A 121,896-nucleotide genomic window follows, 5' to 3' on the forward strand; every position below is an offset into this window, starting at 1 on the left:
TTTTCCTTCTTCAGGAAAGCTAAGCTTGTGTAAAATGGGTATGTTCAGCTACTGATTGTTGACTTAGCCTTTTTATTTTAGTAGCTCCTGTGGAGGAATTCTCAAAATAAAAGCTGCGTCTGCCCAGTGAAACAATCCCAGTTCCACTACCAACCACGATCATTAGAGTCCCCTGAGAGGAGACGACTGTAATGTGGATGTTTGCAGGTATCTGCTGCCTATTTCAGTTTTCTTAGGGCGTAGCTTTTCTGGGAAGTTAACCGTCCTGGCATTCGGGTTAAGAGTCTAGCTGGACCTCGCCTGGCTGCCTCTTTGCATTCCTTGAGCCGTTTACTTGGCATCTGGGAAGAGTTTGGCAGGAAGAAGCTGAGCTTGAAGCAACATGCGGTCGCTGCTATGAGTAAAAGTTGTTTGATACCAAGCTACTCTGATCTCTATGCTCTTCTGCTACCTTCCTGTTTCCTCTTCAGGCCGTTCTTGTAAGCACCCATGGTGTTCTGTGGCCGTGTGTACTTCAGCAAAGTAGTGCAGATAAGTTAGAGCAGCTTCTTAGAAAACAGTTGGAGAAGGCTTGATGCCGTGTGGTTCAGAAGGATTTTTTTCACGCTAACTCTAGTCCGGTGTGCCGGGGTTTTACCATTTGTTTACATCTGGAGAACAGTAGGTGCACTGCTGAAATGCATTTTCGTCTTTGGTTTCATCCAGTTCGTGTTTGCCAAGACTTCTCCGTGACGCCTGCTGAAGTGCGGTGAGTGGGGGCAGAGGGGAGCTTCTGCAGAAGCACCCTCCTGATCCCAGCCGCAGTGCTAGTGTAGACGTGCCCTGTGGTGCTGTGGGAGTCGTTGCAAAGTGTTCTTCCAGGACTGGGTGTGAAGGAGATCAAATCGCATCTCTCCTAGTTGAAGAAGGAAGAGTTGAAATATGGACCCAGGTGGGTTTGAGTCCTGAACCTAATGAGCACGCTCTTTCGGTGGTCCGGCTTGGTTAGATTTATGCTGAGAACAACAGATGGATCTTCCACCTGTACTGATACTCTGCGTTTGAGTTCCTGGATGCTGCCTACTTGTTTGTTTATGACTGGTTGCTTCACAGAGAGAAACAGTCTAGCATGCTAGCCGGGGGAGTCTAGTGGAACAGGTTTTTTGTTCAGGAATGGCGTTACCTGTTCTTGCCAGGGGAACAAAAACCCTTTAAATTTCCTTTAAATGATTTGATCTGTTCCTTCTTTCTGGGTAAACTTGGCAATAACAGCTACAAGAAGAATGTCACTTTATTGTGTAGTCAAAAGTCTTGGAAGGACCCAGACATCTCCTCTCATCATTTCAGAAGTCCCTTACGTTGTGGGACTTTACTGGTTGCGTGAGCCAGTTTCAGGGAAAATGCTGCAGCAGAACTGTGATCTTCCGTGGCATTCCTTGATCTAATTAAAGCTTTTGTGTTTTGGTTTGGTGTTTTGAACTCACTAGGTTGTGAGAAAAGACTTTTGTTAAACTTTGAATTTCCAAACAAGCTTTCTATCGCGTAGTCCTTTGGTGACCAGAGGACAGCTGAAGTAATGGAAAATTCTGTTTCTTGTCCCAAAAGATTCTGTGCTGATGCCCACTGTCTTTTCTGTCGGTTTTGTTGGTTGTGCTAATGGTCGTATTGTGGAAGGTTTGACAGAAAAGTATTTGTTTTGTTTTGTGCCAATGAAAAATCATTCTACCTGCAAGAGTCCCGCATTGTTATGCAAATGGAAGATTCATGGGTAGTTTTGCTTTTAGGCAGCGGCTTTGGTTTCACAATTATTTTATCTGAAAGCAAATGCCAGCCTCCTGCACTGAGGGCTGAGCGTATGTGCCCAGTCACAATACACAGTGTAACATCTGGGAAGATGTTTTGCTACTGTGGTAAATTGCTGTCACAGAACACCATGACCGAAGACGAGATTATCCACTACGAGCGGTCTCGTGCTGCCTGTGGACGTGAAACTCGGCACTGAGCTTAATGTCTGCTGTGCTGTCGTGCTCTCGGCACTCCAGTACGGCTGTGGGACAGGAACAGCGAATCTGTGCCGCACCAGGAGGCTCGGTCAGTTCCAGATGTGCTGTATTCAGTGTATCTGCAAGACGAAATGTCAGGACAAGAGTTCCAGCACCGAAATCCTTAAAAGTTATTAAATATTTAGTAGTACCAGCATGCTTGTAAAAGCGTGGGTACGATAGCATGGTCGTAGCCTCGTTCGTACGGCTGACACGAGAAGTCGCACAGCTGTATGTGATGGTGGAGTAACGTGAGCCATCTGCTTCCTCGATACAGTCCATGCAAAGACAGTGGAAGTCGAATCTGAACAGTTAATGGATTAACCCTTACAGGTGGGAAGCAGCAGCTTATGGCAGAGCGAGGTGGTACCAGATCTCTCTTGCTGGCCTAGACCGTCCTGAAACAAGATGCTCGCAGTTCAGGTGGGGACTTCAGGTCGTACAAAGCACAGGCAAGGTCCTGCGTGGGCAGTGCCGCTTGTCCCGCGTGCTGTTGTATCTACGACCCTCCGGTCAGTCTGATTTCCGAGGCCTGTCTTCCTTGGTGGCGTGCCTTTGTTGTCATCCATCAACATGAAATAATAGTCACGTGCTGATAAAATTAATGAAACTTCTGTTAGAAACATCAAATGTACGTTCTCTGCTATCTTTGGTGAAAATTTCTTTCCTGATGCCTCAGGATTTATAGAAACATATTATTCAGCTAAATACAGATGAGACTTATTGAAACAAGGCTGCTGGCTGGCATTACCCAGAGTTTCTGGTGCAGGTGGTCTCTGGCTTCATTCACCCTGTTTACCTTCGTGTTTCTTTCCCTAAACCACATCCCTCTCTGCAAAATCTTGTAAAGTAAAATCTTGTATGTTGAATGTTGCGAGCCGGACTTTTTATTGTGACTGGAAACAGTTCTTCAAATGTATTTCAAGACTTTCTTCGTGGTGTTTGCTGAATGAATAACAAAGATCTCCGTAAGTGCCTCTTGAGTACTCAAGCCAAGAAGGATCTTGCTGAGTGGGTTGGGGCTTTCTCTGCCCACTCGTGTTCCTTCACGGCCTGTCCGGCAGATGTTCCTGCAGCGAGAACGGGAAAAAGAGCGATTTTCTGTCTTGGCTTGTGGGCCAAATGCAAACTGTGAGTGGCAGCGTGGCATCCATTCTTTTTAGGCGGCCCTCATCAGCTTTCTGTTGCTGACCTAAGTGCTTGCAACTTCCCAAAATTGAAGTTGTATGGATGTTCAGGGGGGGAAAGGGTGGGTATTTACCTTACAGTCGCTGTAGTTCTTCGAGACTTGTTGTCCACATGTGCTGTGTGTCCTGCCTTCCATCTGTTCTGATCAGAAAGTTGCTCCTGAGATTCTTGGTCTTAAATAGAGGTTACACTTTTTTCTGGCAACAGGAGGCAAGGTGCGCAGAGCCAACGCTGGGCTTCAATGGCCGTGTCTCTTAAAAGAATCCAGTCAGACATTCCCAGGGCATACATGGAATCCATGTGGACAAGGCGTCTCAAAGGACCAGGGTTTAACGATAGTTTTGATGCACAGACGGCTCCTCCCCGTCGCGTCAGGAACACTTCTCCAGAAGCACGGGGGTTCATGCCTAGTTGCAGGCTGGATGCGCTGGACGTGAACGACTGAACCCACTTCTTTCTCGGAGCCGGTGCGTTCGCCAGGCATGCATGTTGAGGCACGAGGCAGAAGGGCCTTGGTGGACTTCGGGAAAACGTTGGCTGGGAGAGGACTGCTGCTGCTGTTGAGACAACTGATCCAAGCTGTGACGCTCCTGGCTGGTGTTCAGCACCGTGAACCCCCCTCGAAGGAAGCCGTGAAGCGGATGAATTTACTGTGTGGGCTGCGTGAAGGCCGCAGGTTGCGTAGCGTTGGTGCGACCTGTTGGGAAAGTATCATTTCAGTGTTCAATAGCCATGGCAGAAGCGGCTCGGGGATGTGCTGGGATTCTGACGACCTGGGATTCAGGTGTGGTGCTGCCTTCTGTGTGGGAGCAGGCTGTTCTGGCTCTGCTGAAGATGAAATGTGCTTTGGGGGGGGGGGGGTGGTGGTATTTTTAATGGGCTTGATTCCTCCAGAGGAAGTGTGTTGTTAAAACAGAGTTCAGAGTTACAACATACCTGTGCAGAGTAACAGCACAATCGAGGTGCTGAGCGTCGCTGCTGTTTTAATCCATTTTGCTTACCAGCATCGCGTGCCGGCACGCTGCCTTGGAGCAGAAACTCCACTTTTTCCCTTCTTTAAGCCAGCAAAGTCCTGACTCGAAGGGCTTCGCTCTGCTCTCTGCCTGCCTTTGAGGAGACGGATTAGCTGAAGTGTGAATGTCGTCTTTGTGGTTTGTGAGGAGGTTTCAGCAGATGATGAGTGGGTGTCAAGGGATATCTCTGGGTGGCCGAGGAGAGTTAATGGATGCCGGCAGGTTGCGGGGTGGGGGATAGCTCTCGTTAGTTTAAAAAAGAGTGTATCTTCAGCTGAGGATCAGCAGCTGAGAAATAACATAAATAGAGATTCGATTTCCTACCAACTTCATAGAGCGTTGTTCTGCAGGTTCACAGAAAACAGCAAAATGTGCATTAGCAAGGCCATTTTGGCCCGTTGTTTTTAATCTGATTTGGGTCCTTGTTGTCTGCCTTGCGGTTTTCTGCTCCTTTAATATTATTTCTGCAGGAAGAGTTTTGCTCTTTGGTTAAACAAATAAAATCCAAGAATATGTTTTACCTTCTATTTCTTTGATGCCCTTGAGCAGGTTGCCTAACTGTGCCTTGCCTCAGTTTCCTTCACTGTAAAATGCGGCACAGGAGACTTCATTACGCAGGTATTGGGAGGCTAAACTAATATTTGCTGAGTGTTTTGAGCCTTCCAGTTGAAGATGCCCTCCCTTGGCGCTGAGTTACAGTATTTCTTCCCGAGGTGCTCTACTAGCGGTGCTTGTGGCACGAATAAACAGAGTGAAATGGGCTGGCGGTTCAATCTGGAGCAATAAATAATGGATCCAGGGAAAACGTCAAAGTCGTCTGCTTCGCAGAAACCTGTAGGCTGTTGCTTTCTAGCTTGATACTTTTCGTTCTGCTGCAAAATGCCTGAAAATGTCCTGGAAGAAACGCAGGCTGCGGTCCCTACTGCAGCTCCTTCATCTCCGTCTCCTCCTTGCAGCCTGAAAGGGAGGGCCTCGGGCAAGGATCTCGTATCGAAAGAAGGGTAATGCCACTACAGCGAGGGGGGAAAATAATTACTAAATTTCCTGAACAGTAAACGTTTTGTTGGTTGGGGTTTCTGTTGAGGGGCAGGTCCCTCTGCGCGTCCGCCCGGGCTCCGCTGGCGGCCGTCCCTAGGGCGGGATGCCCCCGCCCGCCCTTGCCGGCCGCCCCCCGCCCCGGGAGCAGCAGCCCCTGGGGCAAAGAGGGGGAGAAGCCCCGCAGGGCTCCGCCGCGGCGGGCAGCCTCGCCCGGGCCCCGGCGGCGGGACGGGGCGGCGGCGCAGGGCGGGCGGCAGGGGGCGGCCGCGGGGCGGGCGGGGACCCCCGGGCGGGGAGCGGGGACCCCCGGGCGGGGAGCGGGGACCCCCGGGCGGGGAGCCCCCGGCCCCGCGGGTGGAAGGGGGTGCAGCCCGGCCTTCCCCCTCCAAAGGCGGCCCCGCGGGGAGGGAGCCCGGCTTGGCCGCTCTTGTCTGCGGGGCCATGAGGTCGCCGTGCCCCGGCGGGGCTGGGCCGTGTCCCCGCGCTCCCCCGTGGCCTCTGGGCGCCCACCGAGCCCTCCTAAAGGTCAGAAGGGACCAGGAGGCCTCTTGACGCCCCTTTCCGAGCCCCTTGTTCTCTCCCCCCCCTCTCTGGGGCGATGCCTGCTCACTGCACGGAGCAGAGCCCCAGCGCTGAAGGCCCCCTCGGCGTCCCCAAGGGCACTTTCCTCGCCCTCCCGCAGCTTTCAGAGCAGAAAGGGGGGCAGACGCTGCCCCACCTTCGGGGTGGTGAAGCCCTGCAGGGGAACTGAGGGTAACTCCGGGTCCCCCGCTCCGTCCCTCTCCCGCCGCTTATTATTCCCGGCGCTTGCCCTCCGGCGAGCCGGAGCCGGGCAGGATTTCGGCGGCCGAGCGCCGGGAAGGCCGGGTTGTCTGCTCGGCCCTCCCCGCTCCCCTAAACCCGAAACCACGAGAGGAGCCGAAGGCTGGCCCGAGCCGCCGCCTCCGCGGCGCGGGGGGCAGCGTGCTGCATCGCCGGGCCGCCTTCCATCGCTTTGGTTTCAAGGGAAAGCGATAGGATCGACAGGGCAAAATACACCTGATGCTGCTGGCTGCGGAGGGGGCAGGAGGAGTGCGTGGGCAGATAAGGGCGGCCGCCTTCGGCTTCTTGCCTTTCCTCCGTCCCCGCTGCCCCCCCAGCTAAAGGGGCCTTGGGGAGCCGCGTCCGAGCCCGGCCTCCGGGCCCTGCCGCCGGGCGAGGCGATGCTCGGCCGCCGGCCCTGCGGGTCGGAGGGGTGGCGGAGGAGAGGGGCCGGGCCGGAGCCCTCCGCCTCCGCGGTTCTCCCCGGGCCCCGCACCCGCGGGCGGGCAGGGCTGCGGGCATCTCTGCCCGCTCCGGGGCTCTCGGGGGTAACGCCGGGCTGCCTTCCTCCTCTGTCGGCCAAAGCCAGCCTGTTCTGCTGAGGCAGGGAACAAGGCTGCCAGCGGCACCCCGCCACGTACCGCTCCCCGCAGCCGGAGCTCTTGGGTGAGCGGGAGGTGAAGCTGCGGGTCCGCCTGAAAGCGCCCCGGGGCCGGCGTGCGTGGGGCCGGCGGCGGGCTGCAGCCCTCCGGCGTCTGGGCAGCTCCGCGGGGGGACCCGCCGCGCTTCCCCGCCACGAAAACCAATTTCGGGGAGAAAAAGAAAAGAGCAAACAACGCGGGAGTCGATAGGTGTCGAGAAGCGAAGCCCTGGGCGCCCGGCGCCGGTTCGGCCGCGGCTGCCGTGGCCGGTCCCGGGCTGATCCCCGCCGGTCCCGGATCCCCGTGCCGAGTGCGGGCCGCCCGTCGCTCCCCGGGCTGCCCCGGCCGGAGCTCCCCGCTGCTCCCGGGGCCAGCCCCGCCGGGGGGCTGCTCGGCCTCCTTCATCTCAGGCTGCGTCCGCGCCTCGCCTTGCCCCTCGCCAGCTTTTCCCCGGCGTTGCTGCGTCCGAAATAAATTTTCTAAACAAGCGTTTGCCTCCCCACTACGGATATAATCGTCCCGGGCTTTCTTTTTAGTGATTTCCACGGAATCGATGCTGCAAAGCTTTTTATCTTACAGTGCAATGCGGAATGTGGAGTTGTACACATATGGTTTAGGTTTTTCCCCCCTAATTCTTGCGAGCCGGGCAGCTTTGAGGCGGGAAAGGCATATTCATTTATATTTGACTCCTTCCACATTCTAAGGCGCTGCAGTGGTATAGGATGGTTTGGGAGATCTGTTGGGGCAGAGAGATTAAACCAAGTCCCGGGCGAATGCACTTTAAAGCGGATTCCGGGGAAGTGAGGCTGTCCTTAAGACAGAGCCAAAAACGCCCTGGAAAGTCGTTATTGCTGTTGCGGAAAACAGGCTGAGGACGGAGAGACCCACTGTAATGTGGATGCATTGAGGATGAGAGTTAAGGTCCCGTGTGGAAAAAAAAATATATATCGAAAGAGGAGGGAGGGAAGGTACGTGTGAAGGCGCTTAGAAGGATGCGTGCGAAGCCGGGAGGGCGGCGGGGCGTGGGTGCGGGCAGGGGTGCGGGCAGGGGCGCAGGCAGGGGCCTGGCGTGCGGTGTGTGTGTGGTGCAGGCGGCTCCCCGCCCCCCCCGCCCCCCCCGGCCCCGGGCGAGCAGGGGGCTCCCGCAACTCGCCCCAGCTCGGAGCCTGCGCCCGGGGGCTCCCGCCTCTCACGGCTCCTGTTCTAGCGTGTGACATCTGTCCGCCTGTCTGTCCGTCCGTCTACCTTTGGGGTTGGGCTTTCTGGGAGAGGCAAGCTAGGCCCAACCAGTGAGTATTCAAGTTCACGTCCAGTCCTTTCCCAGTTTGTTTGGGGTGGGTTTCACCCCCTCCCCCTGAATTCGTTCATATTTGAGTAACGAGACAAAGACCCGTCTCCTGCCTGAGCAGCTAAGGCCCCCAGCCCAAACCCCGTCACAGCAGTCGAAGTTCAGAGGGCCTCTTCGGAAGAGATTGTATTTGTATTTGTATTTGTATTTGTATTTGTATTTGTATTTGTATTTGTATTTGTATTTACGTGCACGCACACGGACCCGTGAAAAGCTCCCGAGCAGCGCCAGCGTGTAAACGGGGTGTCAGCCCCTGCGCGTGGTGTGAGAGGAGATCGCACTCATCTCCGCATGTGAAATAGGTTCCCGGTTTATTCTTGGGGGTTTTTCCCTCCAGAAATAAACATGCTCTGATTTCTGAAATAGTTACGTTCCCCCCGGTATTCCCCCTTTCCCGCGACGTAGCTGCCGTTGCAAACGGGAGATGAACAGTTTCGAAATCCGGGATCGCGGTTAGAGGACGAGAAGAGTTAATGCCGCCCACCCAGCTCTGTTTCTAGACAGAGATTTATGTTTTTAAATGGCAATACGCTGAAGAAAAGGTGCTCTCGGAAAGGACGGGGGAGCTGCGGAGGGGGGAAGCTCTGCAGCTGCGGAGACCCCGGCCCGCAGCTCGTAGCTCTCCAGGCCGGCGATCCCCACCGGGGGCCGGTGGTCCCCACCCGGGGCCGGCGATGCGCACCGGGGGCCGGCGATGCGCACCGGGGCCGGCGATCCCCCGCCGGGGCCGGCGATGCGCACCGGGGGGCCGCGGATCCCCACCGGGGGCCGGCGGTCCGCACCGGGGGCGGCCGATGCGCACCGGGGCCGGCGGTCCCCACCGGGGGCCGCGGATCCCCACCGGGGGCCGGCGGTCCGCACCGGGGGCGGCGGGGAGCCCGGGCTCTGCGCACCGGAGGGGACCGGGCCGCGAAGCCGAGCCCTTGGGAGCCGCCGCTCCGGCAGGGGAGCACCCCGGGAGCTGTCGGGGCACCTCCGCGATCGCTGCGGGGCCGCCGGGGTGCCTCCTGTCCGGGGCCTGTGCTCCGTGTCCCCGGGAAGCGTTTGCGGAATCGTTTTCTAACGCCGAGGTTAAACCGAAACCTTTTCGTTTCGGCCTTTGAAGGCGGCTCCTGAGAGGCGCCGAGCGAAGCTGGAAACGGAGGCGCCGGGGATTCGGCCGTGAAAGCTAAAGAGGGGATGGGGAGCCCGGCAGCCTTTGCAGCAGCGAAGCGGATCGATCGCCCGACACCGGCTGGACGGCGTCCGCCCGAGACCCGCGTCTAAAACTCAAAACGGGGGCAGGACAAGCCAAAGCCAAGGCGAAAAGCGGGGGAGATGCGGCTGCGGTCGCGGCAGGGCCGGGGCCGGGGGCGGAGCGGGGAGGGGAGGGAAGGGAAGGTGCCGCGCCGCATCGGCCGGCGGGGGCCTCCGCGGGGGCTGCCCGGGCCGGCGGGGGCCTCCGCGGGGCTGCCCGGGCCGGCGGGCGGAGCGGAGGCCGTGGGCGAGGGGCGGGGAGGGCAGCGGGTCCCCTGGGGCCGCCTGCAGCTGGAGGCCCCGGCCCCGCTGACCCGGCTCGGCCTCTGTCGGTGCCGGAGGAGAGACCCGGAGCTGCTCGTGGGTTCCCGGGCGGAGAGCAAAGCGCCGCCGTTTCCCCCTCCGCCGCTCTCCGGGTGGTTCCCTCTCCGCCCTTACACGCGTGTCCGCGAACTTGAAAAACCTTCTTCGCGGAGGTTTCTGTTCGCGGGGCTCTAGATACATCTCCTGAACAGCCGCGATCGGCTTTTCCCCTGTCGCGGGAAGCCCCCCAGCCCGTCGGGGCCCCTTCTCCCCCGCTCCCGGTTACCCCGAAGTGGTCGGGGGGCAGGAGGGCGAGGCGGGGGGCGGGCGGGGGGTCCGGAGCGCGGGGGCCGTGAGAGCCTCCTCGGCCTCAGCCCCTGGCTGCCGGCATCGCCCCGACCTGGGGACCCAGGGCCTTGAGGGGCACGGGGGGAAGGGAAGCGCCACGCTCCTTCTCCTCGGACACGGACTAACGAGGTGGCACGGAGGGCGCCGAGCTGCCGGGGGGAGCGGCCCGGCGGGGAGCGGGGCTGGAGGGTGAGCGCGGGTTCCCCGCCCGCTCTCTTCTCCCTTCTCGGGGGTCCGTGATCCCGAGGGTCCGGGGCCAGGCATATCCCTCCTAACACCGGGAACGCACTTTTCCCTGCCGCTCCCGGGACCTGCCCCTCTCCGTCCCCGGCGTCCCCGCTCAGAGCGAGGGCGTCCGCTGCCGAGCCTCCCCCTGGCCGCCCGCCCGCTGCCCCCTCCCGCCGGGGCTGTGCGTTAACCGGGGCATCTGCGGGGCTGCTGCGAGCCTCGGTGAAAGGATAAAGGCTTGGGGGCAGCCCGAGACCGAAACTCGTTTCCCTACACGTTATAACGCGGTCCGCAGCCGCCGTTTGGTAGCAACGGGATTGGGGCTAGGAGAAAGACGAGTCTGGTATCCTTTCTATTTGATCGCAAGAAGAAAGCCGGGTAAGGTGTTTGCTGTCTGCTTGAGACTTTGTGCGGCCCTTCAGGCAGGTTATTTCTTTGGAAAACAGCCACGGAGCCCATTGTCTTTATCTGATGCTTGAAAGATTGGGGAGGAGAGGAAGGAGAAAAAATCGTTGTTAAAAACCACTTTGAAGTTGTGCAACTGTTGCTGCTCCAGTTTTTTTCTCCAGTCTCCAGATGCACCAGAAATCGTTACTTTGATCTCACATAGCAGCAATTTATATTTTTTAATTTTTAAAAAAAGAAAAGAAAAAAAAAAGGCTGGGTGACTGAGCGCGTAATGGCAAACATGCCGGGAGTGAGGCCGGGGGGGCTTTCGCTGCGGGCCAGCCTGCTGCGGGAACATCTGCTCGGGGCCGGGTTACATCCCGCGCCTTCGCAGGGAGCGGCCTCTGCCAGCGCCCCTGGAGCCTGCCAGGGCCTCCCTCCCTTCCCTTTTCCTTTTCCTTTTCCTTTTCCTTTTCCTTTTCCTTTTCCTTTTCCCTTCCCCTTTCCTTTTCCCTTCCCTTTTCCCTTCCCCTTTCCTTTCCTTTCCTTTCCTTTCCTTTCCTTTCCTTTCCTTTCCTTTCCTTTCCTTTCCTTTCCTTTCCTTTCCTTTCCTTTCCTTTCCTTTCCTTTCCTTTCCTTTCCTTTCCTTTCCTTTCCTTTCCTTTCCTTTCCTTTCCTTTCTTTCCTTTCCTTTCCTTTTTCCCTTCCCTTCCCTTTTCCCTTCCCTTTTCCCTTCCCTTTTCTTTTCCCTTTTCCCTTTTCCCTTTTCCCTTTTCCCTTTTCCCTTTTCCCTTTTCCCTTTTCCCTTCCCTTTTCTCTTTTCCCTTCTCTTTTCCCTTTTCCCTTTTTCCTTTTCCCCTGGCAGAGGGGCCGTTTCGCGCCCCCCCGAGCTGTGGGGACCCCTCCGCCCTCGCCGGTGCGCGGCCGCCCCCTTTGCGCTGCCCCGGGGCTCTCCCCCGCCAGGCCCGCGAGTGCCGCTCCCCGCTGCGGGGATGCGGGGGGCGGCGTTACCGCGCTGGGACGCGGTGCCTCCCCCGCTCCGCATCCCGGTCCCCGGCCACGGCCGCCGGTGATGGCAGGGGCGGTGCCGAGAGCGGCGGGGCGGCTGCCGGCGGCTCCCCGGGCCCCGGCCACCTGCCTGGGGGCTTGGGAATGCGCCCTTCTCCCCCGGCCCCGCTGCCCACGGCAGCCCCCCGCGGGCAGGGTCTGGGTGCCGGGCCGCCGAAGCGCTGCGGGAAGGCGAGGTGCCCGCGGGGGAGAGGAGGGGAGCGCGGCCGCCCCCCGCCGCGGCCTCGGGGCGGGGAAATGTGTGGTCTCCGGGGGAGGGCGCAGCCGGTGCCGCTGCGAGGGGCCCTCCCCCGGGAGAGGGGACCCCGCCGAGCCGCGGGCGGGGTGGCGGGCTCTGTCGCGACCGTTCGAAACCCCTGTTTTGAAAAGGGGGGGAGGGAAGCGACAGAAACGAAATGCTGACACCGAGGAGTCGCAGGGAGACATCAACAATTGGTGCCTATGGACCACATCAAAGGGCTGCAGAGCAGCAATAAAATGCCTTGAAATACTTCTTAATGCAATGTTTGCGTTGGGCAAGTCCGCAAATGACGCCGAATTTGCCATCGCAGGGGACAGAGAGCAGCAGATGAGGAGGTTTAGCCAACATTCCTCCGAAACCCGGCCTTAGCGGGGCGAGAGAGGAAGGGAGAGATTTTATAATCCCGAAAGGCGAGGAGGGAAACCGCATCCCCGCGGAGCGAGCAGACGCGGCGGGGCAGGCTTGTCGAGGCACAGGGAGACGGTAGCGACGGGACATCTGTAGAGAAGCAACCCTCCCATCAGGGCTGCTAGGGGGGCATTTTTGGCTCTGGGGCTGTTGCTCGGCCCCGCTGCTCGAGAAGAGGCCCCGCTTGTCCCCCGGGGGCCCCGCCGCGCCGATGGGGAGGAGGGGAGCGGGGCCGACGCCGTGCGGAGGCGGGCGGCCCTGCCGGTGCCGCTCGGCCCTGCCGAACCACCAGTCGCGCTGGGATGAGCGCTTAATTGCTATTGTCTTTTCTGCTTCCCGGCGGCCCGGCCGCGGGCGCGGCTGCAGGGTGGCACAGGCTGGCTCGGTCTGCGCCCTGCCGGTCCCGCCCGGCTGGAGCCCGCGGCCGGCAGCGCCGCTTTAGCCGCCGGCCACCCACGCACGGAGGAACCTCCCCCCCCGAGGAGGTGAAGCCTCGATCCGTGCCCATCCCGCTCTAAATTTGCTGCTCTGCCCCGTCTCCCGTGGGCGAGCCGCTGCCCCCCTCCGCGGCCGCTTCTCCCACCTCGGCCGCCCGCGCTCCACCGCAGCCGGGCCAGAGCCCTTCCCAAAGCCGGGGCCCCCCGCGGCTGGGCCGCCCGCCCGCCCCGGGCCCCCACGAAGCCGCCCGCTTGCTGCGCCCACCCCGGGCAGCGCTGCCGGGCTGCCCGCTCCCGCCCCGGCCGCCGGGCTCCGCTCCCCGCGGCTGCGGGGGATCTCCCCGCCGCTCGGCCCCTGCGGCCGGGAGCTGGCTGCTGCACCCCTCCCCGCCTCCGGACGTTGTGCTCCCGGAGCCCGAGGGGCGGCGGCCTGCGGGAGAGGGCGAGGGGGGATCCCGCGGCCGGGATCCCGCTCCCGCCGGCCCCGGTTCGGCCTCGCCGCGGCTGCCGAGCCCGGTGCCCGGCCTCACCGGCCCGGCCCCGAAAGGGAGCGGGCTCCCTGCGCCCCGCGGTGGGCAGCGGGCTCGGGCTCCTCCTCCGGGGGTGCCACACGCCGCTCGCTTGACCCCGGGCGACTCCGTGCCCGCTCCGACAGGGACTCGCCGGGGGCGACCGAGGGGGCAGGGAGAGGCCTTGCGGCGGGGCCAGCATCGCCCACGCTGCCGGGGTCGCGGGAGCGCGGCTGCGTGGCCACGTCTCCTCCGGGGCACGGAGAGAGAAGATGATACATTCACTCGTCGTCTCAATATCGTGATAGAAAGTGGCCCCGACAGGAAAGCAGCGGGGGGCGGGGGGATCTGTGTCGCTTTCCGCGCCTTTGCTGGGAATTACCGGGATGGGCTGCGCCGAGGGAGGGATGAAGGCTCGGCTGGATCGGGGGCTGCCCCGCGGCGGCATCGCCCCTCGCCCTCCGGCCGCTTCCAAGGTTTCTCTCTTCCCGCCGGGAAAAAGCGCTGCGGGGCGGGCGGGGGGGCGCAGGCCTCAGGAGCGAAGCCTCCCGGGGCAGCCCCAGACTTCGCCCTGAGACGGCCCAGTCCCGGGCAGCGTTTTGGTTACTAGAAACTAAAAAAAGCAGCATTAGGCGCTAGCAAAGCCACCCGGGCGGGTGCGGGCGCGGAGGGGGCGGCCGGGCCGGGGCCGCCCCTGCCCTGGCGGCGGTGCCCGGCGCTGGCGGCGGGGAGGAGCGGGCAGGGCCCGCACCCCCGCTCCTTTCAATGGTCCCCTCGAAGGACCGGCCCTAAACGGGATTGTTTACAGTGCAACCCATCAGGTATGAGGTCGGGGAGCGCACAGACCTCTCTTGGTTCAAAGAGCTGTGCCTTGAAGAGAAAAAAACAAATTCCCCTTATATTTATTTTTTTGACTGAACACACACTGAAACGCTGTGCGCAGCTCGGCTTTCTTCCCTGGAAAAGCGGGCTTGGGATCCCGTCTCGGTAACAAGGGGCCGGTTGTCCGCCTGCAGTGCCCCATACGAGGGCCATTGTGTGCAAGGACCCGCAGCGTTTTCGGGGGGAAGCCGCTTTTTCGGCGGGTGCGAGGTGTGGGGACGAGGGAGGGGGCACAGGGGGGGAGCGTGGCTGCCGGGGGCCCGGCCTGGGCCCGGGGAGGTGCAGCCGCGCTTGGCCGCTCCGCTCCTCCTCCAGCCCGGCGGCGGCGGCGGCCGCGGGGCACCGCGGGCCCCGTGGGCGGGCGAGGCCCCGGATCCCCCCGCTCGCCGCCCTCCGTCCCGCGGGTTTGGGAGCCGAGGGCTGCCTCGGGGCTGGGGGGAAAAAAATCAAACCAAACTCCCCCAAAAACAAAACCCGCAGCCTACCCCGAGCTATAATAGCGGCAATACTCTGCGAGGAAGTAGCTCTTCGACGCGCCGCCGTGTAAATGCTGTTTGCGGCGTGAAACGGGTTTCGTTTTCTCTCCCGGAGGAAAAGCGAGGCCGGGTGCTCGGCTGGGAACAGTCACCTTCGAGACCGAAATCCCCGCTGCGGGACGCCCGTGGGCCCGGCTTCCCCGGGGGGAGGCACCCTCGGGCCGGGCCGGGCCGGGGGCGGCTGCGGCGCTGAGCCCAAGCGCGGCGGGGCTGAGCCCCTCGGGCTCCGGGAGGTGCCGGTGGCCTGGCGGGCAACCTCCCGGGCCGGCTCATGTGTGAACCCGGTCAGAGCTCTTGTCCTGCGGCTTCGCTGGGTGCAGCCCCGCCGGTCTCCGCCGAAATCCCCTAAGGGCGGTTTATTTCTTGGGGGGGGGAACAAAACCAAAACAGCCCCAGGAACCGCTTGGAGATCTCTCTCGGTCCCTTCCCGCCGGCCCAGACCCCCCCGAGCCCACCTGCAAACGGGGCCGGGAAAAAGGAGGCCCCGAGGAAACCTCGGCCACCGGCGGCGAGTGGGGCCGGGGGGTCCCTTCCCTGCCCTGGGGGCCGCTCCTCTGCCTTCGCCCCCTCTGCTCGGGGGGGGCGCACGCAGGGGCTGGCTGACAGCAAGGCGACGGGGCGGCTGGCGAGCTGCGGCCAGGCTGGCCTGGCCGATTCGACACCTCTGTCCCGCCGCGTCCCTCCCGCTCGGGGCGGCCGAGGGGAGCGCAGCCTTGTTGGGGGAGACCGCCGCTCTCCGGCGGGTTTGCCGGCCTCTGCCCTCCGCGGGGCTGCCTCTGGCGGTTCACCTGTCAGCAGCGACCTCACGCAAGGCGGGGGGAAACCTGCGGAGGAAGGGGGAAAAATCAATATATTCTAAAAAAGCGGGCGGCAGGAGCAGGCGGGAGCGGGGCCCGGGGGGGCGAGGGCTGGGCCCGGGGCCTGTGCCCACGGGGAGCGGGAGGCAGAGCAAGAGCACCCGTGGGTATCTGCGAGCTTCTGCAGGCAGCGAAAGCTGGGCAGAAGCTGCCGGACCCCGGGCAGGGGAGGGGAGAGCGCCCGGGCCCCGCTTCTCGTCCCGGGCTCTCCTGGAGTTTGGCGTGGTGAAGACGAAACGCCTGGCTTTGAGCCCTGCCCGTCTTGCTGCCGGCCAGCAGCTGGGAAGGCAGAAGGGTCTTTAGCCGGGATTTTCGTTTTTCCTTGCGGGGGGAACCGGCTTGGTTTGCGTTATTCCTCGGGATCGCCCGTTTCCAGGCGGCTCCGCGGGGAGGCTCGGCGGTGCGGGCAGCTCCGGTTCCTGCGGGCGAAGAAGCGAACCCGGCGCCGGGGGAAGCTCAGGGACGGCTTAGGTTCCCGATTCACCCCTCCTCGGGGACCGGGGGGCTGAAGAAGCGGGGGGAGAAGTCCCGGTAAAATGGAGGGAAAGTAGTGGCTGGTTTTTATAGTCCAAGTGTATAATCGGATTTTTTTTTTTCTCTCCTGATAGAAAGCAGATAAATTTATGAAGGGAGAGCTAAGAGAATAATTACAGGGTGAAGGTAGTTAAATTTTATTTCGAGTCCCAAAGGCAAAACCTGACATTTTATTGCAAACATCTGGAAGGCTTAAGAGACTGGCATGGCGTTTGTTTAAACACTAATAGAGATTTTTATTCTGTAAAACACAAACAAAGCCCATTTAAAAACACTTGAGACTGTAAATATTTTGCGGCGGTTCAATTCTCAAAGCCTGAGAAAACCGGGGGGAGGGGGAGGGAGGGGGGGAACGAATCGGCGGCATAATAGGGGTATAATTATGAATTAGTTAATAATACGCAACAATACCGTTTGTGCAGACCGTAAAAATAAATTGCAGGCGTGTTTTTTTCCCGCAGTCACCGTCGCGGAGCCGGCGCAGCCCGGGACATCACCGCGCCCCGGTTTCCCCGCGGCGGCCCCGGCCGGCCTTGCACTCGCCCCCCGAGAGCGCCCGCCGGCCCGGGCAGAGGGTCACCGGCGAAGAGCATCGACAGGAGATAAAGTTGCGTTACAGTCCGGTAAATCACCCGCTCGCCTTATCAGGCAGCCTTCAGCCCGCACCCGCTGACTAGTTTGAACGTTGTTTTCGATTACTAACTTTAAAAAATACATCAATAATGATAAATCCCGGGGCTAGGTCTGGCTAACGGACCCTGGGGAAGGTTTCCCGTGGCGTGGAGCAGGGGCTGAAGGCGGCTCGGCTCGGTCCCTGCGAGCAGCACATCTGGACGGCACTCCCGCCCCGCAGCCGGCTCCCTTTATTTCCCTCCTTTCCAAATATTGCCAGATAGAAACAAATATTTTCAGGCTCGCTCTGCGACAACGGGAAAGCAGGAGTGAATGATTTCTTTATAAACCCCGGGGCCTGGCCCTGCGACCCTTGCTCCCGCCGCTTTATTCCAGGGAGCAGTTTCCTGGATTTAATGGGAGCTGCCCCTGTGAGTGCGGGTCTGGGATGAAGACCAGGCGAAGGGACGCCCTCGGCTCTGGCGGCCGGGGATCTCAGCGCCTGAACCCAGACGAAGCCCAGGCCGACTCCGGATTTAGGCCCCTTGCCGAGGGGCGCGGGGCCGGCCCCCAGCACCGCTCCGCCCGGGGAGAGCCGCGGCGAGCGGCGGGGACGCCGATGCGTTTCGCTGGGCGAGCTTTCGGCGCAAAGGCTGAAGCGAAACCCCATCCCCCGGCGTGAGGAGAGCGGGTTTCTCCGGGCGAGCCCTCGCAGCGCAGGGGCAGCCCCGGCCCCCCACCCCATCCCTCCATCCCTCCCCTCGTCCTCCCGTCCGCGGGGCCGCCCTTGCCCTCCGCTCGCACGGAGGAGCCGCGGTGCCTTCGCGCTCATCCCTTGCGCAAACGCCTTTGCAGCGCCCTGCTGCGCCTCCCGGGCATCGCGGGGGGGAGAGGAGCGACCGGCGGCGGCTGTGTGTCCCCTCGCCCCCGCAGCCGGCCGCCGGGCCCGCGGGGAGCCGCTCTGCCGGCCCCGGCGAAAGGCTCCGCGCCCCGGGGCCCCTCGGTCAGGGGCCGGCGCGGCCCGGGCACCCCGCCGGGCTGCCGGGGCGGGCGGGGGGCGGCGGGGCCGGCCGGCGGCGGGGGGAGAGCCCCCCGAAAGGCCTCGGGGCTGCTTTAAACTGGCGACCCGTAAAACCGCACTTAACGCTGCGAATAAACGTATTTCTGCCCTCTGCCATCAGCCCCCAAATTTCGTTGAAGTCGCCCTGCCTTTCCAACACCGTTTCCTCTCGCTAAAACGCTATAAATAATCCTCTGTTTTCTTGGGCTCTCTTTCTAAAATCGCCCTCCAGCTTCTGTAAAAGCCTTCCTCGGTGTCTGTCTCCCAGCCGAGCGTTTCCGAGGCTTTTGGAAATAGGGAAACGGATTTTTTTTTATTTTTTTTTTTTAATCTGGGAGACATCCCTTCGCCGGGGGAAGGACGCGCAGCCGGGGGGCCCGCTGGAAACGCGTGTGTCCCCTCCGGGTCCCCGCTCCTCGCTCAGTGCCCGGCTGCCGGCTCCCTCCAGGCCCCTGCCCCGGTGGTTCCCTTCGTCCCCGGGGCTGCTCCCGCCGAGCCGGGGGGCGCGCAGGGGACCCCCGTGCGGCAGGGCCAGGGCCAGCGGCGGGAGGGGAGGGGAGCGGCGGGGAGGGGGGCGAGGGGCGCAGGGCGGGGGGGGGGCACGGAGCCTGCACCTCGGCCTGGGCAGCAGGGCTTAGCGCTCCCGGCATCCCCCGAAGAAACGGTTTTCTCGCTTTTCCTCCGAAATCCCCTCCCCGTGCCCGTGAAGGCCGGCGGGAGCCCGGCGCTGGGGGCCGGGGGGAGGCGGCCGAGGGGCTGCGCCGCGGCGGGGACGGGCGCCGGGGGTCTCTCCGGCAGCTAAAGAAGTGGCGTCCCCCCACGCCCCCCCCCTTCACGCGTGGGCAGCCCCAGCGCCCAGCCTCGCCCGTGGCACATCTCCCTCTCCCCGGCGCCGCTCCGCGCCTTCGGGAGCGCCGGGAAGCCCCGGCCGCTCCCGGGATTCCCCGTGCGCCCTCGCCCGCCCTTCCGCCGTGTGAATTCCCTCCCCGGCTTTCTGATTATTTATCCTTTATTTCGAGCCTGTTTTCGATCCTCGGGATCGAATTAACCCCCGGCGGTGTTCCCCGCTGTGTTTTCCCCGGAGGGTGTTTCGCTGGACTTCACCGTGGCCCCCTCCGCCGCCGCGAACACGCGTGTTCCCTTCGCCTTCCCGTGTTCCGTGGCCACGCGGGACCGAGGAGCGGGGCAGCGGCCGCGGCCCCGCCGCAGCCCGGAGGGCTTCGCGGCAGCGGGAAGAGGCGAGGGGGAATAAAATGCTGAATATCCTCCGGGCAACCGGCCGGCACCGCCGCCGGGCGAGTTCGTTCCCTCTGCAGCTGAAGCGGCGAAGGGATGGCGGGGAAGGGGGGGAGAAGGAAAAAAAATTTAAAAAATTTAAAAAATATGTATGTATATATATATATATATAAAAATCCCCCTTCGCCAAGAGCAGGCGCTGCCCTGCCCGGGGCGCCCGGCTCTCCCTGCCCCGCTGCCGGCGCCGGCCCCCGCCGCCCGCTCAGCCCCGCCGCCCACGGACACGCGTGGTTTTGAAGTGAAACTCCCCCCGTCCCGTCCCGCCCCAAGAGGTTGCTGTTGCGGGGCCAAACACCGATTCCGCCGGGAAGAGCGAGGGATACGTGGGCTGAGTGACGCCGGGAAAGCAGCCCCTCGCCCGGCAGCCCCGGGTGGGAAGCCCCGGGTGCTCTGCGTGGGGCTCAGCCCCCGGGAGAGCTGCCTGCGGCGGCGAGCGGTGCGGGTCGTTACCTCTCTGCATTCAGAGCCACGGCTTTCCCACCGGCTCCCCGCTCTTCAAACAGTTAATTCTCCCGGCCGGGGCTCCAGGACTCAGATGGCCAAAATTCCTCGCCCCGAAGCCCGAGTCTCCCTCCCCTCCCCATTGGGCCGCAGCTTTTGGGTCTCTCCCGAGCTCGCCCTCCCATTGGCCGCGGCCAGTTGTTGGTTGGGGTTTGGGTTGGGTTGGGGTTTTTTTTTTTTCCTTATATTTTTTTTTTCTTGACAGGCGCACGCAGGCTGCCTAACTCTTGGGGAGAGAAAAAAAAAAAAAAAAAAAATCCCAGAAGTTTGGATCAATCAGAGAGAGACAGAAGGAAAGGGGAGAAGGAAAAAAAAAAAAAAAAAAAAAAAAAAAAAAGATGAAATCCAGCCTGCAGCCCCTCTGAGCAAGTGCCGGGGAGCTGGGCTGCGCACACCCTCCCGGCTCTGCCTCCGGAGCCTCCGCATCCTGATGTAGAGGCGCCGGGGGGCTGCGGGCCGGCGCTTGGGGTGCAGCTGGGGAGGGGGCGGCAAGCGGCGAGAGGCGCTGCCTCCGCTCCCCGGGCTCCGCGCTCCGGCCGCCGCTCGCCCGCTGCCCGAGGGTCCGGGCCGGGGTAAGATGAGCGAGAGGCGGAGATCGGCGGTGGCCCTCAGCTCCCGAGCTCACGCTTTCTCGGTAGAAGCCTTGATTGGGACAAATAAAAAGAGGAAACTGCGAGACTGGGAGGACAAGGGGCTGGATTTGTCCATGGAAAGCCTCAGCCCCAACGGCCAGCTCGCCGACAATGAAGACCCGACCCAGTGCCTGGACCTCAACCCCGGTTAGTGCAGCTCCTTTCTCTTCGGGGACCCCCGGCGCCGCCGCCGAGCCCGGCCGGGCAGGGGGGGAGCGCGGCCCGGGAGCCTCCGGGAGCGGGGCAGGGGAAAAGCGGGGGGGGATTTTGCGGAGATTCTTTGGATTTTAATTTTTTTTTTTTTTTTTCGCTTTACGGGGACTTTTCTCCCACTCACGGCGGCGCTTCCCCCCCCCCCCCCCCGACTCCATGATCTCCCGGGAAGGAACGGCCGGGCCCCCCCCGCTTCCTTCTTCTCCCTCTCTCCTCCCTCTCCGTGCCTGCCTGTCGCGATAGTCCTTCCCGGCTGTCTCGGGACAGGCGTTTCGCCTTGCCCCGGGAGCTCCCCGACCCTCGCGGGGGTGCCGCTGGGGTCGGGGGCGAAGGCGCGGGGCAGGACCCCGGCCCCCCGGGGGGGACCACCCCTCTGCCCCGCCGTGCGCCTCGCCGAGGCACCGGCCGGGGGCTGCGGCGGCGGCGGCCCGGGACCAGCCTTGCGCCGAGGCGAGGGGCCCCGGCTCCGCGGACGCGCACCCGCGCCCCGCGGCGAGCTCCCACCCGGGACCTCCGCGGGCGGCGAGGGGCCGGGGGCCTGATCCTTCCCCCCGGGATCGGGTCCTGCCCCTCCCGGGAGGGGAGCGCGCCGGCCCCGCTGGCGGCGCGGGGGGACGGCGGAGGGAGGTCTCCCCGCTCGGCGGGGACGCGGCTCCCGGCGGGGAAAGGGGCCCCAGCCCGGGCCCCCCGGGGAGGGGGCTCCGAGGGGTCCTGCCCCGCCGCCGAGCCCGGCGCCTGCCGCGGCCCGGGGCCTTCGGAGCCCCGCCGCGGCCCCCGGCCCTCGGTGGGTGCCCGGTGTTCGGGGAGGGAGAGCACGACGCGTCCCGCCCGCCCGCCTTACTTCTCCTTTTCAACTTTTATTTCTGTGTTCGTTTTTATTTGAAGGGGAGCCGGTAGCTTGGAGCGATCGCTTGGCTCAAGCGAAGCCCTCGGGCCGCCCTTGTCCCCCCCGGGCCGCTTCGCTCCGGCCTGAGACCCCGCAAAAGCAACAGCGGACCCGCGGGGACCCCGAGGGGCGAAACCGCGCTGCTCCGCACCCGCGCTGCTCCGCACCCGCGCTGCCCGCGCCCTTCCCGCCGCCCCCCGCCCGCTCCCCAGCGCCCTGAACTGCGAGGGAGGGAGCGGCCCCGCTCTCGCAGTCCCGTTGTTCCCACAAAAGGCATTTTTTGGGGTAATTTCTCTTTACTTTTAATATTCGGGTGCGGGAAAAAGGTCAAGCGATTTCTGTGCGCGACCCCGTAAGAGAAAGGGCAGAAATTTCCTCCACTCGCGCCAAGTCCGCTCCGCCGCACTTGGAGAAGAAAACACCTTTTTTATTTATTTTGGGTTTTGTTTGTGTTTTTTGGGGGGTTTGTTTGTTGTGGTTTTTTTTTTTTTTTTTTTGCGTGACGTTCCCCGCGCTATCAATAAGCATCAGCTGCCCAAAACCCAGCATAAAAATAAACCAACTAACCAAAAACAAAAAAAAAAAAAAGAAAAAAAAAAAGGAGAAAGAATTAGAGATAGAGGTATAAAAAATATCTGCTGTAAAAAAAGAAAAATCTGTTAAGTGTTTTTGAAGGGAGCTGCGGAGACCCGGCGCCGCTCGGCTCCCGAGGACCGGCGCTGGCCCCGCCGCGCACCCGGAGGAGAAGCAGGTAAAAATCTGCCGAGCCACGGCGTGCAGGAGAGGGACAGAAGCGCCCCAAACACCAGCCGCTAAACCCAAAAAAACCTCACGGTTGCCGAGTCTTCCCCGGTGGAAATAAACACGCGAACGAAACGCAAAACCCCGCTTTCCGATAGCAGAGGGGGTATGTGCGCGGGTCTTCTCTTTTAGAACCGTTTCTCGTTATTTTTAGCCACGATAGGATATATTTTTGGACGGTCTAGGAATTTAATTTACCCGTTTCTCCCTGAATTGGAAATACAAACTGGAAAACTCCCCCTGCGCCGGGCTGGAGAGCGGCAGAGAGCGGCTGCTGATGCCTGAAGCCTTAGAGGGCAAGCGTGGTGGTTTTCATAAAGCAAAGGAAATCAAGAACAGTTTGAGAAATCATTTTTGGGAGGTTGATAGACTTTAAATAAAGTCCGCGACTGTAATTTGCACAGTCACTTCATTAAACCTAAATCCTCCGCGGTGTACCTTTGCTGCCGGGTGAAAATTGATTAGCGGCTGCATAATGGCCACCAAATTCCGTCTTTACAAGACCCAATTAGGAACAAACTTTACACCTAAACTATTTTCAACTTGCCAAATCTCCAGCGATATACCAAAAAAAGGAAGAAAAAAAAAACAAACCAAGAAAAACAGAAAAGGGAGGTTTTATAGCGTTTTATAGCGTCCCAAAGGCTCAACGCCCACGCGTTGGCCGCCTCTCGCGGGGATTTTCCCTCCCCGTCCCCGGGGCGGCCCCGCTGCGCTCCCGGCGTGGGGGCTCGGCAGCCCCCGGGGCGGCTTTGGCGCTGGACGGGTACAAAACGCAGCCTTCGGGGGGGCGCGGGGGGCGGTTTCCCCGTTTTGCCGAAATCCCTCAGCCCTTATGTGCGATTTTCCAGCCGTGCCCAACCCCCTCGGTGACAATATTGGGGATCCCGAGTCCCCTGGAGCGCCCGGGGACCCCCCCCCCCGCCGCGGCCGCATCTTCCCGGGAGAAGGGAGGCGGCAGGCGGGGCCGGGGCACGGCGTGGGGAGAGGTGCGAAAAGGCAGCGGCTAAACCTCCCCGGTTTGTGAAAACCCCCCAAATATCTCCCGAGCATCCGAGTTATTTATGTCTCAGCAATGAATCCTGTCGCCGGAGTTAACGTGCTGTTTTACGAGACTCATTTAAAAGGGGGATAAAGCTGGACTTTAATCGGGCGCGGGTTTTAATCGCGAAGCCGTGATTCGGTGGCGGGGCAGCAGCGGGGGAGGCTCCCGGGGACCCCCGCGTCCCCCACCGGCCCTCGGGGGGGAGAAGGAGGAGGAGGAGGAGGAGGAGAGGAGGAGGAGGAGGGCGGCGGTCGCCCCTCGTCCCCTTGGCAGGTTTGGTTTCAGAGGGCAGCAAAACAATGGGCTCGGATGTCTTGTGGGTATTTATAGATTAAACCTGAGCAGCGGAAAGGTCACGGGGGGCCCGGCGTTGCCTCCCTTGATGTATATATTATTTACCGGCGGTGGCTTTCCTCGGCCCTTCCCTCTGCCACCCCGGGGCCGCGGGACAGACGCGCTCGGCTCCTTTCCTCGTCGAAAAGTTAAGATTTTTTTTTTTTTTTTTTTTTTGCGGGACACACACACGCACAACCTCCCCCCATCTCCCCCCGCCCCGGTTTCCCACCCGAAACACGGCCGCTGCCGTGGGGCCGGGGTCGCTCCCCGGGGAGCGCCGACCCGGGCGAGGCAGAGCGAAAGGCAGCGGCGAAAGAGGGGGGAATCGCTGGGCTTTGGGGGGTCCCGCTGCTGCCGGCGCAACGCCGTGAGGCGCCCAGCGGCTTTCCCGGGGCAGCCGCCGCATCACGCGTCCCGTCGGCGCTTTTGATTGCGTGTATTAAAAACGCACGCATCGCTTCAAAAAACCCCAGACCAAAACGTTTTCGAGAGTTTTATTTTGGTCAGCCTGCGAAGGCGTTGGTTTTTCGTTCCGTGTCTTTTTCTGAAGCCGCGTTAACGAGCTCCCGCGAAGCTGCGCAACGAGGGACAACGACACGGCGCGCACTTCGAGACCTACAACGTGTTTATTACAGCTGCTTGCCCATAAGATTAAGCTCCGATAGCTCGACAAAGCCTTCCGCGGCTGGCGAGGGCAAAACCTCCGTCTCTTTCAGCGTGGTCCCCCCTCGCCCCGCGGGTACCGGCTCCCCCTGCACCCCCCTCCCCGCCGACCCCCCGGGCAGGCGAAGACATTGTAAGAGCGGGAGAAAAGTGATGGATAATACGTGATTTATTTTTTTTTTTTTTATACCGCTGCTTCTGAATGCTGGTATTGCTGAGGTCCCGCTGTCTGAGCAGCGGCTGTTAAAGCCGTGAGCAGGGAGCCACTTAATTTGGTTCCAGAGGTGGTTTCTCCCCTCAGCTTTTGTTCGGGTCCGGGCTGGAGGGGACGAGGGTTTCCAGAGCTGGCAGAGAACTTTTTCTCGCCGCTTCCCTGAGGTAGGGGGAATCGGCGGACGCCATCCTTTGCATGGTCCTTGGGGCTCGCCGCGCTCCGTAACAACCAGGTGTGAGACAGAGCGCGGCGGCTTTGCCTTTGGCAGAATCGCTCGGGACTGGGATTTACCGATGCGAAGGCTTTCTAACAAACGCGCGTGTGACTGGGATTGCAGGAATTCATTCCACCTGCTGGATCATCAGTTTGCCTCCTAAAGAGGGGATGCCGCGCTCAGATCCATTGCTCCCTTGTGTGTTCAATGGAAGGAAATGTGAAAATCCAGCCCCGCTGCCCCTGAGCTCCGGCCGCAGAGCCGAGGCGCTCGCCCTTCCCGGGGGCGAGGGTTGCAGGAGGCAGATGGAGCTGTCCAGAGGGGCCCGGGGAGCCCCGGGGGCTCGGGGAAGGGGTGCCGCGGTCAGGCTCGCACAGCTCTGACCTCGCAGCCCGAGGAGACAGTGAGCGAGGACTCGTCTCTGCGGTAAAACGCGTCCTACCCAACGGGCGAGCTCCTGCCGCTGGGTTTGCGACCCGCTCCCGGCAGCGAGGGGAACTGCTCACGCTGCAAGATGAGGGCAGGTGACAGAATGACAGCCACAAACCTGCCAGAGCAGCAGAGCGCCAGAAAAAAGGCAGCACGTCAAACAATGTCTTCCTTTCTTTTATATGTATTTCGAATCTGCGGCGTTTTTTACACAGGTTTATTCCATCTGCTGGGAAGGGGAAAGCTGCTATTTCAAAAGGCATTTCTTGTCTTTGACAAGAACTCTGGGAGAATCCAAAAAGCTTCTGTTACAAGCAAAAGTCAAGTAATTCCTTACAAACCATCAATCACTTCTCCCTCCTCCCACTTGGGACCGAGCACTTATATCAAATATCAGCCCTGCTCGCCTCTCCTTGGGCAGAAGTGTCCCACTTTATCTGTATCTGTCTTTAAGGAAAACTGATGCTTTTTTCAGATGGAAAAGTTGAAAGATGTCTTCCAAGCGCGCTACATTCAGGAAAGAGCATTTGCATTGCTTTACAGCACGGTCGGTGCCGCCGAAGGCTCCTCTGCTCACACAGCTCCCCCTTCCCATTTTAATCGGTGGGATTCCTGTATCAGTCTTTGCTTGCAGTCTTATGTCTGCAGTGGTCAAAGCTTGTTTTATTTTTTTAACTTTTCTTTTTTCCTGCCTTCCGATCTAGATTAGTAAGCTTACGCTAGTTTAAAAAGCGCACTAAAATCAGTCTGAGAGCACTCGGAAAATTCCTCGATATATTGAGACCGGCTCAGACAGCATTTGCATCAGTTCCCCTTGCGAGTACAATCTATTCAAGTGCAACTTAAGTCACCCCAAGCATCCATATTGAGATCTGTAGTTTACACCGGTGCTATAAAACCAAGTTCAATGAAAGAAGCTTAAGCTTTCTAAAGCTGACGTTTCAGAGATCAACAGGGTTTCCTGCAGAGGCTGGGCTTGCTGGTGCCTGTGGATGGAATTACAGGATCGTACGCTAGCCCTTGGCTCTCGGACATCCCCCTGCACGACACGGTTACTTTGCAGTAAGGGGATGGGAAGTTTTGTTTAAGTCCTGGGAGCAAAAGCAGGGTGGGCGTACAGGCAAATGGCTGGTGCCTGTCAGCCTGGGAGCTGCGTGGCTCCGTCGGGAAGAGCAGCGGCGGGCACCCGGGGCGCGGGGAGAGGCAGGCGGCCGGGGGCTTCCCGGCGCTCCGGTGCCTGACCCTGCCCCGAGCAGCCCTGCGCAGCAGGACGCTGAAACACTTGGCTTTTCTGCCTTGTTATTCCAACTAGAGTTTCCACAAGTAGAGAGTACAGTGCAGCAACGCCGAGACCTTTTTGTGTTCAGAGGAAAAAAATGGTGTAGCTTTTCGCTGCTTATTACCAATACTGGTTAAAACGGGTTCCTGTTCCAACCTTTCTGCCTGCGAAGCATCTGCTGTCTCAAAATACAACGCCACCGCATTTCTTGTGGTAAAAGCTGTAGCGTGCTTTGGTGAGAAGGGCTAGGGAAAGATACCATGGCGTTATGGCAAAATTAAATTGAAATATCTTTGAAAGCAGATTAAGAAATGTTACAACTCTGAGAGGAAACGTAGTGCCAATTCAAGTTCTAGCAACAATATTCCTGCCAGGGGCATCTTTTAATTGCTTATTCTGCAAGATCAGAAAACAATGAATCAGTAAATCAATCCAAGAAGTGACAAAAGCACTTGTTACAATAATATTTACAATAATTTTTCCATACGCCGTTTGCTCAGTTGGGCTATTGATCTGCCCATAGTGTGAAGCTGGTGAAAGGAGTGCCCGAGTCAAGCCCCGGTGGCAGCGCGTTGTCCAGGGTTTGCCGCAGGCTGGTGAACGCAGCCGGGGCTGCCGGAGGGACGGCGGCACCTGGCCCGGGCCTCGGGGTGGCCCACGCTGACCCGCAGCAACAGGGGAGCCCGGAGGAGGATTTTTCATTTGGGGACTGAGCAGAAAAAACGAGAAGATGGTGAGGAGGCATCTAGGCTTGGTTGAATAAAAGCTTTTTTTTTTTTTTTTTTTTTTAACTGTATTGAGAAACAGGAAAACTTAGGTTTTGGCCAAACTTTAAACGTTTATTTTTGTATCGTCAGACTGCCTCGTGTTTTTAAATTACGCAACCATTTTAAAAATGGATCCCCCAGCCTCCTTGTTTGAATTAATTAAAAATATTTTAAAAATAAATTATGAGATGAATTTGCAATTAAAAAAATAAGGCATTTTGATTTAGATAATAACGAAATCAAGCATTTGGACATTCAAAACTGCTTCCCAATTTTTCTTCTTTTAACAATCGAAGTTATTTGCCAGATTCCACAGGGTTCCACAGATAAGTTTTCATTTCTCCAAAGCTGTATTTTCTTGGGTCAATTCACTATATATATATATATATATATATATATAAAAAAAAAAGTTCAGCTAAAGTCTTGTACGGTAGACCTCAGTCCCTGCCGTAGTGGACAGTTTCACTGCATCCGCACCTGCTTGTTCTTCTTCAGGCTTTTGCTTTGTGGGAAGGAAACCTTCCAGCATTGTCAAATGGACATTTTCAGCAGCGTCCACACGTGTAGCTCTTGGAAAGGAGCTTGGGAAGAAATTACTGCCAACCGCCTTTAAGAGGAACGATTTACAGTTTCTAAAGAGGACTTAACCAACTGGTTAAGAACTGACACAAATCCTATTCATAATCAGCACGTTTATATGAATGCAGCCACAGCGAAAATTGTTTGAAAATCAGTGGGCCAGGGCACACAGAATAATTATGAAGGACTTACTGTTCTTTGACTTCACTCAGGGACTGGATGCACTCTAGCATTAACATGTTTCCCATGACCAATGAATTAACAAACCCAAGCCTCTACTTTCAGAAGCTTCAGGAAATCGAGACCTCCCTGATCAGAAATCGACGCCAAAACGAAGGGGAAGATTGAGGACACCAGAGTGCCTTTGCTTTTAACGAGAGTGAAGAGCTCTGCATCGTAGGCTTCTTAAGAAGCCTCGGCAGCTAACAGCAGTATCCCTAAATAAGATACCAGAAGCGCTGACTGACTGTGTGGATGCTTGCGGACAGAAAATAACTCTAAGGAGAACACGTCGTAACATTTAGAAATCTATGGTGCGTACGATGAGTAGGTTAGGGAGTCTTCAAAAACAGGTTCTTGCTGTTTTATCCCTGAAATGCTGGTGGATCAGTTCTGTAAGTTTGAGTTTGCTGAGGAAGAAGGGGCCTTGGGAATAGGCGGAGAGATTCACGGATAGACTTCTTTTTCACCTTCTTGCCGCACTGGGTTGTCCTCAATCCTGCTCAGAGGATCCTATTAAAAAGTCAGTTATTAAATGTTTATAGGTGTTATTGTCATTGCTTCTACAAGCACCACTTAGCGTGGTGAGGAAATTATCCCAGCGCTGCCCTGTCATCCCTCTCTCAGCTTTGCGTGTAGATGCACATTGCACAGAACAAATGCAAATGTATTTTTACTGTGCTTTAAGCAGTCTTTCTTATCAGGGCGAAAAAATAATGGAAGACGACCTGTTGCGCATTCCCTTGTGCCCCCTCAGACCTCACTGGAAATGCTCCTACCAGCTTTTTTAAAAGCAGACTTCAGCCTTGAGGTTGTACTGGACTTAACTGCTGCTGCCTTAACTTCTAATAAAGTCCCATGCAATAATTGGGTGCGGCAATCCTAAATTTTTAGTTGACGTATCCTTTTGCAAAGATGTGTATTGCCCCGGAGTTTGTTCTTTTATTTATCGGGTATCTGCAAAATCAGACAGCAAAGACCTCGGCAGTGTCCTGCGGCGCTGCACAAGGCAGTGAGGCGGAGGCTGCGTGGAAGCACGCTTACGGGCAGCTGCTGAAGGAGGGCCTGATTCTGCGAGGTGCCGAGCAGCTGCATTTTAAAGGACTTTATGCTGCTGATTTTCAAGGGCGCAGCTTTTGTGACCTGATTTTCAGGGGTGTTAAGAATGTGTGATCGCCACGGAGATCTCGACCTCTCACTTGCTTTCTCCTCTGAGCTGCCCTAACAGACAGCGAGAGCCAGAAAGTCGCCTCCCCCCCCCCGCAACTGTCAGGGTCGGAATCATCTTGACTTATGTATGGGGATTTCTATTTCATCTGCTGGAATACCGTGTCAGTCTGTATGAGTAAAATAATCACGACAGTGAGGTTAATGCCTGGGTGATCGCTTTTATGCTATGGAAGGATCACGTTTTCCTCTGCCTTTCGGTTTTCCTGCAAATGCCTGGTAGTGTGAAAACTATCAGGTTGGGTCAGAGACAGGTTTCTGGATGATGCCCGTCTTCGCGATTCCTAAGTGTTCCTGCCTTTTTGTTGTGCGATACGATAAAGCCGTGCTCCATACAAGGCAACGAGGCTGTTCTTTCTAAACTGAGAAGTTGTTTTTTACTTCAGAAAACTTCATCTTTTTATGTACGCCAGAAGGTTGTAGGAAGCTGGGAAAATATAGAATACAGCACATGTTGGTGGGTGCCTAATGGTTTTTATTTTGCTCCAGAATTTAAAAGATAAATAGAAGATTTATTATTGTAGGATTTGGGGGTTTCCTGTGCCAGGCTCCTTGGAGCAAGTAGAAAACCAGGCTTCATTTACCATCAAACAACCCCAGCACAGTCTCCATCTGCCGCGCGGCAAGCCAGTCACGTTACTCACTCCCGTGCTGGGGAGCGTTACCCACATAAGACTGGAACATCCCAGTTCTGCTAGGCAGGTCCCGGCAGCGCCGACGGGGTGGCAGAAAGCCCACGCTGCCCCGTCGGAGACTGCTGGGATTATTCGGTACGTAGTCATGCTGTTTACTCCCTAACTCAGGAAATTGCGCCTGGGCTGGGGGGGGCGGCTGTGGAAGTGCCTCGCAGCGCACCGTTACGGCAATGGACAATAATTAATAGCTTTTGTGAAAATATAGTCATGTAATGCAGCTTCGGGGAAAAAAAAAGAACAACTCGTTCTGCTTCTTGGAATGAAAGGTTCGATTGTGAAGTGGCAGTTTAAGAGTGTTTCAAGACTGATTGCTCGAGTTACATGAAGGTGCTGAGCATCATTTATCCAGGGTAATTCGGGAATAATTGATTTAGAAAAAATGCAGAGAGGCTTGACCAAGTTGCGTACATACGGGGCACATGAGCGAGTAATCCAGTATGGTTACAGCCTTTAACAGAAAAGCAGTTCAGCCCCAGAAGGGGATGGAAAGCGCCTGGGGCACTTGTTGCCTCTGTCCTTTTGCCGTGCCAGATGCCTTGCCCCCAGTTGTGCTCTCCGACACCCGCTGGACTGGGATGTCCCTGGGCTTCTGTAGGTGCTGGCTTGTCCTGGGGCTGAGAAGCGGTGGAGAAACAACAAATCAGGACTGGGAGTGCTGTAGCTCAGCCCGGATGAGGACGGGGTGCCCCATGTCGCTCTGAGGGGCTCACTTGGCGGGGACAAGGGACGTAACGCACCCGTGAAGGGACCGGGTCACCGTCGTCTTACCTTCATTTTAATGTTGGCTCGCGTGTGTGCACCGTCCCCCTCGGGATGAAATGACGGTGCAATTAGGACGAGAAGAGTTAATAGGGGCAAAGGAGTAGAAAACTGGGCAGAAAGGGGGGTCGCCGCTGGGAAGGGAAGAGGAGGAGGCAGGAAAGGGAGAGGTTCGGGGCTTCGGTTCCTACCCACCGGCTGCTCACGGCACGGGGAGGAACTAGAAACTATTTTCAGACTTTCTCCCTGCATCTGGGTACCCTCCTGTCTTGTTCTGTGGGTTTTTTTCGTTGTTGTTGGTTTCTCCCCCCAAATAATGAATGGCATGGTCCCTATAAATGAACTATACCGTTCAAAATAGTTTATGAAGGCAACTTAGTACGTTATACCAGACAAACGTAAGCATTGGGTGTAGCTTAGATCTGTAAGGGGCCTGGGGGAAAAAAGGGAAGACATCTCAAATAAGCTGAAGCTTTCAGGGAAAAGAGCAAAGTTTCTTCCCATAGTCTTTGTTCTTCATGGTGTGATGTGAAAAAAGCAGGAATTTCAGGAAAAATTAGAAAGACTCTTCTAGATGGGATATTTTCTCTTACAGTGACCTCCATAGGATTTTTTATAATAATACTTAAAATCCTATGTGCTACTTTTGCTATTTTTATTCAGGCCTTAAGCCTTTTTATAATCAATAGATGTTACACATGGAGCTGTTCTAAGTCTATTTTATTATACAGTTGCATTGGCTGTACGTTATTGATTTCCATCGTATATAAAAATCAGATATTTCAGTGCTTTATATTATTAATATTTAAATTGTCAGTATACAGAAGTTTTTTGTGTGCCTGAGAGAACATGTTAGTGATTATTGCAATGAGTGCAGTTATTTATTATATAGGTATACCTAGAGGCAATTTCTAATGGCTAATTAAATTATGCATAGCACATTTCTTATTGTGAAGGAAGTAATTAAACTTGACTTATGATAATCAACTACTGCAGGTAATTCAGTCTTCCCCCTTGACTCGAAATTTCTACTTGTTACTTTGTTTATTTGCCTGTTTTTCCGGGGGGTGGGGTGGGGGGAGGGAAGAGGGAGGCAGCTTTTCCGCACAGCAGCAAAATTTTTTGGAAATGACACTCTGGCTAGGGCCACGTAATTTAAATGAGGAATTTTGAATAGTCGTAACCGTTTCTTATTACAATTATTTCTAGCTGAATGAGAATATTTATTTGCAAGCTGACCAGTAGTCATTTTATTTATGAATATTCACACAATTGCTGAGTATTCAGGAAAACGCTTCACAGTCCTGAGTTAAAATATAAATAATTACATCTCAGATAGTTGCTATTCACTGCATTTACGCAGTGATGTTTGCTGCGCAGAGAAATGGGAAGAAAAAGCTTATTATTATTATTATTATTATTATGGCCATCTAATTAAGTGTATACGGGTTATTTTTTAGTTCTTTCCTGAAATAGAAGCGTGTTTCTTTTTTAGTCTTTTTTCCCTATTTCCCATTCCTTTTTTCTTTACTCCGGATTCACAGTTGTAGTATTTTTGACTTGTCTGAGTCACGACTTTTCTCCCGTAAATCCGTGTGCTTCCCTAGCTTTATTTCTGCGGCACGAGGCGATGCAGCGTTAGTACTCGGGCTGTTGCGCAGACGTAGGCCGTTGACTCTTGGGGACAGCCCGATGACCTCCTTTGCCTGCGTTTAACGGTACTGCCGAGCGTCAGTCCACACCCCGGGCTTCGGGACATGACAGTCGCGCAAAGAATAATACTTTGAAGGTGTTGCTGGTTAGTCACCTTCCTTTAATAAGACAATATTCACACCAACCGTTTACATTGCGGTTGGCTAGATTTTATCCCGTGTACATACCGAGATGTGATCTTCATTTCGTATGCCAGACTTTGCTTCTCTGAGCACAGCAGGCCAAATGCTCTTAACTCTTCCCTGGTGTCTCCGTCATTAGGGAAACTGGGATTTCAACCAGTATTTTACGTGCGGTCTGAGTTTGACATAATTTAATAATAAATTCAAAGGGACGCTTGACGATATTTGAGCGGGAACTCAAATCTCAGTACAGTGGAAACCCTAAATGAAGAGTGAAGAAATAATGAAAGTAGAGTTTTGTGAAGTAGAACAGAGGTCTTGTGTTGTTTCAGTGCGCAATGGCTTACAGGTGAAATCTCTGTTTTATGAAGGAATATTTCATGAAAAAAAAATCAGAAATCCCTGAGATATGTTTCCTCTTCCTCTGTCTAAGATGTTGGGAGAAAAGACCTTTCTTCCCGTATACCTTAAAAATAAACAAGGGACTAGAAAGCAGTCATTTCTCATTGCAGAGAGCACTCTGAAGCTGATGGCTCAGTTTGCAGAGTCTGCAGAGAGATTCAAAACAGCAGGATTCCCAACTCAGGTTGCTCGCAGCGCACCCTGATTTGGTAAGGAAAGCACAGGAATCAGTCAGCGATCGAGTCCCTCGCACAAGGGATTTGCAAAATGGGAGATCTAACAGTTTCTTTTTCTTCAATTAAATTTTGGCTACCCTCGCACAGGTATAAAGGTTGTTTTTTATGAGGACATGACTTTCAAAAGTTATTTTAAAATATTTGTTTCTTTGTTTCTCTTCCGAGGAGTCTGCAGACAGCTCTTTGGGGCCAGATTCAGCAAGCAGCTGGGAACTCTAGCCGGTCCTGTCGCTGTACTTAAAGAAAAGCTTAACAGCGACAACGACTTCTACCAAATATCTAATATTCCGCATTTTTAGCGAATGTAGTTCTCCCTCTCTTTTTTGCTTTTGTTCTAGGATTTCTTTTGTTTAAGAACTGGGGATTTTTTGCAGGGAAGAAATTCCCACTGCTTTTACCAGTTCAGAAAAAGTGACTGCCTAATATTGAACAACAAAGACCCAGGGTTCGAATCCCATTTTGCTTGCTATATACTTTCTCCACATTGTGTGCATGTATAAGCCTCTGTATATAGATAGATTTATAACATGTACATGTATATATTATACTAATAATATTTTGGAGATATATATATATATTTTATTTTAATAAGACTGTAGTCTAATCTTTTTCTAGGGCCACTGAAACACTGAATTTAAACATTTAACATATTTTAGAAATACAAATCTTTTCCGTTCCTATTTCGCACTTGCAGTTTGTTATGGCAACAAGTATTAGATACTAGTGGTACGTTTGATGGCTAGAAGTGAGAGACTCGTGCTCTGCAAGAGGTTTCGGGCATTTGGTAATGAAAGTTGCTTTCGTTTTACAATGGAATTTAAACACCTGTTTTTGCACAGGGCAGCAAAAAAATGCCTTGCTTTTTAATGGGAGAAGCATTGTTTTATGCATTGATTTATCCGATTAAGTTTGCAGCAAGTACCTAATGTCCCGGAGCTGAAGGCAGAACTGTCTGCTCTCTTTGGTGAGAGCCACTCGACAGCAAGAGCATTCCCATTTATCCAGCAGATATATTCGTGGCAGCAAGAGTTTCCCTCCAGGCAAAAGTGGAGGTGAAATCCTCTTTTAGAAGGGCAACTCAAAAAATTCCCCATGTTAAACAGAAGTGCAAAAAACTCTTTTAATGAAAGACAGATTGCGAGCGTTTGCCTAAGATTATCACTAGGCTAAACTGAAGCAGAGCAGCCAAAATTCCTGCATCATTTACATCCCGTGAGGAAGGCAAGGGCAAAAGCTGGAGGGAAAATATTCCATAGCATGGGAGCAAACAGCTGGGAGGAAGAAAAAGCTGTGCTTTCAGTCGCTGAATCTCTTAGCAAAAGAAAATAATAGTTTAGTAAAAGCCAAGCTAAGCAAACCCTGGGCTGTGCCATGCCATAAATCCTTAAAGGGACACTCTCAACTCGGATTTAAAAAAAAAGAGATCGGTTCTGAAGTCCTTCAGTTTCTCCTCCCTTTAAATACTCTGGCTGGCATTTAAAAGTGTGTAAAACTTGAATTTTTGTTCCCGGGATCTTTCCCTCTTGGTGTTTGCAAAGGTGGTTTCTGTTAGCTAGTTTCCTCCTTGCTATCGGAGGCCCTGATCCTGCCAAAATGGATTCACGTCCTTTATTGCGGCGAGTCTCCCATCAAAATCCCTCCCAGCAGGAAAGGTGAGCTCGCTTTTATGGGTTTGTAGGATCAGCGCCTAATTGTAGGGGAAATGGAAACTGCCCAGAGCTCTGTCCGTGGCACAAAGGAAACAAAAGAGAATATGGAGTAAAATATATTTCTTTAATACTTCAATTATAGAAACGCTCGATGTGATGTGTAACTCTAGTAAGGGACAGACCCTTCAGACAGGAATGTAATTTTTCATATTATAAGTAGATAGTTTTAAGCAGAAATAGCTATTAAAATAGCATGTATTGAAATTATTGCCGTTGTGAGGAGAGGAATCAGGTTCTTTATTTTCATTCTGTGTTTTCCTTTCAATGTAAAACTGTCAAGCCCTTTTGTTGCTTGCCCTTGAACTCCAGTGGGACTTTGATTTTATTTCCCTGCTGCATCATTTTGTTTTGCATATTTAGCAGTTCTGATGGTGGAACTTAAGATAAGTCCATTCAGAAATTGCACTATTTATTAAGTCACCTTTTATGGTGGCAACACAAGACGGAATATTAAACAAAATGAAATTCTGACCCCTTACATGTCCTTATTCAGAAAAATAGTCTCACTGAAGTCACTGGAAGCTGGAAAATACATCAGCTGCAATTTAGACATTTACTTGAACCCAAAAGCTTAAACTGCATTTGAAAATGAAAAAAAAAAAAAAAAGTGTGCTTAAAACATTTACATGCTTTCAAAGATGCTATCAAGATTTAAAGTATGATAGTGGCATGCATGACCATAACTGAAAAATCCAGTCTAGCCAGAGCATGCTGCCTTTACCTTCTGCTAGAGCTGGTTGAGATAAAGACTGCAAACCTACCGTCACCTCACAGAGCGAGGAAAAGCCACTGCACAAACCTCTACCAGACCCAGCGTGAGACTGGGAATGATAGCGGACCGAGCTGTTAGGTGAGAAATTATCTTTCTGTCTGGGTATCAACCTGAGATAAAAGTTGGGGAAAGGTGCTTTGCTGTTACGCAGTTTTTGGACTTTAGTTGCAGGGACGTTATGAAGAAGAGAGGCAATCTTTATCTCTTGTTCTCTCTTCTCGCACACTGGTGCAGCTGTTTTACTGAGAGCCATTTGCAGAGCACAGGCGAGATGTTGGTATTTAGATCTTATAAAATAAAATAAAATACAAACGACCGCATAGCAGAACTTCAGGAAGATTTTATAAGCGTTTTCAACTCCAGAAGTTTTCAACTTCTCCTGGGCCCTGAACTCTTGATGACTTTTAAAGGGTATTTTGGTGAAAGAAGCAAGCTTCTTGCAAGCAGCTGGACAAATGACTTGCGTTATGTCCCGATGGCCCCACCATGGAAATGTTAGTTCCTCCTGCCCCTTCCCCGATGCCTGTATCCTGTTGTTTACCAACATTTTCAGCTCCACATACTTTTCCCTGAAAATCCCATAGCATCCCAATTTCAGTCCCAGCTCCTCTACTACAGCCAGGCACAGGGTAGCATTTTCTCTGTCTGGCTCCTGTCTCGGGATGTTCTGCCTGGATGAGCACATAGAGCAAGGAGCCAAGAGAGCCTCTTAGCTGAGGGTGCTAATTTGTTTAGCCGTTGGTTTTCACAGAATTTGTAGAAATTTAATTACTTTGAGACCTCCGTCCCTCTGTCAAAGTTGGTTGAAACTGACCAGTGAGTCCGTTCGGATCAGTGAGTACAGAATATTAAGGGGAAAGGGAAAATTGATGGGCTGATGGCCGCACTCATTCTCTGTGCCGTTTCGTTCCTGACATCGGTCTTTTAAACACAACATTTCCTCCCCTTTCTCACAATATTTGATAAGGAGAGTGATAGCTAACAAAACACAGTATGTCATGATTAGCGAACAAATTAGCAACTGAAGATATAAACGTGAAAATTCAAAGCTATTGGTTTAGAGACTCTGGAGATTCACGCGGAGCTTCGTACGGGGGTCTGCAGACTTGCTTGGCAGCTCGGTTTAAAGCGTGTTGTGCTCCCTGACGGCGAGGGCAGAGGCGTGTGGACAGTGGGGAGCCGAGCTTGGCGCCAGGTCCTGCTCCTTACCTTAAACCAGACTTAGGCCCTATCGGTTTTGATCCTGTTCGCTTTGTTTCAGCCGGTATTTGGGTGTTCAATCAATGATAAATAAACCTGTGTGTGTGCGATACCCGTTATCTGATATCTAAAGTACACTCAAATACAGTGAAATAAAGATCACAGTTTGAATGCAAAGCTTCAGTCTTAACTCTTGTTTTGAGAAGTTCAGTGTATTAAACTGCATTATTAAAACACTTCAGGGTTTTATGAGTGTCATTTTACTCGCTTGATTGTTCCGGAGGGAGATTTGAGTTGTTACACGTTCAACGGGTGTACGGTAACACTCCCTTAACGCTGACGCTGACAAACCGCTCAGGAGCATTTTCCCGGAGATCGCTGTGCCTTCGCCACTGCCCCTTCCCTTGGGCTGTTCTAGAAGCCCCGACAACTCAGAAGGAAACGTTTCCCCTTATTTGGTAAAGGTTAACATTTTTCTAATGATCATTAATGCAGAATTAACCTTTCACAGTTTTTTCAGTGGTTTGATATAAATAGTTACATCCTCCGAGTGAAAATCTCCCTGGCAGGGAAACCCGGATTAAGAACCCATTTACCACATAAGACTAATTTAAACCCCATATTAAGGATTTAGTACAGTTTGTTGGCTCTTGTGTGGAACACTGGATATGAATTTCAGCAGAATATTTATAGATACAACATTCCTCCTTTGTATCACCATCTGCTCGCCACCTCTGTTTCTCTAGCTGAGCTTCAGGGTCTGTACCAATGTCAGCGGAAGCTTTAAAATCTGCCATTAAAATAGCAACAACAGCAGAGATCTGCTGTTAAAATAATAGCAACAACATCCCTCTGTGGGATGCTCGGGAGCACACAACTACGGACAGGCCTGATCCAGCATTCCTTCCCTGCCCTGGGAGCTTTTTCTCGGGGGGGGAGGGAGAGAAAAAAAGAATGTATGGGCTGACGCCGTTTGTGTATAGATAGCTGAAAATGTGGAACTACTTTCTCCCATTGTCCTTCCAGCTGAACACTGGGGAGAGAGTGGAACAATGGATGGAAATGCCATGGAGGGAACGTAAAGAGATGCTCGGCAGATGAATTCCATATAAACAGAGCTAAAACCACTGATAATGTTAATTTCTACATTTTTCAAATGACTCTCCGTGCAATTGTGACTGAGCCAGCTTCTACGCACATTGCAGTTAATGGTAGCAAGATTACGGTTAAGGGGAGCGGTCCTTATATCTGACAGCAGTGGGACTGAACTTACGGGTCATGTGTGAAACACCTTGGAAACACAAGTACAGTTGTGAGCAAGAAAACAAGACACGACAATGAAAGTAATAAATAAACATTAAACGTTTGGCAAGTTTTTATTTGATTGTAAGGGAAAACCATTGTGGCAACACCATCTGGCTTGGTCCATGAGTTGTTCTTTTTTCGAAGGGTCTAGGCAGGCAATGATATAGAAAAAGTTGATAAAGTGAAGAACTAGGCAGACAAACAATTCTGTGTCTTGTGGTGCAATCACTGTGAAGTGTAACGCTCGCTGGAGGAAGCATAAGGAACAAAGTCTGGCGGACCAAGACTGTTATTAAGTGTCAGCTGAAGGTCAACGAAGTGACTGTGTGGAAATTATTAGTGATAATTGATAACTGGTCGTTTCAGAACGAAATGGTAAAGTGTTCAATCTCCAAAATACTCAAGACCCTGCTCAGCTATTGCACAGTACAAATAGACACTTGTAGTTTCATGGCATAGGAAGAACATACACAGAATTAACTAACAAAGAGCAATGCAAAATGGCAGCTTATTAAACAATCAATTAATGTCTTAGCAATGGTGAAGAGTAGCGGGAATACCATCTTTTTATGCAGTTTTATTTCCTCTTATACTGTGCAGGATTTTTTTATCGTGCCTCCCTACACGTTCAGAGAGCACTGTTGGTTAAGCGGAACGTCAGGTGAAGGTGTGAACTGCTGGCGTCTCTGCTGTCAGAGGGAAAAAGGTTGCTGCGCTTTGTTTTCATCTAAACTGTGCGAGTCTGCCAGCACGACTATGTGGAAATGAACAGGAGACCAAAACAGGAGGGGAAAATAAGAGATCTCCATAAGATAAGGGAACCCAATTTATTATTTTTAATGACAGGCATATGGAAGAGACACGTATACCACAGTAGTAACAAGAAACAGTCCACCATTTAATAACTGTAGAAGATAGCATTTATTTTTATGGCAGGTCAAGAGCCCGATCCACAAACCAGATGAAACTTTGCTTTCATGAGCTCAGCAGGCCAGACCCATACCATGCAAGCCACGACTGCAGTTGGACTGGTCTTTGAAGTTACTTGTATCTGCCTTTGCAGTATCATCAGGCACATGAAGCCCAAGAACGTCAGGGGAAAAAATCTTTACAAAATTACCGTAGAGAAAAGGGGAAATAACATAAAGGAAAACAAAGACAAAATCCACATTCTCGAGGCTATAAATCAGTTCCAGTGACCTGAGTGAATTTTCCCTTGTTGATACTATATGAGGCTGACCCAGAAAGACAGAAGTACGAATACAGTAGCCAATTGGGCAGAACAGCAGTGAGATAGGCATTATCTGTGTAATCTGAGATAAATTCCTTTTATTTTTGTTCAATAAAAGTAAGAATTGCACAGCGCAAGCCATACAGATGAGGTCAGACTGGGCTGCATCTCTTCTGTGCGCCTATGACTGCCTGTCAGTAGTCTACGAGAGCTTAAGACATGGGTTCGAGGCTTTAGTTCGACCTTGCCTCTAGTGCCTTTTACTTCTCTGGTCTGTCAAGACACTGTAGGATCTCTCCTACTCACTCTGGGGTTTTGCAGAGAAGAAAACTGGGATGAAATGCCTAGAAGAAGGTTTCTGGCCAGACATACCTTTTCTGTCAAGGAGGCATCTGCCTGGCTAGGAAGAAGTATCCATCACTAAAAGAGAGAGTTTGTTTGGGTACATCAATGCTGCTCCTTCTTGCTTATTCCTGGCTACTTTCAGCTACTTTCTGTTCAGCTCATTTCTTACTATCTCTTCCCCAACTGTCCAGCTTCCCCCTTTTGTTTCAGAATCCTCCTTCTTTGCTTTTCCCTGGAAAACTCACCATGCCTGTACTCTTAGACCATCTTGCCTACAGCAACATTACTGCTGATAATTCCCTCCAGATGTTGTCTGGCACATGGTCATCAGGCCAGGCGCTTCCTAAGCTATTTACCTTCCATTAAAGAAAAAAAAAAAAAGACAATTTTTCTGTTTAGACAACTAAAAAACCCAGACCAAAACACAGCTAGAACATGCAGAAATTGCAAAACAAGATATTCAAGATTCACAAAAACATTAACATGATACAATTCACATAATGGAAGAATTATGCCTATTAACAAATTTAAAGTAGTATGTGAATAATATATGCGCAGTATGTAAATAATTAATATTATTTATAAAAAATGTCATGGCTAGGGACTTGGGCTTATTACCTGGTGGATTTCTGCCTTTTGTGTAAGTAAAGAACAGAATCTGGACTTACAAACACTTTTTCCTCTTCTGACTAATTTCTAGAAATGCAACCTGATGAGGTTCTCCATCTGTTACCAAGGCATCCCAGAATTAGCAGGCTGCATCTTTAAGGAGGAAAGGGGAGGGCCAATTCAAGGAGGAGACTTGATATCTTCCACATTTGACCAGTTCACACTTAGGGTCTCACAGCAAGAGGGATAGCTGCTCTTCCTTCTGCCCCAAGTAAGCTCCACGTGAGGAGCAGCAGGCAGCCCAGCAGGTCCAAGGGGATATTGCTGTCTGCTGCAAGGGCTGGGGCTCTGGGCAGGTCCACTCAGAATGTTGGGGTCCCTGGTGCAACCCAGAATGACAGAAAAGGAGCTTGCATCTCAAGAGGTTCTCCACTGGGAAAAGTCACCACCACAGAATATACATTGAATTGCTACTGAGGAAGATACATAGGTAGAACTATCTTTTACTAAAGCTGTTTCTTGAGCAAATCACACCTGGAAGGTGAGTACCTTATGCATTCTCTCTCTCATTCCCTATGCTGACGTATCTGTTTCTTCATTAAAATTACATGTATTTTAGCAATTATTTCACTTTTCCTTGAGTTCATTTATGTCAGTTGCCCAAAAGGGCAAAAAGGTCAGATGAGAGCTCTTATAAGACCATTGCTGATTGCTATTGCTGATAGAAGAGAGGAATTCTTACTTTATTATCACTAATCTTTTCATAAGTTTTGATATCCTCCTCGGAAAGAGTTAATCTAAATGGGTGACAGCTGCCATAATGCAAACAGAACTATACATTAGATTGGGTGAAGAATTCTTTATTTTTAACCAAGAAAGTAACTGGGGAAAGATGAAGGGAAAAGAGTTTTTTCCTATTTAGCTTTGTATATCAAGGAAGGCCAAGCAAAGAGACGGCTTTAATTTTTTTTGTCTTTAATCTCTTTCTTATGCAGCATTCATCTCAAAAATTTCCTCATACCATTCTTATTCTGTATCAGTCTACAAATATGGCTTTGTCCACAAGTATAAAACATCCTTCAGCCGAGTTCCTTGTTTCAGCTGAGCTCTGTAATAACGTACCACTCTCTCAGCCCTGTAAGATTTCCCATTGTGGGAGGCCCCACTAATACGGAGAAGTTTGGTTTTGGCTCTGTCTATTGCCAGATGAAATTCATGACAACAGCTTTTCGAGTCTTTAAAGTGCTGTCTGGTACACATGCAAGTAGTGAAACAGGAAAAGAATGTGAGGGAGTATATTAATTTTCACAAATTTATTTTTTTTTAGCCCATCTCAGAAATCTCTGTTGTTACTCCATTTCTTAAAGCTCCTTTTTTTAAAAAAATTAAATTGTTACATTTTGGACTAGATTAATACACCACGTCATATTAAAAGACCTGAGATATCCAGATATCTCATTGAATCTTTAATCCTCAATGGTTTTGTGTCTGGGCGTTTTTTGGGAAATGCAGAAACCCAACACTTCCCTTTTACCTTGACTAACAATTTTATGTGTAGAAGCTGAGCTGTGTCTGCATGGTTGGAACACGGCTGCTTCTGAGGCACCCTGGGCTGAAGGTTTCACAGGGAGTTATCGCAGGTTCTGTCTCTGATCCGTCCCCCAGTCGCTTTACCTTGAGAATTCTGCTTCCTTCCTCGTGGCCAGAACGACCAGCGTCCGCTGGCAGCAGGACCTCGCCAACTGTCTTCCCCTTGAAGACATTGAATCTGCTAACAGATGAGCTGTAGGATCTTCACACAGCATACGTGCAAGTCCTCAATGTATCTTCGAAATCATACCTTTAGTACCATGACAATAAGTTCCTGTTATTTAATCAAATGTATTTCTACATCCAGAGACAAGAAGTCCAACATGTATAATTTTCAAGATTTGCAACTATCTGGGTTTTAAAATTTTAGTTTATTTGTTTCCTCTGGAAGAGAAACTACCTCTTCTTTGCGTAATCTTGGTAAATGGGTCTAATGACACCGTATTTGGTCATAAACCCATCTGTTCCTGCTGCCTTATTTGCATTCAGACTTTCGATGAGAGTACTCACTTCCTCCTTTTAAGTGGGCTATCGAAGAATTCTGTATTTTTCTTGTGGGAAAGAAGTCCTTAAAGCAATTTCAAAGTTGTTGGCTTTTGGAGAATTGACCTGTGGTCAATAAAACCTTTTGGTCTCGCATCACCCAGCATCTCTTCTCAACATGTTACCAGATGTCCCTTGCTGTCCCTTTTTGAAGACTGCCATATTGTCTGCTTTATTTTAAAGCCTGTCCACCATCTTTCCCTTACATAATGTTTTGGTTTATGCATTTTTAGGCTGGTTCTGTTTAACAGATTTGTAGGACATCCAATCCCTCCTATCCCTGTGGATTTATGAATTTTTTATCAAAACCTTTTAGTACCTTTCTGCTTATCTTGGATTGAAAGGGATCCACCACGCCTTTTTCTTCACTGAGTTTTTTTTTTTTAAGATGGAAAGCTTTACTGGTAACTTTACCATTTATCCTTGCCTTACAAGCATCCCACAGAGTTTTCTTATCTCAATGAGCTTACTGTTTTCTTTTAGATAACTGAGAAAGCTATGGATATTTACTTTGCCTTAAGTTATAAGTAGAGTTCCATCCAATTACCATCAATATAATTTGTTTTAAATTTAATTCTTTTAAAATTAGGCACGGGGAGTGAGGATACTGACTGATTACATCCAGAGAGATCAGAGTAATAGGATTTAACGAGCTCCTAGTGACAGGGAACCCATCAGTGCCTGAATATGCATCGCATGGTTGACAACAGCAAGAGCATCCCCTGAGTTAATTGCTTACCACCTTTTGAACATTACCAGCATCTAACAAGGTGACCAGCTTTAAGTTACTGTCTTATCTGCAAATCCTAATCACCTTGGTCTGTCAAGGGCTGGATTCATGAACTGACTACAATTCCCTCTCCTGTCCTAAACTTTATTAAAAATTCTTAAAAAAAAAAAAAAGAAAAAAAATGAAATGGCCTGTCCCTGGATGGAACAGGATGGAATATACACTCTTTTAAGTTACCCTTTTAGAGGTCTTTGATCAGAATATATCTGCCATCTTCAAACGCCAGACTTCTAGGATGAAAAGAAGGTATTTGACTAATAAAACTGCCACCCCTTTTCCTTTTGATGGCCTGAAGAGCAGTATGGTGTCTGTTCTCCTACTGCATCTCAAGCAGCTTTCATTATCGGTCTGCAAAGGAGCTTCTTGTAATTGTACAGTCATGTTATTTTTTTTTTATTGCTTGTTAAACTTGTTGACCTAAGCTGGTCAACCATTTAACATTTAAAGGCATCATTTGAACTGGTTCATCTGTTCTACTGGTTTTTCAGCTGTTGCTTTTCTAACATTTAAACTTGAAGGATGTTATTCTACTCCTTTTAGTGGATACTTCTATAAACACTTCAACGCTACCTGTTGCAATAGCAAGTATCCCCTTTTATTGATAGAGGAGACGACAAATCTTCAGGTAACTTCTCAGGCTTCTTGCTACACTCGGTTTGCCTCCTTGCTTCCCGTGTTTCATACTCTGTCGCTGCCCTAACATTCATTGAGTTAACTGTAGCCATTCTGAATTTCTCCTGTCTCAAATATCCTATTGCTACCCTTCCGGGTCTCCAAGCACCGCTGTGTCCTGTGCCCTTTGGAGCACAACTGAAAATTCGAGTGACCAGAAATTACTCATTAACAGAAGGTACTGACCGCTAAAGTGGAAGGTGATTGCGAAATGGAGAGAGATGCTGAGAGAGCAGGGAAGGGAGGGCATCATTATTTTAAAAGCTCTGCCGGCCTGGCCAGCAGGGTCGATTGCTAGCCTGCCAGACAGCCAAAAAGCAGCTGTTTGCCTGCCAATCTCCGGCAGATCCTTCAAATCAAACGAAGGATGGGGTTTAAGAGGCTGCCTGAACCCCAGCGGTAGCGTGCCCAGTTCAAGATGGTGTCTCTGCACGTTGCACGCCCGCCACCAAGAAAAGGGTGTCCTCTGGGAGTTTTATTTCATACATATGGAGGGGGCCTCACCATCCGGGGTAACTTGGCAGTGCAGTAGACTTTGGGTGTCCCCAAAGCTTTTGCTCTCTTTGAAAGTCAAGGCAAGGAAGGCACCCTGCCTCGCGAGAGAGATTTCTGCTGCCCAGACGGGGGAAGTGCTGCTTGTTATTAAGTCTCTTGAAACTGTGAGCAGTTGTGAATGCATGTTTGAAAGCAGGATATGCTCTACAGTGATATCCAGGGCTCATAAGAGATTTTAAAGGAGTTTAGAGAGGAAATCAGACCTGATCAAGAGAGCTTGAAGACAGTAATTTAACAGGGGAACTCTATACAGTTTGAGGGTGTTGCTTTCCTGTGTATTGATTTTTCTGTGATTCTGAACTAAAAAAATGCATTAGGATATTAAAACCAGAGCTTCTGGAGTATGGTTTGGATGAAATCAGGAAGTGGGAGAATGTGGCAAATTTGCCCACGCAAAGCCCAGTGTAAGCTTTTCCTTAAAAAGTCACATCAAAGCCATAAACATTGCAAGATGTAAAGCCCGGCAAATGCGCAAGCAGAAAAATACCTCTCCCTGTTCTTTCCATCTGAGCCTACAGAGGAGAGTACAGGATAAGCTAGAACAGTAAACGCTCCCGGATGCAAAGGGAAATAGCAAAGCAACCTAATTCAGGACCTAATGCAAACATTAAATTACTCTTGCAGTCCCAGCTGCAAATTTACTGTCATATTGATGTATTCGAGAGCTGTCTTTAGCACGGAAGCTGGCGCAGACATGCGGTCCTGATAATACCTCTCCTGTCAACAGAGATCCTCTGGATTCATGCCATGGATGGGGGAAGGTGAAGGGCATGATGGAATTTGGTCCGTCTGCATCAGAGGAAAAGGACCTTGCTTTACCTCTCAGTTTTTTTTGGTTTTATTTCTGATTCAAACTCCCGCTGGTTTTGAAGCTCAGAGGAGCTGACTAGGGTAGATAACTGATCAGTCCTGTGATATCTGCATCCTTTTTGTAGTGAAGCTCAAAGAGAACTTTTGGCTTTCTAGCTTTAATAACATTGTTTCACAATAGTGGCTTTTTATTTTTAATACAAGTAAACAAAAGTACATTATGTACTTGAACGCTGCAGCTCAAACCTTTTCCACTAGCAGCAGGGATATGCTGCAGACCACAAACGGCATAGACTGAATAACCTACTGATGGCTTCTAGTGGCCTTTGTAATATTTTCTTGGTATTATGCTGATTAGCTGTACTATTTTACTGTTTTCTACCAATAAAGTACATGAGCAGCTTATATGTTTCTTTTACAATGCAAAGCAATAGTCACTGTTTCTACACTTGCAATCATATGGTATTAGGGAAAATGCACATGTTGAACTTCTATTTAACTTTTTTTTCTTTTAATACTGAGGGTCAAAGCCTCACACAGAAAATGGGCTGCGAAGCCCCCTTGAAGTCATCATCATTATCGAAAGCCAACAGCTTCTTCATTGTTCAATGCTTTAATATAAAAGCCTCTAAGTTGAATGAGCACAAGGACTAAAAGAGTTATTTCTTCCTAATGAAATCACTCGAGATGCCTGTAGCTTTATGGCATCCTTGTGTGGAGTAAAGGATGGTCTTTGGCCCTAACAACGTTCTTTGTTACTTTGACGAAAATCCAAGGAGACCACCTACCTTCTAATCATCATAAGTAACAGCAGTTTCGATATATGGTGTTTAAGGACCAAAGAGACCATTAGATTGTCTTATTACCTTTCCGTCTATCACAGATTGCAGCATCTTACTCAGTCACCTTTTTATTTGGCTAAAGAGTATCTTCTAGAAAAGCACGTAGGCTTCATCTGCAAGGTTCAGAAGCTGGAGAACGCAGCACTGCCTGCAGCAGGAGATACCACCCCACTGCTAAGAACAGGTGTCGTCTTCCCCTCAGCAAGGGCTTCACCTTCCTGCATTGGTTCTTGTCATTCCTTCCTCCAGGAAATTAAAGAATTCTCTTATATTTCATGTTTTGTACTGTAAGCGTATTCCTGCATTGTAATGAACTCACCCTGTCTTCCTTTGGTAAACGAAGCAGGCAGACCTCCTTACATCTTTCTCTGTAATACGTTTTTCTCCGGTCCAGAAGTAATTTTTCTGTTTCTTTTCTCTATCCCATTGAGCTTTTAAACATCCTTTAGAAAATATGCGCACAGGACTGTATACAGTATTCCAGTAGTAGTACCGCTACTTTAATAAACTTTAAAAATCTAGGTTAAAACTACGTCGAATCCCACTTAATAGTCCCCAGTTTAAACACAGTTACTTTTTTTTTTTCCCAGAGCATTGCGCTGGGAGTCCATATCGTGTTGCTTGTCACTGTGACCCCCCCACCCCTTGTCAGAGACACCACCGTTCAAAACATAATCCTCAGTTTGTAGGCTTGGCTCCCATTCCTTGTTCCTAAATACACAACTTTGCATTTGCCTGCTTTAACATGCCCTGTTTAACAAGATTTATGTTCCATAGAATTATGTGATATGGCTTTATTTATATCTTTATTCTTCAGTTATTTTATGAATGGGATCCCTTCCCTGCTTCCACGTTCTTCTTGCCCAGAAGGAATACCAGGCTCGTCAGCAGAGCTCCTCTGCTTGTCCCATTCACTTCATACTGACACTATTCTAGTCCCTCAGCGGTCCCCTGCATTTCCAAGATACGTTCAAGACCATCACAGCAGGCCAGAGATCTCTTTAGCCAAGGCTCTGAGAATTGCTGTGCACAAGTGGTCTCTGCCTGCCAAGTGGAATATACTTACTCCTAGGGGACTGATCTGAATTTATCTAGCATCGTCCTCTGTTACTAATAAATATAAATGTTCTTCATCATTCTTACATGGTGCTGTCCTACTTCTGAGTCCCAGGCATGAGTAATTGCTGTTTTGCATTTATATTAATGTATCTGAGTGCATTGATCTTATTAATTCAGCATTCTTAGTTTTATAGGCTACAAGCTAATATTTATTGCTGTTTTCTGATGAAGAATGTTATGCCTGTAAATTTCCTGATACATTTAACACTTACTAATGCAGACTTCCTTGCTTTTTTTGGCTAATTTACCCTTGACTCATTCAGATCACTTAAAGCTCTAGCCAAAATTGCCTCCTTTGCCCATTGCTTCCCCCATGCTGTGGGTTCCTAAGGACCCCTACTTTTTCCCTCCGCAAATCCAAGCTGCGTTGGGACACTGAAATGAGTTGCTTCTAAATACAAATACTCATGCACTTTTAACCAACTTTCGGGTCAGGCTTGAGAACACAATTTGACCCTTAAACTGTTAGCCACAAAAAGTGTTAATCTTTTGCCCCCTCCCTCAAGCAAACTATTTTTATGAAAGTGATTATCTGGATGGAAGCTCTCACACCTGCTCTCAGGAAGCCTTGGTGTGTGCTAATAGTTTACTGTAATACTAGAATTGCAGCTGCTTCGGGACTGGGGGCTCTCGGTCCCGCTGTCATTCATGCAGACACAGGGCTTTCATTCTTTGGTCCTGCGACCTGGGGTTCGTGGCTACCAAGTCACCCCCGTTGTACGGCAGGGTGCTGCCTCCAGCTTCAAGCACTGGAAGAGATCCTGACGTTTGCTCAGTTTGCAGAACAAAACATCATTTCCACAGATTTGAATTCTTCCTGAGCCTGCTCTTCCCACCCGCAAGTGGGAATCAGGATACCGCTATAATTGCTCATATTTAAACACTTATGGGAGGGAGCCATTTTTCTTCAGGTCAGTGTTAGAAGCAAATGACAAGGGGAAGGAAGAAATAGGGGGAGCATTCACTTACAGCTGACAACCACCTGGGGGATGCATCTTAATTTCTGCTTAGTCACCCACAAAACCCATCGATGAACAGAAATTATTTCTGACATTGAAGCCTTCAGAGGCTGAGAGACTGAAAAATTGTAACTACTCAGTCTAGAGAGCAAAGATAATTACCAACAAATGAATGGGAAAACGAAGGTAAATTTTTGGTTTTAGTAATACAAAAATAGGGAGATAAATTTAAAAACAAAATTCCTGGTGCACGTAGCAGAGATCACAGCTGAACTGAGGGCTTCAGGTATGTCTGCAGTAAAAAATGCAAAACATCCATAAGACATGGAATATAGTCTTTTTCCACATGAAATGGTTCAAAATGTTGGCATGTGACTGTGTGAAAGATCATATCATATAAATATTTAAGTAGGTAGCACCGTGGTCTCTATTGTAAACCTAGAGAACCGTTCTGAAATATGCTGTGCTTGCTCTCTGCTCAGGGGTGATTTTCTTTCCTTGTCAAAACTGGACTAAAAACGGTTCTGTTGTTTGTAGAGACAAGGTGAGGGTCCAGTGAGCGGTTTACACTTCCTAAAACAGAAATATCCCTCCCTCCCTGTAGGCTGGAACAAGAACTGGACATTTTGCAGAGGGATATTTCCATTCCCCTCAGATTTGGTACAAATTACTGCCGGCTCATGTTCATTGAAGGTTTCTCTCGGTTTGTCCCATGAGCACGCTGCTTTGGTAGGCAGACTCCAGCCATAAAGCTCCTTTACCCTGCCACGGGAAGGAGCTTGCGAAGATGCAGCAGCAGCAGGGATAACTACTGCTGTTTATTCTTTTTCCTAGGAGAAGGCAAGAACGACAGAAGGGGAAAACAGGGGTGGTACCAGAGCCTGCATTCTCTGGTTTGATCTGGATGTCTGTCAGTGCATATTAGCAACGTGGTTTAGAGGGGGACCAGGCAGTTAGGCTAACAGGTTGAACTCGATGATCTCAGAGGTCCTTTCCAACCTTAACGATTCTAGGAACGAACATACATTTGCATTTGCACAGAACACCGAAATACAGGGAAACAAGTGGAATTTCTGAGATTGTTTCTTTAAAAAGCAAACACTTCGCAATCCTCTTCCATGCAAAACATATCCCCAAACCCCCCATTGTCTTTAGAAACAGGCCCATGTTCTGCTCAAATTCACTCACTTGACTTAAGAAAGCAGCATACGCTAAAACTGATCCAAAATGTAAGTTTTTCACAACACACACCAGCATTAGCTCATAAATCATGAAGGGCAGCACAACCAAGATCTCTTCTCATCTCCCTTAGCCACTGGGGGTACTTACAGTGTAAGAGGCTGAAAATGAGGCAGAGGACAACAAGAAAAGGATTGAAATTTTGCACAAGCAAACATAGATCTGCCACCTCCAAAGTGTCCAGAACTTGAATATTATCCCAGATCTTCCTGTACACACTGTCGATACATAGACAACTTGGTATGCAGGGGTTATGTTCACAACATGGTGGTAAGAGATGGTGAAAATAAAGCACAAACTATTAAAAGGTAAATCAGGAAAAAAGTCAGATATCCAAATGTCAGGAGTGTGGGACAGCAGGAGGAAAAAGCTAGGCGTGGATTTACAGTCTTATGCCTTCCCTGCAGAAAACATGCAGGCACAGCACGTGCCCAGGTGGACTATAGGTTTGTGGGAAGAAGTGCAGAAGTGGTAGCCCAGTTTGTATAAGGTTAATTGACCATATCTGGACCATCAGAACAATTAATGATTCTGTATGAAAATCCTTTTCTGCTGTTGCTTTTCCAATGATCCCTGCGACTTGGGCAGTGAGTGGGTTGCGGATGAAATGAGCTATTTTGGCAGCTTAGCACTTGCAGTCTTCTCGTTGGACCTGTCTTCCTACTGCCTCTGTCCCATGCATTTAGCTCATGTGACGAAGGGCCTTCTGATCTGCTGAAATAAGTTGGAAGTACATATAATCACCACACAGATGACAGGGTTCAAGGACTCTTTTAAATAGTCATGGTTAAAGCAGCGTGTTTAGTCCGTGATAGTTTCTCTTCGTTGACACAGTTGCTAGGTATTCAAATAGTTACACAGGAGCTCCTGAAACAGTTTGAATTTTAATGGTAATACTGGAAGTACATTAACTAAGGACTTTGCCACAGAGGGATATGCTGGAAATTTAATATGAATTAATTTTTAATGTATAGCTAATTTACATGGAAATCCTGGGTAGCTATTCTCTGGAGATGAAGTAAGTAAAATCGGATCAAGGGATCAGTAGGGATTTCCACTTAAGTGGCTTAATGCAGTTTAGCAAATCCACTTAAATTACCAACTTCATTGGTTTAGTATAGTTTTCCTGAATGTCTCTATGCAGATAGAACCTTGAAGAAGAATTCCTGTGAAGTGGCGTGAATATGTTTTCCCAGTTTTCTTGAGACTGATTTAAAAAATAAGGAGCTGACTCAAGGTAAAGTGAAATAACCTACTCTTCACCTAGCTTGGAGATTTCCCATTAAGGTTTAGTGTTGGCTTTCTTAGTAACATAGCTTAATTAATTCTTCCTAATAGAACCTTTCTAAAGCCCAAGAAGGAGTTTTTTCAAATACAGATTACATCCAGGCAAGCTTCTGGTGGTAAAAGAGGGGCTAATAAAAGCAAGAAGGAAACCTACTACTGAGACTGGAGGGAGAAGGTTAATTGAGACATTCTGCAGAAAGCCTGTCTTTGGGAAGTGCAGTTTGCTGTCCTGATAAAGAAGGAGAGGCATGAAAATCACTGTAATTAACATGTACAGAAGTTTTCATGATAAAAAAAAGTCATCATGGAAAGGGAAGTGGTATGAAAAATAACGTCATGTCAAATAATGGAAAACAGGGGGCTGGGAAGATTGAAGAGAAAAACTACTCCTGCATAAGGGAAGCATCAGGAAGGCATAATTCAGGTCACATTGACTATGTAAGAGTGAGTTACAGAGCAAAACCAAACCTGAACTGGAAAGGTTTTCTGCACTAACTATACCAGCGGTTGCTGATAGCTCGAAATTGGAAGTCAGTTTTAGCTAATATGTTGCTAATTTTTTCCTCCTCTGTTAAAATGATGTTTTTCATTTTCTGATGCACTGAAAATATCTCTGAATAGGACCTTGCAAATATATGAACTTTTACCACAACCCATGCAGGCGGCGGTACGAAGAATGCTGGAGAAAATTGCTTTTGGCTTGAGGGACTCAGAAGACAATGAGAAGCTTCTTAAAAAAAAAAACAAACCTAGTTTGAATTTTGTTGTGGAGCGGACCGCAGGACTTGGTTATGGGAATCATCCCACACAGAAACCCGGTCAGCGTCTCTCACTATTGGTTTGCACTGTGCAATGGAAGATGAACTGATATTTTCTGCGGCGTTGGTGGGGAACAAGAAGTGTAAGCGAACGAGCTATCACATACTGCTCTGCGAGAGCAGGATGGCTTCACTGCTTCAGCTTTCCAAGATAAAGGAAAAGGCTGGAATCCTTCTGTCCTCTAGAAGAGGAAAAAATCCAAGGGAAAGCCTGCCTGCCACACTAGAGCTAGCGAAAACTGTGTGACGCTGGCAAAAATAGGAAACCAGCGGTTTATAGCCAGGCTGCACAGTATATTGCCCATACAGTTTTTCAGAACAACATTTTTTTGTCAGTGTACACAGAATAACTATTATTGACCTTTATTAAGGAGCAAAAGCTATTTGGAATAACTACTGTACAGAAACTAAAATGTGCAGAGGCGTAAATCCAGACTTCAGCACCTGGCCTGAGCAGTCGGGTCCAGCAGTGGGCAGGGAAGCGGGGCGGGAGGAGCGGAGGAAAGGAAACCCTGGGAACTGCTTTGAACCTTCTCCACAGAGTCCCCACGGTCTCTTTTGTACCGAACAGCAGCTGAGCAGGCCCTGCTGGCAGCAGCGTCTCTGTTTCTCCTCCTTGCCACCTTTGTCTGCTTTTCTGCAGGGCCCCACGCAGTCTCGGGTCGTGCATGTCTCCGTTTGGGCTCCTTTGAACTGAGCAAGCGCAGCGATGATACTGGGTGGGGATTTTTGCCCACGAGTCAGGAGACATGACATTTACAATTCACCAAGTCCTTTTGCAATTAGATTTTCTTTTTGTTTTTCCTGAAAACCTCTTGTGGCATTGTTTCTTTTTGCTGCTTTTCTCCGGTTCGCTATTTCCATTTGTGACGTATGTCCAACAGTGTTTTGTCAGCCTGGCTAACAGTTGCTTTCTCTGTCTTCTGTATGGTCAAGGACTTCAGCCAATACTTTGTGTCTTTTGCTGGTTTTCATCCAGATGTTCTCCAGCATTTTATGGAAGGTGAACTCCCCACCTTGCACACACCAGCCTTCATACATAGTCCTGAGGCTTCTCTTTGGAGGTTGAAAATTGAAAAATGATGGCAAAAACCCTCCTTGGAAACAACTTCCTCAATCAATAAATCAAGGCACGCGTTTTTCAAAACTGCCTATGGATTTTTTTTTTGGAGGATAAACCTGAATTGCTGTGTGTGCTTATTTGGTTTGCATGGTGTTTTATAGATTTCTCAGTGTTTGCCTTAAAAACCTGTTTTAATTGAACACAATTGCCAAAAATGTATAGGCAGAACACTGGTTAGTGTTCTAAAAAGCACTGGTTAGTTTTCTAAAAAAAAAAGGGAAGAGGAAAAGAAAAGAAAGAAAAGGAAAGAAAAGGGGAAAAAAAAGGAAAAGAAAAGGTGAAACTGTTGTTATGACTCGAACTGCTTGTGTTACGTATCTAAACTGCGCCTTGCTTCTGCCCTGGAGTCTGTAAGTGCAGCTTCTAATGACATTGCTCCAGCTGCAGGAATCTGCTCGGCGAAAGAGGAGGAGGAGGAGAAGGAGGATGGCTGCTGGCCATTTTTGTTTTCTAACGTGCATGAGTTGAAGAAAGAAGAATCCCTTGTGGGATTTGATTTAGATGGTTTTGGCAGCTGTAAATTACTCACAGCATGCTGTGGAGTTTGTGCTATGAGATATTTTCAGTTCCGTCGAAATCTCATGCTCAAAAAAACCCCAAAACCTCACTAAACTTGAACAAAAATAAGGCAGCAGGACAGGAGATGCTGCAGATGACTTTCAGCTGGCTCGTGCCTGCCTGCTCTATAGGAGGAGTTTTAAGGAGCTGGATTAACCACTTCAGGAATCCTGAAGAAACAACAGTGAATGGCACCAAAACGTTGGTTGTCACTGTTCACGGCAAAGACGGTGCTTTTCTTTAGAGTTTGCATTACATTAGGGTACACTTACAGAGAGTACTGTCCGTTTGTCTTAGGATTATACTGCAGCACAGGTTTTTAAAGGAATCGGGGAGTAATGAGTTAGTACTTCCTAAAACATTGTTTACTTCTGTGGTTATGTCCTGAAGGCCATTTAAGAATATTTCTTAGTCAGAGGGCAGAGCTGCTGCTTATAAATTGTACCTCCACAAATAAGCAAACAAATAAACAAAAAGCTGTGCTAAAATTAAAAATCTCTTGTAATTGAAGGAGCACTGTGTGCAAATACCTCTATTTTGTGGAGGGCAGCTCTTATAGTAATTTCTGCTTAAAAAAAAAAAAAAAAAAGAGATGTATTTTTACAACTTCCTATTTCTTCTGCTGCAGTAGAGCCAGAGTAGCAAGAGAAGTGAGATTGCTTTCCGTTAGGAAAGGTGTTGCTGCAATTGCAAGAATAAAATCTATTTCAGTGAAGGGGAACCTCTTGGAAGGAGCTCAGCTTGGGTCTCAAATTCCAGGCCAGCGTGCAAGGTGAGACCCCTGCCAAAACCAAGAGAAATGATAACAAACAAACAAACAAAAACCCTCCCCAAACTTTCTTTGCTTGTAAATTGAGATACGGAATGGCTTTAACCTAGGAGTGGTTGAAGAATGGTGAGCACAGATGTCCTTGCTGATACTTCAGTTTTTCAGAGCAGTCATGCTCTTTCAGGACATTTTACACTGGAACAGGCATGTGGCCACCCAGCCTTCCCACAGCAAATGGGGCCTGCAGCAGAGCAGGATACCTGCAAAATCAGAGGTTATGGTGGAAAGGGAACAAGAGTGGCTCACCTTTCGCTCCATCAGCTGGATCCTTCCGGCATCTGTCCTTACGTCACAGCTCTGCCCGGTATCTACTTTATTTTTCTGTTTCTTGTATCGCTGTATATAGTACAGAGTAAAATATTTTAGTAAGTGGGACTATGTAAAACATTTCAGAAAAATATATGGACATGATAATATTGACATTTTCACAAATGTCAGTACAAAAAGGATTGTAATCATCAAAATGAAACAGGTAATTAGACATAATTTCTATTATGAAACAATAATAAAACCTCTTTAAAACACTTCCACTTTCACAAAATTGCATTTTCTGAAGAAAAACTATTTAATCAGCATTCTTTGACCAGCTTCAGTTAAAGTTTCATTTTACCATCACTTTCTCAACTGGACTAGAATAGCAGAGAGTCAAGAAAAATGCTAGTATCTGTATTACTAAATTAGTCTTCTAAATTGAACTTCCAGCCTCCTTGCGGCCTTCCTTCTTGCAGTGGATCCTTCGTTGCAGGTACGAATGCACGCACCCACCCCCCCCGCGCCCCCCGCCGCCATCCTGGTGGCTGGGCAGCGGGCAGCCAGCTTCTGGTCTTGCTTGATGACATGAGCTTTGTGTCATGGTCTACGTCCGTCTCCACCTTCCGGTGCGTGCAACCTTGTAAGGCACTGTGGTTAGAGGCTCCTTAAGAAACTGATGTTAGAGGACCATGGGACCCAGCTAAGCCTTCTGCTGGCAGTCCCTCAACCTCCTCTGACCAAGAGGTATTGGTGGAAGAGAAAACAAGGGAGAAACAATGTGGACCACAATAAATTCTGTTGTTACTGTTCATTTTGTGTAAGGCACCGTGATCCACCCTCTCCCTGCTATCAGGGGAACTTTGAAGGCTGTGCAAAGTGTTTTCTCCTGTTCCTCTGCTGGATTAATGGCTGCAAAAGCTGGGGCAGCTGACCAGTTCTCATCCCTGGGTTCCTGTGAGTGCTTTCTGATATTGGAGGCTTCTGTTGGTGGAGAAGAGAGAGGTCATACCTCAGTTTGGGGCCAAAATGATATGACAGTGGTTTCACACTGTCATCTGTTCTCTTACACATTGTCTTTGCATGTCTTCCAAATAAATCCATAATGGCTTCTACAAGATAGCAGGGCAAGTTCTGGCTTTGGCTGTCTGAGTAGGTCCATTGCAAGGTCCTCTGCAAGAGCTTGCTAATTTGAGATAGAGGTGTGGAAATATTTTCTCCAGTATATTACACCGACGAGCTAGTTCTCCTTTGGTTTGCTGCCTGACCTATACCTGTGCTGAAAGAGAGTGCAATGGAGAATAATTTAAAATCTCTAGTATCACTGTAAATGAGAAAAATGCTATGGAAGTCAATAGATCTAACTGTTGCGACTGAGAAGAGAACTGGAGTTACTTTGCAAAGAAATACAGTGGTAGGTTACGATTCAATATTAGAGGAGTTTCATAGATGTCCTGCATAATCCAGCCTATGTGGCTTTGTGCCCACCTGAACGTGGTTGCCTGTTTCGTGCCATGTGGGCATCTCACAGGAGTATAGAAATTATACCTGAGGGGCACTGGGAAGCTGTGCAAACCATTTAGCAGTGTCAGAGTAATTTCTGAATTTCAGCTTGACTTGCATTTTCCATAGTCTGTTTTCTCTGTTTTGCTTTTATGCCTTTCTAACGTCCTTTTAATGTATTTACTTTGTTTTATTATTTCCTCTATGCTTTTTTTAAGCTGTGCTGTTATAGCTCTTTACTGTCTTTTTCCTCTCTTAATCTCTTCTCACACCGATCTCTTTAGCTTTCTCCCCTTCGCCTTTTTCTATGCTTTCTCCCCTTTCTTACTGCTGTGCAACCTGCAGTGTTTCTACCCGTTTCCTCTTAAAACACATGGACTCAGGACAGTCTTAAGAGTTTGGGGGGGAATATGAGCCAACAGATCTTTTAGGGACTCCTACAATCAAAGCCTTAATTTTAGTAAATAAAAAGGATTGTAGCCTTTCCTGTGGCAGGAGAGGTGGCTCCTGAGTGTTTGCATTGGCTTCCAAGCCACATAGGAAATTCTTGAGAATGTTTTCAGTGATTCAATTTGTTGGTTAGTAAGTCTGCAGCCACTGAATTATTTTGTGTATGTGTGGGCAGATTTTCTTTTTGCTTTATTTTTTCCCTTTTCCTTTATTTTATTACCTCTCTGGCTTTTCATTTTTATTTTTCTTTTTCCCTCCCTTAAATTATTTTTCTCCCCATAACACCACCACATCATCTTTTTCCAGGTCCTTTTCATCTTGCTTCTTCTACCCTTTTTCTCCTTGTATTCTTCTTGCTCTTATTGTCCCTATCATATTTTGCTTGCTCCATTTAAAACTACTGAAAGCAGAGAGCCCCAAGCCTCTAAGGAACAGGTTTTCAAGATATTAAAAATTAAAATTTGGTATGTTCAGCTTAGGAGGTCTGAAGGTTACCTTTCTTGAGATAGTATCTGAATTGCACCTAAAATCTACCTGCATTCCTCCTACAATGCTCCCTGCTGGATGCTCTGACTTTAGGAGCAGACTGAAGTGACTGTTTGCTTTGCTAAGCACTCAGGTAGCACACAGCCTCAGAGAGCATCGGCGGCTGCCACTTGCCATTGCCTATGGCAAGGAGATGGGGAAGTGTGAAGGGATCCAGGCTGGGAGAAGGGATCTGCTGCCCAGGCTCCTCCTGTCCATGGCGGCTTTCAGATCTCTTTTCCCTTGGAGCGTGGCTTCTTGCTTCCCCACCTGGGAGATGGGATGTCCTTTCTCAGTGAAACATATGGGTGTGAAAGCTATTGAACTGCTGCTAGCGTTAACAACGTGAAACTGTTTAAAGGTTATGTGGTGGATCTACCTGCTATAAAGCCAATAGCGGTGCTGTAAGCGATAACTTGAGGTGGTTTGTGCAAGTCCTCAGGCACCATCGGTGAGCCCGACTCAGCCTTCAGTGTGAGGGTTTCGTGTTTGTACAAGAAGGCGGTCTGGCTGATGGTGAATGGAAATGAATTTACTGCTACTTTGAGGTAGCAACTGTGAATTAATCATAGCCCCTATGAGGGAATGGCTCCGATCTGAGCAATTCTGGTAAGCGTGATTCAGCTTGGACTTCCCCAGGGTGCTCCTAGCACAGCCAAGCACGGGCACAGTGAAATAGTCCTGGCAGGGGTTTGAGAGCACTGTATGTAAGTAGATGTGTGTGTCTTTGCTCTTGGGCATGTGTAACCCTTGTGTAAGACCCCTCAAACCAACCTTGGTCTAAAATAAGTGAGAAATTGCTTGAGCTCATTGAAGAAGCTGGAATATAATAGTTTTCTGTGACAAATTCTGCATAGAATTGCTTTAAACTGTATGGAGAAATTAAAGCATTTATTGGGATCTGCACTAAAACATGTCTGTGCTACCACAGAGGTTTTTGCTTTCTGGTGGTTTGTACTATCAAGGCAACCATGCTGCCTCATGAAGTTTGAAAGCTCTGTTCATTCTTAGGCAGACTGTGCTGCCTGTATGACTGATTTGTATGAACTGTAGTAGGCTTTTTGCTCAAGAGCTGTACATTTCTGGCAGATTCTTTTGAGTGTTTTGCAAACCTTTGAAATAAAAAGCTGTGGAATATTTGAGTGCATAAATAAATGGGAGGAAATCACATGCAGTAAATCACCAGGAGTGCATAGACAGTCTAAGGATTGTGAAAGAAATAAAGTGTGAAATAGCAATGATACTGTAAAGGAGATATAATAAAATCAGAAAAAACAGTGTGTCAGGTGCTAAGCAGCCTGAAGGCTGCTTTGCTCCACTCCAACAGCTCAATATAGCAGTTAAACAAACATTTTATAGCTGGAGGTACGCATACTCTAGTTCCTCTGAAGCCGAGTGCTGTGCCACTCTCGCTGTGAGGGTGAAATAGTAGCACACAGTCCTTGCACCGGCAGTCTGCGGGACTCCTTCACTGGGGCAGTGTGTGGGGATGGGACAGAAGCGGTATTCACTGCAAGTAGGTTTTTGTGGTCGGAGTCCCTGCTTAGTTCCCTGCCAGTTCCCAAGCTCCTCTGCCCAGTCCCATCTACAGCAAGAGTGGGGGGACCACAAAGGGGTGCTGAAGACTGTGGAGCATCTCCTAACTTACTTGAAGCAACCAGGCAGTTATCCTTATCTTTTAAATACATTGCCTCCTACAAGCAAATATTGGGTTTCATGCATTAGTGGAATGTCACAGGAAATTAGGCATTACAGGCAAAAAATGCAGGGGAAAAACTTGTAAGTTTGGTCTCAGCTCTGACCCCTGGTGCCTGTGCGTTACAGCGTGGCCCCAGCACCACTGTACTTAATTTGTTAATTAATGAGACAAAGTGACGTATTTTTTGCAGCTGATCTCCTTCACGCACAATTGCTGGTGTGCATGTGTGTTTATGGAAACTGTGCTTAAACCACACCGAAGGAATTTAATTACAGGGGCATCGTTATGCCAGAGCATTTTCCCCATGAGATGACATTGATCAGTTCAGTGGGTGACGGTGGTGAGCTCAGCTGTACTGTAACTGTTCCCAGGGCTTTCGGTGGGGGCAAGTCTGAAGGAAGAGTTGGAGGGAGAAGAATCACCTGGCTGTGTAAATGTTTTCTCCCATGTGTGAAAGGTGCCATAGGAGAAGTCACAGGGATGCTGAGATCTGTAGCACCTCTGTAGCCGGGAATAACTGCTGGCACTGAGAGCCTTTCAATGTCTGCTGTGGGGCTGGGGGGAGGACAGAAAAGGCTCAGCAGGTCCTTGAAAGGAAAAGATTTTTCATTTTTGTACGATGTAGTAGAAAAAGGGAAAAGGCTGGAGGGATGTGATATTGCAGGGGGGTCAGGTGACAAGATGGGAAGTTTATCCTTGCAACGGTGTTTTACACCAATGTAACTGTGGCAAGACTGTGTTAGGTCCCAGAAGAAATGATATTGCAGTAGACAAGATGCTGATACTCACAAATCTTCTCAATACTGGTGCTGACAAATCTTACAGATTTATCATAAAAAAGGACAGGTTTTGCTCATGCTGCATCAGGTTCACAATGCAGAGACAGGCTACTGGCTGAACATCGTTTTTAAGGAACCAACTAAAAGAGAAAGGACTGCTCAGAGCCTTGTAGAGAAATGTGTTATGCAGGAAACCCAGAGGAAGCTCCAGCTCTCCTTATGAGCCTGGGCCTCACACCTCTAGGTATGGGCAATGTTTGGTAACAGCTCATCACATATCTCACTGGCAGGGTGGGCACCTGGCAGAGTTGGAAATAAAGTGAGGTGTCTGTCCTAGCAAAGTTCAGTCTCATTCTTTTTTCATGCAGTCTTCCAGAATGAGCCTTTCAGAGAAGACCTTTGCTTTTGTTTAGTTATCTTCTTGCCTCATAGCCAGTAGTACTGTGTATCACTCTCTGCAAGATGACCTACACATGGCCTTTCTTGATGCTTCTATCACTGTTACATGAAGAGCAACTGATTCTTTAGCTCAGATATAGACCTGAGACTTTTTTTTTTCCCATCTAGAGGCTTCCCTTGAACTCTTGACTGGCAGTCTTAATAGGACTTTATTATAGTTGCTCATTTTGGTGTTAAATGCTAGACCAGAGGTAGAAACTAAAAATTTGATGGTCATGATTTTTGACTGTAGTTTAATGCTTCGGTCATTGCAAAACGTAGCATTGGCCTGTTCATATAATGAGTGGCAACATACCTCTTACCTACTACTTGCTCTCCTGTATGTTTTTCCCTAAAATGTTTTTGTGTCATAAACCCATGAATGTTGTGCTAGGTGTTTTATTTGTAAGTGTGCAGTTTTTGTTTAAGGCTAAGGGGGTGCCAAACAGAGCATTTGGTCCTGAAGATGATGCTGTCTGTTATGCCGCGAGAACAGAAGACCATTTGGGTAAGCTCTTAAGATCTCAGCTTTGGTTCGGTTGATTTCTTTCCAGAAAACTAATCTCAGTTTTGAAGATGTAGCATTAGCACCAACAGGCCTTTAGAAGATAGCTAGTGGTTTACAGAGTCTTTCAGCACCAGATCAGGATCTGGATCAAGCCCAGCTCAGGGTGTATAACAGTTATCCCCAACTTCATGGATGCACAATGGTCCCTCTTTAAGATGAGTTTGGTGAGTCTCAGTTCCTCCTCCTACTGCACAAACTGGCTGCTCTGTCTTGTTCTCTGCAGCAGAGATGTTCTCCTTCTGTGTGCTTCTTGGGTGTTTACCATAATGATTGCCTGAGTAAAGGTAGACCTTCATATAAGAGCTCCTACCAGGGCCAAAATTGCTCCATGGCAGATGTGATGCTTACAGAAAGCTATTCCCACCAGCCATTTTACAGCATTTGAATCTCTGATCTGGTAAATGATGAATATTTTGTGAGGTAGGCTAGGTAAACTATGTTAGGGAAAAGCTTTGGAGGGTGAATTCTAAGGGTGAATTTTTAATATATTTTTCTCCCAGTCAGACAATGTTTTCTCTTGGGTACCTCACGGGTAGGATTGGGACACTTATTGGGTGTCAGGGCAGAGGTGTGCTGTTGCTGAGGAGAAGGCTTGTGGTAGACCTCCAAACAAAGCTTTGTGTGGACTTGCTGAAGTCTGTTGAGAAAGACTTTGAAATTTGATTTGCATGAGTTCCATAAAGGAGGAGGAGCCTTGCAAAACAACAACTAAACAGTGCCTTTACTGAATGGCAGGAGCAGCTGTCTTGTAGTGCTCTCTGGTACACATTCTTCTTTTCTCTCTCAATGCGTAGCTGACAACACTTATTGCTGAATAATGGATTAGGTGCAGGGTAGCAAGGGAAAAGCATAATGCCACATTCAGCGGTGGAGCGTGACCGGCTGGTTGCAGGAAGGGTGTGCTGATGCAAGTGCCCCATGCTACGTGCAGGAGAGAACCATGGTCTTTCGTGGGGTGAGGGAACGCTCTTTATCACAGCCTTTCCTGAAGGAGGGGATGGCTGTGGCTCAGGTTTCAACAGGGGGGACAGCGGGTGCCTCCTCTTTGTGCCATGGAGGGGGGAGCGCTCTGCCACCTGTCCCTCCAAGGAGTGCTGCATGGCCACTTGCTGCTTGAAACACAGGGGACCTGAGCAGTACAGGTTTTGGGGGTGTAAGGGTGGATGAGTGCGGTGGAGGTGGGTAGGAAGGAGGGGTTGGTGGGTGGGATGGAGATGGGTGGGACACCATAGGTTGCCCTAGAAATATCCTTCACAGGACACTTGCTTTGTACTCCAAGGGCTTCTCTGCATGGGAGGTTCTTACTGAATTTTTTTTGATTGCCAATCAGTGTAAGGTATCCTTTACTCAAGAAAAAAACAAAACGAGCATGATGCTTGCTACCTAAGTAACCCAAAAGTATCCATGGTCTACATGGAGGTGCCTCACTGGATTTAGAAACACCAGAGTTATTACACAAAGTATGTCTCATAGATGTGACCTTCTCCATTCCTCCCACTCAGTAAACAGTGGAATCTGTTATTCTCCAAGTGTGTCTTCCCTGCAAGAAAGGCACGTTTTTAACAGTAAGATACATAAAAGGAAGTTAGCTGTCTTTAAAATACTTGGTATAATGAGCTTGTGAGGGGGTTGCCCCGGTTGCAGAGAAAGTAAGAGAGAGGCAGGGGATGTAATAGATGTAATGTTGGATTTGCTTTGCTGCCTTCTGGGGGAAACTCATTGCTCCTATTTTCCAGTTAGGCCGCCAAAGTGCATTAGTTTACCTTTCTGTAAATATCCTGGCTTGTTTTAGCAGTAAAAAGATACCTGTGGCTGCAAAACTGGCATTTTGCAAAGACACCTTGAGATTCAGCTATGGAAATAGCCATTTAATTTCAGCCAGCCACTTTTATTTTATTTTCTTTTATTTTTTTCCTGTATGCCTCAGTGGAACTCTCTTGCAACTGTACTGTGTTGTTAGTGAGGAGTGTTGTGAGACACGCTGTCTGCTCAGAGCTAGGAGAAGAAGGAGTCTGCAGATGGGTGAAAGGCTTTTTAGTACTGGTTTCTTTACAACTAAACACTGTAAGATTTAAACAAAGAACAGACTCTCCAGCCAGGATTCTGGGTGCCTCATGCAACAAAAGATATCCTGTTGAAACAGCCCCACATTTTTGTATTATGTTCATATTTTCCTCCAAACATGAAATGGAAGTGGGCAAGCAAGCTGCTGAGATGGGTTAAGAGGTCCTTGCTTACCTGGCACACAGAGTGGGAAATCATCTCATCTACTTGAGCAGATCAGACCTGCAGCCAGCAGTAGAAAGCGAGACGGTCTGACAAGAGCTGTGGAAAGGGAGGGAAAGAGTTGTATGGCATTGAGGACATCAGCTTGGCTCACTGTCATTCCTTCTGCTGGGGCATTGTGTGAGAAGGTGTAAGGTACAGGGTTGTAATGCGTCCTGGACTATCATCTCTTTACAGCATTCGGTGTCAAGAAGCGAATTCCAATAAGCTGTCCTAATCCCCAGCCTCTTCCTTCTCCTTTCTTACTCTGTACATTTGTTTAACTGCTGTTTTATCCTTGTTTTCTTCCCTTCCCTCCCTCCTTTCCCTGCCTTCCATAATGCATCTCACTGAAGAGCAGCCCAGCTGCTTTTCAGACCCCGCTGGGCTGCAGGGTGGAAGGGGTGGGTCACAGATTCGCTTTGAAGCATCACTGTGGGGCTTCGCAACTGTACTAGGAGAGGAAATTGCTGCCTCCTCCTGTAGCCACACGGTCAAGCTCAGCAGCATTAGAGACAAGCTTGGGCTGCTTTTCACATCAGATTTTACCACACAAGAAGAAGGCGACAGAAGTATGATTGAAGGGACGGTGAAGAGATGGGGAGAAAAGTACATTGCTTTGAAACGAAACTGTATTTTCCTTCTCTTTCCCCTTATGAGAACTGGTGGATCTCTTATTAGTTTAGTGCTTCTCTCTGGCCACCGCATGCTTTGGAATGGGAAGGGCTGAAAGGAACTTGTGAGACACAGATGGCAGCATTTCAGCAGTAAGGAGGGCACGGGAGGATGCACAAAAGCACGAGAGATAATAAATTAAGTGACGAAATAATATGTTTAGAGGCCCAATAAGGGATGTGCTAATTGGCTGCTTGTGCACTTATACCCCACTCATAATGAAACCCCAGTGACAATTAAAACTCTGCTTTGCCTCTCTGCTCTTCCTGAGCTGACCAGTAAGATAAATCTACAGCAGCATCTGGGAAGGATGTGAGTGATCATCCGTATATCAGAAAGTCACAAGCTTTTTCATTAAGACCTTTCACATGGAATATGCTGAATGGCAACAAGCACTGGTAGGACTGGCAGATACCTGGATTCTTGGTCTGTTGGTGTCCATGGGCGTCTTTCCATCTCTAGGCTCTAGCGTGAATGATTTTGACCTTCCGTTCTGTGTATTTTCTGCAGTGGTACACTATCAGTTTTCTCTGTGCCGCTCTTGCTTGTGATGGAAACCCCTAAGTGCAGGAGGAGTGTCTCAGTGTGCAAGCTCCAATGCTGGACAGCAGAGTGAGGTTGAACAGGGCTTTTTGGGAGGCACAAGGAGACCGCAAAATCCATGCGTTATCTGTTTATTAATGAAATGATTAATGATATCATCACTACATTTACCCTTTGATTCCATAGTTAACAGCACAGTGAGATACGTTGAACAAATCACATCATTCAGAGCTGATATTCCAAGAGCCCAGAACCTTGAGAAGTTGCTGTTGTATTAAAGTATATTCGTTTAGCTGTCAGGGATTTTTGTACACTTGAGATCTGGAAACTTGATTATTTTAAACTCATATCCTGGAAGCTAAAGTAGAAGTCAATGGTGATGTAAATTCTTGTTGTTTTCTACTTCAAAAATATACGGAGTATTTGCATTCTTACCTGTAGTTGAGATGATTGAAAATTTTGAGAATTTTACAGATTTCCTTTCCACATGTAAAATTGTCATCCTCATTTTCTAACCAGAACTTCTAAAGTAATTCAGTAGAATGCATCACGTTTCTTCTTTTCATCTGCAGTAAGATACAGCAAGCCATTCTTTCTACTGTCAAAAAACCTAACTTTTTTAGAGACATGATTGGAAAAAAACTCAACTCAAAACATGCACGTAATTTTCCAAGTGTAGTACAGGCTTTTAAAGGTTTTAAAAGAATGGATTATGAAATAGTTTAGTTCTGCATGGTTGAAAATGTGTGGGTATTCATACACACAGAAAATTACTAGCCTTGTTTTTGACATCCATAAAAGATGCTATCTGAGGTCACAGAAGCCAACAGGTTTGGGAGGTCACCGCTGATGCATTGACATGGCTGGTGGGGGAATCAGGCAAACCTGAGACCTTTGCAACTTCAATGTCTCCAGACTGTGTACTTTCTGGCATATTTTGCTGTAAGGTATAGTTTGCTGAGGACGTCACAGTGGGGCATCCCATTGTTTCCAGTGCACTGAACTGAGAGCCAGGCAGGCACAAGCATTCTGAATTAAGGCATTTTTCATAAAATACCAAACACAAGCTATCAGAAGATTTTGCCCACATTCTCCTTGAACGTATCTTTTAGATTAGATGTGGATGAGAGAAATGAAGGAAAAAAAGACTGGAAATTTCCAACATCCAGAAATGTTGAATTATGCAAGTATCAATTTTAGTGTTAAGCAGTGGGATGCTTTTAAGTTAACAGATATCTGGATATTTGGATGTGATTCTTCATTTCCTTTTATCAGTTTTATTCTGGCCTGAATTCTAGCCAGAAAGTGGACAAGTGAGCCTCATAGCAGATAAGGACATGTAGGCACACGTGCAGGTATGACTGAGAAATAGATATGTATATCTGCATGCACGTTATGTGCAACATCTGTGAAGTGTTTAAGTCAAGAGCCATTCATGCCCTGTTATTCAGAAGGGACTAAATGTATGCTTTAAGAGCAAGTGCAAGTGCTTGGTTGTATTTCTGTGTGTGTGTGTGTGTGAATGCCAGGTTAAGAGCACATACTTCTTCCAGTGAAGTGGAAAAGGTTATGCACCTCTTCAGTGGATGTATAGATGAAGTGTTTGTGAGTTTTGTAAAGATGAATGAAGTTCATGGAGTTATTATAGTTAGCTTGTGATCGCCAGATGTTGGAATAGGTGTGTGCATGCATGCTGGTGCATCTGTTGTTTGGATAATAGGATACACACATGTGGGACAACTGTGCAGTGTAGGTGTTATTACACTCGGGACCATAGCTTCAGCAGGCGTAAATCAGGGTGGCTCAGTGGAAGGCAACGAAATCCAGCAGCGTGCGCTTCCTGGAATCAGTACGTGTGACTGCATGCAGGGATTTTGACGTGTGGGATTGCGGTTGGCAGAGTGTGTCAGGATGTGACTTTGGGAGCTTGAGCTGAAGACAGTAAAAGAAAAGAGAAAAAGCCAAGCCACAAATAGACATCCAAGGAGCACGGATGTTAAGGGAAAATGAAAGAATACATGCACTGAGACTGATCCTCCAGGCTAAGCCACCAGTTTTGTGCTGCTCTTTCTCTGTTCAAGTACATGGAAGCTGTGGGATTTTAGAATACTGATCTTTTACATAATTCAGTTGCTGGCAACGTCTGCGTTAACAAGTTACGCAGCCTGACAGGAGCAGACCTGCAGGGTGAAATGGTTGGTGTTCAAGATCTGATGTTCAGGCTGTCCAGACTGTCTGACTTTTGAGTAGGGTTAATTTAATTTAATTGCTGCGGTGGAGCTGGGGAGGGCCTGGAATCTCTCTCAGCCATGACCTCATTCCTTGTTGCACTGCTGCTCCGTAGGGGAACAGCTTATACCTGCTGTCGTGCCACCTCTGAGCATGGGCATGAAGCTTGTGCCCCTCTGTCCCCCGTCCCTTCCTCATCCTGCCTGTCTGCTCGATTGAGGAGGAACGTAGCTCAGCGTCTCCTTCCTCTGCTGTACGTGAAATGGGAGTCTCTAGCTACAGGGCTTCCTCATGCCCTGGTTGCTAAATGCGGCCACAGCCTGGCTCTCATTGAAGCATTGTCTTCGTATGCACTGCCTAGAATTGCATGGGGTTATTTTGTCTGGTCAAATGACATAGTGTGGAAGTCCACTCATCTGTCCTTTCTTACGCCTAGGTCTCTTTCAGCATCCCCTTCCCTGTCTTCTGTCAACTACAGCTGCTCTTGATGCGCTGCCTACATCAATCTTTCAGCTCATCTGGGCAGTGGTTTAATTATTAAGATGTTCTTAAACATCAGTGCCTGGCACCACTCCCTGCATGTGGAGTGAAGCATCAGCTTTTGCAGCTTTGAAAACTTTTACAGTTTTAACACTTTCTATGAGTAACTTAATCCTAAGCATTGTTCACTTTTGCAAGTTGCCTGATTATTTTAAAGTTGTTAAGATAATTGTTCCAAATTGATATGAGGTACATTCTTGATTGTAGTTGAAGGGGAGATTCCATTTATGGCTCGGCATGTGTGTCTGATATTTCAGATTTCTAATTAAGTTGTTTTTGTATGACACAGTTACCTCTCATAGCACAGGCTGGATCGAAGTTCCTAATGCATCCTTTCCAAGTCCATGCACCATATTCTCATAATGCAGCGCTGTAACCTATTCAGTCTCTCGTGGTTCTCTCCTCCGTGAACTCATACCAACTCCATCCCCTGTTTTGTCACTTTTAAAAGTAATTTTTTATGTTCCTGGCTCGGTCTTGAAACACTAGAAGTTAAAAAAATCAGCACTGTGCTCAGGTGCTTCTGGAGAATCTTCTCGCTCAACCCTACCTGCATGGCTACATAGTCAGAGGCAGGAAAACTGGCTGGTTTGGATGCAAGTTGGTTGTATGTGAAGCAAATGAAAGGAAGAATATGTTTATCACTTGTGAAAAATGCCCCAGGCTCATTGTTTAGTAAAAACATCTGGTCCCTCTGCAGAGGTGATCAAAACAGCAAACAGAACATTAGGTTGCAAGAAACTTCCCGATGGAAAGTACCGTTGAAAATACTATAATTTCTGCTATGTGAGCCAGTGGCAGATCACTGATTTAAAAGCCAAATACATTTTTAAGAATTCAATCCCATACATATGCTTACGTGTCTTTGTGTGTGTGTGTGCGCCTGCATGTATGTAATAAAAATAGAACAGATTCAGAGAGCAAGCAATTTAAATGTTTAGAAGCTTTGTTATGAGTAAAATCTGAAAGGATTTGGATTATAGTCAAGAAGTTTAGACAGAGGGCAATCAAAATTGTACTAGGGCAGGTAGTCTTCCAAAGTCTGTTCAGAAAGGGAGGTGGGGGGTCTGAAGGACAGCTTGGCTAATGTAGCATGTGGATGAAAAAAATGTAGTTTAATGATTTGTTGAACTATTACAAACCCAAACATCAGTTCAACAGGACTAGTCTGATAATTACTGTTTTGCCAAAAGAAAATTGTCAATTGTGAACAAAACGAACAATTTAAACTTGAAACTTCAGCTTAATGGAGCTGCATGTTCTTGTAAAACCATTCCCATGGAAATTTCCTAATGATTTCCTTTCGAAATGGTTTCATTTAGAAAGGAAATACGAGCAATATGTAGAGTGGTATTTATCTCGTTATAACACTGCAGCAAATGAACTCTCATACTAAACAGGCAATGCATTTTAAAGTGAAAAAGGACTCTTTCTCTTCTAGCGTGCGCAGTTACACGGTGGAACTCACCGCCATGTGACAGCAGCGCCAAGAGCTCAGTAGGACTCAGGAAAGGGTTGGACATTTCTTGTTATTAAGATGCCAGCTGGCTCCCTGATACTGCTGTCATGATAGCCACCATGGTATAGGGAAACATATGTAATGTCTCTTTGCCTGTGGTTTGTAGGCCACCAAATTTCAGCTTGCAAATATTTAAAATGTTAATCTTCATTTATTTGAGCTGCGTTCATACCTACAAAAAGATGCCAATATTTTCTGGACATCGCAGTCATTTTAAATTTCTCAGCAATTTCACATTGGTCTCAGAGAGAATAGATACCTCTGCAACATTAATCTTGTGTCATGTTTTCCTTTTTTTCCGAATGAATTTTTTTTCCTGGCTGTCAGAGAGCAGTCCAAGCCGCAGAATCCAGAAACAGACTGTCCCAGAGCTTGTGCCCGCTCCCATCAGGGAAGGGCCTGCCACAGAGCTGGGATCTAGTTTCAAACTCCTACACAATTTGTGGTTATTTAGAGCCAACATTTTGGTTTAGGCTGGTCTCTAAATATTTGTTGTATGGTTTTATTTATAAGAATAATGACTCTATGTTTACGGGCTACAGCATATAATGCATCTAATGCCTGGTCTCTTATTTTTTTTAGCTTTCCTTAACTTTCAAGTGCGTTTCCACTCTTTAATTTTACACAAACTCTTGGACACTGGCCAGACAAATTCTTTGTAGTCTGTACAGTTCAGGATCTTGGCCAGATTAAAGTTGTCATCAATTTCACCTCCCTCTTCTTTTAATAACATCCCACTTTCTCCCTAGTTCTTCTCATGTTTTTAAAGGTTGCCGTTCTCTGTGTTCTTCTGCATTTTCTTGAATATTATGCTCTTTTATTTTATCTCATGATTTAACTGAATCTTATTTTTCTTCATGCTCTTTTTATAGTCCTTTACCATTTTCAGTATGGGCTTTCTGAATATTTGCTCCTGAGCAGTCTTTTTGTGAGGCTGTGCTGGTGATTCCTTGTCCTTGACTGACAGCTGCAGAGAATCTCCTCAGGGAATTTTAGGAATCTATTGGTTTCTTCTACACTGAAATTTCAAGTTGCATTTTCCTCAAAGCTAGTCTGACATACTGAAGACCCAAGCTATTTTTTGCTTTCTGGAAGACAATAATACAACATCAAACACTGAGTCCAAGTTTTGCTACTTCAGTGGGGTTTGTTCTTCTGGAATATGATTGCCAGAAGCCTCTGCTGGGGAAAGGTTTTGCTTATAAAATACTTTTAAGCAAACAAGTTACCTGAATCCAGAGATGGGAGAGTTTATAGAACAAGTTTTTGGCTGACATCCATTTGATGGAATATTTTTAGTTGTGATGGATAGTCTAAAGCACAGACTGATGATTTGCAGGCAGTTTTCCTGAGAGAATATGGTAGGATTGGGTATGAAGTCTACAAAAAGTCCTATGCTGTGATGCTACTCAGAACACTCTTGGTCACCTAGTTTACACTTCTGTAACGAGAACTTGTGTTTGCCAAGGATGACTTCAGAGCCCAGCAGTCAGCATCTCCATTTTTAGTTGATGCAGCTCAAAACTGGAGCTGATCTCTTGAATGCCTGGTCCTAAACTGTATGTTGGCAAAACGTGGAAGCTTTCTTTTTCGCAGTATTCTTAAAAAATACAATAGATTGTGAGATAAAAAAATCACTTTAAAGTTTAACTGTGGCTGATATTCTTTCTCCTGGCTGGAGCAGGAGTTAACTTTTGAGGGCAAGCCCCCAGGGCTAAGTATACTAGTAAACTCCAGCTGCTTTGTACTTCTTTGCCAATACTGAGAAGCCATAAACCCAATTTAACTTGCTGGTTAAACCAGGTTTACAGCTGTTTTGCATTGGTGGAGTGGAGCAGAGCAGCTGGAGCATACCAGTGAATCAGGGTGATTTTTTTCTTTGCTGGATCTTGTGTCCCTTTGTTGAGTCTTACATGGAATAGGCAGAGGCAGTCAGCTCTTGGCAGTGCCCAGTCAAGTTGATGCAAGACTTGCATTTAGAGCCAAAGCCACCGTGTTTTTTTGCCTTTGTGTTTGCTTTGATATTCTTCTACTAGTTATGTTTGCCATGGGGATATAGATGTGTAATAATTCCATGTCATACTGGCTTTATACTTTGTTTTGGTAAGGGCAGCCATCAGCTTAAGTGTATTTTACAAGCTTTGCTGGCTCAAGTCATCCTATGAAAACACCTTATAAAACTATAATTCAGGAGGATGAAGAAGTCTTTGAGGTTAAAGTGTCAGAGGAATTCTTCACTTCTGAATCAGCTTGTCTCTCATTGATTTAACTTGTGACTGTATCATCAGGTCTATTTATTTGTCTATGCCACATTTTCCCCACCTATGCAATGTCTTCTAGTTTTGTCTTTTTGAGCCTTGCTGATATTAATGCCATTTTGTCCTCCTGTTGTTTCATAAAAAGTGACTTAGGCTGGAAATTAATTACTTGAATGCTTCTTTTGGCTGTCTGAGATTGCAATGCAACATGAGTATAGATGAAGTTCTCAGTCTGGACAAGCTTGTACTGTTTCCAGATCAGTAAATCCTGATACTGGTTGCAACTTGTAGTCACTAATGTAATAATAATAATACATATTGTTGGACGATAGACTAGATTATCTTTAAAAGGTCTCTTCCGACCCAAACCATTCTATGACTCTGTTACCAGTAATAAACAGGTTACAAATTCTAGCTCTATGTAGTTGATAATGGGGCCTAATGTTGGAAGAAGGCACAATTAACGTAGTAGCGTCTGCGAATGAACGAAAAACAGTTCAGGGAGATAAGACAATATATAAGAACACCCACAGAACTATCTTTGTGTTATTTGTTGTGTGCAGCATGTGCATATGGTTACAATCACCTGGGAAGTGTTTCAAAACCTTTGCCTACAGCAAGAGCAATTGCCGGATCAGCTGCGTAAAATGCAACCACGCTAATCTGAATGGCTCTGTTGAACTCCAGGCTGCTTCACCTCTGCTGCTCCTGCTGTCTTTGCCACAGCTGGACTTCTTGTGTAATTTTGAAGTTACTGAGGTCTTTGTTTTAGCTTCTGCCCGAGTATTAGTTATTGGGGGAAAACAGTTGTATACCTGAAGTAGTTGCACCAGCAGCCATCACACCATGGCCAGATGATCTTCCACTCTTCCCAACTGTTTGGACTTGATGACTTTCTGTTCTTGCACTTTCATAGGGTTATGACATTTTGTATCTGGATTCCAGTAACGTCACACTGCTATGTGCATGGTTCCTATGCTGCTGATTTTGTGGGGTGGCGGTAGCCAGTTTGAAAATTAGAAATCTAAAAAGAGCCATGAGATCTGTCTGCAACCAGCAGCAAAAGCAAGGTGTCCAGTCTGTTACTTTCAGCTGCGTTCATAGGGAAAAGAAAAAGTGACACCCTCCAAATGTTCTCTGCCCATGCATGTCGAGGATTTTGTACCTTCTTTGTAGTCTGCAGACCCTGATTGCCAGCAAATCGACCGCAGGGGAGAGGGAAGGGCCACCTGTTGCACTAAATGTTCACAAACCTTGCAAACAAAAATAAACAGAACAAAAAAAAACCCTAACAGCTTGTAACAGCTGCCACATTCCACCCAAGAGAAATCTTTATGCTAATGGAATCTGACAGGATCTACATTAGATATCTACACATATGCAAATAAAAGAAAAAGAAAAAAAGTAAAAAAGTAAAAAAAGAAAAAAGGGAAAGAGAATAAGTCTTTTGGGCTCCTCTGGGTAGATGGTGTTTTATGTATATAAGGCTTTTGTCATTGTTGTCATTCCTGTAATTTACTTTTTTGATACCTTGGAGTAAAACATTTGTTGAGTGCATGAGCTGCATGATATGGCCAAGGACTAAACTGAGCTCTTTTTGTTTTATTAGTTAAATAAGGGGAGCAGTATCCCTGCTATTCTCCAGCTGCAGAGAAAATTCTGCTGAAGATCCATGTATGAAGTTGCTTAGAAAATTAGTCATTTAGTGTCTCACATGCCAGTTTGCCTCTTGTACCAGACAGATGAAAAAGCAGGGAATGTACATGAGGAATAGTAGGCAGCTGAGTTGTAGAAAGAAGTCAGGCAGTAGCAGCTCGCTGTTTTGTGTAAGAGGGCTCTGATCCCAGGACACGTAGTGCTGGTGCAGGAAGCCGGTTGGGGTTATTTTCCATCATCGTGGGGCACTCAGTGGGGATGCTGACCTCGTAGTCACCATGCTTGTGAGAATGGTGTTTTCCTTTCTATCTGCCAACAAGAAGCCTGGGAATCTGTGGATCAAAAGAAATTATGAGCTGAGGATTTCCAGAGCGATCTGGAGATAGTAGAAATGGGAAAGGGATTAAGAAAGAAAAAATCTGACCTAGTTTAATGTTCCTCTGTAATCTCCACAATGGCCATGGTGTCCCTGGGAGCTCTGAAAGTGACCCTGTGGTCTTGTTGGCAGGCTCAAAGGTTGCTGAAAGTGCTGAGAAATTTCCTCTCCTCCAGATCCAACACTGTCAAACTGCAGTAGCTGGACACGTGGTCAGCGTGGTAAGAAGGGATGATAGGAAGCTATCCCACAGGATAGTAGAAAGGGAACAGCCTTTTTGCAAGTGGCAGTGAAAGAGAGCTATGCTTCAGGCCTCAGAGAGTTTTTTTGCACATTGAACTCATGGATCTTCTCCATGAACTTTTCAGTAGTGTCACATCGGATAGTTTTGATCTCCTTGAAACAAAACGCTTGCAAGAGTCTGTCTGTTTTTGACTGATCCCATGGTCAAAAACACTTGGTCAGCTTGTTTGTCCAGGCAAGCTGCCTGTAACAAGGGATGGTATTTTAGGAACTTTTCTCTGTATTGTCTCTGGGGAGAACATATTAGTCTGGAGGAGTTAAGCATTGGTATTCCCCTGTGGTCACCAGGTCCTTCTCCACACAGATCAAAATATCTGTGTTTCCTCCTGGCTACACATCACTCCAGAGAACAGCAGAAATAATCAGTGGAAACATCAGAAAAAAGAACATAAGGAATGAGCAAGAGTGGAAATGGATGGTTTTAGACGAGATTTGCAAGAAGGGGGAAGTGAAAGAGGCAGAATGATACGAACTGTGTAGTCAGCAGGAGCTTTGGAGGCGTTCACCTCAATAGCTATGGTGCAGCAGGAAGGGCCCTTCTTCAAGCAGACAGGTGAGGGGAAGGACCTTGTAGAGAAAAGTAGGTAAGATCAGAAAGTGCAAGTTCATGGGTGTCCATAAAAGCAATGAAGAATGTTTTGACCAGAGGCTGTCTCAACTGAAAGCTCAGTGGAATACTGTAGGTTTAGAAACCTCAATTGCATCTACTCCCACTTTTGCTAGTTGCCAGCAATGGATGAGCTTGGTTTTGAAGTATCCTTTCTCAAGGACTGTACTCTACCCTAGCAAGAGAAAAACATAAAACTATTTTAATTGCTGCTTGCCTAACATATGCCAAAAGTGGCATGGATTGCAACCTAACATGGCACCAGAGAACCAACATTCCTATGGTAGTGGCCTGAGAAGGTTTCCTAACTCTGAAAGGAAGCCGCTGCATGGGGCGTCTGCATTTCCCTGTGGCTGGACCTTGAATTCAGCATGTGGGCTTTTGTATAAGGCACCCCTTTAAGGAAATGCAAACAATCTTATCCTGTCACTTTGCAGCTAGAGGAAATTATGGGAAGCTTATCTTCTGCAGAAATCCTTCTGTTTGTCCTTCAGTCAGACACAATACGTATTACCAGCCAGAATCTGCACCTCAGGGTGGTCACAGCACATTCTATTTTGTTGGAGCTTCAGGAGCTATTCCCTAATTCCCCTCTGCTTACACTAATGTCAAGTAGACGTAATGTCTCTGAGTTTAGCAAAGTTGCACCCCATTGAAGCTGGCGCATGAAGAAAACCAAGCTCCTGGTTCGAATGCCAGAAGAAAACTCAGATCTTCTTCCTGTCTTGTTTCATTGTGAGCAAGTACGTGCAGCAGAGTGGCTTGAGCTGTGCTAGATGCCAGCTGCCACAATTAATTACTACGTATTGAGACCGATTCACCCTGCACTCCTCTGTATGTTGCTCGCTTACAGATGTTGACACCTGTCTCCTGAGTAATTCAGAATCCTAACACATGTAGAGAACTCTAGTTAAGAGTCAGAGTCTTACAGCGCTAGATGTCATTAGGGATGATTTTCATATGTCAGATGCACTTAACTTCCCCTGAATTCCACGGGTCTGGCATGAACTCAGTGTCTCCAACTGGATGACACCATTCAGGAGGGCTTAGCTCAGGAAAGGCTGAAGAAAACACAAAACCCATCTAAGTGCCTACTGAGACTGAACTAAGAGCAGCAACACCTAGTGACTCTCCCTCTCCCATTTCCAAAATTGGAGGAAGGAGAGGTGCTTGCTGTTCTGTGCGCTAATTTGGGGGTAATAATAGATCATATTTCAGGGCACAAATTTTTGTGATGGCACAAAATAATAGTCCTTGGAAGAAAAAAAATTCTTTTCTCCATTATGTGGTACTGCATGGTGGGGTAGATACTGGCTTATCAACAATTAGTGAATTCCTCTTGCAATTTTTGATTTGTGGCAGCACGGCAAATCATATCAAAGGTTGTGGCTCTCCTTCCACTTCCATCATTGTCAAAAAAACCCTCCAAAAGTCTGTAAAGTCAGTGGAATGATATCAGCACAAGATCAGTGAGAGGGGGCTTAAGCCTCTGATATTTAATTTTCTGCAGCATGCAATTCCAGTCAATTCCCAGGGATCCCCAAGGCTCCAGCCACATGCCCAGTTTGAAAGGCTGTCCAGGAAATGCTGGAATGATGTGGGGGCAGCCTCTAGCCAAGTGCCATCTGTTGGCCATTTACCATACTGCTTCAGAGGATGCCCAGAGTTTCTGAGTGTCTGAACCAAGCACAGATGATGTGGCCTAAACCAGTCTCTTTAGATTCAAACCTGCAGTTTAGTACCTCATTTCGGGAGGAGGACTCCATAATGGAAGCTTTTCCCTAGGTCCAGTCTCTTCAGACTCTCAGTGTAGTTTACCTTTACTTTTTTAGGACCTCAGAGAAGACGTAAGACTTTTGGTTAATGGTTCAGCACACGAGTAGGTATACAAAAAGGTCTTACTGTGATTTGTGAAGCATACTCTTGCTTTTTATTAAAGGATGACGTGATTAACCATCACTAGAAAAATAAATGTCCTAAAGATAGTGACCCCTGCTCAGGCTTACCCTCTCCAACCCTTTGAGGTAATTTGATTGATTCTCTGTCTTGTGGTCACAGAACCCCAGCAGGTTATCTCATATTATCTTGGATCAGCTTGTGTCTAGGATATCAGCTTGGGGTGTAGTGCTGGTCTCCATGTAACAATCCTCTGTTGGTAGGTTTGTGCTACTCCTTTAGAGGGATGGACCTGTTATTGCTTCAAACCAACTTGAAAGTCAATGGGAGACATAAAGGACTCCATATTCAAAATGGATTGGGAGCAGTACATACCAGACCTTTCTAACGTCCTACAGAATTTCTACATTGTACTGGGAGATTGTCTAAATCATTGGCAAAGTTTACTGAAAACATCCTTCAAGCAAGACGTCCACTGTCCAATGACATATCACCTAGGGTTCTCACAGAAGATAAATGCTTCCTGATGGCACTTGGGACTGGAAGTTTCTCACATACTATCAACCAAACAGTTTATGTCCATGCCACTGCAGCAGTATGAATTTTCCAGAAATGTTTCCATGTGGCAGGAGGTGGGGCTGGTGCTTCTGCAGATGGCATCTTCAACCTCAGCCTCTTCTTAACTATAGCCCTCTGCACTGATGTGCGAGCTGCTCCAGGAGACACTGTCTCTCAGAAACACTGTACATCTGAGACTCAGCCCGTATGACCTCATGGTTATTAAAGAGTTTCTGGCATTTGCTTGGTATGGAAGGAATCTTAGCTGGGGTGATTTCATCACATTTTTAACACATATTGTTACTTTTTGTCTCCTTAAATTTCCCCTGCAGACAGAGATATCTCTTTCTTTCTTAAAGTGCAGGGAATATATATAAATAGCTGTTTTATTCCTTCACTAGAGTGCTTGTACTTATGTGATCACTGAGGACACTCTGAAGTATTGCTTATGTACCTTCTTTGAAATCCACAGAGCTCTTCTTGAGCCATTTGACTGAGTGCTTCACATCACTTTATTCCTCTGTCAATCACCTGTATAACACTAGTGCCAATTTCTTAAAAATCAGGTTCAAAACATAAACACATTGCTTTGCAGAATGTATTCTGAATTATTTTGATGTGATGTGAGTGTGCACCTTGTTGCAAAATAACACCACTATTTGCAAAATTCCATTTTAGCCCTACCATACGAGAACTAGGACCATATGTATACCATACCTACCTAATACATACATGAGATATTTTTGCAAAGAAACGGCCATCTGACTCAACGTGCCAACCTGGACTTTTCAACTAGTCCAACCTCACTTCTTTGTTTGTTTGCTTATTTTTTGAGCGAGCCTTCTTCTTCTTCTTCTCCCCCCTAAAGAGATGTGGTTGTCTTATGTGCTCTTTTCTGCAGTTTGCTTCAATTGCTTTCCTTGGTAACATATTCCATATGTTTACTGTCTCCCCTTTTTTGCCCTTCAGTAGCCTAGAGCATTTTCCTCACCAAAGCTGCATGGTTATTTTCCCAGGAAATGTCATTGTTCCAAAAAAGATATTATAGGAGCAAATAAAACACATTTCCAAAATGGTGCTGCCAAATAGCAAAATAAAAAAATGCTCATTATTTTTGATGACAAGGATATTAAAAGGAAAAAAAATGTGTTGTTTAAAAATAACCAACTCTTCAATAGTAGTGTGGGAGGATATTCAATTAAATGGAATATATTTCTCCAGTGAGTCCATCTAATCTTGGATTGAAACTATGGGTTGAATTATTTTTTTTTTCATTTCTATTTTTTTAATCTATATTTTGTCCTCCATTCCCAGCATTGTTTGTTACTATTTACATTTTATGTTGAGGGTCACTTTTTTTTCAGCTGTTTCTAAAACTTTAAAAAAATGCCAGATGTCATGTTGGAAACCCAAAGCCCCAAATCAGGCCATAAATCACAACAAACCATAAATATATATGTGTTTTTATATATATATATAAAAGGCCATTGTACTGTTCTTTAGCACTTCCCTTGTTGGCTTTCCTCTTCCTGCCCTCTACCACTTGCAACAGGTAGAACTGAAGTGTCTTACCTGGCGTGTTTACTTTGCAGACTCGGAGCAGAGCACTGGATCAGACACAGAGGTGCTGGCAGAAAGGACATCCTGCTCATTTGGCTCCCATTCTGACCTTACATCTGGTGGCTCAGGCCCCCAGCCTCCTCCACCTTCATCCATGGAAGAGATCCAGGTAGAGCTGCAGTGCGCTGACCTCTGGAAAAGATTTCATGACATTGGGACAGAGATGATCATCACGAAAGCAGGCAGGTAAGACATCTCTGGCTTTTTGTCTAGTTAAAAAAAAGGATCATAACAAAACAAATTAATTTTTTTTTTTTTTTTTTTTTGAAGAAAGAAACTCTTTTTTTCTTCTTGATAAGCCAAAGGAATAAATATGCAGGAAAAATTAAATGGCTGCCAGGGTTTCACAGCTGTATCTTCTACTAGCTTTCTTAAGACAGGTAAAGTTGTTTCATATTACTGCTTGAATCAGTGGCTCCAAAGGAGAACTGGCAGCTGCAGGAAACTGCTGAGGATAGTCTTTCCTTTGAGCAAATAAATCAGGAAATGATCATTGTACTGTTGGCTGTACTGAATTTAAGAAGAGTTATGAATTTGGGGGTGAGCCATTTGAGTTTCCTTTCAAGTTCCCATAGCACTTCATGAGCCAGTTGATTTAATCTCAAATATAGTGAAATTCAAACTCACCTTTGCGCCAAATGAATGTCTTCCTGCAATTCTAAATAGATAAAATATTAATGACTTCCTGCATAAAAAAATGTGCAGGCTTAATGTCTCCCTCTGCTATTGCAACTGATACCACGTCAGCTGAGTTTAGGAAGAGCCACTAATAAGCCAGATTTTTGTTAAAAGAAAAACTCACCCTGCCATGCTGTTATCCAAGGGTCAGATCTTCACTGCTGTCTGCTGTTAAAAAATGGCTAGAAATCTGTCTGCCAAAACACAACTTGAAGCTAGCCGTAAATTTCTAGATCCCTCAAACTGGGATTTTTAGCCACGTTTGCATTAACGTAATGTTCCTTGCTTCCACCTGATGAGGTTTTTAATTCCGATTAACGCGGTGGAGCCGGGAGTCAGCACCATGGACAGGGCCCGTTACCGCGAACGGGCCCCGTGCCCGTCCCGGGCGCTGTCCTGCCCTTCCGCAGCCTCGCGGGGGGAATTTCCCCCAGCTCTGGGGGAAAAACCACGGTGGTCTACCGTTTATAATTTTGTTTCATGTCTGTGCTCTCAGAATTTGCCAGAACAGCTAGACTTCTTGGTTTATGTTCTTGTGAAGTGAGCACTATTGCTCTGTAGCCCCAGGAAGTCCAGATAAATTAAGGAAAGTTATATCGGACAAACAACCCAGATAATCCCTAGAGAAGATTATCAGAACTAGATTAGCTCCCGGTTTTAGATATACGATCTCATTGGCACAGGAAGCATCTTGCATCAGTACAGAGTGGGCTGCTGGTTTTGCCCTTCTGCCTCAAACGGAAGAGGCAAAGTAACAGGAACTGTAACACTTGCTATTATGCAACACCTTTTCTCTGGAGATGTCAAACCACACGCAGAGAATGTTATTATTATCCTCTTTTCATAGGGGGGTGAAATAGAGACCCAAACAGATTAAGTGATCTGCCCAGCATCATTAAATACGACACTGGCAGATCCAAGTTCCTTGCTTCTGACTTTGTTTTCCTCGTGCCTGGGCCATGTTGGCTCAGAAAATTGAAATAATATATAGTTAACTGTTGGATTAACTAGAATTACTTCTCTTATGGAGAAGACATGGACACATGGAGTAGATAGACTTAGCAGCAGCATAAGTATCTTGAAGCCCACCAACACAAGTGCACACTAAAATGCCCAGGGCTTAGTGGTATGAAGATTATCTCAGCAGCTCACACATTTCTGAATGAGGTAGCTGACCCTTCTGGGATCTTAAAAAGCCATATCCTGATTACAGGTGTTTTTAAAAAAAAGTCACCAAAAAAGTTGCAACAGCAATGCCACTGCAGTTTTGCAAATAGTTCAATACAACTTCTCACAAAAGCCTTGATGGCATTGGCGGGGTCCTGGAGAAGGAAGGGTTAATGGAAAAAATACAGTGAAATATTCTGGGGAGATATAACATAATGAAATTAAGTACTTTGGATCAGTTCAAAAAATGAAAAATTTCTATTTGGTCAGACTCATGCACATATACAAAAAAGATTCTGTAGTTCCTTAAAAGTTTCTGGGAAATTACAATATCGAACACATTGCTGTTTTTTGGTGTTGTTTTTTTTTTTTTTTTTTTTTTAAACAACTTTTTGTTGAAAATTTTCATCTGCTGTCTTCAAGCTATAAACTCTTATTTGTTGATTGGAACTATGTATTTTGACACTTTTGATATAAAACTACTGTTCTGGCATTTATGAGTTGGAATGTTTCATGTCAGCAATGGTTCATGGAACTTGCCATCCATGTTGCCTTTCTGACAAATATGGCTTCCCATATTGCATATCATCATCATAAATAATAGATACACGTCCCTACTTACACAGTAATAAGAGGAAGCTGATTAAGAATTATTGTGAGATGTACATAGTTCCTTCCATATGGGTGCATGGTGCAGCTGAACTACAATTCCAGTGAAGCACCATGCCAGGAAAAATGAGTCCCATTTAGTAAAGAAGCATCCCAAAACAAAACTTTCAGATTCACTTCCCCTGCCTGATTTTTTTTCTTTGCTTCAACCTGGCCCCAAACAAAACAAACAAACAAACAAAAAACAAAAAAAAAAAAAAGAAGTTTTGATTTTCTTAGATTTTGGCTCAAAGATTTTGGTTTTCATGTTTTGGAGGAGAGGTCTCTATGCTCTGGGGAAAACTTTGGTCTGCATTTCTGATGAAATATCTCTTTCCCTATCTATGCAGCTGTCAGGGGTGTTTAACAGCACACGTTAAGAAAGACAGACACCCTAACTTTATTTTGAGGAGTCCAAAACAATAAGTATTTTGATAATCTTTAGTAGGGAATAGACATAGGGAAGCCTGTAAGGACTGTAAAGAATATTTCTCTTTCCAAGCTTTTTTTCTGTACCACCATTAACAGCATTCTCAAGTGCCTTTGCAAGCTCCAGTCTTGATAATTTTTCCACTTATGAAAGACCATGTATCACAATACAGAGTCATAACTTACTGTGCAAATCATATATTCTTTACAATTCTAAATAATATTCTTTCTCCCTGAAAGGAGATGCTTATCATTACTTGAGTCCTGATGGCCAACTGGCTCATCACTGGCTGCCCACACAAAATTTATATAGCTACTAAATATACATATTTTTTCTGTTTGATGATGTTCTTCTCCAGAAGCAATGTTAACAATATTGGAGGGATTTTTTTTTTTTCTGCTGACTACGTTTGTAGGTTAACCATTACAAAGCATAATGAAGAGTTGGGCAGTTTCTTTACGTAGTACATCTGTTTATTGGGGATGGTCCTTATAGATATGATAAAATTCACAAATTAAATGTTTAACCTCTTAGGTTAAACATTTTTCTTTCAGAGAGGATGTGTCAGTGATGGGTGAGAGCTGAGTCTAGCAGTCCTGTTGCTCCATATGGGATGCACGGTATATGATGCATCCCATAGATTAGATATTGTATGATTTCTGGCAAAAATAGCAGAACTGGTGTTATTTCCTGAAAATTTCCTACTACTTATTGAAATTGTGAGAGATGCACAGTGTAATTTGCAACTTCTTCCTTTCCCAGGGAAGATTTTGCTCTCCTTGTTGCTTTCTCTTTGGAAACCCTGTTTGAGTCCTGTAAGGCCACCTTGTTTTGAAAGCCCTTATAATTACAGACTCAGCTGACTATAACTACAGCTGCTCCTTAATTTTCTGTGACTCGTATGGCACTGGTTGGTTCCTGCCTGATCCCACAATGTCTTTCTGCTCTTACTGTGTAATGCTAGTTTCTAACCTACATTCTCATTTTAAACATATTTCTGGAGCTATATCCTGCCTACGTCAGGCCTACTACATTTTTTAACTTTCAGACTCCCACTCACATTTAATTCTGCTTTGTTCTTTCTTTTCTTGAAGCTGTATTTATAGATGTCTTTTTTGTTTGTTTCCATAAACCTACTTCAGTCCTCTTAGACCTCTTCCTTTCTTCCTTTCCATCAGAAAGTTGTTATTCAGAATTTAATGAGATGCTTATAACAAGATTCCTTTGTTCTCTGTGCAAAAGATGCAAATGGATTTCTGTCAGTTGCAGTGCATTCAAATCTGCAATCACCTTTATCTCCTTTTTGTTTGAAAGGCAACCTTAGACTCTGTACAAAATAATAAATTCAACTTAAGCCCCAGGTCATACTGATTTAAGAAACTATTCCTAAAAACATCTTTAACTCTTTTTCTCTACTCTCCTTCACCAACGGTGATCACACACGTACCCTGGCAACATCAGCAGAGGAATTTGAATCCCTCCCCACACCTCTATGATCCGTAGCTCAAGTCCATGGTCACCTGAGCTGCAGGTGTAACTGTTAGTTAACTGCCGCGTAGAAGTGCTGCCCAAAGGGGAAAGCGATGTGCACTTATTACTGGGGGGATACACTATAAAGAGTGCTTGGAGTCCTGCTCTGGAAGGGAAGCACTGCCTGCTGTTAATGGGGGTGGTTATATGAGTGTGACCACGCACACAAGCACAGCCAGGAGGTATTCCTCTGGAAACCCAGGTTCTAGCTGTCACAGAGTCAGGATCTCACCTCAGCAGTGAGGGAAATGATCTCATCTGTCATATAATAGTTATCATATCTGTACTGTAGGATGGCTCAAACCTAAGTGTTGAGGCCAGGCTCAGTAATAAGCGTGGAAAAAGCCAGTAGTGAGTGGACAGGTGACCTTGTCCTCTCCTGACTCCTCTGTGCCTCCTGATAGGTTAAATGTTTTTTTGTCTGAAGTTTCTTTGCCTCCCTGAAACCATGAGTCTGAGTTGTTTGAAACGTCTACTTGGGGCTGTTTACATTACCAAACTTTTTTTTTATTTCCGGTGGAAGGAAGGAAGGGCCCCACAGTGCTCTTCAGTTAGAGACAGCAGCAGGGGTTTTGTTGTGAAGATCTGTTGATGCTGAAGGGGCCCATGGAGAGGACTTCTCAGAGTGAGGGCTGGTAGGCTACAGCTACCAAACTGCCACCCAGAGGTCCTGGCCTAGTAGGTCAGATAAGCTTTCTCTAGCTTCCAGAAAAATGTCCCCTTTGGGAGCTACTGAGAAGATCTGCTGGGCTCCCTCTCCCTCATAAACAATAAATCCTTTTGCTCCCAAGCCCTGCCCTCAGCCTTTCCTCTCAACACAAACATCTCTTCTGCATGACCCCACGCTGCAGAGGGAAACAGAAAGGCATTCCTCGCTTCCCTTCCCTTCCCTTCCCTTCCCTTCCCTTCCCTTCCCTTCCCTTCCCTTCCCTTCCCTTCCCTTCCCTTCCCTTCCCTTCCCTTCCCTTCCCTTCCCTTCCCTTCCCTTCCCTTCCCTTCCCTTCCCTTCCCTTCCCTTCCCTTCCCTTCCCTTCCCTTCCCTGTTGCCTTCCCTTCCCTGTTGCCTTCCCTTCCCTGTTGCCTTCCCTTCCCTCACTTTCACTCCTCACAGGTTTTTTTATAAAAAAATATACATTTGGCCCTGGTCTTAAATGCAAGGAAATATGAAGTATGAAGTAGCAATGATAACTTCAGGCTGTCCTGTAAACTCATGCACGTTGTAAACACCGTGCACACTTAATCTGTAAACCTAAATCACATTATTTTGCAGAGTTTCTCAATCAGATTTTTTTATGACTGGGAAATGACTACTCTGTCTGTTACTGTCAATAGACAAATTGTCTTTTGCTACAGTTAAAGAGCACATCCATTCATTTCAGGGTTTGCATTTAGCAGATGTGACCTTTAAGCAAATTAAATCTTATTTAAATTAAGCTGTTGTTTACGCAGTGGATAAATCATTACACTAAACAGTCATGAAAACTGTGAAATTTGTGCCAGTCCTTTAAACTCTCATCTGACTTCTTCTCACTAAGCGGCCTGTACAGGAGTATTTCCAATGTCTGAAGAGCTTCAAGGAACTGCATTTTTGTTTTGAGACAACCTGCCAGGTGCCTTGTAATTTCTTATCCCCTAAAGGGGAATTGTCCTCTCTAAAACTAAGCTGTGAAACTCAGAATGAATTTATGTTCAGAGGGATCTTTGGAGGTCATGAGGCCCATACCTCCACTCAGAGCAGGCCAACTTTGAAGACAGGTCCAACTTGACACAAGCTTCGCATGTGCTGGTTCAAGGGACAGGGATAAGAATTGGCACCTTGAGACTCCTAAGGGTTAGGAACTGAAGCTTTATGCTATTGGGAAAAAAAAAAAAAAATCCAGTTTGGGGATATACCTGTGATCCTCCTTCTTTGAACAGTTTTCACAAAGGAAAATTGAGCTATATTTTTGTGTTAAATGAAAATTTTAAACAAGAGCAAAAAAAATTATGCTGGCTGCCACAATCCAACTACTTCTTTCTATTGCTGAAAGTTTCCAAACGTGGTTCTTAATATCTGTACACTACTGTGCTGGCAAATACTATTTTAATCGAGTTTTAGAGATCTTTAGATATCATTAATTTTCTTCACATTCAGAATTTCATAAACCTCATTCTCGTTATGGAAGGAGACAGGGGTAGACTGAGGCACATGGTTGATATAAAAATGCTTTTTAAAACACTTCTAAGTGGCCCTAAAATAATTGTAATAACTTATTTCATATCACATCGTATTTCCCCTAAAAGGGTATTGTGTGCGTGTGTTCACAGTCTAAGTTTAGGAAGACTGTTTTCCTGCTGAGTGGTAAAGCTAACATATAACTTGACCATCCCAAACTGCTGCTGATACAAAACCTCCTCCTAAGATATATCAGATGTCATCACGTGTTCCTTATGAAAACAGACAGCCTTTGTGTCTGTAACTGTTGACTATAAAGCTAGCTGATATCTTTCTAGATGAAAGATTCTTGGCTCTTTATTACTACAGCCATATTCAAACAGCATGAATTCCTTCCAAACCTTTGAGCCTCCCATTTTCTATAGGGCTGGTGCCTCTGTGGGGCCAAGAGCCAGCCAAGAGGAAACACAGAGCACAGGGAGGTAACCAGGATTACACCTGAGTACATCCCTAAGTCGCCACTGCTTGCCTCTGCCTTTTCCATTTTCCCCTTTCCAGGCAGCAGTGCTGCTGGAGACCTGCTGTGACAGTTCCAGGCCACATCCTGATGGCAAAGAAACCTGAGTTACTTTTACACCCACAGAAAAAGAAAAACAGTAATAATTTACACAACTTTAAAAGTACACTTAAACCTTAGAGAAAGCAGTGGGATCAGCCGAGCTCTCTCCGATCATTTTAGAGATTAGCCTCTAAGCCTGTTGAATGGTCTGCGGTAATCTTTTACAAGGTATTTCATAAGCAAGCAACCCCACAGGCTACACTGCAACTTTACACGGGGCTGCAGATTTGGAGAGAGCTTCTCGGGACACACAGCGTTCAATTTTCCCAAGACAGTGCACAGACTTAGATCCAAAGCGACTCAGATTTAATCCTGGGTTTCTCATCAACATCCTCTGAAACATGACCTACCTCTTAAGCTGCTCCCAAGCCACCTCTCTCCAATTAAGGAGAGCTGGACTGTAAAATGCCACATCCTGTACCCATTTGGCTTGGCAGATTTAATAAGCCATTGTGGTAGGAGCAAGGTAATGCCCTCAAGACACTGAAGACTAATCCATTATTCCCTTCCCCCCCCCCCCCAAATCATTCAACTAGCAAACCCACACCAACAATTGCACAAATCTGCTCTCTCCTTGAAGGGTTTCTGCAGACAATTTTTCTGACAGTTTTATGTCTCTCATAACTCGGGTTAGCTGTACTCCGGCAGCTGTGGGGTGGTGCTCTCCTCACCCCCCACAATAAATACCTTTTTCCAAGGCAGATGCAGTTACTAACAGGCCAGAACTTTCCTTCTCAGTGGCCTGAAATGGAAGAGCTGTGGGTAAGGCGAAGGCTGAGCGCTGACCTCCTCCTTCCCACCCTCTTCTGCAAGTGGGTATATGTGGCCTGGATGGGAAAGAATGAAATAGCTTCTCATGGTCGCATCCCTTCAGTGCAAAGTTTGAGACACATGTTTGGAGATGCTGACATAAACTTTCCTATTTTCTTCCTCCTCCAGGCTGTGTTCACTGGTAATACTTTGAGAAACAGAAATGTTGGGAGGAGATCTCAATCTTTGACATTTCACTGCTCCTCACTAAACAGAAAGGAAAGTGTCATGATGGTTTCTAAGGATGGCCCCTAGAAACAGTGGACAAACATTGCTTGTACACTTTTACATGATTTTGCCATTGCAATTTTAAATTCCCTTCAATATCCTCCTTCCATCCAAATCACCCTAATTCCATAAGGATATATCTACTTATCAGAGGAGCAGAATGTAATTTCATATGAGCATCCAGTATTTTCAGAGTTTCTCCTACCAAAGCTCTGTATCTTCTGGGCAGAAGTCATGGCATCGAGTAACACCATCCTGTAGGACCTCAGTTCAAGGTTTTATCAGATCAGGGCTGAGAAGCCACTCAAGTAGAGCTCAGGTTGAAGTTAACAGTCAGTGAAACAATGCAGAATTTCGTTTAGTGCTCTGCTGCTCGTTTCATTTTGCACTTCACCCAATTTTGCTCCTCATATTTTATGAAGACGTTAAAATACCACGTTAGTTGCAAATAAAATATGGCATAAACAATTCACTCGGCATGCTGTTTGAGGGAAGTGTAGAATGGCAATTGGACTACTGGCAACCAGAAAATTTGTAAGAAGGAGAAATGATGCCATAGCCACACTAACACTGGTATGCTTTGAGGTTAAAATTGTTCTGAGCTGTTCTCTTCTGAAATAATTACCTAGCTACAAACACCTCTAGACCAGTGACTAGTGCACAGCAGAGCTAAACTTGTGCTCAGACAAAAAAAAAAAAAGGCTGAGTATTGATTCTTGCTGGTGTAGAGTTTTGTAATTTGCCTATCAGAAAATGCTTAAGACAGATCTGGAACATATAATGTAGAAAAAACAAAACTTATTGAAAAGATTGCACAAAATACTACCAAGAACTCAAGGAAACCATGACGAAAATGCCAGTGTTTACATTAAATGTAAAATATATGCCTAGTAAGCAGATTAATTTGAGGGGCATTTTTTCTTAAATAACTATAAACATAAGAGTGAGAGGATCTTTTAGGATGATGGATTTGCTTTAAATATTACTCCAGTACTATCAAACTCTATCCTGAAATGTGATTTTTCTCAAAAAAGAGAACTAAAATGATCCTGCATTTAACGGAATATGACAGAATAATTATAGATGGACAGCCAGCAGGAAAAACAGCAGGAAGATACACTGCCCATCCTAAAAATGCCTAGAGGGGACAATTTGTGTGGAGCATAGCAGAACTGTCTGCTAGGAGCTGGGAACAGAGTGCTCGACTGGGAGAGTTTTATTGTTACTCACAGGTTGTTATCCTGCTACTCCTTTTTGTAAGTGGGAAAATTTTGAAGATTCAAACCACTGCCAGCACACTCTTTGCTACCCACACCAAGCCCAGAGCAGTCATGCCAAGAACTGGGCTGTGTGAAGTAGCGTGCTCCTGGTGTCAGAGAGAGGACAAAGGAGCCCCTTCGGCTTCCTTATTCACCATTTTCTTCCTTATTTCTGCTCTTCTTCTCCTAGGAGAATGTTTCCAGCCATGAGAGTGAAAATTACAGGTTTGGATCCCCACCAGCAGTATTATATTGCCATGGACATTGTGCCGGTGGATAACAAGAGATACAGGTAAGTTTTCAGGTGCAGAGGTAGGAACTTTGTGATAACTTACTGTCAGTGACAGCCTAGGAAAGACAATGCCCTTAGACACCATTGCACAGGTATGCTGGAGGAGACCGTGTTGATTTACACCAATATAGTTGATTTGACCAGAATTGTGAGACACAAATCCAGAGGTTTAATATACTCTCTTGCACTTTTGGATTGAAATCTTGCTCTTTCCAAATAGCAATTTTTTTAATTGGGGAGATCCCTAGCATGCATTTCACAATTGACATGATTAGCAACAACTGTCTGAGGGAACAGATAACTGGAGTTGCCAACAGGGAGTCTGGAGCCTCTAAAACTACTTCAGCAAGAAAGGAATGGACAGTAGCGCTGAACTAAGATGGGCATCTCAGGTCTGGCCTGAACTGAATTGGGTGATTTTTTGTTTTAAAAGCATTCACTGTTCAGCACAGCAGCCACAGGGCATACGGGCCCTGACCTACGGTATGGAGACACTGAGAAACCCTCTGGTGACTCTCCACTACTGAGCTGAAAGACAGGAAGAAGAGATTTCTCTGGGCTCCCAATCCTAAAAAGCACTTTGGAAAACTCATGGTCCTCTGCATCCAAGAAAACTATCCAGACAGAAGTGATTTACTTATACTCGTTAAAAGACCCCTGAGAGCAAGCCTTTTCCCCAAATAGTCTTGACTGCACCACCAAAAATATTACATTTTTGCTCTCAGATTGTGCAGTGTTTCTCAGGGAAATGTTTTTCCTGGGAAGCACAAAGGTAGTGTCTGATACGCAGCTAGATGTTCTGCCCCTTTCTTTGAGTGTGGTTCTGACAGCATTAATGTCGAAAATAAACATATTGTCTTACACTTTGTTTCTGTCCTTGTTAGCTTGTGCAGCCACATAGAGCAAACTAGCAGTGAAAGGAACAGATTTTTTTTTTTTTTTCATTTCTTTTGAAAATACATGAAATGAGCCACTGTTTGTAGGTAAGGACTGAAATAGCTTAGCAGAGCTGAGTAGACACCCAATGAGGGGCAGCACAGGGCAGAACTCAGAGGTGTTAGCAGGACTGTTTGTGAAATGCCTTAGGCTGCATGACAGAAAGAAAAAAAAGTATGTAGGCAAAGCTGTGGTAGAGAAATCTATGGCATATATAGGATGGCTAGGTCCACACGAAAGATCACAAAAGACCAGGAACATAAAAATTATTTTTTCCTCTAATCCCAATGTTTGTAATACTATATGGAATTTCCTATTTCGCAACATTTCAAACCAGAAATTCTGTTTTATCAATTGCTCTAGTGTTATCCATTGGATTTTTCCTTTTCTGCATGAAGACACGTGTGTTTTGCACAGTCTGGCATGGCAGCCAGTGCAGATTTCCAGAAATTCCAGGGTGTTTATTAATATTTTCAGAAAAGGCTTTGTTTACCCATATTTTTACTCTGGCTCAGAGAGGGTTAAGGAGTTGAGAAGGCACATGTGGCAGAGTTTTACAGGGCAAATAACTGCAAAGGTGGTTTTAATAAGGAATCAAGTTTGAACAAGTGGCTCAGGGGTAATCTGGCTTTCATTTAGAAGGTAGGAGGTTGCAATAAAGCACATTCTCCCTTGACTGCAAATGAGAGCTCGGGGTGCGTGCGGTAGGGTGGCAGGGGAGGGGGAGCCCTGGAAATGCTCCTCGAGTGAGTGAGTGACAACTTCCCTTAGCCATCACCCCTTCCTCTTTCAGGTATGTGTATCACAGCTCCAAGTGGATGGTGGCTGGCAATGCTGACTCCCCAGTGCCCCCAAGGGTTTACATCCACCCCGACTCGCTGGCTTCTGGAGACACCTGGATGAGGCAGGTGGTCAGTTTTGACAAACTCAAGCTGACCAACAACGAGCTTGATGATCAAGGCCATGTAAGTTAGAAGCCAACCCTGATGTCTACTACCCCAGCCTTGCTCCTCTCAGATTTGAAAGGGTGCTGCTGCTGCTCCGATGCTCTTGTGTCCTGCTGGGCATGCGTGTCTGTAGCCACTCCCCAGAGCTGCAGAGCTTTTTCCCCTACTTCAGTGGTTTTCCTCAAAATGTTGCTTGACCCTATAAAGCAATAAAGCCCCTTTCTCCCTCGAATGGGAGTTCCACTTTGACATGGCACCTGCATATAGCACAAACTTTGTCTCGTACATACCTGTAAGAAAAGAGTAATTTTCTTCATATTAGCCCTTACTCCATCCCTGCTTCCTTGTACCTCTGGATGTAGTGTAGATGTTTTGGAAAAAAAAAAAATCCTTCTCCCTTTGTTTTTTTCTTCAGATCATCTTGCATTCAATGCATAAGTACCAGCCCCGTGTTCATGTCATCCGCAAGGATTTCAGCAGTGATCTTTCTCCTACAAAGCCAGTTCCTTCAGGAGATGGGGTGAAAACGTTCAACTTCCCTGAGACTGTCTTCACCACAGTGACAGCCTACCAAAATCAACAGGTAAAGCTGCGTGCCTTCAGGCTCCTTCTATGTTGTGTGTTCATAAAACTACCAGTGTTTGAGCCATTAACTTCTCTAAGAAATGTAGCTCGAGAATTGTGTACCTTTGACAGGCTCAGTGTATTTTTTCCGCACAAAAAGAAAATCCTTGCTATGGGGTAGTGTGTAGACATGAGGTATCTAGCCAGAAAGCCCTCTTGCAGATAAGGTCCCTGCAGATTTTATTGTAAAGTACATAGGTGAGATCAACCATAAAGAGATGTATTGTGTTCACTTTTCCTTGCTGCCTTGTGGTACAAACTACAGTCTCCTGTCCCCACCATAATTTTAAAGGCAGTACAACTTGCTATCTCACAGAGAAAACACAGATTTTTTTCACTGCTAAAGTGAAGGAAGTTTTATAGAAGAATAATCTTATCAGTTTGCTGACAAAAGAAGCTTTTGAACGTAAGCAGCAGCAGTCTACATATTGCATATGAACTAAAATTCTCATGCATAATTCACGTTTGATTTGGATCTTGCACAGTTCCCAGTGGAGAGTGTTACCATTGACTCCAGATATCATAAGGAAGAGATGTTGCTACAGTGGGATCCTCTCTGCAGAGGCCTTGACTACTGAGCTTTGTTACTGATCTGCCCCTTTTTCTTGAACCAGCCTTCATAGCTCTCAGAAATGTAATCTCAGCCCACACTTGTGTTTGATTACAGAATTCCCTGTCTATTTTCCCAAAAGATATGATATGTTTTAGAGGAAATTACTTCCTAGGAAAATGTGAGCATTTGAGAATGTAAGAATTTGAGACCCCAGCAAAGAAAGGAGTTTTGGAAAGGGCTCGTTGTGGATTAGACGTTTGCTGCCCCTTCTCCAGTGGACAGAGAAAGATGGTGTCCTAGTCTTTGAGGAGGAGGTGGCCTACTTCATCTCTTCTGCAGGCATGTTCATTGCACACACTGAGAGCTCCTTATATCCACCCATTCCCTCTGTAGTCCCTTTATGTATTGCTCCTCTGCCAACCACTTCTGCCTCAGGGATTCCCACTAGCCTTCACACCACCTCTGTCATGCTTTGGGCTCAGTGTGCTCCTCTTCTCTTGTTTGTGTACACACACCGTTTATTTTATTCTCAGGTGAGAGACGCTGTGCACATCCCTTTTCCCTTTCCTGTCATTCTCCTCCTTACTGGGGTGGGTGTTGTGATGGCATTAAAAGAGCTCTGTAAGGTGATTTTTTTCCCAGAATGTGAAACAGAATCTCTGTGAAGCTTTTTGCTGTGTTAATAGTGTGTCCACATAGAGAGCACAAGATACTGTTATAAGCTAGAATGAGGGTACAAACAGGCTTGGAAGAAAAAATAATCTGTTATCAAGCCTAAGAAAATAGGTTATACAATTTTCTGCCATAAATTGCAGAGAAATCAAATTGGGAACCGCGAGGTAAATATTTCTCCATGACAGCATCTGTGCTTCTGGAGAATGACTTCATGAACTCAGTGGGTGTCTTTATACTTAGTATTCTTGGATTGAGGGGCAAACCCATGTCAAGTCAGCTTAGGGCAGATCCTCACATTTGGCCAGTGAATTGTTATAGAGTTTTTATTTTGTAACATGTAAGAGAGAGCACATGTGCTGACAGTGCTCCCATGACTGCTTCTGGATACCCACTCCTAACTTTTTCTCAGTCTGGTCCCCTTGAATTGACTTAAATTGGGATCCAAAATGGATCAAATATTCCAGCAGAAAAAAATATTGCAATAAAATGGTGGGTTTGCTGTCATTGCAGCATTTGAAATTTCCTGCCCCCCTGCCCAAATGCATGTACTCCACAAACTTTAACTGTAGACCAGACATGGAAAGAGGATAGAGAAAGGAGAAGAAATGTCAGGAGAAAGCCTGTCATTCTTCCCTAATGACCAGACCTATACAACAGAATTACACAGGTAAGGGAGGTGCTAAGGGAAGGATCTCTGTCAGGCACTGGCACTGTAAGCCACCTCACTGTAAAGAAGCACTGAAATTGCTTCCTCTCTCTCTGAATTCCACACATTTGGGGGTTTTCTCAAAAAAAAATTGGCAAAAGGCATTATTATAATAGCAGTAAAGGAGATTCTGGTGGGTTGGAGAAAACTTTTCATTAAAAATAAATTTAAATCCTCTGAATTTGCCTGCCTGCCCTCCAGTGGCTGTAAAACTTTGCCTTACTGGGAGAAGCGTCTCTGGAAACAATTGTAAAATGTTAGCAAATCCACCACAGGGATTCCCTCTGCTGTAATTCCATCCTCCACAGAACATATCTGTCTCTGTACACACAAGTCCCAGGACAGCTGCAAAGTCAGGCTAGCGGAAATTAAGTTCACAAATTAAGCTTCTGCAAAAATAGGAGCTGCATTCCAGATCTGAGGTTAATATCCAGAGTAAGGGCTTCATTCTGACAGAAGCAAAACACCTGCAAATCCGCTTCAGATCAGTCTGTATTAAACTAGTCCCTTTTGAGCAGTTTCAGCAAAAACACCTCAAATGTAATCGCATCTGGAGATCTCGCTCCCTTTTTCACTCCAGAGACGTGGTCTCTGGGACAAGGTGAGGCTGTCAGAGGGGACCTCTTGTGCTATACCAGGTTGGGAATAGCCAATGGGGAGTATGATAACATGGTCTGCAAGGTCAAAATCCCAATATTATTTTCCATATTTACCAACATGGAATTCATGTCTAAAAATAAAGCAGGAAGGAAGATTTCCCCAAAAGCACTCCGTCTGGCTGTCGTCGTTTTTGATTAGAGGAGGGAAAAAAAGAGAAAAAAAAAAAAGTGGTTTCCAGACCAAAAAACCCTTGAATGGGCCACCCAAATGCTGGCCAGAACAGCAGCACCTTGTGCGCGTGAGCGGGTGGCCAGCTGCTGTCTTTGGAGGCTGTAGCCTGTGCTTTGCTTGGCTTTTTCTCCTTAGCATTGTTTGAAGGTCCATGAGTGCATCCAGCTGCTGGATATCTAGAGTGTTGAGGCTGGGATAACCCAGATACCAGTCAAACCTGAGCATTATGCCTGCTTCCCGAACCACACAGCCGTTGATGAGTTATAGCTGGTGGGGTTTTCCGCCTGGGTCCAAGACGCACTTCTCCTCCGGGAGCAGCCTCTCAGCCCCAGCGCTGTGCCAGGCTTCCCGATGCTGCCAGGTTTCTGCCTCTGGCACTGTTCATTTGCTAAGCAGATAATCTGTTCATGGATAATGGAAGGGTGACTTTAATATAAGTCTGGGCAAAATAAGTATGAAAGATCATCATACAGGTGGTTTGGGCAAAAGTGGTAATCATCAGTAATTTTCATTTGTTGAAAGAAAAAGATTTTGAAGAGATCAGCTAATTCTCTTTTTCTTCCTTTGTAGATCACCAGATTAAAAATTGACAGAAACCCCTTCGCTAAAGGTTTCAGAGATTCTGGGAGAAACAGGTAACAGGAGCTTATTTGTGTTTCCTCACTGATCTCTCGCCTTGCCCTGCTGAGTGCACAGGGCACGTGTCTAAGGCTGAGGAAGGCATTTTGCGATCCTAATTCATTTTTACAGGAGAAATTTGCTCTAGACTAGTTCTTAGAGGAATTAGGACTGTTTTACTTTACTTAAACAGATCCAATGTGTAATGATGGCTTGCTTAGAAAAGACTTTCCAGGCTAGCCACCTAGACTGACCCCATTTCTTGTCAGAAGTTTCTTCCAGTGCTGCTCCTACCTCTGCCCGGATCCTGCAGTCCCAAAACCCTGAGAGAGGGTTTTAGATATTCTTAGGCAACATATCTCTAAAGACAGCTTATCACTTTCCTGCTTGACAACATTTGTTTCTATGACTATTTTTTTTGCTGTCTTATGTTTAGTTTCCTGTTCACTGCTACCTCAGTACCCCTTCTGTTACCACTACTTTCAAGGCTGTTTTCTTCTGTATATATGCTTTTATCTTGTTTTTATTTCCTGCTGGATAATTAATTTATTTATGCTCATTTCTATTATTTTCATGTTCCTTTGAGCTTTACAATTTGTTGTTGAGAAACAATTAAAACTTTCTTTAGCATCTCTGATAGGTTATTAAACTGTTCCTGTATTACTGGTATGGTGCCATGATATCCAGAGAATTAGGTAAAATAAATGAAGTTGTAAAGATACTGTAGAGTTTCTTTAAAATTTTTTGTTGTTGTTACTAAAATGAAGAGCAGAAATAGAAAAATGGGGGACTGCAGACTTTAAAACAGAGAAACAGGTCACATGCTAAAACTCTGCAAAATAGTGAAAGTTGTAGGAAAGAGGACCCAGACACTTTTGCTTTATTATACACAAAAATGGTATGAAAGGATGAAAGGCAAGTTTTTCTTTTAATTTTCACAGGAAATTCCAAAACTTGGAGACAAATGCTTGCTTTACATTGGAAGAAAAAATTGAGTTTCTGATAGGTTTGCAGGATAAAAGTGCAAAAATGTTCTGTTTTCAAACCATTTCAGTTTTTCTCCAGTGATGTCAAACGGTTTCACTTTGTGTTGCTTAATTTTGTCAGAATTTTTATGGAAAGATTAAATAGAACACCTTAAGCATTATTTAGAATATGTTGTATTTTAATAACACAATAGTAACCCCAGAACTTGAACCCAAAAACTTTTGTATTAGTAGAAGGCATTACCATGTTATCAAAAAAGAATAAGAAAGTCCGAACAAAAAGATTCAACTTTCTCTGCCATTCATGAATCCAGCAGAGTGTGCAGCAGATCTTAGTATTTCAGGTCTAAATGACATGGGTATCCTTTAAATCAGTGTGACAAAGGCTTTAAACATTAAATTAATTATAGAATTAGACATATATGACTATGTTTCAAGAACCCTAGGGTTGTAAAGCAAGGCTCTGAGTGTGCAGACCAGAGTGAAAGTCGTGTGCATAGCCCTCATTTGCTGTCCCCATGGGCACTGTAATTCAGTTTTTCCTTGCATGCTCCTCTTGTGTGTGTTCACCAGGACCGCTACCTCATTCATGGGAAGTGTTCAGTGAATGGGCAACCGCCCAGTGTTTCCCATCACCCATTTAAACGCTACACTCTCCGTGATCACGAAGAAGACATCTCACTGACCTAGCAGCTTCCTAGCTCAGCTCCTCTGTTCTCATCTTATGTTAGCCGTGCAAAAAGATGTTACCACCCTTAGTTAATTCCTGATGTGGGCGTTAGTTCTGATACTTGAGGCATATGTGACTTCTACTCTGCTCTCCTCCCCTGGGAGGGGGAAGTAATATGTGCCCCGGGTACAAGGTCTTCCCTGTGCGCAGAGATACAGCTGCACTGGAGGCTGGGCTTAGAAGAGGGATTGATGCAGTTCCAGGTACACGGTGGGCTAGATTAACGTGGAAGGCATTAATAAGGCCCTAGCCCAGCGAATTTGGACAGTTTCCTGAAAAGGTTGGGAATTACTGATCTTTGTAGCTCATTGATTTAAGAAAGGGCAGGAAATTGCTACACAGCTGCAGCTGTGGGGAGGGCTCAGTAAGGCTCTCTGCTGATGTAAAGAGGAATTAAAATCTTTAAGGTATTACACATCAAAGAGAGCAGCCTGAGGCTTTAAGAAGAAAAAATAGGCAAAGGTATTTGCAAGCATATATAGCAGTCAGGCGCCTGCCTCACAAGCAGTGGTCTGGCTAAGGTTGCATCGCTGTTGTCAACTAGCAGAGGACACTCCAGGGCTCAGCTGCTCCCTTTAAAGAGGACACGTACATAGATACACACATAGGAGGGAGAAAAGTCTTAAGGTCCAAGCAGTGTGTGGAAAGGACTCTCCAAATGGGACTTTTCTTAACTGTGCTGGCTGGTTCCTCTTCCCCTTGTGACTTTCTAATCTCATCAGGATCAGTGGTCAACCTGAGTGACGATCATGATGCTCTGTATCTTCCCACATGCTCACCACCACTTCGGTCGGCTACGGTGCATCAGGCTGTAGCTGGAGAATGTCCCACTGAAAATGTAGGCCTCCTTTGAAAAAGAAACAGGGTAATTTGAAAAAGGGGCCATTTGTGAAGCAGGCAAGTGCAGTATATGTCCAAGAGGTTTTCTGCATAAGGTCTTAAAAGAAAAAAAGGTGTGGCAGCAGCAGGGGCCACAGAATGTCTGAGGCTGCTCCAGGGCATCATATCCCAGTGACATTGGGATACTGAATCAGAGCCATAGTTAGAGTTTGCCAGCAAATGATGGAGGAAAAAAAAAGCCCACTGGAAAAACCCAGCATGGTGGGAGAAGAGGAACTCTTAGGCTACTTCTTCCCTAGGACGTTTCCTTTCTGCTTTGTGTTGAGGCTTTTCCATGAAACGGAAAGGGATGTTTTTCCTTCACTTATTTCTTATTCTGATATTGTTTCACTCTTGTTGCCTGCTGCAGAAATTATGGGATTGACTGTTGTTTTTAAGGCTAGTTTCTCTTTTAAATCTTTTACTTCCGTCAGCTCACAGTCTTTCCGTATGATTCCTTATGACTGTGGTCTCCCTTCATTAGTACAAGAGACTGGTAAAAACCTGCTGCTCTGGGACACCCCATCTTGATGTAACTGCCCGTATCCATCTAGGGGAGTGATATTTTCACGGATCCCTTCTTGGATCTCCTTCAGTTGTTTGCATGGGTGTCTCCCTTCGCAGCTGACTGCCTCAGTCCTTGCGCTGGGAAAAGGAGCAGTGAGGTATTCCAGAGGGACGGATGCAAACCACTCAGCAGCTGGACATTGTTTTGCAGTCTTTGAGCACTCAAACCATGTTAACTAGTGGTGTTCAGTAATCTAGCCATTAGCCTTGATGGATTAGGGAGTTAGCCTGTGTTAGAAGGCCAAGTCTTAGTTCCTGGTTATTAGAGATTCCCTCTACATGATTTTTGGTCCCTCTGCTTTATCTGCAAAAGCATGTGGAGAATCTGTAAAAGTGAAACAAGAGAATGGGTCCCGGTGGTGAAAGAATGCCTATGTAATGGATGTACAAGGCAGGTATTACTTGGTTGTTTTCCTGAACCTCAAGACTTTGAGACCCAGAGTTTTTGACATATGGAGCTGAGCTAGCCAAATGTTTGGGTAGTGAGGGTGCAGGTTTAATGCCACAGAGCCTATTTTTGGAGACTGAGTAAAGTTCGTTTGAGAGTGGGATGCTTGTGGGAGCTCCTTATCCAGGAGGAAGCCAGAAGGAACAACAGTCAGGAAACCCAGCAGGGTGGGGGAAGAAAAAAAAAAAACACTAAGCTGAAGGCAAGCAACAGCACTTTCCTTTCAGATGTGGGCAGCTGAGGTGGATAAAAGTTGTTTGTGTTGGAAATGCTCTTTGAGCTTTTGTCTAGGGTAAGGGAGCCAGGAGGGTGCTTGGAGCCAAGAGTTGGGCTTCCCCACTGAACAATGAAGCGATGACCTGAATCCTGCATGCAGCGGGAATGGCAAGGTCGGCCATATGGGATGGATTATGGAGGTGCACAGATAGCTCGTACATCTTTTTTCATTTTTCAGACAATGGAACTGTTTCATTTATTGCCTATTATTAAAACTTTATAGCACTGAAAATAAAAAAATGAATGAAAAAGAGAGAGCGAATTTTGGATACCTTTTAAAGGACTGACCTTATTAAAATAAAGCTGGCAGTGAGTCCTCTTCTGATACTTTTTTTACTTCCTTCATAAAGATGGTGTGAGAGGGGAGGGTTTATGGCCTGATAGACAGTTTGAAGTCAATTTTTCAGCGCAGTTCTTTGGAAGAGAAAGTGGATGCCACATGGATAATGTTCAGCACACTTGGTACCAGCAGCCCTCACCAAAGCCCAAAAGAAGTTGCTGAGATTTCAGAAATGCTGAAAACAATTTTTTTTTTTTTTTTTTTTGTCAGCATTTATTGCTGCCTCAAAATGTCTCTTCATTGGCCAGGAGGCATTCATTTTCCTTGCTAGGGGCTGGAACACACAGAGAATAGCACTCCAGTATTTCTGCTGACTAGGAGGGCATTACCTTTCTGTCCTGTGGTGGAAGTCTGTGACATGGCTCTGGATATCTTGGCACCCCACTAACGTCATAAACTGCTATGGGAGAGAGGGCTGTTAGAGTTGACAGTGATGGAATTTCCTACCCCCTCACCCCACCATTTCTTTACAAAAATAAGAATACACCACAGGAAGAAGAAAAAGAAATATTGAAAGGTTAGGGATAGTGTTGTAAAATCAGTCACGCAAGGGTGGTGTGCATTCTGACCCAAGCGGTTTTTTCATGGCTGCACATCGTTTTTCTGCAATACCCCATACATGCGGTGGCAGGTGCCTAGCAGGTTAGCACAAGGGGCTGCTGTCTCGTGGATCTTGTCTGATGCATGGAAGAATCTGAAAGTTTAGTAAGGATGTGTTCTGCTTAGATATTATTTCAGAAACACCCACAACATTTGCTCTGCACAAAGATTAAAAAAACCCCAAACAAACAAACCAGGAAAAATCTAGTATACAGGGGCCTAAATTTGGGTGTAGAACTGCGCATAACTTTGAGCTCTGTCATCCACACACTTAGGGAGGGTGTTTTATCATGTATGCTAAACATGTGCATGCCTCTGGGGGAGTAAAGGACTCTCATTTGGGGCAGTAGAAGGAAAGAGTTGAAAGAGGTGGCTTTAAGCCAGCTGTGGAGTCTGGCATCCATTCTTCAGGTACCTGTGGCTGCAGTGCTGCCCAGAGCATTACATGGCAATCTGTGAACCCGGTGAAAATGCAGTGTTGCTGCCAGCAGTTGCAGCATGGAAAGAGGAGGGTGACAGGAGCCACGTGCATAGCAAAGGGGCTGTTCTAGACCTGCTCCCCTGGAGCAGGAGGAGGTGGGTCCCTGGTGGCATCCCGCCTTTCCCCAACATACCGGGCAGGAATAGAGCAGCTTTAAAAGCTGCTCTGGTACACTCAGTGCTGCCATTTACCCTCTGTGGGCTCACAGGCACAGTGGAGTCCAACCCCTGAAAGCAGTATATTATTCCTGATTTACTCTTTTATTTCTTCTCTTTATTATCTCCTGACTAGTCTCTTTTTTCCTTTTCTTTTAGAAGTACAAATTATACAGTACTTGCGAGAACTGTATTGATACAGGGGAAAGTGGTAGACAGAGAGCTAGAAACTTTGAACTGTGAGTCAAGCTGAGCTGAGAACGATGCTGGCCTCGGGTAGAGGCAGGGGTAACAGCTTTAACCTGCCTTTACTCTTTCCCTGAGCCACCTCCTGTTAAGGGTTGGATTTTACTGGAAGGGAGTCATGAGAGCAGAGCTAGAAGTCAGATGCTGGTGCAGAGTGGGGTTATGTGCACAGGGATCTAATGACTGAGCCAGACTGTGTGAACACAGGTTTTAGTGAGCCGGCCTCCCTACTTCCCTGCACGATCCTTGTGGCAGATGCAGAGCAGCTGGATTAGCCCAGCTGGAACTTTCAGTCTGCATTTCTGGATGTATAACTTGGTTTTAATCATCAAGGCAGGTCCTTTCAACAGCAGGTTGAATCTTGTTGCATTGCGACTTGCTCAGGGCATTTTATGCCCCCTGGTTATATGGCAGCAGAAGGTCCTCCCTCAGTGTTTGGGCTGGGGATCGTTTATGAGGCTGCAAAAAGGTACCGTTCTCTTCCTGGCTGCGTGTGCCGAGAAGCAGACGGAGTCTGAACATGTGTGGCTTTCTCACACAGGGAGCAGAGGAAATCCTGGAGGTGGTACCAGTCATCAAAGAGCTGCTTTTGCACACAGAGCCCAGCTTAGCAGATGGGTTCGCATTCTGTGCTGCCTCGTTGTCTCTGAGCTCCATGAGCTGGCAGAGGCCGCTGTATTAACCAAATAGTTTTGTTGTAATGTGCTCAGTGCTAGTGTGAGACTGCTATGCAGAGATGTCTTCTGTTTCTACTTCTAACAGCTTAGCAGCTAATAAACACCATGCAACAACCTTTCTTCTAAACCTCCTCTTAAAATACAGAGTTTGATTTGCCAACTCCAATGTATTTAAAGCATCTGAGCTTCCGGGGAGACTTTGGAAAGTTAACTGAGTGAGTGGAGGCACGTGCAGAAAGACATTTTCAGAAGCAAAAGGCAGCTCCAGTATCAGCTCAACATCTGATGAGAGGCTCTGCGGATGTTAGAGCCTTTTGCATTGAAAGGGGATATGTTCTCGCATTTGACGAAGCATCTCTAGTCGTGTTTGATCAGTGCGAGGGCTATAACCCACTGCTGGAAAAGAGGCAGGGGAAGATGAGGAATGGGGAACAGAGCAATGTGCAGCTTCCACAGAGGAGAGCCTTTCCTAGGAAGAAACTCCAGGGGGTCGTCTCATAGAGAACATGGGGGTCTTTCCCTGATAACGCACCTATGTCCTCATTGAGCCTGTGGAGTTGGAGACTTTCAGCAGAGCTAGCATTCTGTGGTGAAAATAAGAACAAATCTGAGACCCCAGCCCTTCAAGAGGAAAAGTTCTAGCTTGATTTTTGGCTTTTTCTCTTTGGTACTGTCTTTGCAGTGAGTTAGGGACCCAAAGCAGAGATGCCACTGATCTTTTATAAAAAACCTCTTATGCATTTCTAGTCGAAGTCCAAAACCAAGGAGATTCCCTTTTGGTCGGCTTCCCGTAGCACTTCAAAGCAGTGTCCAGAACTAGGAGGTGACAGGGAAAGCCAATTAATAAAATCTCTCTGATTCTGAAGGCTGAATCCCAGACCTCCCTCGTTTGCATCACAGCTTGCATCCACAAAGTGTGGAAGCCTGCTCTACGATAAAGCATGCCTTGAGGAGCTGATGGTCATGTGTTCCCTGCAAAACAGACAGAAAGTTTGGGATCCTTGTTAAAAAAAGAAAAAGGTGCTGCAAGACTCTTAGGAGCTTTTGAAATCCTGGGCTGGGGAAATTTCATTTTACTCTAGTGACTAGCACCTGTGCGGGAAGGCTCACTTGAGGAATTCACAGATGCCAAGGTGACCTTTCGGTGGCTGCTGGCAGACTGTCAAGTGAGATGGGAGCCCTCTTCCCCCAGCACCGATACCCTTGCCAGCTGACTGACATTCTTCTTCTCTTCTTGTTTTAATTTCATTGCACAGGACAGGACTGGAGGCCATTATGGAGACCTATGCCTTCTGGAGGCCCCCCGTGCGCACTCTCACCTTTGAAGACTTCACTACCATGCAGAAGCAGCAAGGTGAGCGTACAAAGGGCATGCAAAGAGCTGTAGAAAGAGCAGGAGAAGAGGGTGTAGGAGCAGCAACGCACTCTGCTGTGCGTCCGGCAGCCAGGGTGGGGGTTCACGCACCTCGTTGAGCTCTTGACTGCTGTGAAAGGAGACTGAGCAGAGAGGATGTATGGAAGTGGTGGACAGGCCATGCTTTATGAGGTGCAGTGCAGCCACTTCATCTCCCTGATGTCCCCAGTGCACCTAAGAGCTAGAAGGAGGAGCAGGAAGGAGCGCAGGGTTGGGAGAACCAGCCCGAGTACATGGCATGGGTTAAGTGTGAAGAGAGCACAGAGAGACCAAGGAAACACTCCAGCATGTCAGGCACATTGTTCTCCATTTACAGTTAGAGCTTGCCATTTGTGTGACAACACAAGGGGAAGGGGCATGGGTCCTCTGGAAGCTTTAGGAGACGAGAAATGTGCCTCCCTCCAGGATCATGCTGCCTCGCTTTCAAACCCTGGTGGCCTTGCTGGAGAGAGTTTCTGTTAGTATGAGGCTGGGAAGAATTATTGGGCAGGCCAAGTGTTTTCCGCTTGTTCATGCTGTGTCTTTTCATAGCTTCTGCCCTTTACATCTCTCATTTGTTAAGTAGGGCTTTCATCTCCAATTTCAGGCTGTGTTACTATTTTTTTTTGCGCTGATAGGACTTCCCCATTCACTTCATTGCAGCTATTTCTAGTTAAAAACACAGTGATCACTGGGAAGAGGGGTATCAGGGCAGCCTGGTACTTTTAAAATTCCAATATAAATGCAAGAAAAGAAACAATCCAAAGCCGTGTTCAAATGTGACACCTGTGAGGTTAAGCAATCAAAACCAAATGCATGCCCTGTGCAGCAGATTCTCCAGCCTCTCACATTTGAGCCTGACATCACCCCAAAACTTTCCTCTAGACCTCAAATCCATCTGGGGATGGCGTGGGCTCCTCCAGAAGGAGGGCAGCAGCAGTGGCTGCCGGGGCTGCCCATCACAGGGCAGGAGAGCTTTTGCACAAGCGCAGGGGCCTTGTGTCAAGCAGCGCTTGCAGTGAGGCGTGCAGTCAGAGATGAGTTAAAACAGGGATTCAGAAACGTTTTCATCACCCACCTAAATAGAAACATAACAGCCTCTCCTCCTGGTCATGGTCGCTGAAGCAGCCTCCCTCCTCTGTCGCACTCCCTATTCGGGCTCGCACACCTCCCCTCCCCTCCCCTCCCATTGGTTATCAGATAACATCCTAGTGGTAAGTCCAGCTATTGCTTACGTGGTAAGGTAATATTAGGAAAGGAAAATATTTAATGTATTTTTAGCTTGTTTTAATATAGTTTGGCAGCTGAAAAACCAGGAAGCAAGCCAGTACCCTGTGACCAGCCGGCTCTGTGCAGACCACCACCACCGCACCACAGACTGCTAGGTTTAAGGCAGCCCTTAACTAAAGTTGTATCCACAGGTCGGTCTCAAAACTTGAAACTCGCTACAAAACAGTGCTCTTGAGCTCTGCGTTTAGCCATGCAAAACAACCTCAAGATAATAAATCAGAAATATTCCCTCCATCATAGTGCTCACCTCTCCAGTGGCTGCTGTAACAAGCTGACCCCTGGTCTCAGTGATAAGTGCAAAGCCAAGGTACAAACATTCTCAGTTTTAATTTCTGGCTGCCGGGACAGCCTCCAAGGGCCAGCACAAATATGCTGGTCTGGAGGCCTTGGAATTACTGGCAGAAAGAGCAAGAAATGCTGAGGTGGCCTTAAGCCACATGTGATTCTTCCCTCCAAAGCTAAGACGACCAGGATGCACAGTGCCCATACGTCTCCATCTCCTTGCTTGAAAGCACATGAACTGTCTGACAGGTGAGTAAACCACTGGTGTTTAACAGCTGACTTCAGCATAAGCTATTGCACCTCAGATCCTCTGAGCCTTACCCAGTCTTTTCATGTAAGAGACTTGCCTGCGACTCTACTCCTCTCTCCCACCTGAAGCTTCAGTGCTCTGAGCTTCATGCTGTCATCTCATACCCCTGCATATTTATGAATTAGAAGTTTTCAGGATATTATTTTAATAACAGACACTTTAATTCTAGATCATGCTGTTGTCTCCAAGCTGGGTGAATATGTGGCATTTCTGAATAAACCCTTGAGCAATTGCAAGCCTCCATTTTATCCTTTGAATTGTTAGTTGGGAAACTGCACTGGGGCTGCAGGAGACTTTTGAGACTAGATGTGTCCACTGCAGCTTAAGAGGAGTGCATACTTACTGCAGAGAGACAAGATGAGAGCAGCAAAAGTGGCCACATGCCTAGGAAGAAACATCATCAATGAAGAGTGAGTTATGGTTGTTCAGCCTGGTGAGGAGGGAGAGAATACATAATAGTACTGAAATAAGATGCTGTCTGTGGTGGATAGGAAAAAAGCGATAGGCTGTAGTTACATGAAGTCTAGTGAAGTGCTGGAACAGATCCCCTGTAGGAACTGCGGAATTCAGCCTTGATTTCTAGAGATGAGTCCCCCTTACTGTGGCAGAAAAAAAGATACTCTCTGGGGCAGAAGCTTGGGCCTTCAGCGGTATAAATATAGTGCCTTTATTGCTTTCCAGCTAGATTGTTCTATTATGGATTGCTATGGATTCTTAGCTTTTCTTTTGTCATTTGGTAATTTTTTCATGAAATGAAAGTGTTATCTGCCTTTTCCAAAACAGTTTTGTCAAACAAGTCCAACTGAATTATTTGGTTAAGTTAGATATTTGACTGATAGAAATAACTGTATAGGTGTGGTGGATTTTTGGAGAGCATTTAACTTATTGCCACATGTGCCAGCTTGGAAAAGTTAGCATTAGTGCATATTAAGAAACGAGCAGCTGACTGATCTCAAAGCTGACATGATAAACGTGAAAACACCATCTAGTAAGGACAGTCCTAGTGTTGCTCTGCAGAGACTGGTTCCAGTACTAACTTGTCCAGAACTAAATGAAACAGTGCAGTTGCTAAAAGGTACAAATCTCATAAAGGCTGCAAAGCTGTCAGTAATGATGGGGACAAAGGTACGAAGAGCAATAGAGATTGCTTGGTAACCTGTATGCATTCAAACAAAGCGTGGCTTTTAGTTCAGACAGATACAATATCATGTGTCTAGGAACAAAATGTAGGACTTACATACCCACGAGGTGGGCTGGAAAGTGTTGGCACTGGCAAGAACTTGGAGGTCTCAGTGGATAAACCACTGCACACGCAAGGGACAGTGTATGTAATACTGTGATAAAAAGGGACATGCAATCTTTGGTGTAGAAAAAAAATAGTCGTAAGCAGTGGGGAGACAATTTCCTAGCTGCAAACTGACATTACAATATAGTCTTCTACTGTATGTGGTTTTAAAGGGTGGGAAGAGATTGAAGAGGATTCAGGAAAAAAAAAGTAGAATGATTTGTTGGCTGGAGAAGATGCCTGAGAATGAAAGTGCAGTTTGCATAGTTATTCACAAAGAAGATCAAGTACTGAATCTTTATAGCCTATATTATCTTGCAGAGAGAAGAATGTGTGGTAGCTTTGTGCCACCCATCCTCGACAGACTCTTGTGGCTGCAATTTTCATGTTTTTATCACACAACTGTGTGGAACATGTTTCATTACAGTGGCTCTGATTTTTCTACTCTAACTGAATGTTCATCCCTTTTTGTGGGATGTTACGAGATAAGGAGAACAGAAGTTCCCCCTCATCCACCTTCTCCATACAATTAATTTTTTTACAGATTTTTATGTCCCTCTTCTGTGCTTCTCACAGTGAATAGTGCCAGTCATTTCTTTTATCTTCAAGTGGGAAGTTTTCCAGGTCCTTAATCGTTTCTTTAAAAACAAGTCTGCACAGAGTATTCCAGATGCATCCACATGATACAATTATCTAAAGGTATTATAATTTTTTCCACATTATCCTTTCTCCCACTCAACACACATCCTAGTGCTTTGCTCATTTGTTTGGCCCAAGCTGTATGTTGAGCAAGGGCTACAGCGACACACTGAATCAATACTCGGCGCGCTGGATGCAGCTGTTTCATACAGGGATTAAATAACTTTCTAATCTACACAATGATAGGTTTCAGCTGCCACACAAACTGGAGAGCCTGATATCACGACCAGTCACACAGATGCCTGGCGTGGCTGACTCTAGTGATCCACGAGCTTTATTTGCATGTGTTACTGTTGAAGTAAAGCACATCAGTAAGTGTCTGCAGGTCTGTGACCTGAGGGGTCACCGTATTGTCCTATGAAGAAGAACATGATGTTTCTGTCAGTGAAACCCTCTGACCTGAGTACAAAACCTCTCTTCTGGAGCATGCAATCCAAAAGTCATCACAGCTTTACAAAGTCAAGCACCATGTTTGACACAATCACAGCAGATCTGCAGCCAGCTTGAAAAAAGAAAAGTCCCCTCGACTAAAAACTTTGCAAAAAACGTTCAGAAAACAGCAGTCCAGGAGAGGCTGACCTTCTGGAGAATGATGTCACCTGCTCTGCAGTCTAATTATTACTAGGGAAAAGGGGGCTTGGGATCATTGAATGCACATGGCAATGAGATGTGGGGAAAGCCAAGAATCTATTAAAGTCTTTAATTGGAATATATTTTCAAAATTTAGATTGAACCTCATCCAGATTCTCATTATTAAAAATCTGTGGCTCAGTTTCTTGATTTTAACAGGGAACATAAAAAAAACAAAAAAACAAAAAAACAACAAAAGCGAAGAGAGGGGGGAAAAAGAAAATAAGAATTCCAGTAACTCTGGATTGTGTCACTTTCCAAGAGTAAAAAGAGCCATTGCTGGCTCCTAGGTGATACACAGTTTCCCACAGGATATTGAGATAAGCAGATCCCTGTCGGTGACTGTAAGTTTTGCAAGGACACAGGGACTAAAAAAGCACCGTGACAATGCTAAAACAGTGATCATTATCTGATCCTTCCTATAAAAGCTGATGACTTATGGAAGAAGTAAAATTGAAGGTACCATAGCAGCTGGTAAAAAGAATTGCCTCCTAAGCAGAATATCAGGACCAGTATGAGAGTCACACGATGTGGCATATCGGCAGGTTTGCAGTACATAGTATTTTACTTCACCATTAAATTACTGTTTTGATATGTGCACACTAAACCTGCAAGAGTCAAACATCTTAGCTTTGACTGGTGAGTTCTCAAGGCAGCTTTCCTTTCAAATGAGGTTTCTTCACTTCAATAGATACCTTTGCTGAGGACTTTACCGATTGCTTTCAGTAGATTCAACCTGTTCTCCGTCAGCTTGAGCATCTCCATTGATCTTGCACTGAAGATCTGAGGTAGAGAGGCCACCTATTGGGGAGGGTGTAAAATCTTCATTAATGGCTGTTGAGGTTAGCATCAAAAGCTTGAAGTTTGTCTAAAACAGTACCGGAGGCAGAGGGGTGTGCTCCTCGCCAGTAAGACAGCTGTTGGTCACTCTGGTATCAGCAGGTATCTCTGGTAGCAGCAGATATGCTGCTATCTCTAGAGCAGCATGCGTGTGCAAACTGGCGACTGAGTACAGCTCCTACTGTCTTCCTCTAAGAGGGAACATTGTAATGCCACAGTCTTGTGTCGGCAAGGATATGCACAAAAGGCTCCCTCTCCTCTGTGTGGAAGAGGTTCAACCTGCTCATTTACCACTGGAAAAGAACAATGTTTTCTTGTAGTAGTGATGAGTCCAGACAGACCCTAAGGCTGGATGATATATCAGCAGATGGGAGACAGATACCCTGAGCTGAGATGTTGCTGCTTTTCCAGCTTCCCTGTCTGTAAACATTACTCTTTTCGGGCAGGCATCACCTCTGTGTTGCCAAAGCTTGTCTGTACTGCTTGTTACTCATTTCTTCTTTGGTATACTCTCCTCCATGTCGAGTGTGGTGCCCAGAGAGCTGCTCTTCTTGCACCCATCTGAAAACAATATTGTGAATGCACAAATGTGTATTGGTGTCAAGTGGAGGGAAGACTGAGCCCTTCAGAACTTCATCTGAAGGCATCAGAGGAGCCTTGAGGTAGAAAGAAGCAAATGACTGTTAAGATCCTTTTGGCTTTATCTGATATCCCAGATGCCCAAAATAGTGTCTCCCAAAAGACCAGAGCTGCTGATGTCAAAGGAGGCTGAACAACCTACGAATACATCTGCTTGGCTGCTTGCCTCCTGACGGCAGCCATCAGTTGTCTCAGCCATGCCACCAGGATAATCTGGATGCTGCTTCCCTTTCAAAATCAATTGTGAACGGTCTAGGCTATTGGCAGAGGTCAGGTATCTGGGTTTGGTCTCAATTATCTTCTTGATTCTTTTGACCTTGAAGAGGAGATTGGAAACAGAGTAGTTGTTGCCAGAGTTATTGGGATCAAGAGCTGGTTTCTGCTGCATACTTCAAATGGCTAGTAGATTGACTCATCCAAATGAAGCAACAGGGAACACACTGTTCCAGCTTCTTCTTGGTTGAGCTGCAGACAGTTTTTCTTTAGGGAAGGGGTGCTTCTGGTGCTTCAAGGTCTCATCTTTCACAGTGAAAAGCTAAAATATCCTCCCAGATGTGATCCGAGGGGCTGAGAGTCAAAGTCTGTGCCACCCTCCGATGACCTGAAAGGAGCCTGAAGCACCCTGTTACTCCAGGGAGGTGTTTACCCCGAAGTCTAATTACTGAAGCCTAAATCTCTGTTATCTCATGGGTGGTGATCAGCTTTCACATGGATTAATGGAGGGGGGCAATTATACTTTGATGATTTGCACAGTTTCCTCAGAGCGGCACATTATTTTGTCATGAGTAGAAAGTGGTGTGTGCTTTGAGCTTGCCACAATACTGAGACATTTTTCCTCCATTCAGAAATTTTGAACTACAGTGCTTCTGGGGTTTTATAGTTGTTCATTGTATTTTTTTTGTTGTTTAATATGCTGGAGGTTCCAGGGCCTGTGTTGGCCCAAAGCAGACTCCATCAAGAACGGCAGGAGAGGTTTGCAATTCAGTTTACTTTTGTCACCACCAAAGAAATCACCACGGTTTCAGTTAATTTCAACTGCAAAGTTGCAGCAGCTTCTGTTGTGACTTTCTGAAGGATTTGTGCCACAGGGAGTCCTTTTCTGCATCCTGTTTTCATTCAGCGTCATCTTCTGGAGTAGCTTTCGTGACATGACCTCCTTGTCAATATCTGTGCCCAGCCGATGGTTGTAAATGTGAGAGATTGTGCATAATTGTCACTGATGAACAATTTTCTCCACCAAAGTGGGGAGCTCATCATCATCCAAACCTGAGTTGATTTGATCTGTCTGTACTTGAAGAAGGGAAACAGGAGACATTTCTGTAGAATCTGATGTACAGCTCACGAAAGTGTTGTGTACGCCATCTTACAACTGTCTGCACACAAGACAGAAAGTCACGTCCAACAGGCCTTCTCCTGAGACAGCATGGAGTTGGCCCAAGAATACCGTGTGTTTATATGAGGAGCAGAAAGGAGTATTAAAGATAGTCTGAGGGGACTGGGAAGGCGATGTTGTATCTTACTTTTGGGAAAGCTCTCTTGGTGCTCTGGATATAGATGGGAACTGAAATCAGACGTCCTGAATTGTACTTTTTGTCCACATTAGAAGAAAAGGTTGTTTTTTACCATTAGGTCTTGAAAATATTTTATCTTGGAGGATGACTGAGGCAAGTTTTATCTCTAACTTTCTGACTGCTCAGTTTGTGTTGCAGAAATCTGTAAGAGCTAAAGTAAAGTGTTATTTCGAGTTGTTCTAGATTTACTATTAATTCCAGTCATTGTCGTAATTAGAGGCAAACTTATAAAAAAGATCCTTCTCTATAACTTACCTTAAATAAAATTTCCTTTCATTCCTCACTTTTGTACTATACAGTACCTACTTTCCCCCTTAAATCTATTGCTGTAACCATCTTTTTTGCACTCTGTGAGCTGTATCTCAAAGAACTACAAAGCACTCTTTATGTTTCCCCTACCAACCCAGCAACTTGGCATGCAGTAGATTTCGGGTCTCATTTGGGCCTTTTAAAGATTTTACCAGCGGATTCATAATTTGATAATTGGCCAAGGGCTCCAGAGAGAAAACAGGCAGCTACACTCCGTGAAGACAGAAATGTCTCTCATTCCTATGAAAGAGGGAAGTTTTCGTTCCTAGAAATGGGAAAGAATGAAGAAAGAGTCCAGCACGTCACAGACCAGGTGTCCCTGCCCTTGCTTGGTGAGAGGACAAGAAAGAGGCATCAAAGCTGTTTAGTTTTCCAAGGTGGTGAAGAAGGAACTCAGAGGGGCAGCGGTGGCACAAGAAGGATGTGATGAAGAATCTTTAAGTCCTTCTGAAGGTTGTAGGTTTGAGTTTTGGAAAACTAGGAATGGGAAGAGAAGACCTCGGGCTGTCAGTTACACTTGCAAGACAAAAGTTGTCATGATATGTGAGAGCAGGAGTGACACCTGATTTTGTGGCATTTAGATGCTTGGAGATGCAAGCAGGCATCGAGCATGACTGGAGCATGTGCTGCTTGAAGCAGGAATAAATCCCGGTTTGCACTAGGCCTGGCTCTTAAAGGACATGAGATCAGATGATTACAGTGGCACCCTCTGGCCTCGTAATCTATCAGTCAGATCACCTGGCAAGCTGCACAAACCCTCCCTCATAACTGTCTCAGATTTCCACCTTTGGGCAAGTACTTCATTTTTGTTCCGCGACCAAAGGTACAGTAACTTGGAAGACAGGGAGTAAGTTTCATAAGCCATACTTAGGGTGCATGCATGTGTGAGGGCTCAGAACGGGAAAGGGATTTTTATGTTTTTGTTCAAATTTGTTTTCCTGCATGCATGCCATCATTTTTGTTTACTGTTGCGTCCAAGGGTAGAACATCGCAAAAAACTGGTAAGGGTTGGTCTCTCCCATGCTATAGAAAATCCCTTTACATATGTGTACATGTCTGTAGAGCCTTCACAAAAATCAGACCTTTCAGGAGTGACAGAGTACGTCTGCATGGATGGGCTCCTCTGTCTGTGTTCCACGCTGGCCAGACACATGCCAGCTCCCAGCCAGCTCCGTTTGGAAAGCTGGAGAGCTACATTAGCATGGCTCTGTGCCCAAGTGAATATAAACTGCCTCTCAGGAGGGCTTATTAGCTCAAGCAAAGCGCCAGGAGGAGAGCCGCGTGCCAGATGAATGACTAGTGGCCACAGCCCCTCTTTCCTGAACCCTCAGGTGCTCGGACACATGCCTATCACACGGTGGAGATGCTGATGTGTTGAGTGTGGGTCAGAAGAGGGGCTGTGGAGACCGATCAGCAAAGCTGTGCACTGATCACTCCAAAGCATCTGGCCTTCGGGCTAGGTCCTGCTTACATCTGAAGGTGGGAGAAGACAGCTGGGCTGAGGCTGTGGGCCAGACACTGTGCTGCTGGGCTGAGTACAGCCTCTGAGCCATAGGCTGGCCATGCTGAACATGCAGCCCATATCTGTGGCCGTGATAAGCTAAACTACCTTGTAGGTGGAAGTGGGCTGAGCTGTTTAAGGAGTGTTTGCACTCAAAGAATAATAACTTTGTGCTGACTGACACATCAAAATGTAAAATGTTAAGACAAATCACCTTGCGGTTCCCATCCTTGTTAGAAAGTCAAGGTACGAGCTCTGAGGACCCTCAGCCACATCTGTTCTTAATGAGACAGTGAATACCAGGTTATCACTGTCTGAGCCCAACCATGCCAAGAGCTGGAGGCTGCTGATGTGGTCAGATAATGGCAGTGATCAAGTTGCCCAAACTATTCTAAAGCTCTTGCCTGTAGCTGTCTGATGAGACTCTACTGTTGCACAGAGCATGGCCCTCACGTTCAGATATCTTGTGCTGACTGCAACTTCAGCTTGTGCTTGCTCTCCTCCTGCACTAAGCAAGGACTTCAAGGACTGAGAGGTTTGTATGGAGGCACTGCAGGTGATGGTAGCAACTGATGCCTGGAAACATTAGCAAGGAAAGTACACTGCAGTTGAGTCCAAAGTGTGATTTATGTGCACCTTTCAGATAAAGGAGGCTGGGATAAGTTGTGGGTCAACTGACTAGTGTGGTGTCATTCATAAGAGAGATCCCAGAAGTTTTTCCGTGCACAATTGCTTCAGGCTCCCTTGGCACTGATGCTCTCCCCCCTATCTCCCTGTTGCCAGAACGCTCCCTTGGCTAACACTGGCTGCTGGCAGATGTGTTTTCCATCTACACTGCAGTGTTAGAAGTTCTCTACGTGACATGCCCTGTATGGAAGAGATCCCCTTTGCCTTTCAGACATCCTAGCACGCTGAATGCTTCAAGAATACTCCAGCCCCTCATTTTTAGGCACATCGTACCCATGAACTGTGTGTGTTTGGGCTTGCAGTTTACCCTGAAATTGTCCTTACACAAGCTCAGTCTAGGTAAAAGCAAAAGCAAGGGTCTATCGGGAACATATAGAGAGACAGCACCATTACCAAGGCTTAGAAGGACACAGGTGACAGGAAGGAAAGACTGGTCATAAGCTAATTGGGATGAAATTTTAACGGCAGTTCTTATTTGTATCCAGATGAGAAGCTGTAGTTTCTTCCCTAATCCTTGTGGGCAGGTATTTGATACTGGTGCACAGCCAGCATTTCCATATGGTGTTCACAAGAGAGAACACTGGCATGAGGAAGAAGGTTTGCCTTTACATCCCACCCTCTCCACAGGGTTTCCCTGTCTTCCACCATGATTTCATTCTTCTTTTTCCCACCTCCCCTCTTTACCAATGATTTCTTACCTCTTGGTCCATTTTGCAGCTTTTGACCTTTCTTGCATTAGATCATTCTCCACTCCCCTCTTTTGAAATGCTCCTGTCCCTTTGATAAGGTCAATGTAGTTATCACTTGTACACCCAGACAGAGAGCGGGCTCCTTTTAGGATGGCACCAGGGCTTGGCTAAGCCCTTGGCACAATGGCAGGACACTGTGAGGATGGACACTTTCATCTGCCATGCAGGGCAAGATTCAGATATAAAGGAGGGAGGTTTGAAGTTACGAACCTTGCATTTTATACAAATGTGACTTGTTAACTGCACATGCCTGTGACTGATATATGCAGCACCAGAAATGATCTTCAGAAGACTGGACACAAGAGTAATTAATCACTCTGGAATAATGATAAGTGTGGAGGTGAGAGATACTGTGACATTCGTGGTAAATGCTGCTGGTGTTGGCAATTATTTCTGGGGCAATAGTGAGTAGAGAAAAGGAACAGAGGAGAATTATTAAGGGATTCATTTTGTTCTTCCTTAAATGTGGTTTCACTTGACTTAAACCAGACCTAAACATAGCCTTGTGTATCAGTTTAACTAGATTGGTTTGTATCCATGCCTTCCATTAAAATGACATACACATCTGTGTATCTAAGACTGTAGTATGGTGTAGATATACTTGCTGGGCTTGCTGCCATCTCTAGGGATATTTGGCTGACTTTGTAACAACTACAGTCCAAGTTATAACTTCAGAAAAGTCCAGGTCGTGTTTGGCCCATGCTTAGTGCTGCCAGCAAAGATGGATCAGAAATATCGTTCAGAGCAGAGTAGAGCTGTTTGCTTTCTGAAGAGGGTGAGCTGAGATGGGCCTTGCTTTGTCTTGTTTCCCGTTCCACTTAAAGGTGTAAACATTATTCTGCAAATGCTCAAGAACTTCAGGATTCTGCGTTACGCTCTGTTGCAGCAGAATTGCGGTGTGTCCTGTGCTTATAGTTGGCATTTGCAGCAAAGCATTCTTGAAAGACACTTGTCAGGTCTGGCATTTGCTCCTGTTGATACATCTCTCACCTCCTCATCATTTTAAAGTTAAGGAGAAAAAGAAAAAAGTCTTTTTTACTTTGTTTCCTAATTATTATGTTGTCACTTCAGGGTGTTTCTGTTAGCCCGCAAATAGGGATAATTCAGAGCAGGATCACTTAATCCCTCTTTTGGGGTAACCTGAAATGTGCGGTTCAGTGTTTCAGTTTTGGAACCATTGAGAATACCTTGTAATTGCTAATCAGAGAGCTCTACTTGCTCTCTGTGGAGACAGAGCCTCGGCTATGGGTATGGCTTGATTGTAACTCCTTAGCAGATGTTTAAATCCTAATGCTTGAGCTAACTGGTGTGTGTGCTCTTCTCCTGCATAGTTTTTAAAGGTTAACTATGGGGTAAAGGAAGACTGAATTGAAGACATTGTAGTTAATCATTTATTCTACATATTTTATTTCAAACAGATCATTAAATGCTCGTATATCTATACATATGTATTTTTACTTATTCTCCAGACACTGTCAGCAAGTCACCATCTGAAGTTTGTTCATGAAATATGTGGTGTAAAGAATCAAGTGCGGAATTACTGTGGGTTAAATACATCTCACTTTGTGCTGTATTTGTTTTGTGATTATGTGACCTCTGTATTTTGAGCTTTGATAGCTAAGTGATGATATATGAACTCAGCTGTCTGCCTGCCCTCTCTGTCAGAGGTTACCCTCTTTAGTGCAGGGCTAACAGGAAAATGCGTGTCTGTAGCTGTGTACCTCAGTTCAAACTCACCTTTATCAGCAATTCCAATTAAAATAGACTTTGCAATGAAACTACTTGTGTAGAGGCAGACGTTCCCTTCTGCCGATCCTGCTGCAGTATTGACAACCTGTAACAGAGATACAGGGAGAAAGGCTGGAGGAGGTACCATCTTAACTTATTACAACAAAATTAGCCAGAGATTGTCTGTCAGAGACTTTAAATGAACATTTAAATGAACATTGAACATAAATGAACAGGAAATGTACCTTTTAAAATAAATACTAAATTAGAAATTCACACAAAAAAGTCTTTGAACTCTGGAGCAAAAATGCATTGCAAGTTTGAGCATTTCAATGTTGTCAAGAAGGGAATATAGAGAGGTCATGATCCCATTTGAAACTTCAAATTTTCTCATTAATTCTAATGGAGATTTGACTCAATGCTTCTCTTTTATGCTTCTGAATGAATGTCAAAAGGAGTCAGTGGCTTAGCAATAAGCATTCATCCCCATGATTGGTAATGGTAATGACTGCTTTGACTTAGCAACACAGAAACATGCATTTTCTTGATGCTGCCTGGGTCAGCTGCAGCCACTCCAGGCTGTGCTTACCCAAGGCTGTTTTTCTTCTTTTTTCTGGCTCTTGTTTCAAATTTTTTTTTAAATTAAAAAATCCCAAATATTTTTCATGTCTTAAAGACATATTTTCACTCTAATGCCCCATTCTGTTTCACCCTTGATGTGTTAGAAAGAGTCAGATATCATAGAATCATAGAATAGTTTGGGTTGGAGGGGACCTTTAAAGGTCATCTCGTCCAAGCCCCCTGCAATGAGCAGGGACATCTTCAACTAACCATCCTGTTTTGGTTTGGTTTTGTTTTTTTTTTTTTTTTTCCCACAAGGAGACACAAGAGAAAGCTGTCCCTTACTTTTGATCCTCAATGTGCAATCTCTGCCTTGATTAAATTTCAGTTGCCCACTCTACCGCCCTCTTTTCCAGTCCCTTTGCCTCTCACCTGTCATCTTCTACCCTGTCCAAAATGCTGCCTCACCAGTTGTCTTCCTAGTTCCTCTGGTTCTACTTATTCCCTGGTCAAATCTCTTCACCAGCACCTCTTTGCTCCTTTTACAGGACTCTTCAGTGTTAGTTGCCCTAATGCAGAAATGGGATCTCATGCAAAGGGAATAATTCAAACAAACAAAAAAAATTTCACAGCAAAAAACTGCATTCCCTTAAGCACAGAACTGATTTTCCTGGCTGACCAAGAAAGCTTCCTCTAAATCAGAATCTTGCCTATAAATAATCTCTTCTCAAGCTCAAAATTCTGCCACCAGCTTCTTCCTATCACTTACTTTCAGTTTGTTACTGTAGTATTGGTAGTATTACACAGTATTCTTTTCCCAGATGAGAACATGTGAGCATCCCTGCTGTGCAAAATAATCAATTCTATAATTCATAGCATAAATAATGTATAATACATTGATACTATCAACATGTATATATATCAATATTTTGTTAACACCAGTGATACAACATATGGAATCCCTCTTAAGTTAAAGCACATGATTGAAAATCCTGACACGTCCCCTTTCTCTGCTCAGTGGAACAGGCTATAGCTTGAAACTGTGTCCCTTCATTTTAGTGTTACTTCTGGCTTAAATCAGTACCACTGCACCACGAGCCATCTGAAAAAACTGTTGAATAGTGCAGAAGTCCAACATGCTTTCAGCCACTTCCCACCATAAGCTCCCTGAGCAGATGATGAAGCATGTTTGTAGCGGGGCCATGCAGCCCACTGACTGGTGGCCTTCCTGCAGACCGGGAGAGGGAGACGAGACTTTTTTTTTTTTTAAAAATAGACTAGATAAATATGCCTGGAAATGGCAGCTCTCTCGACTGATGGAGCGGTGCTTCCTTGCAGATTTTCCCACTGCCTTCAATTGCTCTGTGGCATGCTTGCTTCCCTCTCCTATTTTGAAAGGGAAGAAAATCTCCATTGAAAAACAAAATCATAACAAAAAAGCAGCAGGAAAGACCAAGGGATGCTATTAATAAAGTGAGGGCTCTTGCCAAGAAAGGCTGAGTTTTCCAGCGGCCATTTTACCACCCTTGTTTCTTTATTAAACAAAGCTGTTTTTTAATGAGACTGTCTCGTTTTGCAGATGTGGTCCTGGGCTCTGAACATCCTCCCATGTGTTTTGTTTTGCAGGAGGCAGCACAGGCACCTCCCCGACCACGTCCAGCACGGGGACCCCGTCGCCCTCTGCTTCCTCTCACCTTCTCTCTCCGTCCTGCTCTCCTCCAGCCTTCCATCTGGCCCCCAACACTTTCAACGTTGGCTGCCGTGAGAGTCAGCTTTGCAACCTCAACCTGTCTGATTATCCCCCGTGCGCCAGAAGCAACATGGCCGCCTTGCAGAGCTACCCAGGGCTGAGCGATGGCGGCTACAACCGGCTGCAGAGCAGCACCGCTTCCGCCTCGCAGCCCTCCGAAACCTTCATGCCTCAGAGGACTCCATCCTTGATCTCAGGAATGCCAACTCCTTCCTCCCTGCCCAGCAACAGCAAGATGGAGGCGTACAGCGGCCAGCTGGGGTCCTTCCCCAGCTCCCAGTTTCAGTATGTCATGCAAGCAGGCAATCCTGCCTCCACCTCCTCCTCTTCACACATGTTCGGTGGTGGCCACATGCAGCAGAGCTCCTACAACACCTTCTCCCTGCACAATCCCTACAACCTCTATGGATACAATTTCCCTGCTTCCCCCAGGCTGGCGGCAAGCCCAGAGAAACTCACCACCTCCCAAAGCACTTTACTCTGCTCTTCCCCATCCAGCGCGGCCTTTGGAGAGAGGCAATACATTTCCACGGGGATGGATCATGGGATGCACATGATCAGCCCTCCCTCCAGCAACCAGCAGATGGCCAACGCCTGTGACAACAGACAGTACGGTGCGGTTCAGGGCTCCTCCTCACAGATGTCTGTGCACATGGTCTAACACGCCGTGCCTCTCCTTGGCGTCGAAGGCAGCTGGACCTTCATCGTTTCCAGGGGTAAACCCATCCCAGTACCTTTTTGCCTTCAATCTTATAGTGGAACTAGTATTGTAATGATAAATAAGAACACAAGCCATCTAGCTATGCACCACAGAACCTTGTGGAAAGCCTCGACTGACAGCCATCACAGCTTGTTGTAGCCCAGGGCCTCCAGACCTGGCACGGAGCATCTGCTCTTTCTGGACATTGCAGAAAGAAGGGCATGACTTTAACGAGAAGCTGGAGAAAAGCAGCTGAATATACTGTTTATGCATTAACTCTCAGCTTGTGTGAGCTCTCGGCGTGGAGGGAGCCATGCCACTGTGCTCTCTCCTCCGGGAGCTGAAGAAAGGCAGTCTCCCAAGCCTTCGTACTCTGAAGCTGCACTGCTTTAAAGACCTTCCCCTTCCCAGGCTGTTCCTCACTGCTGGAGCGGCTCAGCCCATTTCTGAAGCCAACAGTGGCCTGTGGCTCCTTCTCCCACTGTAGCGCAGGAATGCCGCTGCTGGGCTGGAGATTCTCCTCCCAAAGAGGTTTCTGTATTTTCACCATGGCTCTGCCCAACGAGCGGTTTCTTTCCGAGGGTCGAGCTTACCAGCACCCAGCCTGCAGACAGAGATGGGAGAGAGAGACGAGAGAGAAAAGTTTTAACTTACAAGTGAGCCTCAGACATAAGCAGGGACTGATCTTCGGAGAGATGTATGGGGGAGAGGGGGCTCAGCTCCTGTTGATGTGACCCGAAGTGATGCACCCAAACCGAAAGGACAATAGCCTTTGTGGGGAACGTGTGTCCCGTAGCACTCAACCCAATGGGAGGAAACTGTCCAGACTGAGCTCATGGGGAAGAGCAATGAGAAAAGAGAGCTCTGCTCTACAGAAGTGCAGCCGGCCTCTCTCAACTTGCATGCAAGAGTTGCCATAGAAAACCATTAGCATTTCAGTAACAGTGAGGTCGAGTATTCGCCAACCTCCTGCCTGCCACGTGATCTCTGTTTAACCAAATAGATCATTGCCTTTGACATCTTTCTTTTCTGTTTTTTTTCTTCTCTTTTTTTTTTTTTCTTCAAATTCTTTAAAAATAAGAAAACAATTGTAGCTCGGTGCAAGCTATGCATTTAAGTTGTGTGAAAATGCAAATACCAAGTAACAGAATACAGATATTATTGAGATTTGTTGTGAGGTGTTGTAGATAAATGTATTTATATGCCTAGTGAGGGATTCAATATTATGAATATAAAAGAGGGCAATAAAAATGGTATGTAAAATATGTATGAAGAAAAAGGTGTATAAAGATTTGCCCTATGCACGGAACTCTGTTTCTAAGTGCCAAGCACAGAATGCGCTAAATAAATCTTTGCAATTGTTCCCTCTGTGTTTTTCTCTGTCTGTGAGGCTTCCTCAGTGGTCTTCTAGAGACAGACATTTTCAAAATACTGCCATGCCTGTTCGCACAACAGAAGAAAGGAAAGACAGGGTGCTAAATTGTGAAGTCCGGGCAATATTACAATAAAAATTAAAATTCTGTCTTCTCAAGAGATTTTGAAAATTGAGTGTTTGGGATGTGTAAGGTGCCTGCCTTCCCAGGAAGTGTGTCTTATGGACAGCTAGAGTTGTCATTTTGATTGCTAAAGTCTAATAAAAAGCTCTTCAGAATAATTTTTCACAGTCGATATAGAAAAAAATACTTACAAATAAGCATAATTTGTTTCTCATTTTGAAATGTCATTTTGGGGTATGTGTCAGTTTTTCATTTGCACTGCATTTCAAATATGAGATTGAGCCATTAACACTGAAAGCAGTGGGGAAGCTGAAGCACCCCCAAACCTGGCTGTAAGTTATGGCTGCAGAGTTTACAGCTTTCCTTGCGTCAATAAACTTTTTTTTTTCTGAATTGAAATAGCACCAGGAAGGTAGAAAGACCTTGAAAGATAAATTCTGCAAGCATTTCTTAATTTTTATTTTTACAGGGGAAGATAAATATACCGGTACCGTTCCCAGTTCTGTGCCTAGCCTGTCCGACTGTATTCTGGCTTTTATTGTGCCTAGCCGTGGCTGCTGCTAAAAAGAGTTGGAGCGACTATGGATGGGAGAGAATCTGTCCCTCTCCTTGTTGTCTTCTGTTTACCCCTAATAATTAATTCTTGGTTTAATCTTGAAACGGGGAGTTCTATAGCCTTTCTAAAAGTCCTTTCAGAATCTTTCAGAAATATTCTTCAATCTGTACTTTGAGGTTTGCCGTGCTTTGGGTTTGACTCCATCCTATGGCAATGATTTCTACAGGCTAATAGTATGTCGTGTGAACTAGTATTTCCTTCTGCTGGCTATTTGTGTTAGATTGCTCTTTCTTATTTATTTCGTTTAATTCTTTGTGAGTGAGTCTGTATTTCAGCTAAGAGGAGAATGTGATTCAACAAAATCATTCTCAGTATGAAAATATACATTTCTAATCTTGAATAAAACAAAAAATTAATTTAATAAAAAATTATCACTGAAAACAGTCGCTGAAGAAAGCAAAAGACAGATGTAGGGCACAACCTTCAATATTAGCGTGAAGAACTGGAATCCCAGTTTCCATGCATTTTAGTAGGAGTCCGTGGGGAAGAGCTTTGAAATTGTCACCCAGACTCTTCAACAATATGATCCATCAAGGTACTGAGCACCCTGTCCCTGATGCAACCCAGCTCTTCAGCATACTGAGATAATGTTACTCCATCTAACTGCCTTCAGTGTGAAACTTATTGACCTTAGGGTGAGCATTTATTGACCATATTTATTAACCATATTTATAGACATATTTATTTAGCTCTTTTGTGGCACATATATAAAATGACAGAGATTAGTTAGCTAGATAGTTATTCCTTCACCTTAGCATATGTTTAAGTGTTTTGTTGATTCTGGATCAGAATATTTAGCATCAAGACTGAAAAAGAACAGGAAAAAAATACCTGAGAGAGGCTTTTCTGTCCCAAGATGTAAAGCTGTAAATACACAAATATGACTCGGTGTGAAAGTTACGCTGACGGACAATGAGGATTAAAAACAAGCTGACAGTGAAATGGGAAAAGAATAGTAAACTTTATCCCTGGTTGTCACTGTGCAAAGCAAAAGTAGAGCAGTGTTTGGAAGGCAGTATCAAAAATAACAGGCTAAAGCATGTTAAAATGATTTACTTAGTGTTCAGTTAGGTGCACAGGTGAAATCCTCCTAGGATACCACTCCCCTGAGCAGAAAACCTGCTTAAGGCCTTGACAACTTCCCAGAAACACGAGGTGAGCATTATATTTGAAACGGACCCAGGCATGACAGAAGTATCTCGTGTACAGCAGTGGCTCTTCTCCCCCTGCCGCCCCCATGGGCACACAAGGCTCTGACCCATTTGCCACCTTGTACTGAGGCTTCCCAGAGAAGAGGCGATGGCAATGGGCAATGGGAGAGATGCACTGGGGCCATCTGGGAGATCTGCTTGGGACCAGCTCGCCCGGTGGGCAGCCTGGGTTGCAGCGCACACAGCAGCCACCCCGGGAAGGCTCCCTTTCCTTGGGTGACTGCCCTAACCACAGGGCTTGAGAGCCCTTCTGGCATGGTCACGCTCTCATCCAAGAACCCTTTGATTGCTCATTTGCAAAGCATGTGTGCGTGGGGGGCAGAGGTGGCTGTTGTGTGGTTCCTTTCCCCTTTCTTCCTTCCCTGCTTCACCACAAACATTTGAACCCCTCGGCCAACTTTAAGCAGCTTTGATGATAGTGTGGTCACAGTTGCAAAGATATGTTCTCACATGTTGCTTTAGAAGAGACAGGGGAGGAGGACAGGGCCCTTATTCATTTTCCCAGTGCAGGGAAGGCCACCGTGTGACATCTCCTCATTCAAAGAAGCCACACAAGGATCAGGTATCCTGCATGCATGCCCCCCCACCGCCCAAGTTTCGACTGGCATAAGCATGTTATTAGACACCAGAAGATCTACAAAGAGCTGCAGAAACCCGGGAGTCTTTCCTCCACCACTCCTGGGCTGACCCATTTGCTCTTAGCCCATGCAGGCTTCTGGCTTCCAGTCCAGGAGAAGAGAAGGCTCTCAGAAGCTGCAAATTTAGAAGGTGAAACATCGTGTACCTCTTTGAAGAAGTACCCATTTTTAAAAGCCCGATTCAAATTCCAGGAAGGGTAGTGGAAATCTCGATGATAGGAGATCCCTCATCTTGCAGCACAGGCTGTTCCAAATGCAAACCTGGCAACTTGTTACACAAATGAAAAGGATGGGGCAAAAATAATCAGAGCAGGTTTGTCAGCTTTGCAAAGTTTATTTAGCTTCATTCCTTAACACACTGACAGGCACGGCACATAAATATTAACATGACCACAGCTCAGCAAAACCAGGACATTGCACTCCAGTGCGACATAGTGTTCTTGGAGGGAATGTAAGTACTATGTGCGAAATGCTCAGGGTACAAACATAAATACAATTTAGGTACACAGCCTGTGACATTATGTTAAATATACTACAGCAAAAATTACAGCAGATGATCTACTAGTGTGGTTCATTTATCGCATACTGGGTGAAGCTTTACTGACGTAGGTGAGGGCTGACAGCTAGTCATTTGCCATTAAAAAAAAGAAAAAGCGTGCAGATTTTTTTTCCCCCAACACAACTAGGTGCATTGACCCAGAGCACACCTCCCGTGTTAGACTAGCACTAGAAGATGAGTTTTGCTGGATGTTGCTTCTTGGGCATCATTCTAAACAAAACAACAACATGAAAGTGCACCCAAGGATTGGGTAGAGGAACACCTCAGCATGCCAATTACATGCTGTTTCTTCTGTTTCTTCCTTAGAGAACCAGCCTGCAGGACCAGGCCTGCAATCCAGCATTTTGAGTCCACTGGTGTGACCATTTCTAAGAGCTTGTCTGTTGGTCTGCTGGGAGGGGTTTGTGTAGCCTGCTGCTGACCCACAAAACTGCTGCTGGAAAAGTGGCTCACTCAGTTTTCTGACTGCTCCTTCTAATTTGTCTGTAATTGCTGTCTAGGAAAATGTGTAGAATACAGCTAAAATCCCTGGAACTCTTTTCAAGGGTTGTTTTTTCCATGTCAGTAACTGTTGCTGATCACCCCAGAAGAGTAATATGACCACAAAGGGAAAGAGCAGTGTATGGAGCACACCTCTTTAAATATTAGCTCCTTTCTACAATAAAAATCTGCAATAATTCTAGCGTGCCTGAACAGAGGACTAGGCTGGAAAAGAGCAGTTCACACGGCTGCACGCTGTCGTGTTGCGACAGCCCAGTGATGAGAATGGCTTCTGTGCTCGGCATCGGCTGATTCAGGGAGGAGCAATAAAGCCCCACAGTAGGGTTAATTGTGCAATAATCTGTCTCTGGAGCACTGAGCTTGTCTATTTTTCTGACTTAAAGTGGAACTCGTTGCATTTTGTGAGGCAGAAGGGTTAGGAGCCTGTATAATTTTACACTGGTTGAAGTTCCTACAGATGCTGTTCTTATTCCAGTAACGTTCTAAATTTGTTGAGCATTTTGGAAGCTCCGACATTCAGCTGGATAATGCCCATCTCTGCTGAGATAGGGTGACTTCTGCGGGCTCCTCTTGGATGCTTTCACAAGCAGTCTTACACTTTGCTACGCCATGTCTCCCCTTGAGCATCCAGCACCGTGCACACCTCAGGACACGATTTGCCAGCTGACTGGATGCAGCAGTACTGGAGAGACACAGAGTTGGCCCAACTGGGGCTGCGAGCAGAGAGTATCAGCTCTTCTCTTAGGGTGATGGGGAGGGTGGTGCTGGTTCTGCC

The 121,896-nt window shown here is 46.7% G+C and overlaps 1 protein-coding gene across 1 annotated transcript; it reads left to right on the forward strand.

The window, feature by feature from the left end:
- Positions 1 to 19,714: 19,714 nt before the first annotated feature.
- TBX15 (T-box transcription factor 15) lies at positions 19,715 to 116,061 on the forward strand (the record flags this gene model as incomplete). The annotated part of the gene is made up of 8 exons (XM_082337851.1): positions 19,715 to 20,272; positions 77,058 to 77,271; positions 86,800 to 86,901; positions 88,631 to 88,802; positions 89,200 to 89,367; positions 92,744 to 92,808; positions 100,433 to 100,530; positions 115,277 to 116,061. Exons 1-8 carry the CDS (start codon positions 20,071 to 20,073, stop codon positions 116,059 to 116,061), a joined length of 1,806 nt encoding a protein of 601 aa, XP_082193977.1. The 5' UTR covers positions 19,715 to 20,070.
- Positions 116,062 to 121,896: the final 5,835 nt, after the last annotated feature.

Source organism: Platalea leucorodia (genome assembly GCF_965183815.1).
Source record: "Platalea leucorodia genome assembly, chromosome: 2".
NCBI classification, from domain to species: Eukaryota; Metazoa; Chordata; class Aves; order Pelecaniformes; family Threskiornithidae; genus Platalea; species Platalea leucorodia.